Source organism: Plecotus auritus (assembly GCF_963455305.1).
Source record: "Plecotus auritus genome assembly, chromosome: 10".
Lineage (NCBI taxonomy): Eukaryota > Metazoa > Chordata > Mammalia > Chiroptera > Vespertilionidae > Plecotus > Plecotus auritus.
This window is the reverse complement of record NC_137785.1, coordinates 9174782-9296677: the sequence shown is the minus strand read 5'-3', so window position 1 is coordinate 9296677 and position 121896 is coordinate 9174782. Positions and strand designations below refer to the sequence as shown.

Genomic DNA, 121896 nt, shown 5'->3' with positions numbered 1-121896 from the left:
AGGGCGGGGAACCTGCAACCCAGGGACCTGCCCTTGACCAGGAATGGAACCCCCACCCTTTGGTCTGCAGGCCCACGCTCCAACCACCGGCCAGGGCAACTTGCGTTTATTTAGAAATATGTTTTACAAACTGTAAAATAACATCTTGCAGCCATGACCTGGATTGTGGCTCCGATGGTTGGCGCGCTGTCGAGAGCACCGGGAAAGTTGCAGTTTCGATTCTGGCCGTTTCGGGTTCGATCCCGGTGGGGGCGTACAGGAGGCAACCCATCCATGGATCTATCTCACAGCAATGTTTCTCTCTCAAAAAAAAAACAAAAAAAAACAACAACAAATAAATAAAAAGCTGCTGTCGTAAGAGTTCTTTGACCAGACCGCCCAACACAATTTAGCTCGTTTCGTATTTACCTCCCCAAGCTTGAGTCCCAAGCTTGAGTCTCTGAAAATATTACTCACTTTAAACAAGAGTTAAAGTGCTCGGAAACGAGATAAAATTCAGGAGTTTCTCACCTGCCAGCCATCCCTGGCTACCGGGTCCTAAGTCCCGGCTTTGCCTTCCGTACGGCAGTCAGGCCTCCCAATATGGCGGCCCCATGCGGCGGCGGCGTCGCAACAGGGCGCCGCCATATTGCCGGGGAGGGGAATGCGGAAGTCGCTTGCGTTTCTGCAAAGGCCTCAGGTCCTCGCCCGCCGCCACGGGCTGACGACATATCTGAGCGTCGCTGGCAGCAGCCGAATCCGTTCGCGGAAGTGTAGCGGTTAGGCGCTCCTGGTGGGCTGGAGAAAGCAGGTCAGTGCGCTCTCGTCCTGTCAAGTTTATAAAAAATGTTTTGCCTCCTGTGAGGTTTGCCAGAGTGTGGAAGGGCTGTGGCTGGAGCCGTGGGGGGGGAGCGCCAAGGTGTTTGGGAGGAAGCAGGTGTGATGCTCCTGCCTGCGATTGGGGTACCTTTGGGGTCATCGGCGATTCGGGGTCGGTAGAGATCAACTACAGGGTCCCGACTTGTCAGGGCCTTTGCGGGTCTCTGTGAGGGACGCGGGTGGCATTTCGGATGATCGCGGAGTCAGGTTGCGGTTCGGGGTTTCCCGTGGGGCTCAGTGACGTGGGGGCCGGCGTGGATGCCGTCGCGTGAGGGCGTCTGGCCCAGGATTCGGAATAATAACGGGCGTGTGACAGATCAGAGTCCCGGGAGGCGGAAGCCGTGGTCGCCCGGGCCCCCGGGCTGGTGGGCGGGTTGAGGTTCCGACCTCGGCTGCTGGGAGGGGACGGAACCCCCGGCTGGAGCAGAAGGCAGTTTCCCGGCTGGGAATGAACGAGTGCTGTTGGCAAGTGGGCTGGTTATGGACAGCGCTGCTGTGAACGTCCTTGTACGGGTGTTCCGCTTCCGATGTGCCCTTATTTGGGGGGGGGGGGGGAGGGTGTAGCTTAGATGTAAACCTCAGAGAAGGCGGCAGAGCCCAGGAAGTAGTGAGGAGAAGCCCTGTTTTTAGCTCATTGTCCAGGGGCTGGCTCACAGCAGCGGAGAGACGAACCCAGCCTCGCCCATGGGTCACTCGTCCTTTGTGGCCGCTTTTGAGCTACAAGCGCAGAACCGAGTCCCGGACACTCAGACCCGTGGCCCTCAGAGCCGCACATCTCTGTCCGTCCCTGTGCACGCTGTGCACCGGGCCCTGCTTCCACCTGGTGCTTGTTTGCCTGACGCGCACGCACACTTTCTCCTTTGCTAACAGAACTTCATTGTATGTAGCGCCCATCCCGCTGGCAAGGTGACCCGCATCCCAGTGGATTAGTGAGTCTTGGTCTGTCTCAGCCACCCTGGTGGCTCCAGCTCCCGTGGCTAGTGCCTGAGTTTCTATGAAATGAACTGGGGTACGTGGTGCGTAGTTCTAGCCAATGTAAGTGAAAGTGTGCCTGGTGGTTTCTGGGAGACATTTTCTCTTAAATAGGTAATTCCGGAATCTCTTTTTCCATGTTGATGAAATACTGTCTGACTATAACCTTAATTTTCTGTCCTCCTTTCTACTGTGAATAATTTATTTTTATATCAATGCATCAATGCATTGGCTCAACTCTCCAATACAAAACAGGAAATTGGGGTTGCAGCGGAAATTTGTGTCCTGTTGCTTACCCAGAAAATTCACCTGCCACAGTGTGTGGGGTTAACAGTTCCTAAGATGTGGGATCATAAAATTATCATTCATCCACGATTTCAAATTGATTGACATATATGTTTTTTTTTTTAATATATTTTACTGATATTTCACAGAGAGGAAGGGAGAGGGATAGAGAGCTAGAAACATCAATCAGCTGCCTCCTGCACACCTCCCACTGGGGATGTGCCCGCAACCAAGGTACATGCCCTTGACCGGAATCGAACCCGAGACCCTTCAGTCCGCAGGCCGATGCTCTATCCACTGAGCCAAACCGGTTTCGGCAGATTGACATATATGTTGATAGTATTCTTTTAAGACTGAAAAAGCTTCTTTAATGCGATTTATATCTTCCATTGATTATTTTTTTTAAATACTGTGCTTGCACAAGTTTTCTCTAATACGTCTCACTCCAAATGCATGTATTTTATTGGTTCTTTTAAAGGACAAACTTTTGGTATTGTTGAGCTCTTCCATGGAATTGTTAACTTAAAATCTACAACTTAATCAGTATGAAAGCACTGTTTACATACATGTACATATGTCCTGCTCACAGATGTAAGAAACAACACTCCAGCACCCAGTGGTGTTCTGTGAGCCCCACCCCAATTATATTACATCCTCTCACCCACAGGTATTACCATTGCTCTCCCTACCAAGCACTTTAAGGCTTTTCTTTATGTTCTATCATATCATTAATCACTCCTGATCTTCATAGTTTATTCAGATTACCTGTTTTTAACTGTATCAATCATCTTACATTATGCATTTTTAATGTCCGGTTTCTTTTTGCTCAGTACATAGGTGTATATTGTTTTTGCTCTGTAATGAGGGTCAGGTAACCCTATTCTATAATGTTTACTCCTATAATTATTTTAGGAGTTGCAAGCCACAGAATGTCTCTCCCATATGCTTCACAAAAAAGTGTTTTTGTTTTACCATTTAAAAATATTTTTTATTGATTTCAGAAAGGAAGGGAGCCGGAGAGAGAGCGATTGAAATATCAATGATGTGTTCTGAGGTGGGGTTCATTCTTCTTCTCCCCATCCCCCCACTGCCAGCGTGGACATCTGATTGTCCCCGAGCCATTTTTTAAAAAGACATCCTTACCCTCCTCTCTGCAGTGCTTCCCGTGTCATCACGTCTATCTGTACGTGAGTCTGTCTGTTCAGAGGCATTTCATTCTGTTCTTTGGCTGACTTGTCTGTTGTGCTAACATGGTGCTGTCGTAATTACAGTGACTCGAAGCCCTCATAACTGACAGAGCACGTCCTTCACCTGTTTTTAAAGGTGTGTAGAGCTGTCAGTTAGGGATTTTGATTGGGATTTCATTGGGTCTTTATATACATTTGGGAGACACGGCATCTTTAAACTGTTTGCTTTTCTGAGTCATCTTCACAGTCATCTATTAAAATTTACCTCAACAGCCAAAACTGGTTTGGCTCAGTGGATAGAGCGTCGGCCTGCGGACTCAAGGGTCCCGGGTTCGATTCCGGTCAAGGGCATGTACCTTGGTTGCGGGCACATCCCCAGTGGGAGGTGTGCAGGAGGCAGCTGATTGATGTTTCTCTCTCATCGATGTTTCTAACTCTCTGTCCCTCTCCCTTCCTCTCTGTAAAAAATCAATAAAATATATTTTAAAAAAATTTACCTCAACATTTCTTGCTACCTATGAAATATTTTTTATGTTCTTCCACATAACAGGTTACACATGTTATTATTTTGTTTGTTGATGGCCTGTTTGTCTGGCAGTTACTGCGGGAGGGATGTTGAAGTCTTGTACTATTAGTCTGAGTGTGTTTATTCTGTTTTTGGTTCATTTTTACTGTATACATGTCAAGGCTTTGTTACTAGGTGCATAGGGACTGCAAACTTAGTTACACCAGATTATTTGTGGTGACTCTTTTCGTGACTATCTTTTTCTAATCTTTTCTTTCAAGCTTTCCATATCATTATGTTTCAGATGTGTCACCTATAATGGCATGTTATTCCGTTGTAGATTTTAATTATGACAGGTTTTTAAAAATATATTTTATTGATTTTTTTACAGAGAGGAAGGGAGGAGGATAGAGAGTTAGAAACATCGATGAGAGAGAAACATCGATCAGCTGCCTCCTGCACACCCCCTACTGGGGATGTGCCCGCTACCAAGGTACATGCCCTTGACCGCAATCGAACCTGGGGCCCTTGAGTCCGCAGGCGGACGCTCTATCCACTGAGCAAAACCGGTTAGGGTGAGTATGACAGTTTTGAGGTATTTGTATTTAATGTAATTAATGGGAATTTTTGTTTTGCATATACTTAATATAATTTTAGCATGTTCTGTTTTATTTATTTTAAAAACAAATATATATTTTTAATTTTTAAAAATTGATTTGAAAGAGAGAGGGAAACACTTATGTATGCATTCATTGGTTGATGCTTGTATGTGCTCTGACCCAGAATCAAACCGATACAGTCTTGGCATATTGGGATGATGCTCTAAGCCAGTGGTCGACAAACAACGGCTCGCGAGCCACATGCGGCTCTTTGGCCCCTTGAGTTTTTAGCAAAGGCCAGCTTAGGAGTACCCTAATTAAGTTAATAACAATGTACCTACCTATATAGTTTAAGTTTAAAAAATTTGGCTCTCAAAAGAACTTTCAATCATTGTACTGTTGATATTTGGCTCTGGTGACTAATGAGTTTGCCGACCACTGCTCTAACCAACTGAGCTAGTTTTGAAACAGTCCCCTAAGTGTGCTGTACTTGTTTTCATTATTCTCTTTTCTGTATTTTATTTCTGTCTCTTTCTCACTCTCTCTGTTTTTGCAATGTTTTGGACAATTTTAAAAATATGTTTTTATTGATTGTAGAGAGAGAGGAAGGGAGAAAGAAAAACATCAATCGGTTACCCCCCCCCCCCCCCGGCCCCATACACACATGACCAGGAATCAAACCTGCAACCTGGGTATGTGCCCTGACCACGATTCGAACCGGCAACCTTACATGGGCTAATGCTCAAATGACTGAGCCACACTGGCCAGGGCTCAGGTGTTGTTTTAAAATCATATTTTCCCATCCATCAGCATGTAAATTATATACTTTAAGAAAACTGTTAGTTTTTAAAAATATATATATTTTGTTGATTTTTTTACAGAGAGGAAGGGAGAGAGAGTTAGAAACATCGATGAGACAGAAGCACTGATCAGCTGTCTCCTGCACACCCTTTACTGGGGATGTGCCCCCAACCAAGGTACATGCCCTTGGCCAGAATCGAACCTGGGACCTTTCAGTCTGCAGGCCGACGTTCTATTCACTGAGCCAAACCGGTTAGGGCAAAACTGTTAGTTTTTATTCTGACACTAGAGACTGCATACAACCTGGAACTTTGTTAAATTCTTGTCTTAAATAGTACTTTATACTTTTCTATGACAATACAGGGATCTTAAAGAACTTCAAGCCCTGACCGGTTTGGCTCAGTGGATAGAGCGTCGGCCTGTGGACTGAAGGGTCCCAGGTTCGATTCCAGTCAGGGGCATGTACCTTGGTTGCGGGCACGTCCCCAGTAGGAGGTGTGCCAGAGGCAGCTGATCGATGTTTCTCTCTCATCGATGTTTGTAACTCTATCCCTCTCCCTTCCTCTCTGTAAAAAATCAATAAAATATATTAAAGAAAAAAGAACTTCAAATTCATTTACCACCTTCCAGTTCATTTACCATCTTGGGTACTTTCGTATGTATTCAAGACCCATAAGACATTATCATTTTTGCTTATGAGACACAGCTGAGGGCTTGCCCAGTGCACTGGTTTTCCGCCTGAAATGTGATCAGAAACGTTTGAGGAGGCACCTGAGCACACAGCTTTCAAGGGAAACAGTGCCCAGACCCTCTCCTTCCCCACGCTCTGCTGTGTTAGTGATTTTCCTGACACTCACCTGCTCCTGGGGCCTGGGGCGGGCATGAATGTCATTTCCCAGGTCTCCGGTGACACTCACCCCACTTAACCTCCACAGGATAAAGGGGTGCCTCCACACAGGTGGAACCTAAGGCTCTCTTGGCCAGAAGAATACATTCTTCCCGACACCATTTGAAGGGACACTAGCGATCCTGTGGCCTTGTGTGAGGTGAGTGCTCAGAGCAGGGTAGCGTCGGGGCCCAGAGGAAATGTCCCACCCGTGGGGTTCTCTCCTCCGTCCACAGGCCTGACTCCCCACGAGCAATAGAACCTTGTGAAGCAGGAGGACGCTGCGGGTTGGGTATCAGCATTTCCGTGAGGCCCCTGACTGCAGGCGGATTTCTGTGCAGAAATACAGAGCAGACCCCGACACACAAAGGCAGGGCCTCGCCCTTGCAGCTCTTCTCAGAGAGCAGAAGGAAATGCGCCAGGCTCAGGGGATTGGGTTTGTTTTATCCTTCCCTTTCTTCATTAATGGATGTCTAGAGGCCTATAAAAACCACCTCTGTTAATCTGAAAAGTATACATATATATGTATATCTTTTGTCTCTCAAATACGAAGTAGTGTTTCTAGGTTAAAAACATTTTTTTACATATTATAGAAACTTCTAATTGGATGAATACATGAATGTCTGAATGCATAATTACAAAATACAAGATGGGGCAAAGTTTGTGAGTATACAAACCACAATTTATTCTTGTATTATGATTTATTATTGCATCATATTTTTAAACTGTTTTCATTGATCAGAGAGAGAGAGAGAGAGAGAGAGAGAAACATCCATGAGCGAGAACCATCTATTAGTTGCCTCCTGCCTGTCCCTCCTGGGGATCAGGCCCGCAACTGGTCGTGTGCCTTGGCCAGGAATTGAACCTGTGGCCTCTCCTTGCATGGACAATGAAGCTATCAAACTACTGGCCAGGGAGATTATTGTATTATATTTCACACGAGTAATGGTAAACCTACTTTTGCCCCATCCTGTGTTTTACTAGGCATGTAATTATTCAACTGCATATAAAATAAAACCCCAGTTGCTACATAGATGCAGCTTATAGAGTGAACATGAGCAGAAAAACTAACATTTCTTCCATATCACCTAAAGAACATCACGCCATTGCACAACATGGAATTGTCACAGGAACCCCTGACATTTCACGATGTGGCCGTGGACTTCACCTGGGAGGAGTGGCAGCTCCTGGGCCCCGAGCAGAAGGACCTGTACAGGGACGTGATGGTGGAGACCTACAGCCACCTGGTGTCAGTGGGTGAGGACAGCTCCCGTGTGTCACTCAGCGGGTGCCCTGTTTTTCCTTTCTCAGCTGCTTAGCTGTTCAGAGTAACTCCAGTTCTCTGACATGGTGGGATCTCAGGTCCTTCTCTTGGGCCAGACAGGAGGGTATAATGTCCTCTCTCCTGAGAGAAAGTCTTTGTGTTACAGATGGGAAACCTGCTCATTCCTCGAGATGTTACATTCTCCCTCTTGACAGACTCCAGCCCAATGTAATATGTCTAAGTCTCTGTCATTATTCCCAAGCAGGGTATCAAGCCAGCAAACCAGACGCGCTCTCCAAGCTGGAACGAGGGGAAGAACCGTGGACAGTACAGCATGGACGCCACTGTCTAGTCTCTCCAGGTGAGGAGGGGGAGAGCCAGCAAGGCGGGCAGCTGGGGAGTCACATTCTAGTTAGAGGCGGTGTCAGAGCTGTGACAGTGAATGAAGAAAATCAACCTACCCTTTTTCTTTGTAGAAGTTTCAGAGAACACAGCCTTTTTTTTAATCTGATAAAAAAGCTTATATTATCCACCTTGTGTTTTTGTTTACATAGTTTTCTTCCTCCTGAGATTCTCAGATCTTCCTCCTTTTTGTCCCAGTCACAGTGTCTCTGCCTGTGTTAGCACCTCTCTTGCTATGAAATCCCACTTTCCAGGTCTCTCTGGAAGGACAGAACTTGGAATTCATCACCTTTTTCTTACTACTGAGCTGTTAGCAGTGGAATGGCTCTTTGATAAGGTGCCTTTAAGCACATTGATGAGGGATGTGAATCAGCTCCCTGGAGTGTTTCAGATGTGAGACGATGGGACGTTCAAGGCGGTATATCTGGAATTGTGTGAGGAGCTTCTAGAAAACTTGTCTGCATAGCCAGTAATGAGCAAGAGGGAAAATGACTAGAGGTTCCGAGATGTTGGTCACGCATTGCCTGGGGAGGCTATTTAAGACCTTGCTTTCATTCCAAATGAGTTGAGACACCCGCGGGGACTTTTGAGTAGAGGAATAGCATTATTTAACTACTTTTTAAATTTTTTTATTTTTTAAAATATATTTTTTTATGGTTTTAGATAGAGAGAAAGGGACGGGGAGAGAGAGAGAGAAGGAACATCGATGTGAGAGTGAAACATCATTTGGTTGCCTCCTATGTGCACTGGGGCTCAAACCCACAACCTGTGTATGTGTCCTGACCGGGACTTGAACTGGTGACCATTTGATGCAAAAGGCGTTGCTCAACCAACTGAGCCACACTGGTCAGGTCACTAACTTTTTAAATGGACAACCTTGTCTATAGTACAGAAGGTAGAAATGATCAGGGAGAGGAGTGTACTCTTATACTCATGGTTACAATTTGTGACAGTAAAACAGTACATATTAATATTACCAAAAATAAAAGGTGCACAGGAAAGAATCCAGGAGTCTTCATGGAAAGTGCTAAATCAGCTCTGGCCGGTGGTGCGCAATGGTTACAGCGTTGACCCTTGCACTGCAGGTTCACATTGGATTCCCAAAGGACATACAGCTGGGTTGCAGATTTATTTATTTATTTATTTATTTATTTATTTATTTATTTAAAATATATTTTATTGATTTTTTACAGGGAGGAAGGGAGAGGGAGAGAGAGTTAGAAACATTGATGAGAGAGAAACATCAACCAGCTGCCTCATGCACACCCCCCACTGGGGATGTGCCGCAACCAAGGTACATGCCCTTGACCGGAATCGAATCTGTGACCCTTGAGTCCGCAGGCCGATGCTCTATCCACTGAGCCAAACCGGTCAGGGCTGGGTTGCAAATTTAATCCCCTGTCCCAGTTAGGGTGTGTGCAGGACCCACCAATCAATGTGTCTCTGTCACATTGATTTTTCTCTCTGTCTCTCTCTCTCTCTCTCTGTCTCCCCTCCCTCTTCCATCCACACTCTCTAAAAATCAATGGAAAAAATACCCTTTGGTGAGGATTAACAACACCAGAAACATTCAAAATCACCCGACCTAATCTGATCTTTTTAAAAGTGTCTAAAGTTAAGAGACAAGAAGCAGAAGTAGCAGAGGTGGTTTTCCATTAGCCTTAAAGCAAAGAGGAAACAGCATGTTGACTCTGGAAGCTGAGGGCCTCAGTCCTACAACCACAGGAACTGAATTCTGCCAAGAACCAATGATCTCGGAAGAGGTCCCCACCCCTAGATGAGATTACGGCTCTGGGTGACATCTTCATGCACTTTTTTTTTTTTCTTTTAGAGAGAGTGAGACACACAGACAAGGAGAAGTGAAACATCAATTTGTTGTTCCACCGGTTGCTTCCTGTATGAACCCTGATTGTGGATCGAATCCACAACCTTGGCATATTGTGGTGACCCTCTAACCAACTGAGCTTCCCGACCAGGGCTTCACCCTGTCTTAAGTCCCTGAGACAAGGCCCTGGTTAGGGTATGCTTAGAACCCTGTCCCATGGAAACAGATAACAAATGTTTATTGTGTTAAAAAAAATTGCTGAATTCTCCCAGCAATGATGTTAAGGATTGCGAACCAGGGAAGTTGACCCAGCTCGTGTCTCTAACCCCAGTAAACTCAAGAGGTTACATTGTTATCCAAAGCCTCAGGCACAAAGAAACATACATCTTCCATAAATCCCATTGTTTGTATATATGATCTGGTATTGCCTAAAACCTCAGGCATAAAAAAGACATATGCAGCAGGATATTACAGGGAATTGGACATTATCTTAAATTAGTCAGTGACAGTCCTTTCTTTGGAATGTGTAGGGATGGTGTGACCCGGGCCTGCTGAGTTAACACTTTACTGCAGGCATGTCATCCATCCCTCTGTATGTAGGAACATAGGACAGTGTGTTCCAGCCAGACCATTAGTTGGGGTTTTGATTATGGGAGCTTTTGTCTAAGTTGGAGATTCTTGCTCTGGGAGAGTTAAGTTGTCTGCAGAATGAAGAAGAATGGCAAGTTTTTGGACGATGATAACTCCCAATAGTCTGTTATGCTTATCTGGAAACCAGATTCTGAGGATCCACATCCTTACTCACCGTGTATTTGTTCTGTACACCTGGGTCTGCAGGTATGCACCTGATCACATAGCCAATGTTTGTTTGCTTCTCTTCCGAGGACTCACTGAATTCCAAAACACTACCTGTGCTTCCACCTTTTATTCTACATGTTTTGAAACACAGTCTCATTTAGGACTCTTTCTTTGAAGAATTTGTGTATGTTGATGGAATCCACACTACTATTTTCAGATAAGACCTTTTTAAAAAATGTTTATTTTTATTGACTTCAGAGAGGAAGAGAGAGGGAGAGAGAGTTAGAAACATCAGTGATGAGAGAGAATCATTGATTGGTTGCCGCCTGCAGGCCCTCAGTGGGTATGGACCCTACAGCTCAGGTACGTGCCCTGACCAGGAATCAAATGGTGACCTCCTGGCTCATAGGTGGATGCTCAACCACTGAGCCATGCTGGTTGGGCTAGATAAGACCTTCTTTAACATTTTTATATTAAACCAGTATCTTCATGTTTGTACTTGGGTATGTAATCATCATCTTAAACTTTGTTTCACCATGCACTCTAGATTTGCCTCTCATTCTGCACTTCAGTAATATTCCTTATTTCATTAAGAGGCATTCCAGCCCTAGCCAGTTTGGCTCAGTGGATAGAGCATCGGCCTGCGGACTCAAGGGTCCCAGGTTCGATTCCGGTCAAGGGCATGTACCTTGCTTGCGGGCACATCCCCAGTAGGAGGTGTGCAGGAGGCAGCTGATCGATGTTCCTCTCTCATAGATGTTTCTAACTATCCCTCTCCCTTCCTCTCTGTAAAAAATCAATAAAATATATTTAAAAAAAAAAAAAAAAAAAGAGGCATTCCATCTTCCCAGTAGCTCAGGCCACATAATTCCTGGAGCCATTCTATTACAAACATTTTTATTAATTTTTTTTTCAGGTAGAGAGGGAGAGAAACATCCATGTGAGAGCAAAAGATTAATTGGCTGCCTCCTGCATGCCCCCTACCGGGGATGGAACCCACAACTCAGGCATATGCCCAGATTAGGAAATAAACCTGCAATCTAACCAAGTGAGCCACCCCAGCCAGGGCTGGAGTCATTTTTTAGTCCTGATTTTCATTAATGTCTTCCTGCTTCTCCCATTGAGTCCATCAGTGAACCTTGTCTTCTCTTTAAATACAGGGTGGGGCAAAAGTGGGTTTATAATGGTAAACTTGTATTATTATTTGTTAATTATTGTATCCTTTTTCAGTATGACCTACCGTAAACCTGCTTTTGCTGCAGCCTGCTAATCCTGATTTCATTCACCGCTTACATCTCCCTTATTCCTTTCACCATTTTTTTACAGGCTATGGTTGCCTTTATTTCTTTGCTTTAGATGTCTATACATTCAATTATTAAACCTTTGTTTCCTACAGATTTAACTCAATTCTGATACTATCCACCGAGAGATAGTGTCAGATCCTACAAGAGTTCAGTCTCATAAGACTGTCTCCACTTCAGATGTCAATTGCATGTCCAGATTATCACCTGTGCTACTGACTAATTGACTATACATTGGAGGTTCTCATGAGCCCTCCTTGGATTCAGTTAATTTGTTAGAGCAGCTCACAGAACTCTGAGAAATACTTACTTACATTTACTAGTTTATTATAAAGGATACAGATGAATAGGAACACAGGGCAAGGTCTGAAGGATTCCTTAATACAGGAGTTTCTGTCCCCATTGAGCTAAGGTGAACCACCCACTGGGCACATGGGTATGTCACTACCCCAAAGCTTATCAGATTCGCTTAAGAGTTTTTATATTGCTTTGATCTCTAGGCCCTTTCTTTTATTCCAGATGTCAGTAGTGGGAGCTGAAAGTCCAACCATCTAATCAATTGGTCTTTTTAGTGATTAGCTCCATCCTGAGAGTATGTAGGGAGGGACTCTGTGCTGTCACCTCATCAACATAAACTCAGATGTTTTTATTTATTTATTTTTTAATATATTTTATTGATTTTTTACAGAGAGGAAGGGAGAGTGATAGAGAGTTAGAAACATCGATGAGAGAGAGAAACATCGATCAGTTGCCTCATGCACACTCCCCACTGGGATGTGCCCGCAACCAAGGTACATGCCCTTGACCGGAATTGAACCTGGGACCCTTCAGTCCACAGGCCGATGCTCTATCCACTGAGCTAAACCGGTTAGGGCTAAACTCAGATGTTTTTAATGGAGAACTAAAGATATCTCTATCACTTAGGAAATTACAAGGGTTTTACTACCTCAATGTCAAGAACTATGAGTGAAGACAAGTATATTTCTTATTTTACATCACATGAGTTTGTCACTACATAGTTACTTCACATGAAGGCTTTTTTAAACAGTTTTATTTCAAACTAGAATTATGAGAGATTACAGACTGATTCACTTCTGTTCTGTCCTAGAACTCAGGAACGTCCGTGATCCTCTGCCACATCACCTGCACTGTCGAAGCATTCAGAAGAATGTGGAACGATGCTGTGAATATAATATGTTTGCAAATATTGTTAATCAGAGTGGAGGTCATTACCTATTAAAGCAAAATCATGATATGTCTGAGATAAGTGAAAAACTTATAGAATCAAATTTAAGTTTTCAAAACCAGAACAAGAGCTGTAACTTAAAAAATTCCGTTGAGTTGAATGGAGATAAGACATCCATTGTGCATGCTAACCAGGAACAATTTTACACTGAAATCATGTTGCCTGTCAGTACCAAAATGATTAATAATAAGTCCCAGATCAACGTAGAGAAAGCACATGTATGCATTGAATGTGGGAAGGCCTTTGTGAAGATGTCTCAGCTCACTGATCACCACAGAGTTCACACGAGAGAGAAACCTTATGGGTGTAGTCTGTGTGGGAAAGCCTTTAGCAGAAAATCCAGGCTCACTGAACATCAGAGAATTCATACAGGACTCAAACAGTATGAATGCACTGAATGTGACAAAACCTTTCTCAAGAAATCACAGTTCAATATACATCAGAAAATTCACATGGGAGAGAAACCTTATACGTGTAGTGAATGTGGGAAAGCATTCATCAAAAAGTTTTGGCTCATTTGTCATCAGAGAACTCATACAGGGGAGAAACCCTATGGGTGCAGTCTATGTGAGAAGACCTTCTGTACAAAGTCTAATCTAAATAAACATCAAAAAACACATACAGGAGAGAAACCTTACAGATGCAGTGAATGTGGAAAAGCCTTTGTTGAGAGAAATCATCTTATTGCCCATCATCGAACTCATACAGGAGAGAAACCCCATGAATGCCATCTATGTGGGAAGACCTTCCGTATAAAATCTAATCTGAATAAACATAAAAAAACCCATACAGGAGACAAGCCTTATAAATGCAGTGTGTGTGGAAAAGGCTTTATCGAGAAGAGACGTCTTATTGTACATCATCGAATTCATACTGGAGAGAAACCCCATGGATGCAATCTATGTGGGAAGACCTTCTCTACAAAGTTTAGTCTCACTGTACATGAGAGAATTCATACGGGAGAGAAACCTTACACATGCAGTGAATGTGGAAAAGGCTTTGTCAAGAAGAGTCATCTTATTGAGCATCACCGAACTCACACAGGAGAGAAACCTTTTACATGCAGTGAATGTGGGAAAGGATTCTCATTGAAGCAGTACCTTATAGGACATCAGCGAACTCATACTGGACAGAAGCCCTATGTATGTAGTGTGTGTGGTAAAGGTTTCACCATGAAGCGTGATCTCACCGTACATCAGCGAAATCATACTTCAGATAAACCATATATGTGCAATGAATGTGGAAAAGGCTTTATTGTGAAGCGTGGTCTCATTATACATCAGAGAACACACACAGGAGAGAAACCCTATGTGTGCAGCGAATGTGGAAAAGGCTTCTCGGTGAAAATGCAGCTGATTGTACATCAGCGAACTCATACAGGAGAGAAACCCTTTTTATGTAGTGAATGTGGGAAAGGCTTCTCAACGAAACACTGCCTTATAGGACATCTGCGAACTCATACTGGAGAGAAGCCCTATGTATGTAGTGTGTGTGGAAAATGCTTCACCATGAAGCGTGATCTCACTATACATCATCAAAGTCATACATCAGAAAAACCATATATGTGTAGTGAATGTGGAAAGGGCTTCATCGTGAAGAGTCGGCTGATTGTACATCAGCGAATACACTCAGGAGAGAAACCCTATGTATGCAGTGAATGTGGGAAAGGCTTCCCACAGAAAAGGCAACTGCTTGTACATCAATGGACTCATACAGGACAGAAACCTTATATATGTAGTGAATGTGGGAAAGATTTCACAGCAAAACGTAATCTCATCAGACATCACCTAAAACATACAAGAGACAAGCCCCAGGAATGTAGTGGAAAAGGCTTCACCATGAAAACTGATCTTACTTTACATTAGCAAAGTTATACTTAAGAGAAACTGTGTATGTACAAAGAACTGGGGAAAAGCTTTACCCTGAAGACTCATGTCAGTGTACATCAGCACACTCAGATGGGAGATAAAATTTCTATGTGCAAGAAATATGGCAAAGGCTTAATTGGGAAAAACATGCTCATTGCACATCTGTGAATTCATATGGAGAGAAACTGTATATATGCAATGAATGTGGAAGGAGAATACTGTGGGTATTCTTCAGCAAACTCATACCATAGAGAAGCCATACAAATGTAATAAAAGTGGTTAAGGCTTTAGGAAGAAGACATGCCTCATGCAACATCAGAGATTTCACTCAGGAAGGACTTCCTTTGCATGTACTGAATGTGGAAAATTTGCATTCAGCAAAAATGATCTTATTACCCATCAGAGAATTCACATGAAAGAGAAACCCTATGAATGAATTGAATGTGGGAAAGCCTTCACTACAAACTCAGGACTATATTCATCAAAGAAAACATACAGGAAGGAGGCCCTAAGAGTGCATCAATTGTGGAAAAGCTTCTGACCACTTGTCAATTGTTAAATGTAAGAGATTTCACAGGTAGTTGTTTTGGGGTAAGCCTGTTGCCAGTTGTAGGCCATCTAGATAATAATATTAAAAAAAGATAATAGTATGCAGTAAAGAATAACTTAATACAACAGGAAAGATAGGGGAAAAAATGAATAACTTACTACAAAGAATTTAGTACTATCATATAAAATCAGGTCACTTACCTGATTTTATATAAAAAAATTACAAAACAACTCGGATACAATAAGCCTTCATGAAAATATTTTAGGACATTATATGTCTAAAAAGTTTATCCTGATATAAATCCTATGAATGTGACAGAATAGGAAATTCTTTATGGGAAGTAGAACTTACAATATGTGATCATCAGAAGTCATGAATGAATATTTCTTCTTTTTTTTAAAAAAAAATTTTTGAGACTCTTTAATGCAGGCATGTCTCTTTATATTTTTATTTTTTTAATGTATTTTATTGATTTTTCACAGAGAGGAAGAGAGAGGGATAGAGAGTGAGAAACATCGATGAGAGAGAAATATCGACCAGCTGCCTCCTGCACACTCCCCACTGGGGATGTGCCCGCAACCAAGGTACATGCCCTTGATCGGAATCGAACCTGGGACCCTTGAGTCTGCAGGCCGACGCTCTGTCCACTGAGCCAAACCGGACAGGGCATGAATGAATATTTCTAATTATGGAAAAGCATCTGCCCAAAAGTAAGACCTCAGTAGATGGCATTTTACACTAGACAAATAATTTTCTCTGGCAGGGATATGGCATGGTTTGCAGTAACTCACGTTGCCTTATCATTTGCCAGAAATTCGGGCAGAAATAACTCATGAACACATTCAATTTGGTGGACTTTAGGAAAACTTCCAATAACTTAATGAAGAAAAGAATCCTTGAGTGAAAAAGCATTCTGTCACAAGTCTAAATCTCACAAGCAATTGGGGACAGGATACCTTCAGCTATAATTTCTAAAAATACATATATATCAGAGAGGAAGAGAGAGATAGAAACATCAGTGATGAGAGAGAAGCATTGATCAGCTGCTCCCCACACACCCCCTACTAGGAGTTGAGCCCACATTGCAGGCGTGTGCCCTAACCAGGAGCTCCTTATCCATAGGTCAACAATTAACCACTGAGCCGCACTGCCTGGGCCCTTCAGCTATAATTTTAGTTGCCTTGCCATTGACTTTATAACTTTTAAACAGTTACTGTTATCCTCATCATGAATAAAATTTTAATGTATACAACACAGAAGTGGTCTATGCCTGTTTTATTACGTAATTAAATTTTGCACTTCTTTAGTTCTATCAGTTATTTCAAAATACATGAACTACTTAAAAATGAAACTGATACTCACTTTTAAGGATAACATTTTAATGTGTTTGACCAAGTATATAAGTAATATCAAGAAGCTTATAAAATTAATATAAACATGATGTTATTTATAACTATTAATTTTAAATGAAGTTTAGAATCACAAAAACTGCAATTTATTTTTGTTTCTAAAACCATAGTATTATTTTGTGGTTTTTTTTAATTTCATATAAATGGAATCATACATCTGTCCCCTTTTTCCCCCCATTAAGCCCCTCCAGCTTGCCCCTACCCCCTTACCCCCGTCCCAGGTTTTCACCACCTAGTTGTCTGTGTCCTTGGGTTATGCATATATAAATACAAGATCTTTGTTTGATTGCCTCCCACTCACTCACCCTCCCTGGCCTTCCCTCTGAGATTGTGCACTCTGTTCTCTGTTTCCGTGTCTCTGGATCCTCTCTGTTAATCAGTTTATTTTGTTACTTAGATTCCACATATGAGTGAGGTCATGTGATATTTGTCTTCCTCTGACTGGCTTTTTTTACTTAGCATGATGCTCTCCAGGTCCCTCCATGCTGTCTCAAAGGGTAAGAGATTGTTCTTTTTATTGCTGCATAGTATTCCATGGTATAAATATACCACAGATTTTTTTATCCACTCATCCTCTGATAGGCATTTGGGCTGTTTCTATATCTTAGCTATTGTAAATTGTGCTGGTATGAACATAGGGGTACATACATTCTTTCTGATTGGTATTTCGGGTTTCTTAGGATATATTCCTAAAAGTGGCATCACTGGATCAAATGGCAGTTCCATACTTAATTTTTGGAAGAAACTCCATACTATTTTCCATAATATCTGCACCAGTCTGCATTCCCACCAGCAGTGTACTAGGGTTCCCTTTTCTCCACATCCTCACCAGCACTTGTCATTTGTTGATTTGTTGATGGTAGCCATTCTGGCAGGTATGAGGAGATACTTCATTGTCATTTTTATTTGCATCTCTCTGATGATCAGTGACTTTGAGCATATTTTCATATGTCTCTTGGCCGTCTATATGTCCACTTTGGAGAAGTGTCTATTTAGGTCCTTTGTCCATTTTTAAAAATATATATATTTTATTGATTTTTTACAGAGAGGAAGGGAGAGGGATAGAGACTTAGAAACATCGATCAGCTGCCTCCTGCACACTCCCTACTGGGTATGTGCCGGAAACCAAGGTACATGCCCTTGACCAGAATCAAACCTGGGACCCTTGATTCCGCAGGCCAACGCTCTATCCACTGAGCCTAACCGGTTAGGGCCCTTTGTCCATTTTTAAATTGGATTGTTTGTCTTTCTTTTGTTAAGTTGTATGAGTTGCTTATATATTTTGGATATTAACCCTTTATCAGATGTATCATTGCTAAATATGTTTTCCCATACAATGGGTTCCCTTTTCGTTTTGTTGATGGTTTCTTTTGCTGTGCAGAAGCTTTTTATTTTAGTGTAGTCCCATTTGAAAAACTGCAATTTTCTAGAGATTGTCTAAACTCCCTTCATGTACCTATCTATTCCCAAAGGTAAAACCTTACATAGTCACAGTTCATTATCAACTAAAGTGAAAATGTTACAGTGCAGTTAACTACAGGATTTATTTGTATCTCCACTTTAAACCTGCACTAATTTCTGTTTGTTTTTATATATAGATTTTTTGTTTTGTTAGAAATTTTATTATTATTTTTTGTTGTTAATCCTCACCTGAGGATATTTTCCCATTGATTTTTAGGGAGTGGAAGGCAGAGGGAGAGACAGAAAGAGAGAAACATCAATGTGAGGGAGACATGCATGTGCTCCATCCAGGGCCAGGGATCCAGCCTGGAACCAGGGTACAGGCCATTGACTGGAATTGAACCCAGGACCCTTAAGTCTGGGGGCTGATGCTCTATCCAATGAGCCAAACTGGCTAAGGGTATATATAGTTTTGAGAAACTTTATCACATACTAGAGGCCCAATGCATGAAATTTGTGCACAGGTAAGGTCCCTAAGCCTGGCCAGCAATCAGGGCCAATTAGGTTCCCCACCTCTCCACCTCCTCCTTCCCTCGCTCCCTTAGTGCCCCGCTGCTGCTGCTGGTTGCCCACCATGTTCCACACTGCCCCCTGGTGGTCAGCGCACATCATAGCGAGCGATCAATCTCCTGGTCTCCCGGTTGGTTGAACTCCCAAGGGGACAATTTGCATATTAGCCTTTTATTATATAGGATTATATAGGATATACATTCTTTTAACCAATACCATAGTAGAAATTCAGAATTTTTTTCACAATATCCCTTCATCATCACATCCTTTTCACAACCCTAACTTTTGGAATCACAGTACTCTTTGTATCAATACTTTTGTCATTTATAGAATACTAGAGGCCCTGTGCATGAAATTCATGCACAGGTAGGGTCCTTAGGCCTGGCCAGTGATCAGGGCCAATTGGGGCCTTCTGGCTACTGGCCAGGGCCTCCCCTCCCCGGTTGCTGGCTACCGGCTGGGGCTTTCCTTAGTTCCACGCTGCCCCCTGGTCATCAGCACACATAGTAGCGAGCAAACAAACTCCCGGTTGAACTCCCGAGGGGACACTGCATATTAGCCTTTTATATACATAGATTAGAAAAATGGAGACATTTAGCAGTACTCCTTTGAGATTGTCTATTTGACCTTGTCTGGTGTAGAAAATACATACACACATATGTGTTCCTGGCATGGAGCTCCTGAAACCCTTGTAATTCACAAGTGATAATAGACTTTTGTTTCATTGAAGCTACTCTGGTTGGAAATTTCATCTCCACCCCACACATCCAGAGAGGGGTGAGGGTCTGCAAATGGAGTTAATGATCAATCATGCCTACTTAAGAAAGCCTCCATGAAAATCCCTATAGGAGGGGGTTTGGAAAACTTCTAGGTATGTGAAGACATCCAAGTATGAAGAGTGTGATGCACCCTAACTTCATAGGGATAGAAGCGCCTGTGCTTCAGACCCTTTCAGACCTCACACTGTATACCTCTTCATCTGGTTGTTCATCTGTAACTTAAAGATATTCTTTTTTTTAAGTATATGTTTTCTATTGATTACAGAGAGAAAAGGAGAGGGAGAGAGAGAAACATCAATGATGAGAGAGAGTCACTGATCGGCTGCCTCCTGCACACCCCACACTGGGGATCGAGCCCGAAACCCGGGCTTGTGCCCTGACCAGGAATTGAACCCGGGACCTTTCAGTCGCAGGCCGACACTCTATCCACTGAGCCAAGATATTCTTTAGTAAAGTTGTAAATGTCAGTACATTTTTCCCTGAGAGTTTGTGGAACCTTCATTTGAAGCCAAGTCAGAAGTTGTAGATAACCTGGGGAGCTACTAGATATGATTAGCATGTGAAATGGTGAGGGAGCAGTTTGTGGTACTGAGCTCTTAACCTGTGGCAACTGACACTATTGTGTCCGAATTGAGCTAATATGTTGGATATCAGTTGGAGTGTAGAATTCCTGGTTCAGGGAACTCCCGTATTTAATGCACACACTCTCCTGGTGACCAGGCGTGTTGTGACGGTAGCAGTACTGAGAGAACAGGAGAGGCACAAGATGGAACTACAGGTTTTTCCAAACATGCTTCTAGTGAATTCAACCTAAGATCCAGCCCCAAGCTCTCTAGGGCAGTGGTCGGCAAACTCATTAGTCAACAGAGCCAAATATCAACAGTACAACAATTGAAATTTCTTTTGAGAGCCGAAAACCAACTTCTGCACAAGGGCCACGAAGTTTCAATCGCACTGTACGTGCACGCCTGCATGTGGTATTTTGTGGAAGAGCCACACTCAAGGGGCCAAAGAGCCATATGTGGCTCGCAAGCCAGTTTGCTGACCACTGCTCTAGGGCAAGCATGTCAAACTCATGGCCTGCGGGCCACATGTCCACAATGAAAATTTTTGTGGCCCAGCCGATATAACAATATATAAGAAACGTTTTAATAAAAATTTCACTCAATTTTTACAATATCCTGTTATACATAATTATTAATAACAAACTACAATGTTCGCTAATGACTAATTATTATAATCATGTTGAATTCACTTCCCTTATGCACCTTACGTGCAGGTGCACCATTTCTATCCACTAATACTAGCAGCAAATATTTTAGCAGCCGATTGCCACATCATTAGTCTTTTTTAAAAAATTTAATAAATCTTTATTGTTCAGATTATTACAATTGTTCCTCTTTTTTCTCCCATAGCTCCCCTCCACCCGGTTCCCACCGCACCCTCTGCCCTTACCCCCCGCACTGTCGTCGTCCATAGGTATACAATTTTTGTCCAGTCTCTTCCCGCACCCCCCACACCCCTTTCCCCCCGAGAATTGTCAGTCCACTCCCTTTGTATGCCCCTGATTCTATTATATTCACCAGTTTATTCTGTTCATCAGATTTTTTTATTCACTTGATTTTTAGATTCACTTGTTGATAGATATGTATTTGTTGTTCATAATTTTTATCTTTACCTTTTTCTTCTTCCTCTTCTTAAAGAATACCTTTCAGCATTTCATATAATACTGGTTTGGTGGTGATGAACTCCTTTAGCTTTTTCTTATCTGTGAAGCTCTTTATCTGACCTTCAATTCTGAATGATAGCTTTGCTGGGTAGAGTAATCTTGGTTGTAGGTTCTTGCTATTCATCACTTTGAATATTTCTTGCCACTCCCGTCTGGCCTGAATAGTTTCTGTTGAGAAATCAGCTGACAATCGTATGGGTGCTCCCTTGTAGGTAACTGTTTTTCTCTTGCTGCTTTTAATATTCTCTCTTTGTCTTTTGCTCTTGGCATTTTAATTATGATGTGTCTTGGTGTGGTCTTCTTTGGATTCCTTTTGTTTGGGGTTCTGTGTGCTTCCTGGACTTGTAAGTCTATTTCTTTCACCAGTGGGGGAAATTTTCTGTCATTATTTCTTCAAATAGGTTTTCAGTATCTTGCTCTCTCTCTTCTTCTTGCACCCCCATAATTTGGATTTTGGTACGCTTGAAGTTTTCCCAAAGGCTCCTTACACTATCTTCACATTTTTGGATTCTTTTTTCTTTTTGTTTTTCCAGTTGGGTGTTTTTACTTCTTTGTATTTCAAATCTTTTACTTGATTCTTGCATTCCTCTAGTCTGCTGTTAGACCTCTGTATATTATTTTTTATTTCAGTCAGTGTATGCTTAATTTCTAGTTGGTCCTTTTTCATATCCTTGAGGGACTTGTTAAATTTATTGGCCTTTTCTAGAAAATTCTTGAAAAACCTTATAACCGTGGTTTTGAACTCTATATTCAGTCATTTGCTTTCCTCCATTTCTTTCATTTGTGATCTGTTTCTTTGTCTCCGCATTTTGGCTGCCTCCCTGAGTTGATAGAGTGGCTTTGTGTGCTAGGTGTCCTATAGGGCCCAGTGGCTCAGCCTCCCCAGTTACCTGAGGTGGACACTCTTGGTGCACTCCTTTGTGGGCTGTGAGCACAGTCTTGTTGTAGTTAAGCCTTGATTGTTGTTGGTATCACTGGGAGGAATTGAGGATCAGCTGTGTCTATGCTGGGAGAACTTCTGTGCTGGAGACACCCTTATGAGACAAGACTTGCAAAAGCCTCTGTGCTCAGCGTGGATGGGGCGGAGTCTCAGGGCGGAGCAGACAGCATTGGTTTCCTGTTAGCCCTGCCCTACTAGGCCCCTGTGTCTCAGTGTCCCGTGGTAATCGCTGCAAGCACCTCTGAGAGAAAGCCGCCCTCGAGTTCCGCCCACTGCCAGACAGTCCAGTTTCTCCCTGAATGAGTCTGGGTCCCCAGAGTCTTGCCCGGAACTGGAGTTCAGAGCAGTCAGGAGCTTTTGTCTTCCTCCCGCTTGAGAAAGCCAGCCGCGTACTCAGTTGCCCGCCCTCTCCACGGGTGCGCCTTGGTACCTCTGCATTCGGCAGTTCCTCTGAGTCTCAGTGTGCTTTTCTCTTTCCTGACAGTCCAGTTTCACCCCGAATGAGTCTGGGTCCCCAGAGTCTCACCAGGAACTGGAGTTCAGTACAGTTGGGAGCTTTTGTCTCCCTCCTGCTTGAGAAAGCCAGCCGCGCACTCAGTTGCCAGTCCTCTCTGCGTGCGCACGTCTCAGTACCTCTGCCTCCTACAGCTCCTGAGTCTCAGTGTGCTTTTCTCTTTCCTTCTAGTTGTAGAATTTCCACTCAGCCAGCCTTCCTGTGGTTCTGGATGATGTCCATTTTGTCTTTTAGTTGTAGTTTTGAAATTGTTGTGCGAGGCAGCAGTTTAGGTGTTTACCTATGCCGCCATCTTGGTTTCACGTCATTAGTCTTGTACTGACTTGTTTGGTGTGCCAACAGGAAATATTTTGCTTTCAGAGAACAAGAAAAATAGGTTTATTTGTGTTACGCTTATTTTTTTTTAAATATATTTTATTGATTTTTTACAGAGAGGAAGGGAGAGGGATAGAGAGTCAGAAACATCGATGAGAGAGAAACATCAATCAGCTGCCTCCTGCACACTCCCCACTGGGGATGTGCCCGCAACCAAGGTACATGCTCTTGACCGGAATCGAACCCGGGACTCTTCAGTCCGCAGGCCAACGCTCTATCCACTGAGCCAAACCCGTCAGGGCACGCTTATTAATTTGTGCGGTTATTCAATGTTCAAGAAAAAATACTAATTTTTATTAACACGTTCTATTATTTTATGTTAACGATGAGTCATTTATTTCAGCCCTTTGTATTCAGCATGTCTCTATTGAAATAAACCTATGTTTCTATGAAATTTGAAGCTTTTGCTTTTTTGCGGCCCACATAAACTTTGTGTTCTGATGAAACTGATGAATACAGTGCATCCCATGCCTAGTTGGCCTTCGAGAGGTTCCAGCCTCTAAAAACTTAAGTAGTAGCTCTGCACTTGAGACCATGTCTTGCAGAGAGGAAGGCACTGGCATGGTCATAAGACATCTTTCTTTCCTCCCACTGGGCAGAGGCGTACCAACAGTTATGGCCACTCCCAGAAACTTCAGATTTTGCTGGATGAGGACCTAGAACCTGTGGGAGGTCAGAACTCAGACTTCCAGAAATGACCCAGAGCCCTGGACACCCACGTCTCCTGGCCCTTTGGTGTCCCTAGCAATAGCCAAAGAAGTACTGGGGGAGAGAGCACCAAATTGGAAATAGTTTAGTGCCTTTAGCAGCTGTGGGTGGAGTCTCCAGAGGCTTAAGGTCCGGTGAGCCTGATTCTATGTGAATCCCGAGTGAGGGGCCTGTGAGGTCCGTGAAGAAGGCATGCGTGTGAATGTTGATGTTTGGGAGTTTTATTTTAATTCAGTCACTGAAGAATCTGAGCATCAGTGTGGGGTTTTTGGGTTAAATCTTAGTCTGAAGATATTGATAACTGAAGGTCTGATACTCAGGGCTTAAGGTCTCCATGTCAACCCTGCTAGGCTTGGGGAAGGAAAACTGGAAAGTGTGAACCAATGAGCCATTCTTGCCATCTAGGTTAGCTATTTAATCTAAATCTAAATTAATCTAAGCAGGGAGGAATATCATTGGACAACAGTGTCTGTGGAGAATTTCTGATTGAATGTGAGGTTACTGTTTGGGGAGTACAGAGTGTCTCCGGGTTTGAGAACAAAGGAGTCTGGAAGTTCTGAGACCCATAGTCCCAGGCTAATGGGTGTTTTGAAGCTCAGCGTTTGGATGTTGGAAACATCTGTAGTTGTTCAAGTCCAAGTCCCTTATCAAGGTTCCTATTAAAATGCTGTCTCCTAGACCATTTGGGATCTTGCTCCATGGCATAGACTAATCAGGGGTCCTCAAACTTTTTAAACAGAGGGCCAGTTCACTGTCCCTCAGACCGTTGGAGGGCCGGACTATAGTTTAAAAAAAAAAAACTATGAACAAATTCCTATGCACACTGCGGGCACGGGACGAGTCGGCTGCTAAGCAGGACAGGCAGTGGCACCTGGCGGGCCAGATAAATGTCCTCGGCGGGCCGCATGTGGCCCGCGGGCCTTAGTTTGAGGACCCCTGGTTGTCAGTTTGGATCAAGTAAACTCCTACAAAAATTTTTTTGTCTTGTCCTGGCCGAGCATCTCAAATAGAGCATTGTCCCAATATGCCAAAGTTGGGGGTTCAATCCTTGGTCAGGGCACATACCAATAAATGGAACAAACTGAAGTCTCCCTTCCTCTTACCCTTTCTCTCAAAAATATTTTTTTTTTGTCTCCTACATCTACTCTTCTCAATGTTCTCACAAATCAGAGTAGTTCACCTGATCAAGTGTTATGTAAATGAGTAAAGATCGCATTTTTTTTAAAAAAAATTCTTACCACAAAGTTTACTGTTGGATATTTGCTTTCATGTTTATCGGACACAAGTAAACACAACAATTTCTTAAAATTCTTCTCACTAGTAAGTCCATTTCATTAAAAAAAATTTAGATTGCCTTTCTAAAAACTGAAATCTTGTATGAACATACATTCAAAAGTCTGCTTATCTTCTAACATGGCTGTACTTTTTTGCAATTTCTCTGACAAATAAAAGTTCCTGTTTCTTTATTGTATCACCAGCATTTCATATTTTTTGTTTTTTAATTTTAGCCATTCGAATGTCTGGGTACTTATATCACATCGCAGTGCTAAACTATAATTTCCTAATAACGAATTATGTTGACCATCTTTTCTTATGCTTAATTCCCATCTGCTTTTTTTTTTTTAAAAAAGTATATATATACATATATATATTTAAAAATACATATTTTATTGATTTTTTTACAGAGAGGGAGAGGGATAGAGAGTTAGAAATATCGATCATCTGCCTCCTGCACACCCCCTACTGGGGATGTGCCGCAATCTAGGTTCATGCCCTTGACTGGAATCGAATCTGGGACCCTTCAGTCCACAGGCTAATGCTCTATCCACTGATCCAAACCGGTTAGGGCAAAAATATATTTTTTTTATTGATCTTAATGAGGAATGGAGATAGAGATATAGAAACATCAGTGATGGGAATCATTGATCAGCTGCCTCCTGTAAGCCCCCTATTTGGGATTGAGCCTGAAACCTGGGCATGTACCCTGACTGGGAATTGAACTGTGACCTCCTGGTTCATAGGTGGATGCTCAACCACTGAGCTACACCAGCCGGGCTCCCATCTGGTTTTAAAAATATATACTTTTATTGATTTCAGAGAAGGAGAGAGAGTTAGAAACATCAATGATGAGAGAGAATCATTGATAGGCTGCCTCCTGCATACCCCACATTGGGGACCCAGCCCGCAATCCGGGCATGTCCCCTGACCAGAAATTGAACTGTTGACTTCCTGGTTCATAGGTCAATGCTCAATGACTGAACCATACTGGCTGAGTCCCATCTGCTTTTTCTTTTTAATATATATATATATATAAATAAAATTGATTTTTTACAGAGAGGAAGGGAGAGGGAGAGTTAGAAACATCGATGAGAGAGAAACCAATCAGCTGCCTCCTGCACCCCCCCCCCCCAACTGGGGATGTGCCTGCAACCAAAGTACATGCCCTTAACAGGAATCGAACCTGGGACCCTTGAACCCTTGAGTCCGCAGGCCGACGCTCTATCCACTGAACCAAACCGGTTAGGGCCCATCTGCTTATTTTAAAAGAATGTCTGTTCAAGGTCTTTGCTCATTTTAAAAATTGCCGACTTTTAAGAATTCTATGTTCTTGGTACCAGTCTTTAATGAGATAAAACTTGCTTGATGAATCTGTTCAGACTCCCAAGTATTTATTTACCTTACTCATGCCTATGGACCTCTAAGTGTTCCAGCATCATTTGTTGGAAAGTGTATCCTTCCTCCATTGAATAGCCTTTGCACCTTTGTCAAACAGTTGAGTATGTTTGATGTATGTTAGTTTTTCTTTGTTGGATCTCTATTCTGCTCCACTTACATATATGTTCATCCTTTCACAAATATTATCAATACCCATACAACATACAAGTGTTGAAATATGTTGATAGCAGTCCTGTATGATGGTTCTTTTTAGTCAGATTTTTTCCTATTTCCAACCTGACAAATATTACCTTTATCAGGAGATCAATGTTAAGTCATTTTGATATTTTCTACCTCTGAATATGGTATGAGAAAGAGACATCAATTCCAAAATGCATACCTCCTGTTTAGTGAGGGAACCTTAGACCAATCCAAAGGATGAATGAATATACAAAATACCTGGTTAGTGCCAAAACCGGTTTGGCTCAGTGGATAGAGCGTCGGCCTGCGGACTGAAGGGTCCCGGGTTCGATTCCGGTCAAGGGCACGTACCTTGGTTGCGGGCACATCCCCAGTAGGGGGTGTGCAGGAGGCAGCTGATCGATGTTTCTCTCTCATCGATGTTTCTAGCTCTCTATCCTTCTCCCTTCCTCTCTGTAAAATATCAATAAAATATATATATAAAAAAAAAAAGAAAGAAAAAGAAAAAAGATGGGTTTCCAAAATACCTGGTTAGTAATTCTCAAAATAATTGAGGTCATAAATGAGAAAGACTGAAAAATGGTCACAGAACAGGGATAATTAAGGAAATGATGTCAAAATGCAATATTGTATTTTGGGTGGAATCTTGAGACAGATAAGGGATTGAAGTGGGAAAACTTGTGAAATCCAAGTAGAATCTATAATTTGTTTGTATATTATACCAGCTAATTTCTCAATTTGACAAATGTAGCATGGTTATATTAAATGTTCACATGATGGGAAGACAAATGGAGTTATATGGGAACTCTTTGAAGAAGTACCTTGTGAATTTTATATAAATATAAAACTTTGCCAAAATAAAAAGTTTATTAAAAATAGGTCTAGCCCTCCCCGGTTTGGCTTAGTGGCTAGAGCACTGGCCTGCGGACTGAAGGGTCCCAGGTTCATTCGATTCCAGTCAAGGGCACATGCCCAGGTTGCGGGCTCAATCCCCGGTGGGGGGCATGCAGGAGGCAGCCGAGAGCAATGATTCTCTCTCATGATGGATGTTTCTATCTTTCCCTCTCCTTCCTTTCTGAAATAAATAAAAATATATATTTTTAAAAGTTATATATTCTCACATAATCTTGAAATATGTTTCAGTTCTTAAAAATCACTTCCTGCAAGAAACTTCCCACCACAAGCTTCTCATTGGTTTGCATTTACCGGATAATTTTATATACCAGACCTTTTCTCTCTCTCTTTTTTTTTTTAATATATTTTATTGATTTTTTACAGAGAGGAAGGGAGAGGAATAGAGAGTTAGAAACATCGATGAGAGAGAAACACCGATCAGCTGCCTCCTGCACACCTCCCACTGGAGATGTGCTCGCAACCAAGGTACATGCCCTTGACCGGAATCGAACCCGGGACCCTTCAGTCCGCAGGCCGATGCTCTATCCACTGAGCCAAACCGGTTTCGGCCAGACCTTTTCTCTTTAGAGGATTTTATTCTCTGCTGTTTGGAAACATTGATTGATTGATTGCGTGTTTTTAAATCCTCACCCAAGGATATTTTGTGGTTTTTTAAAATCCTCACCCAAGCCCTAACCAGTTTGGCTCAGTGGATAGAGCGTCGGCCTGCGGACTGAAAGGTCCCAGGTTCCATTCTGGTCAAGGGCATGTACCTTGGTAGCGGGCACATCCCCAGTAGGAGGTGTGCAGGAGGCAGCTGATTGATGTTTCTCTGTCATCCATGTTTCTAACTCTCTATCCCTCTCCCTTCCTCTCCGTAAAAAATCAATGAAATATATTTAAAAAAAATAAAATCCTCATCCAATGATTTCTTAAGAGAGTGGAGGGAGGGAGGAGGGGCAGAGAAACGTCCACGTGAGAGACACATCCATTGGTTGCCTCCCACACGCCCCTAGCTTGGAACCTGCCACCCAGGTGCCCTTGACCAGGAATAGAGCCCCATGACCCTTTGGTCTCCAGGCCCACGCTCCAATCATTGAGCAAAAACCGGCCAGGGCTACATGTGCGGCTATTTATTTATTTATTTATTTATTTTAGAAAAATGTTGTACAAACTGTAAAATAAAACCTGCAGTCATGACCTGGATGGGGTTGCTCGGTTGGGGCAGTGTCCAGAGCACCAGGGAAGTTGCGGTTTGGATTCCTGTGAGGGCAATCCTGGTGGGGGCGGATAGGAGGCAACCCATCTTTGGACCTCTCACATCAATGTTTTTCTTTCCTTGCCTCTCTCTCTCTCTCTCTCTCTCTCTCTCTCTAAACAAAAACAAAAACAAAAACAAAAAACAAAAACAAAAACGGAAGAGAGAGAAGAAAGCTGCAGTGGTATCACTTCTTTGCTCAGACCGCCCAACGCAATTTGCCTCCCCAAGCTTGAGTCTCTGAAAATACACTCACTTGATACAAGAGACAAAGTGCTCGGAAAGGAGATAAAACTCAGGAGCTTCTCACCTGCCAGCCATCCCTGGCTACCGGGTCCTAAGTTCCAGCTTTGCCTTCCGTACGGCAGTCAGGCCTCCCAATATGGCGGCCCCCATGCGGCGGCGGCGCCGCAACAGGGTGCCGCCATATTGCCGGGGAGGGGAATGCGGAAGTCGCTCGCGTTTCTTCAAAGGCCTCAGGTCCTCGCCCGCCGCCACGCGCTGACGACATAAATGAGCGCCGTTTCCAGCAGTCGAATCCTTTGGCGGGAGTGTAACGTTTGGACGCTGCTGGTGGGCTGGAGAAAAGCAGGTAAGTGCGCTCTTGCCCTTTGATGTTTATAAAAAAAGATTTTTCTCCTGTGAGGTTTGTCTCTCACAGTGCACGTGACGTCACAGGGTGGAAGGGGTTCAGCTGGACCCGTGGAATTCGCGGCGGGGGTCGCGTGGGAGGAGCGCCAAGGTATTTGGGAGGAAGCAGGTGTGACGCTCCTGCCTGCGGTTGGGGTACCTTTGGGGTCATCCGGCGATTCGGGGTGGGTAGAGGTCAACGACAGGGTCCCGACTGTCAGGGCCTTTGCGGGTCTCCGTGAGGGACGCGGGTGGCATTTCGAATGATCGCGGAGTCAGGTTGCGGTTCGGGGTTTCCCTGGGGCTCAGTGACGTGGGGGCCGGCGTGGATGCCGTCGCGTGAGGGCGTCTGGCCCAGGATTCGGAATAATAACGGGCGTGTGATCAGAGTCCCGGGAGGCGGAAGCTGTGGTCGCCCGGGCCCCGGGGCTGGTGGGCGGGTTGAGGTTCCGACCTCGGCTGCTGGGCGGGGACGGAACCCCCGGCTGGAGCAGAAGGCAGTTTCCCGGCCGGGAATGAACGAGTGCTGTTGGCAGGTGGGCTGGTTACGGACAGCGCTGCTGTGAACGTCCTTGTACGGGTGTTCCGCTTCCGATGTGCCCTTATTTTAGGGGGGTGTGTAGCTTAGATGTAAACCTCAGAGAAGGCGGTAGAGCCCAGGAAGTAGTGAGGAGAAGCCCTGTTTTTAGCTCATTGTCCAGGGGCTGGCTCACAGCAGCGGAGAGACGAACCCAGCCTCGCCCATGGGTCGCTCGTCCTTTGTGGCCGCTTTTGAGCTACAAGCGCAGAACCGAGTCCCGGACACTCAGACCCGTGGCCCTCAGAGCCGCACATCGCTGTCCGTCCCTGTGCACGCTGTTCACCGGGCCCTGCTTCCACCTGGTGCTTGTTTGCCTGACGCACACGCACACTTTCTCCTTTGCTAACAGAACTTCATTGTATGTAGCGCCCATCCCGCTGGCAAGGTGACCCGCATCCCAGTGGATTAGTGAGTCTTGGTCTGTCTCAGCCACGATGGTGGCTCCAGCTCCCGTGGCTAGTGCCTGAGTTTCTATGAAATGAACTGGGGTACGTGGTGCGTAGTTCTAGCCAATGTAAGTGAAAATGTGCCTGGTGTTTTCTGGGGGACATTTTCTCTTTCATTTATTTATTTACTAGTGGCTCTGTGCACGAAATTCATGCAGGGGCAGGAGGGGGCTGTCCCTCAGCCTGGCCTGCACCGTCTCCAATCTGGGACCCCACGGGGGATGTCTGACTGTCAGCAGGAGGACATCCCTCTTGCAATCTGGGACCGCTGGCTCCTAACTGCTCACCTGCCTGCCTGCCTGATTGCCCCTAACCACTTTGCCTGCTGGCCTGATCACCCCCAACTGCCTCCCCTTTTCCAGCCTGATCACCCCTAATTGCTCCTGCTGGACTGATTGCCCCCAAATACCCCTCCTGCCCACCACCCCCCCACTGGCCTGCTCGCACCCAACTGCCCTCCCTTGTCAGCCTGATTGCCCCTATCCGCCTCTGCCTCGCCCGCCACCATGGTTTTGTCCAGAAGGATGTCGGGAAGGTCTAATTAGTATAATTCAAAGAAATAATTCACGGGTCTATTAGTATAGATTTACTTATTTATTTATTATTTTATATATATATATTTTATTTCAGAGAGGAAGAGAGAGAGAAACATTAAGAGAGATTCACTGATTGGCTGCCTCCTGCACACCCCCCACTGGGGATCGAGCCTGCAATCCTGGGCATGTGCCCTTGACCGGAATCGAACCCAGGACTCTTTAGTCCGCAGGCGGACACTCCAGCCACTGAGCCAAACCAGCTAGGGCCATTTTCTCTTTTAAATAAGAAATACCTTGAATATCTTTTTCCGTGTTGATGAAATATCGTCTGAAGATTAATTTTCTGTCCTTTCTAATGTTTACAATTTACTTTTATCTCAATCCATTGGCTCAGCTCTTCAATACAAAACAGGAAATTGGGGTTGTAGTGAACCACGGAGTCCTGCTGCTTACCCAGAAAATTCACCTGCCACAGTGTCCGGAGTTAACACTTTCTAGGAGGGTGGGATCATGAAATTGTGATCCATCCAGGATTTCCAATTTAATGACATCAGTACGTTTATATTCTTCTTTAAGACTCAAGGAGCTTCTTCAATGGGCTTTATGTCTCCCATTCATTGTTCATATTCTTTGTTAGCGCCAGTTTTCTTTCCACCCTTCTCACTACAAACTGCCTTATGGCAGTTTTCTTACTTTTCATTAAACGGTGTCATTGATGCCCTAACTGGTTTGGCTCAGTGGATAGACCGTCCGCCTGCAAACTCAAGGGTCCCAGGTTCGAGTCCGGTCAAGGGCATGTACCTTGGTTGCCGGCACATCCCCAGTAGGAGGTGTGCAGGAGGCAGCTGATTGATGTTTCTCTCTCATCGATGTTTCTAACTCTCTCTCTCCCTCTCTGTGGGAAAAGTCAATAAAATATATATATTTTAAACCGTGTCATTGGTGGTCTAGATTGTTTGTTCTTTTAAGTACAAGATTTTGGTATTGTTGAGCTCTTCCACTGAATTGTTAACTTAAAAAAATCTGCAACTTGCCGAAACCGGTTTGGCTCAGTGGATAGAGCGTCGGCCTTCGGACTGAAGGGTCCCAGGTTCGATTCCGGTCAAGGGCATGTACCTTGGTTGTGGGCACATCCCCAGTAGGGGGTGTGCAGGAGGCAGCTGATCGATGTTTCTCTCTCATCGATGTTTCTAACTCTCTATCCCTCTCTCTTCCTCTCTGTAAAAAAATCAATAAAATATATTAAAAAAAAAAAAAAATCTGCAACTTAAGAAGTTTAAAAGCAGTGTTTACATACATGTACATGTGTACTGCTCGCATATGTAAGAAACAACACTCCAGCACCCTGTGGTGTTCTGTGACACCCCCCCCCCAATTATATTACATCCTCTCACCCACAGGTAATTACCATCTACTCTCCCTACCAAGCACTTTAAGCTTTGCTTTATACTTTTATCATGTAATTAATCATTCTGATCTTTATAGTTTATTTAGTTTACCCATTTTAACTGTATCAATCAATCTTACATTATGCATTTTTAAAAAATATACTTTTTATGGATTTCAGAGAAGAAAGGAGATGGAGAGAGACAGTCAAACATAAATAATGAAAGAGAATCATTGATTAGCTGCCTCCCACATGCCCCACACGGGATCCAGCCTGCAACCCAGGCACATGCCCTGATTGGGAATCTAACCATGACCTTCTGGTTCATAGGTCAACGCTCAACCACTGACCCACCCAGGCCTGGTCATTATGCATTTTTTAATGTCAGGCTTCTTTTCCTCAGTACATAGGTGTATATTGTTTTCTCTGTAATGAGGGTCAGAATACCCTATTCTATAATGTTTACACAGTTATTATTTTAGGAGTTGCAAGCCACAGAATGTCTCTCATATATACTTCACAAAAAGGTGTGGTTTTTGTTTGTTTGTTTGTTTTTGTTTTTATCTTTAAAAACACCATTAGGTGCTCTCTGTCTCTGGAGAGCACCCCTGGGCCTTCCTCTTCCCCACCTCCTTCCCCCCGGGAGAGATCCCTTTGCCTTTCTCTCTCCTAAGCCCAAGGGCCCCTTCCCTGGCCTCTGTGACTTGTTTCTGAGCCCACACAGCTCAGCTGGCTCAATGTTTCTACCCGTGTGACTTCCTAAATGAACTCTCCTAATAATGTCAAAAACATATAAAATAAAACCTGAAAACATTGAAAGCATTCTTAGCTTACAAAGCTGGGCCAAGGTTGAATTACCCCCATGGCCTGCTGTAGTCTGAGTATATGGCAGTTTTTCTTACTGTTCATTGGAGTCGTGTCATTTGCAGTCTGGATTGTTAGGAATACTGCTGCCTTGAAAATCCTTGTACATGGCTTCTGGTTCAAAGGTGCCCTTATTGCCCTAACCAGTTTGGCTCAGTGGATGGAGCATCAGCTGGCAGACTGAGGGGTCCCAGGTCCCCGGTTCGATTCCGGTCAAGGGCATGTACCTTGGTTGCGGGCACATCCCCGGTGGGAGGCGTGCAGAAGGTAGGGATTTTTTACAGAGAGGGAGGGAGAGGGAGAGAGAGTTAGAAACATCGGATGAGAGAAAAAGATCAATCAGCTGTCTCCTGCATCGATGAGAGAGAAAGATCAATCAGCTGTCTCTTGCACACCCCCTACTGGGGATGTGCCCACAACCAAGGTACATGCCCTTGACCAGAATCGAACCTGGGACCCTTCAGTCCACAGGCCGACGCTCTATCCACTGGGCCAAACCAGTTAGGGCTACCTTTTCTTTCAAATATGTTTTTATTGATTTCAGAGAGAGGAAGAGGGAGATAGAAACATCAATAGTGAGAGAGAATCATTGATTGGCTGCCTCCTGCACACCCTCTACTGAGGATCCAGCCTGAAACCTGGGCATATGCCCTGACGGGAAATCAAATTGTGACCTGGTTCATGGGTTGACACTCAACCACTGTGCCACACAGGCCCAGCTTCCTTTTCATAGTCACATCCTTGCCCTAACCCTAGTTTTTGTCATCATAGTTCTCTTTGTACCTATAACTTTTATCATTTATAGAATATTAGAAAAATTGAGTCATTCAGCATGTATCCTTTTGAGATAGGCTATTTGACCATGTGAGATACAGACAGTACATACTGATCTCTGTCCCCGGTTCTTGGTACAAAGCACCTGGAACTCTTCTAAATTTTAAGTGATGACACGTAATAGGGTTTAGAAATAGAGTTCATGATCAATAATGCCTGTTGAGGAAGGATCCATAATCCTTCCATTAGGAGGATATGCAGAGACCTTGCAGGGGGCGAACACATCCAAGTATGGGGAGGGTGCTGCACCCCAACTTCATGGGGACAGAAGCTCCTGTGTTTGGGCCTCTCCCAGACCTTACACAGTGTATCTATTTGCCTGTTCATCTGTAACCTCAATGATGAACGTTTAGATATGCATTTGTTACCACTGTATCTGGTAAAATGTCTGCCTAATCTATGGATGCTAGCATTTTTTTAATCAAAGGGACAGGGAAACAACAAAGATATATGTTGAAATTGCACTCATTTCGTGCCTTTTGTTTTCTTTATGCAATAAATTTTCTTTATATTGGGATAGTTAGTTCTAATATTTTTTCAATTTTTCATGCTGTGCCCAATGTAATGAACACTTTTTTTTCGTAATCAGCCTATGATTTTTTTTTTTTCTGAACAGCTTTTATTATACACGGGGGGTGGGGCTCAGTTCTTCTTAGCTGCTGCCTTTCTCGTGGCTGCAAGGACATGGCTCAGCTCCTCTCCCTTCCTCTTGGCACGGATGTGTGTCCCCACACTTTTCTTGATGCATTTCAGGGCCCTCTTGTCCTTAGAGACCTTGAGCAGCTCCGTGGCATGACACTCCTAGGGGGAAAGCCACACACTTCTTGGGTCATGTCCCGTATGAACTTGGTGTGCAAGGTGAGGTGCCCAGTGAGGCGGCTGTGCCTTCGCTTGCTCGTGTTCTTGGTGACCTTGTGGCCCTTGAGACACAAGGCCATGGGGTAGCACAAAGCCATGGCTGTTGCTCCTCAGTGGCTGCCTTGGCGGAAGGCAGCCAATGATTTTTTCCCATTGATTTTTTAAAGTGTATTTTTATTGATTTTAGAGAGGAAGGGAGGGAGAGAGAGAGAGATAGAAACAGCCATGATGAGAGAGAATCATTGACCAGCTCCTCCTACACGCCACACACTGGGGATTGAGCCCGCAACCCGGGCATGTGCTCTGACCTGGAATCGAACCGTGACCTCCTGGTTCATAGGTCGATGCTCAGCCACACCAGTTGGCTTCCATTGATTTTTTTTTTTTTTTTTGAAAGACTGGAAGGGAGGGAGGGAGAGAGAGAGAGAGAGATGTGAGAGTGATACATTGATCGGTTGCCTCCCAAAGGCATTCTGAATGGGGACGGAAATCCAATCGGCAAGCTGGGTACATGCCCTTGACCAGGAATCAAACCCACCACCTTTTTCAAAAATATCTATATACATTTTACTGATTTTTTACAGAGAGGAAGGGAGAGGGATAGAGAGCTAGAAACATCGATGAGAGAGAAACATTAATCAGCTGCCTCCTGCACACCCCGCACTGGGGATGTGCCCGCAACCAAGGTACACGCCCCTGACTGGAATCGAACCCGGACCCTTGAGTCCGCAGGCTGACGCTCTATCCACTGAGCCAAACCGGTTAGGGCAAACCTACCACCTTTTGCTGCACAAGTTATTGCTCTAACCTCTGAGGCATAACAGCCAGGGCTGTAGCGAACACTTTTAATTTTCACCCGATTAACGTGCTCCATAGTTTTCAGAAGTACAGTCACTTAGTCATACCACAAGCCCTTGCTTTGCAGTGTTCTCCCGTTTTCCTGGTCTCCTATATTAGTGGTTCTTAGGTTGGAGCAGGATTCTCAGCAGGGCCAGATGGCATGCAGATGAGCAGGGCTTTGAGCCCCAAAGCCCAGTGCACAAGGAAATAGGAGGAGGGCAGTGATCAGACTCCCCATGCCCTGGCTCAGACACCCTGGCTTTGAATCCCAGATTTCTGAACTTCATTGGGACTCACAGATCAATAACCCTTCCCTCAAATCAGGGCCTCGGTTCCTTTTTATTTTTCCTTTTTTGTTTTGTTTTATTAGTCTGTTTCTTTTTTCTTTTTTAAAAAATTTATTTTATTGATGTTTTTACAGAGGAAGGGAGAGGGATAGAGAGTTAGAAACATCCATCAGCTGCCTCCTGCACACTCCCCACTGGGGATGTGCCCGCAACCAAGGTACATGCCCCTGACCGGAATCAAACCTGGGACCCCAGTCCACAGGCCGACGCTCTCTCCACTGAGCAAACCAGTTAGGGCTAGTCTGTTTCTTGCATTTTGATTCTTACCAGGGTCAGAACCTTGGCCTCCTGGCTTCTCTCTCAGACAGAAACCAATTCTCTCAGGAACCCACCCCCTTGAGGAGGAAACCAGCCGCTTCAGTCCAGAAGCTTCCCTGAGTCCGCAGGGGCAGCGTCCCCAGCCCTTCCCATGTCGCTTGCCCACCACCCTGGGAGTTTTGTTTCTGGGTTGTTCTGGCCGCAGGGGCTAGGCCCTCGGACCCTTTGTTTTTTTCTCCTACCCCATCCAGTTTGCTGATTATTCTTAACCACTCTAATCCCAGGGCCCCCCGCCCCACTTTCCCACCAGGGGCCTTGGCAAAAGAGTTGTGAGGTTTCCTGTCTTCTCCACCCCGTCTCCTTCTCCCCCTGCCTGACTCCCAACCCAAGCTCCAGGCCACTAGGCCTCAGGTGGATCCTCCTTAGACGGTTCCTCTTCTGGAGGGGCCTCCCCAGGTGCTAGCCCAGCCATGGGCAAACTACGGCCGCGGGCCAGATCCGGCCCCGTTCGGCTGTTCTATCCGCCCGAGGAGCCGAAAGAGCGGAGGGTTCTCTTGCTCTCCCCTCCGCTCCTTCACCAGCAGCAGTGTTAACATGGCAACGTCGGAAAACACGGCCGCAGCTCCTTCTTCTGAGTGGGCGGATTTATATCCCCATTCAGTAGAAGGAACAACCTCTCAATCTTCCAGAGGCTCCTTGTAATGCCCATGGACGTCCCCCGACATCACCCTGGGAATGCGTAGACACGTTATCGTGGTGATGTAGGGAGACACGCCCTGGAGAGCACAGTATCAGAGCATTAGCTAAAAAGGAGACCAACAACACTGTTCCCACTGAAGCTGATGTTTTAAACACCAAAAACCTTTCATTCCAGTCTACATTGCCATGTACATCTACGTCCCGGGCATAATTTGGAAGTTGCACTAGAGAAAATATTTAATTTACTGTTTACACATTTTGTTCTTTTCTATTTGTTTTAGTTTTAAATTATTTTATTATATTTAAGTTTAATTTGAAAGGCTTTTCTACCTTTCCTTTGTTAGGCAATTTTATTTTGCCTTTGCCATCTTCAATAGAAGGTATGTCATTGTGCTATGATTCCTCCATTTTTTGAAGTTTCAAATTATAATTAGTGTTTACATTCTTCTTGTTAAAATGTTTGAAATGAAGAAAACTATTGAAATAAAAAAAAAAAAAAGACCGTACCCTTTTACGTAATGATGTTTACTTTGAATTTATATTAGTTCACACAAACACTCCATCCATGCTTCTGTTCCGGCCCTCCGGTCCAGTTTAAGAACCCATTGTGGCCCTGAGTCAAAAAGTTTGCCCACCCCTGTGCTGGCCTGTGGGCAGCCCCTCCCTGCAGCCAGGCTGTTTTCAGCCTGTGTCTCAGCCCCCCGGGAAAGAGAGAGCCCTGGGTCTCCCCTTCCCCATGGATGACTCCTCCAAGCCCCTCCAGTGCCGTCTGCGGGTACCGCAGGCCCGGGAGCACCGGAGTCTGCAGCAGGAAGGTGACAGCCAGCATGTGCTCGCCAGCCCCTGCAGGTGCCCCAGCAGCACCCCGTGGCATCCTTGAGCCCAGAGGTTTAGGTTGGGCTGACTGGGATCGAAGAGGGGGTGGGCGTGGGGGTCTGAGAGCCGGTCTTGCAGGCAAGGCCTGGGTGAGTGGGGGTTGCAACAGGAAAAAGGGACTCCATCGATCCGCGAGAGGCCTTCCACGTTGCTCTGGATCCAGCTGCTCCCTGCTCCTATCAGGGCGCGGAGAAATTCCTCTTCACCCCCCTCAGAGCCGCCTCGATGGAAACTCTCCCCGTGATAATGGTTCTTATCTAGGACTCTGAGGATCAATACAAGTATCAGAGTGCTTTCCTGTACCAGGATTCCAGGATTAGCTTTTTGAGCGTTTCCTCTTTTTTTTTTTTTTTTTTTAATATATTTTATTGATTTTTTACAGAGAGGAAGGGAGAGGGATAGAGAGTTAGAAACATCGATGAGAGAGAAACATCGATCAGCTGCCTCCTGCACAGTCCCCACTGGGGATGTGCCTGCAACCAAGGTACATGCCCTTGACCGGAATCAAACCTGGGACCCTTCAGTCCTCAGGCCGACACTCTATCCACTGAGCCAAACCCATTAGGGCAGTGTTTTCTCTTAATTATCAGAACAACCTTGGCAGTGGAAACTAACATAGAATTACTGGGAAAGTTTAGCAGGGGTCCTCAAACTATGGCCCGCGGGCCACATGCGGCCCGCCGAGGACATTTATCCGGCCCGCCGGGTGCCGCTGCCTGTCCTGCTTAGCAGCCGACTTGTCCTGGGCCCGCAGTGCGCATAGGAATTTGTTCATAGTTTTTTTTTTTAACTATAGTCCGGCCCTCCAACGGTCTGAGGGACAGTGAACTGGCCCCCTGTTTAAAAAGTTTGAGGACCCCTGGTTTAGTGCTTGAGAAATGATACAGGTTCTCAGAGTTTATTCAACAGACAAGTGTCACGTCCGAGCCAGTTGTTCAGTGGATAGAGCATCAGCCTGAGGACCAAAGGGTCGCAGGTTTGATTCAGGTCAAGGGTACGTACCTCGGTTGCAGGTTCCTCCCTGGCCTGGGCCCTGGTCAGGATGCACGCAGGAAGCAACCAATCGATGTGTTTCTCTCACATCAATATTTCTCTTTGTCTTTCCCTCTCTTTTCCACTCTCTCTAAAATCAATGGAAAAATATCCTCGGGAGAGGATCAAAAAACAAACAAGCAAAAATACAAAACAACAACAACAAAAACCCCAGACAACTGTCAGATATAAGAGGCTGGATTCCAACCCAGGATTCTGGCTCCAGAGCCAAAGACGATGCCTGCCAGTGCTGTGAGGTCTTCACTGGGGCAGGCACACTGTGAGGACCAGGGAGGCTCAGCTAAAGTTGCTGTTTCCACTGTTGCAATTATGATGATTCTCTCCTGCTCTCCTTAAAGGCTTCTCCAGGGAAACTTTGAGTTCGAGGTGCAATTTATCTGCTCACCTCGCCTTGGGCCCAGCTTGGAGAATGCCCCTCAGGAGACCTTGGTGATTTGAGCTGGGTCTGCACTTTCACCCACATTTTGGATGACAGGCAGTGATCCCATCCACTGAGGTGAGCTTGATACCTCAGTCTACCTCTAAGGATGTTTTTTTTTTTTTTTAAATATATTTTATTGATATTTTATCAGAGAGGAAGGGAGAGGGATAGAGAGCTAGAAACATCGATGAGAGAGAAACATCGATCAGCTGCCTCCTGCACGCCCCCTACTGGGGATGTGCCCGCAACCAAGGTACATGCCCCTGACCGGAATCGAACCCAGGACCCTTCAGTCCGCAGGCCGACGCTCTATCCACTGAGCCAAACCGTTTTCGGCTGTTGTTTTTTTTGTGTTTTTTTTTTTTTTAAATAGATTTTTATTGATTTGAGAGAGAGAGGAAGGGAGAGGCATAGAGAGATAGAAACATCCATTGGCTGCCTCCTGCGCGCCCCCTACTGGCGGAATGAGCCACAAAACAGGCATGTATCCTGACTATCCTGATCAGGAATTGAACCAGTTACCCATTGGTTCATGGATGGACACTGAGCCATACCAGCGGGCTCTTATTGTTGGCACATGGCTCTGACATTAGGATGTGAATTTTGGAGCCTCATATTCAGAAGTGATCCTGGCCCTAACCGGTTTGGCTCAGTGGATAGAGCGTCGGCCTGTGGACTGAAGGGTCCCAGGTTCGATTCTGGTCAAGGGCATGTACCTTGGTTGCGGGCACATCCCCAGTAGGGGGTGTGCAGAAGGCAGCTGATCGATGTTCCTCTCTCATCGATATTTCTAACTCTCTATCCCTCTCTGTAAAAAATCAATAAAATATATTAAAAAAAAAAAAAAAAAAAAGAAGTGATCCTGGAGACCTGCAGGATTCTGGTCTCACTGGCAAGGGCTCACCTCTCCTCCATGCACAGGCCCCACTACTAATGTTATTCTGTCCTCTATGTGCAGAGTGGTTGTATGAGACCACTGTGCTCACCAGGTCTTCCCTGCAGCCCAGACCATATTCTAAACACACGTTGTCCTTTTCAGTTCCTTTTTGTCTGCGTGAGGGATCTTTGTGTTACAACATAGCTTGTTGTGTGTTTTTGCATACAAACCCTTACCCCATTGCCCAGCGCACTCTGGCCAAACTAAGACCCTTACTCCAGATTCCAGTTAACCAAGAGATACAAATACACTTTTTAGGATATAATCTATATAAAAAAATTGAATGTAGGTCATTTTATTTTTTTTTTTTAAATATATTTTATTGATTTTTTACAGAGAGGAAGGGAGAGGGATAGAGTGTTAGAAACATCAATCAGCTACCTCCTGCACACCTCCCACTGGGGATGTGCCCGCAACCAAGGTACGTGCCCCTGACCGGAATTGAACCTGGGACCCTTCAGTCTGCAGGCCGACGCTCTATCCACTGAGCCAAACCGGTTTCAGCTGAATGTAGGTCATTTTCAAGAGAATAATAATGATGGTCACAGCTAAAGTCTCCTAAGCATGGACCTGGTATTAGGTCAGTTTGAAGCACAGTTCAAACTTCATTTGACCTCTAATATTATTTCAACTTTTCAGCTTTGAGATCTTTTTAAAATATATTTTTATTGATCTCAGAGAGAAAGAGAAAGGAATAGAGAGATAGAAACATCAATGATGAGAGAGAATCATTGATTGGCTGCCTCCTGCACGCCCCCTACTGGGGGGTTGAGCCTGCAACCCAGGCATGTGCCCTTGATTGGAATCGAACCTGGGAACCTTCAGTCTGCAGGCCTAGGCTCTATCCACTGAACCAAACCGGTTAGGGCAGCTTGGAGATTTTTTTAACTTATTATTTTGCTCTTTGTATTTTACAATATTTTATAGTTGCCTGAAAAAAACAAAGTCAATGGAATGAGAAAATGCCAACTGAGCTACACCAGCCAGAGCCAAAATTTATTTATCATAATTGAAGTTCAAATTATAACTAAATTATAGAATTCCAATTAAAGTTTAAATTATACATCTCAGTTGAAAGGCTGGTCCTACGTTCTTGTGTTACATTTGTCACATACATATTTGATGATGTAAGTAAGTTATTTATGTGATAAATTATTTCAGACTCTGCAATGCAGGCATATACCTCTTTTATTGTGAGCGGCTGTATTGGGCTCACAGATAATGTGTTTTCATCAACACGAACTCCAGTCCCTTCACCACGAAAAAATGACAACTTTCTTTAGGCATTTTCAAGATGTCTTTTTCATAGGATATGACATTTCTTTCTTTTTTTTAAATCCTCACCTGAGGATATTTTTCCATTGAATTTTTTCCCCCTACTCTATTCCCCATTCAATCTTGGCTGCCACAATCAGACAGACAGAGGACCCTTTTCTCTTGCATCTGCACTGGACCCATTGATTTTTAGAGATCGTGGAAGAGAGAGGGAAAGACAGAGAGAAACATCAGTATGAGAAGGACACATGGATTGGTTGCCTCGGGCATGAGCCCTAACCTGGGCTGGGCCAGGGAAGAGCCTGCAACTTAGGTACCCGCCCTTGGCGGGAATCGAACCGGGACCCTGCGGTCCGCAGGCCCAGGCTCTATCCACTAAGTCAAACCGGCTAGGGCAGGATATGACATTTCTTAGCCCCTCTGGTAGCGGACCTCCACTTTTTCCTCCTGGAGTGAGGTGGAAAACTCCAAATCACCGTCTGGCATTCTTATTAGGCAAGTTACCAAGAACGCCCCGAGTGGCACGGAGCTTAGCCAATGAGCGGTCAGAAAAGGCGTTTCCTGTGCAGCTCAGGCGCAGAGCCGGGACTTCCGGCGTCTTCCTCACTGAGGCATATTTTCTTCACGGAGAATCAGGCTCCAGCGTGCTGAGTCCTGGTGGAGATACCTCAACGGAGAAGGTGGGAGAGTCGTGGTCCTCGATTTTAAACTCCGCGTCGCAACCCCGGGGACCTGTGCCGGGGCCGGGACAGGAACCGCCCTTCCTGCGGCGGCCTCTTCTCCCGCAGCTCCCGCCCCGTTCTGCCCACAGAGTGTCATGGCGGCGCCGGCGCTGAGACGCGGGGCTGAGGTGAGTGCGCGTCCCCCGAGCCCCCACCGCCTCCTTACACCGAAAAGAACAGCTCGGGGGCGGGCGCCTGCCACGTCCTGCAGCTCAGTTCTGCGTAGAGGAACGTGAGGAAGGCGGAGGGGAGAGAGGAGTGTTGTGTCTTCTGAGGCACAGCCAGTGCAGGGCAGAGAGGACGGGGTGACTTGCATCTGAGGTTCCCCTGAGGATGTGGGCTGTGAGGATTGGCGGACAGATCAGAGGCTGCAGGGAGGACGTCACAGACTCATTCGGGGCTTTCCCGGCTGTGGGGTCCATCAGGGGCCTGGGGTGGTCCTGGACCCGGCTGGAAGACAAGCTCTCTACATGCCATGTGCCAAGTTCATGGGGGAGTCCAGCGAGACCCAGTGGCATTGGAGCAGGAAGGGGGCAGAGCTGAGGGAGTGAACCTGGGGACTGAAGATGGGAAGCGATAAACATTACCCAGTGGTGTGCTCATCTGGAGGAAGTGTGAGCTGAAGGTCCCAGGGACCTGATGTGGGGACGTAAAGGCGAAGCATAAACCCAGGTTTGGCTCTGTCTGGGAGGCATGATCTAAGACACGGCGATGGTATTGCTTTGGCAGGAAGTCTGGGGCCTTGCAGTGATTGCCCAGACCTTAAATGGCATTGCTGTCTACCCTCCCGTCTCCCAATTCTTCCCACCCAACCCAGCTGTTCTTGCTGAGGGCAATAACAGTGATTAATGGGACTTGAAGGGAGATCAGCCAGCCTTAGAATTAGGCCCTGGAGGAGGCTGAAGTTGGGGAAGATGTGTAAGTAGAATTACTGGTTCTCAGAAAGGCAGCTCTGGTTTCAATTGTCTCAATTCTGACAGGTTGGCGTGACCTTTGAGGACATTGCCCTGTACTTCTCCAGGGAGGAATGGAGCCTCCTTGATGAGGGTCAGAGACAGCTGTACCTGAATGTGATGCTGGAGAACTTTGAACTTATATCCTCGCAGGGTAAGACCCTCACTCTCACCTGAACTTGGCTTTGCTATTTCTCTTGTCCCATCTCCCAGGGTGTGCTGTGTCCTCCCTTGTAGACTGTGGAACTGCTTGATTTTTCCAGTTTCCTAGGTAGTTGCTGTCCTGGGGAGGGTTGGTCTGTTTCCACTGCTCCCTTCTATTCCTGAAGTCACAATTCTCCCCACTGTACTACATTCACAGGGAAGGACTTGTGGTTGGTAATGTTCCAGGAAACCTAAGGGATTCCACCTTAATTAGTGAGGAAAGCATTTTCTATATTCCTGTTGGTCACTTGTACATATTTTTTGAAGAATTGTCTCTACCTCCTTATCCTGTTTATTAACTGTAGTTTTTGGTTAAAGATTCTTTTGATTACCTTGTATCTTTTATATATTAATTGCTTATTACAGACAGGAACACATATTTTTGCATGTCCTTAATTGTGCTTTGCAGATATTGCCCACCCCCCCTTCTCTTTTTTACAAATTCCATGTTATTGGCAAACTTGCATTCACCAGGTCTAGTGCCACCATTTTTCTAACAAGCTCAAATGCTGGTTGCCAGTGTTTAGCAATCAAGTATATTTTAAGTTATATAGAGTTGGGTTTTTTTTTGAGACAGTCATTGCATTGTTACTAACCTGTAGTATAGTGTTAACATATCTTTATTATTCACTGGGAACTCCCAACTATTTGTGTGAATTTCCATCTGTATTGCAATATTCGCTTTATTGTGCTGATCTGAACTGAATCCACAATATCTCCAAGTGATTCCTTCATAGGATTTGGGAGTATTTTCTAGATTGCCTTTCATTTCATTTTGTTAATTGCTGTTGTGCTGTGAGGAAGCTTTTTTTTTTTTTTGATTGCAGTCTGGACTGTGTATTTTTTCTATTTTGCCTGGTGGTTGGTGTCACATTCAGAAACTCCTGTCCAAAACAAATCTCCAAAATTTTTTCTCTAGGTTGTCCTGAGGAGTTTTAAGTTTTAGCACTGACATTTAATTCTGTCTTGCAGGTTTAGTTAAATTTTATCAGTGGTGTCAAGTTTTGTTGTTTTACATGTGAATATCCATTTTTACCATCACCATTCATTGAAGAAACTATCCTTCCATGTCTTGCAGCTTTGACAAATATTACTGGAACCTATGTGCCTGGGTTTATTCCTGTGTTTTCTGTTCTGTTCTATTGATCTATGTGTCTGTGTTTCTCTAGCAACACAGTTTGCTTTTCTTGCTTTCTCTTTATAATAAATTGAAGTCAGAAAGTGTGATGCCACCAGCTTTGTTCTCGCTCAAGATTGCTTTTGCTATTCGAGATCTTTTGGTTTTATACATTTCAACATTCTCTTTTCATTTCTTTATAAAATACCATTGGAGTTATCATCAGGATTGCATTTAATCTGTAGATTGCTTTGCATATTGTAGAAATCTTCATGATACTTCATTTTCTTTCTTTTTTTAAAAATATTTTTATTGATTTTAGAGAGGAAGGGAGAGGGAGAGAGATAGAAACATCAATGATGTTTCTACCCGCCCCCCACTGGGGATCAAATCGGCAACCCAGGCATGTGCCCTTGCCTGAAATCAAACCCAGGACCCTTCAGTCCACAGGCCGATGCTCTATCCGCTGAGCCAAACCAGTTAGGGCTGAATTTAATTATTTTTTTTAATTCTTACTGGAATAGTAAAAATATTTTTACCATTGGTTGTTTTTTTTTTGTTTTTGTTTTTTTTAAGAGAGAGTGAAAGGAAGAGGAGGTGGGGGATAAAAAGGGGGGGCGACATTGATGTGACAGAGACACATCGATTGGTTGCCTCCCACAGGTGCCCTTTTGGGAGCAGGGATCCAGGTACCTGCCCTTGACTGGAAATTGAACCTAGGACTCTCCAGTGCGCAGGCAGACACTCTCACCACTGAGCCACAATGGCCAGGGCTATTTATTTATTCTTATTTATTTATTTAACTTATTTTAAAAATATATTTTAATTGATTTTAGAGTGGAAGGGAGGGAAAGAGAGAGAGAAACATCAATTGAGAGAGAGAATAATTGATTGGCTGCCTCCTGCACACCTGTGGGCCCAAGCCCACAACTTGTGCATGTGTCCTGATGAGAAATCCAACAGTGACCTCCTAGTTTATAGGGTTGATGTTCGATCACCAAGCCATACTGGCTGGGCTGGCTGGCTTTCTTTCTTTCTTTCTTTCTTTCTTTCTTTCTTTCTTTCTTTCTTTCTTTATTTATCAGGGTGTTTGTTTTTTTTATTTCAAGAAAAATGATTTTAAATATAAAATTACATGCAATAAACCTTAATATTTCAAGAAATATTATTTTAAATATGATAATGTTACATGCAGTAAACCAATTATTCAAGAAAAATGACCTTACATATAATATTACATGCAATAAACATATTTCAAGAATAAAAGAATTTTAAGTATAATAATATTACCAAAACTATACTAACATAGTATGATATCACAAAAGTTGTAGGAAATATTAAAAATCTGCAAATAACGGGATTACTTCTATTATATTCTAGTATATTTTTCGCCCCTCTGGTTCTATTTTTGTTCATCAATTTATGTTGTTCATTATATTCCGCAAATGAGTGAGATCATATGATATTTATCTTTCTCCGACTGGGTTATTTTGCTCCTCATGGTGCTTCTATTGGATATGAGTATTGCTACTCTAGCTTTTTTTTTTCCCATTTGCCTGGAGAATTTTTTTCTATCCCTTCACTTCCATCCTTTGTGTGTCTTGTTTTGAGGTGGGTCTTTTGCAGACAGCATATGGTTGGGTCATGTTTTTGTATCTGTTCAGCTACCCTACACCTTTTGATTGGAGCATTTATTCCATTTACATTTAGAGTTATTATTGAAAGGTACTTTATAGCCATTTTAATTCTGTATGGCTATGTTTCTCTCTCTGTTTCTTCTTCTCAGTAATCCCTTACAGCAATCCCTTTAGCATTTCTTGTAATGCTGGCTTGGTGGTGATGAACTCCTTGAGCCTTTTTTTGTCTGGGAAGCTCTTTATTCGACCGTCTACTTTGAATGATAGCCTTGCTGTATATAGTAATCTTGGTCTCGGATCCTTGCTTTCCATTACCTTGAGTACTTTATGCCATTCCCTTCTGGCCTGTAGAGTTTCTGATGAGAAATCAGGTGTCAGCCTTATGGGAACTCCTTTGTACGTAATAGTTTTCTTTTGCTGCCTTTAAGATTCTCTCTTTGTCTTTAATTTTTGGCATTTTAATTATGATGTGTCTGGGTGTGGGTTTGTTTTGGTTCTTCTTGCATGGGGTTCTCTCTGCCTCCTGAACTTGTGTGACTTTTTCCTTTACCAGGTTACGGAAGTTTTCTGCCATTATTTCTTCAAACACCTTCTCTATTCCTTTCTCCTTTTCTGCCTCTTCTGGCACACCTACTATTCTAATATTGTTATGTTTCACATTGTCCCACAGCTCCCTTAAGCTGTCCTCCTGTTTTTTCATTGTTTTTTCTTTTTGGTTCTCTAATTGAGTGATATTTTCAACTCTGTCTTCTAATTCACTGATTTGATCCTCAGCTTCCCCTAATCTGCTGTATATTCCTTCCAATGTGTTCTTTATTTGTGTTATGTCATTCTTTATCTCAAACTGTTCTTTTTTCATAGTTATATCTTTTTTTCATACTGTTGTGCATTTTTAACATCATTACTCTGAATTCTGTTTCAGATAAATTTTTTATCTCTGCTTCATTTATCTCTTCTGAAGAGTTCGCTAGTTCTTTCATTTGGTGGTGGTTTCTTTGTTTCCTCATTTTGGTTGTTTGGGTTTGTGACTGTGTGTTAGGTAGATCCTCTATACCAGTGGTTCTCAACCTCCTAATGCCATGACCCTTTAATACAGTTCCTCATGTTGTGGTGACCCCCAAACATAAAATTATTTTCGTTGCTACTTCATAACTAATTTTGCTACTGTTATGAATCATAATGTAAATATCTGATATGCAGGATGTCTTAGGCGACCCTGTGAAAGGGTCCTTCGACCCCCAAAGGGGTCGCGACCCACAGGTTGAGAACCGCTGCTCTATACCTTTCAATCTCTAGTGCAGGACAGTGTTAAAGGCTGTTTCTGACTAATTGGATCAGGCAAAGACTCAAAGTCTCCAGACTGATAGGATTCCTACTTGAATTGCCCCCAGGCAATTGTCCCTCAGGTGTGAGAGTTTTTTGGTTTTTTTTAGCAGGGTGGGGCAGTTGCTTCTGCCTGGAGGCTGTTACTTCTTTTTTTATTTATTTCAGAGAGGAAGGGAGAGGGAGAGAAAAAGAGATAGAAACATCCATGATAGAATCATGGATGGGTTGCCTCCTGCACGCCCCCTACTGGTGGTCAAGCCCACAACCCGGGCATGTGCCCTTGACCTGGAATCAAATAGGGTTAGGGTTAGGGTTAGGGTCAGGGTCAGGGTCAGTGTTAGGGTTAGCAGGCCAGTGGTCTATTCACTGAGCCAAACTGGCTAGGGCTGTTACTTTTAATCTCTTAAGAGGCCTCAGGGCATGGTGTTTTCCAATTGGGTGTGGACTGTCTTCCCCCCAGGCAAGGGAAATGTCTCTCTGGGAAAGATGTCCTCCGCTGAGTGAGGGTGTGACTCAGCCCAGGGAACTTGGGGTGTCTGCCTTCTGAGTTCTATCCTCTGAGTCCCCAGGCCTGGATTCTACTCTCACAGCTCCAGTCCACTGTACCCTCCTCTGCCAGAGCACTAGGTGGACTCCACAGGGAATTTTTGTGTGTTGGCCCTTTAATAGGATGCCTAAGTTTTCAGCTGTCACTCCCTGGCAGACAGCACCTCACTGCTTTTCACAGCTAGATGTTATACGGGTACCCTCCCCAGTTTTGGTGCTCTTTGCTGGGAGCCCAGCTTTGGGATTAGATCCCAGAGTTCTCAGTGGCATCCCCCCACAGCTGAGATATGTCTCTGGGACTTCGGTTGCAGTCTGTGGGTGCCCAGCCAGCATTTTTGCGCCTCTGTCCCTCCTACCAGTCTCTATGCGTTCTCCACCTTTGGTCCTTGGGTATCAGGGTTCTCACCTGCGAGTTTTCCATTGATTATTCAGGAAGCCTTTCTGTATTTCAGTTGTAATTCCCGCTTGTTCCTGGGAGCATGTCCGTGAAGCATCCTCCTACTTTGCCGCCATTCTTAATCTCTGGGCTTTATTTATTGATTTCAGACATAGGAAGGGAGACACAGAGAAAGAGGGAAACATTGATCTGCTGTTCTACCCTTCTATGCATTCACTGGCTGTTCCCTGCATGTGTCCTGATGGGGGATTGAATCCACAACCTTGGTGCATTGGGAACATACTCTCACCAACTGAGCCACCTTGCCAAGGCATTGTATTTGTTTATTAATTTCAGAATTTTATAGTAGGATCTTGATAATTTTCTCTATGTAAGGTCATGTCATCGGCCAGCATCTCTTATGATGTGTTGTGATTCATAGTGTCAGATGTTATGTAATTGGCTATCCTGCAATTCCTATTTATTTATTTTTGATTTCTGATAGAGCTGAATAGAGATAGGGAGAGATAGAGAGAAACATTGGTGTGAGGAGATGTATCAGTTGGCTGCCTTCCTCACACACCCAAATTAGAAATGGAACCCATATCCTGATATGTGCCCAGACCAGGAATTGAACCCCCGGCCCTTCTATACAAAAGACAGTACTACAACCAACTAAGTGATACCGGCCAGGGCTTGCCGTGTGTGTGTGTGTGTGTGTGTGTGTGTGTGTGTGTGTGTGTGTGTGTGTTTTAAAGTATATTTTTATTGACTTCAGAGAGGAAGGCAGAGGGCGAGTGAGTTAGAAACATCAATGATGAGAGAGGGGCATGCCCCTACTGGGGATCAAGCCCACAACCCAGGCATGTGCCCTTGACCGGAATCGAACCTGGGACTGTTCATTCCGCAGGCTGATGCTCTATCCACCGAGCCAAACTGGCTAGGGCCTTTTCTGTGGTTTTTAAAAACAAAAATTTCCAGTATTTTTCAAAGAATAGGCCACTAGTGTCAATTATAGCATAAACACAGTAGCTGATAGATTTAACTCTGACCTTGTTTTTGACCATAGGTATCTTTAAATATGTTTGTTCACCCAGTCTTTCCAGTCATCCTTTCTTTTTAGTTCTCCTTTATTTGTATTCTGCATTACTTTTTGTACAGTATTCATTGTACTATTATTCCCATTTCCTGTGGGGTTTTTGTTCATGGATAGCTGTCTACTTACTCTGGGATGGGGAACGATTCTCATATCTCTGATTCTGTCATCTTGTTGATGTCGCTCACATAGGTCTTTTTGCTGTGGTCTATTTTGTGCTTTGTTGTTCTACCACAGTGTTGACCATCCTTTTCAGTTTTTCTTTTAAGATTTCTATCGTCGCCCTTACCGGTTTGGCTCAGTGGATAGAGCGTCGGCCTGCGGACTGAAGGGTCCCGGGTTCGATTCTGGTCAAGGGCATGTATCTTGGTTGCTTGTGGGCGCATCCCCAGTGGGGGGTGTGCAGGAGGCAGCTGATCGATGTTTCTCTCTCATCGATGTTTCTAACTATCTATCCCTCTCCCTTTCTCTCTGTAAAAATCAGTAAAAGAAAAAAAAAGATTTCTATTGTCTTTATCCCATGTCATGGATCAACTGGGATTTAAGGGCAAGAATCATTTGTGCATCACAGAAGAAACATGACTTTAAGAATGTCAGGTTGGACCCAGAGGCAGGTTTTTCCTTGATGAAGGGCTATTAGAAAGGGTTCGATGGCAGAGCTTATTAAGGTCATAACTAGGGACCCATTTTGTTCAACAGTATTTTGTTGCAGTTGCCCATTCCTCACTCCATTCTACATGTTCTTGCTTATTGTTGACACTTTGCCAACTACTCAGTTCTAATAGTGATCATTTCTACTTGGATTCCCAGCCCATGGATTATCTTAACCTCTCTACACTGCACTGCTACCTCTTTCACAGGTCTCTCTTTACTGCAAACTAACATTGGTCCATGCCTGCAGAGCTTTGGAGTGCACACACATTATTATATTCTCCTTGAGCATCATGTGCTCTGGTAAAATTGACTTTTATGGTTTGAGCACATTCAAATTATTCTACATGAACTCAGGTCCCCAGCATGAAAAGTCCTAAAGGAAGCTGTTTGTGGAGGAACAGTGAGTAGAGCTTTCCTCTCATTTGTTTCCCATCCTATGCTTCTGTCTCTCCCTTGGTGAGATTTTCACCATTGACTGACCTTTGGGGCCAAGTAATGTATACCAGCCATTTCTTCAGCGTCTAACTCTTCTTGAAAATCATTCTACGGAATCATGCCTAGTCATGACAGATAAACATTTGTGGTGAAGATATTCTTTTTTTCTAAGGTCAACATGTACCTCACCAGCGTTTCCTTTTGTTCAGGTTGCTGCTGTGGAGCAGAGAATGTGGAGGCACTGACTGAACAGAAGGTTTCTGTAAGAGTGTCACAGGCCAGGAATTGCAAGTTAGCCTTGTCTTCCCAGAAGAGCCACCCCTGTGAGAGTTGTGGACTAGTCTTGAGGAACATTTTCCACTTGATTGAGCTGCAGGAAACTCAGCAGATCCATGTACTATTGAGGTGTGGGGCATGTGCAAAACGATTTTCTTTCAGTGCAACAATTCACCAGCACCAGGAGAAGCACTTTAGAGAGAAGCCTTTTATTAGAGGTGTGGACAGGATCTCACTTGCAAAGAGCTGCAATTTCAACGTGTCCCAGAAGCATTTAACCTGTGTGCAAGTTGGGCAAGGCATCCTTACTGGGTCAGGACATCTCCCCGCAAAGGCTACTCAGACCAGGGACAGTCCAAATGAAATCTCAACATGTGAGGTGACCCTTCAGAGGACTAAAAATTATTACACTAGAAAAGAATATAAGAAAGCCATTGGCTGCAACCGCGTGTTTGTTCAGGATAAGAATGTTCGTACTGGAAGAGTGGGTTTTGTGTGCCGTGAATGTGGAAAATATTTTACCAGAATTTCTAGTTTTTGTTATCATCAGAGATTTCACAATAGAGAAAGGCCTTATGAGTGCAGTGAATGTGGGAAATCTTTTACCAGTAGCACTGGCCTCCATTATCATCAGAGATTTCACACTGGAGAAAGGCCTTATGAGTGCCGTGAATGTGGGAAATCTTTTACCAGTAGCACTGGACTCCGTTATCATCAGATATTTCACACAGGAGAAAGGCCTTATAAGTGCAGTGAATGTGGGAAATCTTTTAGCAGGATATATTACCTTCGTTGTCATCAGAGAATTCACACAGGAGAAAAGCCTTATAAGTGCCATGAATGTGAAAAATCTTTTACCACTAGCAATGGCCTCCGTTATCATCAGAGATTTCATACAGGAGAAAAGCCTTTTGAGTGCAATAAATGTAGGAAGTTTTTTATCGGGGTCACTGGCCTTCATTATCATCAGAGAGTTCATAATGGAGAAAGGCCTTATGAATGCAGTGAATGTGGGAAAACTTTTATGAGTAGCACTGGCCTCCGTTATCATCATTTATTTCACACAGGAGAAAGGCCTTATGTGTGCAGTGAATGTGGAAAATCTTTTACCAGGATCTACTACCTCCGTTATCATCAGAGAGTTCACACTGGAGAAAGGCCTTATGAGTGCCATGAATGTGGTAAATCTTTTACCAGTAGCAATGGCCTCCGTTATCATCAGAGATTTCACACAGGAGAAAGGCCTTATGAATGCAGTAAATGTGGAAAAGTTTTTACTGGGATCACTGGTCTTCATCATCATCAGAGAGTTCACACTGGAGAAAGGCCTTATGAATGCAGTGAATGTGGTAAAGCTTTTACCAGTGGCACTGGCCTCCGTTATCATCGGAGATTTCACACAGGAGAAAAGCCTTATGAGTGCAGTGAATGTGGGAAATCTTTTACCAGTAGCACTGGCCTCCGTTATCATCTGAGATTTCACACAGGAGAAAGGCCTTATGAGTGCAGTGAATGTGGGAAATCTTTTTCCAGGATCTATACCCTTCGTTGTCATCAGAGAATTCACACCGGGGAAAAGCCTTATGAGTGCAGTGAATGTGGAAAATCTTTTGCCAGTAGAAATGGCCTCCGTTATCATCAGAAAGCTCACAGTGGAGAAAAAGCTTTATGAGTCCAATTAATATGGGAAATCTTTTACCCGGATCCATGGCTTTTGTGATCATCAGAGTTCAACTGGAGAAAGGCCTTATGAGTGCAGTGAATGTGTGAAATCATTTAGCCAAAATTCTAATCTTTCTCTGCACTAAAGAGTTCAATGGAAGGGAGGTCTTAGATGTGTAGGAAATGTACAGATTTTTAGTTCAGTCTTAACAATTATATAGGAAACTCTGTGAAGCCTTATTTTTCTCATACAGTCAACCGTAGGGAGATTCACTATGAATTTTGCTTATGTGAAAAACGTGAGTCCAGGTTGCATTTTGTAATTTAGCCAGATGTCTTACCAGATTTATGTCACTGCATATTTCTGTTGCTGAAGTGATTTCGCAGGTATCCACGGGTTGCATGAGTCGTCATCTTAGTGTATTCGGGGAGGTAACTTCTTTGATTTGAGAAAATTAGGAGCTGCCTGAGCTTTTAGGGGGTCTCATTCATCTTTTTTTTTTAATCCTCACCTAGGCTATTTTGCCTTTTATTTTTATTTTTTTTTTAGAGAGAGAATGGAAGGGAGGGTGAAGAGACAGAACCATTCATGTGAGAGAGACACATCATTTGGTTGCCTCCTGCACCCACTTCCATTGGGGAGTGGGGATCAAGCCTGCAACCGAGGAGCATGCCCCTGACCATAATTGAACCTGGCACCCTTCGGTCCAAAGGTGTACACTCTATCCACCCAGCCACACAGGCCTGGGCTTTTGTAAAAATTTATTTAAATGTGTGTTTTTTTTGTTTGTTTTTTTAGGGAGAAAGGAAGAGGTTTAGAGAGCTAGAAACAACAATAAGACAGGAACATCATCAATTGGCTGCTTCCTGCACACCCCCATTGGGGGTTGAGGGCGCAACCAGGCATGTCTATTACTGGGAATCAAAAGGGGGACTTCTTGGTTCCTGGGTTGACACTCAACTGCTGAGCCATACCATCCGGGGCATTCTTTTCACTCTGACTAGTTGGCATATGAACCTGACTCAGTGTTGTCCCCAGAGAATATCACCTGAGTTCAGCTAGCAAATACTGCCTTTCCCAAGAACGTGCTTTTTCCATTTAACAGTGATGAACTTTTTGAGTGTCCAAGTCACCCATGAAAGAACTGCCAGACTCATGTTCATTTGGTTAGTAAAATATTGAAGGCCACGCCCAGCCAGTCTGTATCAGTGATTGAGCATAAACCTATGAACGAGGAGATCAGGGTTCGATTCCCGTCAGGGCACATGCCTGGGTTGCGGGCTCCATTCCCATTGTGGGGTGTGCAGAAGCAGCCAATCGGTGATTCTCTCATCAATGTTTCTCTTTTCCTCTCTGAAATCAATAAATATATATATATATATATATGTGTATATGTGTGTGTATGTCTTTTTATTGATTTCAGAGAGGAAGGGAGAGACAGAAACATCAATGATGAGAGAGAATCACCTGCCTCCTGCACGTCCGCCTACTGGGGATTGAGCCTGCAAGTCAGGCAAACCTGGGACCCTCAGTCTGCAGGCTGACGCTCTATCCACTGAGCCAAGTTGGCTAGGATTCAATAAAAATATTAAAAAAAAATATTGAAGGCCTTTTTTCTAAGTCTTCTTTAATCTTGGATGTTCTCTTTATTCTGTCAGCTAGTTTATAAGTATATCTGGGCTCTACAAGCATACGAGGTGAACAACTTTTATGGGGGATTTCTAACTTTCCCTATGAACAATATGGTGCAGAAATTAGCTCAGCAATTTTTGCCCACTTTGCATTGCTGCTCATATTTTCCTAGGAAAGACTGTGGACTCGCCAGTCCTCATGTGACACCTGGATTCTATAAGTCTGGACAGCCAAAGATCACTCCAAAGAGGGGGTAGCTGTGACAACTTCAAGTACACCTGGAAGCAGCATTAATTTTTTCTTGTTTTTTCAGAGGCTGCCAATACTTTTGATGGGACTTTCTTGTCCAGGTCTTGTAAAGGGTTTTTTGCCCTAATATCTACAATTCTGTGGGTGATGGTCACTGGTTGGAGGACCATAGGGGTTACGGGAGCCATGATTGCCACAGAACCACTGGCCTACACTGTGTTGGAAAAGAGTGCTGTCAACTAGATGGAATGTGCCTCTTGTAAACGTGCATCCAGAAATGTTCTGAGGAAAAGACTGCAGGGTGGCATGTACACAGATCTGAGGATCTCCACGCATGTTTATCTTCTGTGGATGCAGTCATTGTCATTGAATATAATCAAACGTTTCTGTGTGTTTCTGTAGCTTCTCAGACATTTATGTCAGAGCCATTGGTACCCTGGCAGAAAAGAAAGATAAGACACGTATATGTAGTCCCAGGGATATGGTTTTGTGTTCCAGCCAGTATTTGTGTTGGTTTGGGTCAAAGTCCTTTATTGTTTGCTATATTTGCTGTTACTTAGGCAAGACTCTTTCACAGGGCATGAGAACATAGATTGAATATCAAGTTGGCAAACCTGTTTTTTCAGAAAACGTTGGATATACAATTTATAAAATCTTGCACCAATTTTAAGAAGGTTTAATTAGTAAATGCAATGTCAAGTATATTTGATGTATTTACATGCATGCAACTGAAACCATCACCATAGTCACAGTACCAACCATATCTGTCACTGTGAATTTACTTCATGTTCTTTATGAATCTCTCTGCCCTTCACAGCTTTCCAAGTAACCATTGGTTTATACTCCATTTTAATAGATAACTTTGCAATTTCTAAGTTTTATACGATGGGAATCAGCATTTTTTAAGTATGTTGCATAATTGTTTGGAGATTTATTAATGATATATTAGTAGCTTATCTTTTTTGCAGTGAAAAGTTTTTTTATCTTCGACATATTATTATTATTATTATTATTATTATTATTATTTTTACAGAAATGGAAATTTAATGCAGGGAATTTGTTACACGGATAACAGGTGGAATGCCAAGCACAGACAGTGACAATATCTGCAGGAGAAAGTCACTAGTACAACACTTGGGAGTCACATTGAGGAGATGACTTTGGTGCCCCAACACTAGGGGTCACAGGGAGGACATGGTGTTACCAGAGCCCCGGGGCTGAGGCCACCTGTCAGAAAGGAAATCACAGTAGGACTGTTGGGTAGGAGCCAAAGGAGACAAGCAATCTCTTGAAGTCATGAGCAAAGTGAAGAAATGCCCTTGCTCCCTCTTTTCCTTTTTTTTAAAATTAATTTTACTTCGATATATTAATTAGTTTATTAAATATGGTTACTTCTGATTTTTGATTATTTATAATAAAGCTGCTACACACATTTCTGAGAAAGGAATGGTGAGGGAGAGAGAAACATTGATGAGAAAGAGATACATCCATTGGCTGCTTCCTGCATGCCCCCTTATTGGGGTTTGAGCCTACATGTGCCTTGACTGGGAATCAAACCCGTGACCTGGTGCATGGGTCAACACACAAACACAGCCACACCGACTCACCTACAGTTGACACTTGCTTTTAATCACATTCTTTCAGAAGTCTAGTCTCTTGATACTATAATAAGCTGTTGCTTTATAGAATTCTTTTTCCTGGTCTCCTGTCATGGGGCTTCTTGCATTGGAACAGGTCTCTCAGGAGGACCAGGTGGGCAGGGTATTTTGGGAGTCCCAAAGCCAGTGCAGAAGTAAATAGGGGGGCAGTGGTCAGACTCCCATGCCCTGGGTCAGGCATTTTGGATTTGAATCCCAGATTCCCGAATATCATTGGGACAAACAAGAAAATGTCCTCTTCTTCTCTGTGGGCTTCTGTTTTCTCCTCTGTAAAGTGGGGATAAGGTCTGTGACCTCCTCCTGAGCTGTTAGAGGCGGTTAGCTGCGAAGGTGCCCATTCACAGTATGACATCTGCCTGCAGCCTTCCTGGGCTCTGGCAACTTCAGCCTCTTACTGCAAAGACAGATACATTTCAGGCTGGGCATCACTCACTCCTCCAATACTGACGAGCGCCTTTACTTTGGGGTGTGTTTGAGAAAGAAATGGAGCTCATGAGAACCTGCTGACCCACCAGCAGAGAGGCAGGTGCTGTAGGCCCTGAGGTCCTCTCCAGGTGACTCGCTAGCGCTCCCTCACTTTCAGTTTACTGAATTTGACATGAAGGTGATGATAGTACTTATCTTGGCCTTTGAGAGTCGGATTTATCATTTTCCTTAAAATTCTTTACTGGTTTGGTTACATGTCTAAGGATTCTTTGCCCAACATGAGGTCATGAGAAATATCTTCAGTGTTCGTTTTCTGCAAAATTGTGTATGTATGTGTGTGTAACTATAGGTATGACTGTATTTTTTAGAGCAATTTTAGATTTACAGCAACATTGAGTGCAAAGCATTTAGAGATCCCCAGGCCACCAATCAGTTTTTTCTTTCAATGTTTCTGTCTCTCCCACTCGATTCCTCTCTCAGGAATGTTTGCAGCAGCTTTATGGTAAATAATCCAAAATTAGAAATAAAAGTGACAAAGTGAGTACTTGATATCAGGATTCGAGGGTTAGCTTTTGGAGCATTTTCTCTCTTGATTCTCACAACAACCTTGTAAGTGGAAACTAAATCGAGTTGCTGGGAAATCCAGCGTTAGAGAAATGAAGTAGGTTCTCCAAAGTTGATTCCACAGACGAGTGTCAGAAATAGAGGCTGGATTCCAATCCGGGATCCTGGCTCCAGAACCAGGGACAAGTTCTACCATGGGGGCAGGTACCCTGTTAGGACGAGGCAGGCTCAACTGAAGCTGCTGTTGCCATTACTACTATTCTAAAATGTCAGCGCACCTCAGTCTTTCAATGGAGCAACATCATCTCTCAGCTCCAGTGGTTTCTCCAGCGGAACCTTCTTTCAAAGTGAGCTGCAGTTTGCCTCCCCTTTGATCCCAGCACAGAGTTTGACCCACAGGAGACCTCGATAATTTGGGTTTAGTCTTCACTTTCACCTACTTTGGGTGTCAGGCTCTGATCCCATCCACTGTGATGAATTTCATGCCTTTAACTCTTCAAGTGATGCTTGTAGCTGGCACTGACACCTTACAAATGAGGGGACACCTGGACATGAATTCTGGGACATAATATTCAAAAGTGATAAGGAGACCTACAGGATCCTGGTCTCATTGGCAAGTGCTCACTTCTTCCAAGCTAAGGACCCACTGCCCATGTGATTCTGTCCTCTATGTGTGCATTTCTCTTTGAGGCAATGGTGCTCACCATGTTTTCCCTGCAGCACGGACCATGTTCTGGACCCACATCCTTCCCAGTCTCCTGTGTCTGCATAGGATAACTTTTTCATGTGCTTACAGACATTCATTTATTTTCTTTAATGTGTATTCAAGTCTGTCCTCGTTTTCTAAATGGGTTGTTTGTTAAATTATTTTTGGAGTTATTTATATATTCTGTATAGAACTCCTGTATCAGATTATGCCTTGCAAATATATTCTCTTCACCTGTAGCTGAGTTGTTGTTTTTTTGTTGTTGTTTATAATGTCTTTTGATGTGTAAAGTTTAATACAAGTCTAATCTATCATTTTACTTTAATTCTTTCCTGGTTTGGTTACAAGTCTAAGAATTCTTTGCCTAACCCAAGGTTACAAGAAATGTCTCCAATGATTGTTTTCTGCTAAATTGTGTGTAACTATAGATTTGACTGTATTTTAGAGCAATTTTAGATTTACAGCAACATTGAGTGCAAAGTACTTAGAGATCCCCTAAGCCGCCTATTTGTCCTTTTCATGCAAAACTCCCCCATGTCCACCTCCTGCACCAGAATGGTGCATTTGTTACAATGAGTTAACATATTTGAGCATTAGCACCCCAAGTGCGTAACTGGATTATTACTGTGTTCACTATTAGTGTTGGACATTCTGTGGGTTTTGACAAACGTATAATGACATAGCCACCATTTAGAATCACACAGACTAGTTTGGCTGCTCTAAAAATCCTCTTGGTTCTGATACATCTGTCCCTTCCCCACAACTGGCAACCAGTGATTATTATTTTTCAAAATATTTTTATTGATTTCAGAAAGGAAGGGAGAGGAAACAGTCATTGATCATCTGCCTCCTGCACGCCCCACTCTTTGGGTCAAGCTCGCTACCTGGGCATGTGCCCCAGCTGGGAATCAAACCGTGACCTCCAGGTTCATAGGTCAACGCTGAGCCATGCCAGTCACACATACTGTATTCTTAGTTTTGCCTTTCTAGAATGTCATATAGTTGGAATCATGCAGTCTGTATCCTTTTGATATTGTTTTTTTTCACTTAATAATATGCATTTGTGGTTTCTCCTTTTCATTGCTCGATAGGTCATTTCTTTTGAGTGCTGAATAATATTCCATTGTCTGTGGCTGCTATAAACATCTATAATCAGATTTCTGAATGCACTTACATTTTCAACTCATTTTGGTAAATACCAAAGTATGTGGTTGTTGGATTTTATACAAGTATGTTTTGTTTTGTAAGAAACTGCCAAACTGACATATGTCAAACTACGGACATTGCCCTAGAGGGCAAAAGCCTCCGGGGCACAAAATTAAAACAATTTTTGGGCGCTGGCCAGTTTGCTCAGCTCATAGAAACAGAGTAGAATGGGGGTTACCAGAGTCTGAGGGTGGGGGAAATGGCAAAGAGGCTGGTCAAAGGATACCAACTTCCCCTTAGTCCCGAGGATTTAATGAACAGCATAGTAATTATAATTAACAATATGTTACGTATTTGAAAGTTGTTAAAAGAGTAGATATGAAATGTGCCTGCCACCAAAAACTGGTACTTAGGTGATGGCAGTGTAGCTAACATTACAGTGGCAATCATATTGCAATGCATAAGTGTATCAAAGCAACACACTGTACACCTTAAACTTCCACAATGAAAAAACGAAAGAATAAAAACAAAAAGATTTTAAAAATTAAAAAAATACCTTACAGAATGTAATGTATCAATGATATCCAGTTAATAAAAAGAAGTTAAAAAAGGAATGAGGTGCTGCCCTACCCAGTGTGTGCAGTGATTAGAGCATCAGCTGAGACCCTGTGTCATGGGTTCTATTTTCAGTCAAGGGCATGGACTTAGGTTGCGGGTTCGATGCCCGGCCCCAGTTGGGGCATGGGTGGTGAGCAACAAATCGATGTGTTTCTCTCAGGTTGATGTCTCTCTTCCCCCTTCCACTTTGTCTGAAGCAGTGGGAAAAATATCCTCAGGTGAGGATTAAGAAACACACAAATCTATATTAAATATGTTTTTATTTATTGGGAGAGGGAAAGAGGAAAACATCACTCAGCTCCCGCCTGCATGTGCCCTGACTAGGAATCCAACTGGTGACCTTTTGGAGCATGGGACAATGCCCAACCAACTGGAACAAAACCAGCCAGGGCATTTGTATGTTTTTCAGTCCTCACCTGAGGATATGTTTTTTTTTTTTTTTTAATATATTTTTATTGATTTTTTACAGAGAGGAAGGAAGAGTGATAGGTAGTCAGAAACATCGATGAGAGAGAAACATCGATCAGCTGCCTCCTGCACACCTCCCACTGGGGATGTGCCCGCAACCAAGTTACATGCCCTTGACCGGAATCGAACCTGGGACCCTTCAGTCCGCAGGCTGACGCTCTATCCACTGAGCCAAACCGGTTTTGGCAGGATATATTTTTTTTTAATAGATTTTTTTAGAGAGAGAAAAATTGATGTGAGAGAGAACGTTGCATCCCATAGGCACCCTGTCCAGGGTTAGAGCCCACAACTTGGGTGTGTGTCCTAACTGGGAATTGAACCTGTGACCTTTCCGTGTACTATATGATGCTCCAACCAACCGAGTCACACCTGCCAGGGCTGAATCTCCGGGTTTTTTGTTTGTTTTCTTTCACACATCATTTTTATTGAATCTTCATAATGCTGTCAAGTAGATAATTCCATTAGAGGTGGTCCTAGAGCTTTACTCCACTCTCATATACAGCAGAACCTGATGTCCTATTCATTTCTTTTTGCTTCTATTTCAACCCATAGTAAAATCTCACCCTTTTCCTTTTTTTGGGAAAAATATTTTTATTGACTTAAGAGAGGAAGGAATGGGGGGAGAGAGAGAGAGAGAAACATTAATGATGAGAATTGTTGATCAGCTGCCTCCTTCATGCCCCCTACTGGGGATCGAGCCCACAATCTGGACATGTGCCCTTGACTGGAATCGAACCTGGGACCTTTCCATCTGCAGGCCAAGGCTCTATCCACTGAGCCAAACCAGCTAGGGCAAGTCTCACTTTTAATTGAATTTTTATAGCCCTAGTAATTACGTTGGCAAAGAGAAAATTTTTTTATTGAATTAGATAGTTCTAGTCGGCTTCATATATGTAGACGCAGGCGTCCTCAAACTACGGCCCGCAGGCCACATGCGGCCCGCCGAGGACATTTATCCGGCCCGCTGGGTGCCGCTGCCTGTCCTGCTTAGCAGCCGACTTGTCCCAGGCCTGCAGTGCGCATAGGAATTTGTTCATAGTTTTAAACTATAGTCCGGCCCTCCAATGGTCTGAGGGACAGTGAACTGGCCCCCTGTTTAAAAAGTTTGAGGACCAAAAAAAAAAAACCAAAAAAAAAAAAAAAAGTTTGAGGACCCCTGATGTAGAGTTTAGAAATTCAAATTCAATTTAGATAACACTATTCTGCTTTTATTCCTTAACCAGAGGCCCGGTGCATGAAATTCATGCGTGTGTGTGTGTGTGTGTGTGTGTGTGTGTGTGTGTGTGTGTCCCTCAGCCCGGCCTGAGCCCTCTCGCAATCCAGTATCCCCCCCCTCCCCCCCGCCCCGGGTAGGATCCCTAGGCCTGGCCAACAATCAGGGCCTATCAGGGCTTTCCTTCCCCTGGCTGCCAGCAGCTGGCCCCGCCCCTGCCACTGCTTGCCATCTGTGCAGCACTGCCCCCCCCCCCTCCCCTGCCACCAGTCGCCTCCCACTGTGGGTGACAGGTGTGGGGTGTGATTGCTTGGCTGGCCTGGGCCTCCCTCTGCGGTGCGAATGCTGGCTGGGCCTGCACACCCACCATAGCGTTGCTAGCAGGTGGCCTGGGCCTCCCTCTTTGGGGCAATTGTGGAGTCCCCCCTACCCCCCCGGTTGATTGGCCCGCTGACCTGTGGCCTGGGCCTCCCTCTTTGAAGTGATAGATGGTGGAACCCCCCCATCAATCCCATGCAGGCCTGGTTGCCCCCAACTGTCCTCCTGTGCCAGCCTGGTCACCCCTAACTGCCTTCCCCTGCAGGCCTGGTTGCCCCCAACTGCCCTCCCCTGCCAGCCTGATTGCCCCCAACCGCCCTCCCCTGCCGATCATCTTGTGGTGGCCATCTTGTGACGATGCGAGGGCAGCCATCTTGTGGCAGCCATCTTATGATGTCGCGTGGGGGCGTAACACCACCTAGGCTTTTATTATATAGGGTAATTACCACAATATATCCCCCATTTGTTATTCTTTACTTAAAGATTCCTGTATGCCTTTTGAAAAAATTAATTATAAATCTTTATTGTTGAAAGTATTACATACTAGAGGCCCAGTGCATGAAATTCATGCATGGGTAGGGTCCCTAGTGGCTGCCAGCTGCTGGCTGGGGCCTCCCTTCCCCCGGCCGCCTGCCACTGCCACCAGCCAGGATGGGGCTGGCCTCGGGGAGGGGCCACAGGCAGTTGGCCCCACCTCCTGGTCAAACTCCCAGTTGAGGGGACAATTTGCATATTAGGCTTTTATTATATAGGATGTCCCTCCCCCCACAAGCCTTCACCACCCGATTATTTGTGTCTATGGGTTATGCATATATGTGTATGAGTTCATTGCTTGATTTCCCCCCACTTCCTCTCCAGCCTCCCTGCCTTCCCTCTGAGGTTTGACATCTGTTCAATGTTTCCAAGTCTCTGGTTCTATTTTTGTTCATCAACTTATGTTCATTAGATTCCACATAAAAGTGAGATCATGTGATATTTATCTTTCTCCGACTGGCCTATTTCACTTAGCATAATGCTCTCTAGGTCCATCCATGCTGTTGCAAATGGTAAGAGTTCCTTTTTTTATAGCAGCGTAGTATTCCATTCTGTAGATGTACCACAGTTTTTAAATCCACTCATGTGCTGATGGGCACTTAGGCTATTTCCAAATCTTAGCTATGGTAAAATTGTTCCATTTTTAATCTTTTGAGGAAATTCCAAACTGTTTTGCACAGAGGCTGCATTAGTTTGCATTCCGCCCCCAATGTACCAGGGTTCCCTTTTCTCCACATCCTTGCTAATACTTGTCCTTTGTTGATTTGTTGATGATAGCCATTCTAATAGGTGTGAGGTGGTACCTCATTGTTATTTTAATTTGCATCTCTCGGATGATTTGTGACAGCATTTCATATGCCTTTTGGCCTTCCTTATGTTCATTTTGGAGAAGTATCTACTTAGATCCTTTGCCCATTTTTTAATTGGATTTTCTTCCTTTTGTTAAGTTGTATGAGTTCCCTGTAGATTTTGGAGGTTAACCCCCTATTGGAAATATCATTCACAAATATGTTCTCCCATGCAGTGGGCTCTCTTGTTATTTTGTTGATAGTTTCTTTTGCTGTGCAGAAGCTCTTTATTGATGTAGTCCCATTTGTTTATTTTCTCCTTAATTTCCATTGCCCTAGGAGATGTATTGGTAAACATATTACTTCAAGAGAAGTCTGAGAATTTGCTGCCAATTGTTTATTTTAGGATTTTTATGGTTTCATATCTTACATTTAAGTCTTTTATCCATATTGAGTTTATTTTTTTGTATGGTGTAAGTTGGTGGTCTAATTTCATTTTTTTTTATGTATCTGTCCAATTTTCCTAACACCATTTATTGAAAAACTGTCTTGACTCCATTGTATGCTCTTGCCTCCTTTGTCAAATATTAATTGATCATAATGGCTTGGGTCAATTTCTGGGTTCTCTGTTCCATTGGTCTACTGGCCAGTACCAGACAATTTTGAGAACAGTGGCTTTGTAATATAGCTTGGTATCTTGTATTGTGATCCCTCTAACTTGGTTTTTGTTTCTCAGGATTGCTGCAGCTATTCGGGGTCTTTTTTATTCCAGATGAATTTTTGGAGAGTTCTTTCTAGGTCTGTGAAGGATGCCATTGGTATCTTAATGGGGATTACGTTGAATCTGTAGATTGCTTTGGGTAGTTTGGACATTTTAATGATGTTGATTCTACCAATCCATGAACACGGTATATTCTTCCATTTGTTTATGTCTTCCTCTATCTCTTTTTTCAACGTCCTGTAGTTTTCCGAATAGAGGTCTCTTACCTCTATGTCTTAGATCCAACTGCTGTGCCACCCAGGTTTTTGTGTGTGGGGGGGTCCTATGTAGTCGGTGATTTGTGGGACCCAGTGGTGCAGTCTCTGAGATCTCCTGAACTGCGTGTTCTAGTGGAGACCCCCTACTTGCGTTATTGGATTCTCATGATGTTGTTAGGTCTTGAATGTTAGTTTCTTGTTCGTGGATGAAATCTCCTCACAGGTTGTCTGACAATATGACTCACGCCTGGCCCCGTTGTGGATGTGCTCGTGGTTCCGGCTCATGTGGCAAGGGTTGCCTGAGGTCTCACTGGCGTGCAGCTCACTGTGGGGTCCAAGAGCCCATGGCAGGGTGGCGTGCACTCTGCGGCTCCCTGTGGTGGTCCCAGAGTTCACGGCCTGGGTGGGTGACTGGGGTCCTGTGGCCCGCGACTGGCGTAGTGCGACTCTGGCCAGTGTGGCATAACTCTTTGTGGGGTGACATCACTCTGTGCATCACTGCAGGGGTTCCGGAACCCGTAGCCGGGGAGACCGGTGTCCCAGCGTCTACTGGTGAGGCAGTGGGACTCTGGCTTGGGTGGTTTCACTCTGAGAATCACAATGGGGTCCAGGAGCCAGCCGCCGGGGATGGGGGAGTCCTGGGAATCTGTGGTTGAAGCAGCGCGACCTTGGTCAGGTAGGCATGCACTCAGCAACTCACTGAGGGGCCCAGGAGCTGGGGAGGTGGGAGTCCTGGGGTCTGTGGGTCTGCAGGTGAGGCAGCATGACTTTGGCCGGACTGGCTGCCGGGTGTCCAAGGCCAGTCTGGTTGGTGGTGAGGCTGGGCTCCTAGTTGCAACAGCTTCCCCCTTCAAGATGGCGTGGTTTCTGAGCCAGAGCTGCACAGCCCGGGAGTGCCAGTGGCGGTAGCAGGTCCTCCTTGTCTAGGAGAGCGTGGTCTGCCAGCCCCTGAGACTCCAACGAGATCTCGTAACTGTCACACACACACACACACACACACACACACACACACACACACACACGTCCACACACTCCCCTTTTCCTCCCTTATACTCCCTCACGCCTGTCCTGCTGGCCTTTATCTTTATCTCTGAATCCCCAGTTTTATCATTTATGTTTTGTTTTTACATATAGTTTTAATAAATTTTATCACCCATGTAGGTTCTTGTAAAACAAATACCACAGTAGAAATTAAAATTTTTATTTTTATTTTTTTATTTATTTTAAATTTTTTTACATTTTTTAAAATTGTTTGAAGTATTAAAAATAGTAGTACATATGTCTCTTTTTTTTCCGAAATTAAAAATTTTTAGTTATGCCTGGCCAGTGTTGCTCAGTGGTTGAACTTCAACCTATGAACCAACCAGGAGGTCACAGTTAGATTCCTAGTCTGGGCACATGCCTGGGTTGTGGGTTTGATCCCCAGTAGGGGGCGTGCAGGAGGCAGTCAATCAATGATTCTCATCATTGATGTTTTTGCCTTCCCTCTCCCTTCCTGTCTGAAATCAATAAAAATATGTATTTTTTTTAGTTTTTTGTTTTTTTTAATCACAAAGTGCTACCCCTTCATAGTCACATTTTCCTGAACCCTAGCCCTTGGCATCACAGTTGTCTTTGTATCTATAATTTTGTCACGTATAGAATATTAGAAACATGGAGTCATTTAGCATGCACCCTTTTAAGATGGACTATTTGACCTTGTGAAATATTGAAAATCCATACACTGGCCTGCCTCTGGTTCCTGGTACAGAGCTCCGGAGTCCCTTGTAAATAACTAAGTGATGATAGAGCTAGGAGCATGTTTTATTCTATCGAGATGACTCTGGTTGGAAATTTCAGCTCCACCTCACATATCCAAAGAGAGTCGAAGGGCTGGAAATACAGTTAATGGTGAATCATACTTGAGAAAGACCCCACAGAAATCCCAATAGGAGGGGGTTTGGAGAGCCCCCCGGGTGGTGAACACATCCAAGTATGGGCAGGGAGACACACCCTAACTTCATGGGGATAGAAGCTGCCGGGCTTGAAAATCACCCAGACCTCGGAGTATGCATCACTTCATCTGGTTGTACATCTGTAAACTTTATGATAGTCTTTTAAAGAAAAAAAATATATATATATATATACACATACACACATATATATCGTTGATTTAGAGAGGAAGGGAGAGGGAGAAAGAGAAACATCAATGATGAGGGAGAATTATTGACTGGCAACCTCCTGCATGCCCACTTCTGGGGATCGAGCCCGCAACCTGGGCATGTGCTCTTCCTGTGGTTCTGGATGATGTCCATTTTGTCTTTAGTTGTAGTTTTGAAATTGTTGTGTGAGGCAGCAGTTTAGGTGTTTACCTATGCCACCATCTTGGTTTCTCCTAAAGTTGCTGACTTTTATGAATTATTTTTTAGGTTCTGGATATCAGTCTATTGACAGGTAAACACTTGTTTGATCGCCCTAGCTGGTTTTGTTCAGTGGATAGAGCATCAGCCTGTGGACTGAAGGGTCCCGGGTTCGATTCCAGCCAAGGGCACATGCCTGGGTTGCAGGCTCGATCCCCAATAGGAGGCATGCAGGAAGTGGCCAATCAATGATTCTCTCTCATCATTGATGTTCCTATCTCTCTCGCCCTCTTCCTTTCTCTCTGAAATCAATAAAAATATTTTTTTAAAAAAATTTGTTTGATGTATCTATTGAGATTCCATTTATTTGTTTATGCTTATGTACCAGTAAATGTTCCAGCATCATTTATTGGAAAGTGTATTTTTCCTCTTTTAAATAGCCTTTCTACCTTTGTTAAAAAGTTGAGTGTGTTTTATTTGTGTGGGTCTTTTTGGGGGACATTTATTCTATTCCGTTTATTTTATATTGATCCTTTCAGAAATACTATCAGTGCCAGTACTACATGTAAGTCTTGAATTCTGTTGATATGAGCCCTGTATGATGGTACCTTTTTTTTTTTTTAAGAAATATATATATATTTTATTGATTTTTTACAGAGAGGAAGGGAGAGGGATAGAGAGTTAGAAACATCGATGAGAGAGAAACATCGATCAGCTGCCTCCTGCACGCCCCCCACTGGGGATGTGCCTGCAATCAAGGTACATGCCCTTGACCGGAATTGAACCTGGGACCCTCCAGTCTGCAGGCCGACGCTCTATCCACTGAGCCACACCGGTTAGGGCGGTACCTTTTGATCAGAATCATTTTTGCTATTTTCAGTGTAGAAACCTGGAAAATAATACCTTTACCGGAAGATCAATATTGTCATTTTGATATTTTCTACTCCAAAATATGATGTGATGAGAAAGAGACTTGAATTCTGAGTTGTCTTTTTAAAAATGTATAACCCCTGTTTAATGAGGGGAAACAGACCAACCCAAAAGATGGATTAATATACCAATTACCTGGTTAGTACTTTTAGGGGCAAAAATAGAATATTGGGGACTAGCTGCGTTTATGGGGAATATTAATCATGCTCTGTTAACCATGATGGTTGTGTTCTGGTTAAAGAATGGACATTCTAACCTGGGAGTTGTATGCCCCCCAGACCTGGTAGTCAACCTTGGACCTGGGAGTCAACCTTGGAATACCGTCCATTCTCATTCAAGAACTGCTTATTATTGCCCTCGCTGGTTTGTCTCAGTGGATAGAGCGTCGGCCTGTGGACTGAAGGGTCCCGGGTTCGATTCCAGACAAGGGCACATGCCCAGGTTGCGGGCTTGATCCTCAGTGGGGGGCATGCAGGAGGCAGCCGATCGATAATTCTCTCTCATCATTGATGTTTCTGTCTCTTCCTCTCCCTTCCTTTCTGAAATCAATTAAAAAATATATAAAAAAAACACAACTGCCTATTATCAAGGAAAGATGAACAAACTTGTTGCCCAAACAATGGAGTCCCACCCCCAGCCCCCATTGCCTTCTTCCCCTTGCCTGTAACCCCTATTTCCCATGGAATCTTTGTCCTACCCTTTATAAGCAGCTGGCTTATGGGGGGCTGCAGAGCAGATTTTTGTGGATGACCTGCTGCTCTCCCATGCTGCCAGCAGTATTGGAATAAACGCTCATATATGATTCAACCCTGTCTCTGCTGAATTGGCTCAAGTAGTGACAGCCTGGACCCATTGGTTGCCTGGTTTCAGTACTTCTCAAAATAATTGAGGACATAAATGAGAAAAAGACCGAGAAATGATCATGAAGAGAGAAAATCAGGCAAGCATGATGTCTCAATGCAATATAATGTGTTAACGTAAAAACCATTCAAACCTGTAAAGAATTTTGTGAGTTTATTTGAACCAATCTGTGGACACTTGCCGGGAAGCAGAATGTCAAGGGATTGAGATAATGCTCCAGAGAATGGGGAGTTCATACCTTGTTTTTATAATTTACCATCAAAAGGAAAATATGTAAGTGGGTTACATGAAATTCATTGGTGATAGATTAGAGAGGTGGGAGAAAGCAAAGCGGGGAAACCTCTGGGATTAGGATAAAAAGTGAAATGATGGACATATGCCTCTTTTACACAGATGAATACAAGGTAGTTAACATAGTTAACAGTTGACGATTAACATGATAACAATAACAATGAGGGAGTGCCCTGGTGCCATTTGTTGTGCCCTGAGGGGTCTAGAAAAAGGGAAGTTTACAAGTTACCCAGACATTTCACAGGTATGTTATTTTAGATCCAAAAAGACAATAAGCCCAGTAAAGATCGAAGTTGATTTTTTTTTAAGATAAGATTTCCTTTTAAAAATACATATATATTTCGTTACAGATTTCAGAGAGGAAGGGAGAGGGAGAGAGAGAGAGACAAAAGCATCAATGATGAGAGATAATCATTGATCGGCTGCCTTCTGCATGCCCCCTACTGGGGATGAGCCCGAAACCCTGGCATGTGCCCTTGGCCAGAATTGAACCCGAGACCCTTCAGTATGCAGGTTGACGCTCTATCCACTGAGCCAAACCAGCCAGGGCCGAAGTTGATCTTTGTCAGGGAAAATACTAGTCTAGGACATGACTACATACTATAACCTGCTTGTAATTAAATATTTAATTTTCAGACCATCTTTTGTGATTATTTTAGGTCTTTGAGTTTGCAAAACCGCCATGCAGGCCTTCCCTTAACTAGTCAGGTTAGCATATGGCCCCTTTAATCCACAGTGTTTATATCCTGCGACAGAAAAAGGATGATAGTCGAAAAACTTGTGAAATGTGAGGAAAATCTGTAATTTGGTTGAGTATTATACCAATGTTAACTTCTCCATTTGTCAAATGTACTATGGTTACATAATTCCCAGCCAGGTTAGAATGTGATTTCTTTAATCAGAACAAAACAATCATGGTTCACAGAGCATGATTAGTATTTCTTATTTTATTTCTTATAAAAAAAACTAGAGGCCCGGTGCACGAAATTCGTGCACAGGTAGGGTCCCTAGGCCTGGCTGGCAATCAGGGCCAATCGGGGCCTTCTGGCTGCTAGCCGGGGCCTTCCTCTGGCTGCCAGCTGTGGCCTCCCTTCCCCCACTGCCAGCTGCCAGCCGACGCCTTCCTTCATTCCATGCTGCCCCCTGGTAGTCAGTGCACGTCATAGCAAGCGATCGAATTCCCGGTCTCCTGGTCAAACTACCAACGGGACACTTTGCATATTAGCCTTTTATATATATATAGATAGCGAGTCCCGACTATTCTGTTTCTGCCCCAACACAAACTCTTTGTAGTATTACCTGTGATATTTGTGTAAATATTAAATTTTCCCAAAATAAAATTTTATTAACAATAGGTCTAATCTATGACAATTATATTTAAACTAGTAGCCCTGTGCACGAATCCATGTGCCAGTAGCTCTCTGCGGGGCCTGGCCGCTCCACGCCCGCTGCCCAGAGGCTCTCCACGGCCCGGAGGCCCATCCGCGGCCGGGTGCGGAACGCTTGCGTTGTTGCCCCAGCAAGCGTTCCCCCTCCTCCCTGCCACTCCATGCCCGCTGCCCAGAGGCCTTCCGTGGCTGGGGTGGAATGCTTGCCTCGTCGCCGTGGCGATGAAGGAAGCATTCTGCCAGGCCTCTCACACAGCCTGCTCTCAGTGGCCGCCCCTCCGGGAATGTGGGACTCTGGTGGGGCTAAGTGGACTGGGCACTGCCATCTTGTGGCTATGGGGGCCACCATCTTTGTGATGGAGTGACAGTTAATTTGCATATTACCCTTTTATTAGATAGGCTGAAACTGAAAAAAAAGCAGATATAATCTAATTTTATTTTAATTAGTCATAAACATATACTTATGTATATCTATATATAATTAATATTAAGTGACTATAATAATATCTTGGGTGTACTATCAGGATGTTAAGCAAACTTAAAAGATATGCATTAAAGTGCAATATACTTAAAAAATTAAAATTCAATTATATTCTGTTTATATTATGATCAACTCGTTATGTAAGTTCTTACTTTCTTTTTAAAAAAATATATGATTGATTTCAGAGAGGAAGGGAGAGAGAGATAGAACATCAATGATGAGAGAGAATCATCTACCTTCTGCCTCCTGCAAGCCCCTTACTGGGGATCAAGCCCACAACCTGGGCATGTGCCCTTGAAGGGGAATTGAACCCGGGACCCTTCAGTCTGCAGGCCAACGCTCTGTCCACTGAGTCAAGCCAGCTAGGGCTTTCATGTGATTTTAAGGTTTTTGAGCTATATATACATAGGTCAACTTTCATGATGAATATGTCTTTCATTTACTCTAAGTATAATTTGTGAATATTTGTGTAATCTTATCACATTGAGAATAACTCATATCAACTCAGCTGACATCTTTCATATGTCTATAAGGGAAAATTATCTTTCACTATGATAATTACAGTGGCATCTTCCCATTAAGAAAAAACCCCAATAACTTTGTGAGAATTCAATTCTCCCACTATTTCACAAGTTAATTGATGTTCAAGTAAACATTAAACAGTAGTTTTATTCAAAGTTTATATTGTACATGTTAGTTCTTTTTTATTTCAAAGATATGTCCTACATTCTTTTTTCCCCTTTGTTGCTTTAGAGAGAATGGAAGAGTGAGAGACACAGAGAGAGAAACATTGATCTGAGAGAGACACATAGATTGGCAGCCTCCAGCACTCACCAAGACCACATCCGGACAGAGCCGGCAGCCTAGGGGCAAGCACTGGCCGAAATCGAGCCCAGGACCCTTCAACCTACAGGTCCACGCTCTAAACACTGAGTTAGAGTGAATCGGGCTGCCCTACATTCTTGTGTTATTTTTGTCACGTACGTATCCGATGGTGTAAGAAGGTGATTTGTGTGATAAAACTTCCCTGACTGTGTAATGCAGGCCTCTGTCTTTATTATGACGCGCTGAATTGGGCTCACAGATAATGTGTTTTCATAAACAAGGACTCCAGTCCCTTCACCAGGAAAAAATGAACAACTTTTTAAATCCGTAAGACGGTCATTTCCCAGGGGCCCTACCAGCCCGTGTCCACATTTTCCCGTGGCGTGATGCGGAAAAACCCTTGATCACCAGCTGGGACTCTGGAACCCACATTACCCAGAAGGCCTTGTGAGGAATACCACCAGCTTAGCCAGCCAATGAAGGGTCAGAAAAGGCGTTTCCCTTGCGTCACAACGCGCAGGGGCGGGACTTCCGGTGCACTCTAGGCGGCTATTGGTCTTCACCCAGAATCTACTCCAGGCGGGCGTGTGCGGTTGCCAATACTCCGAGAAAGAAGGCCAGAGTCTTCGTCCTCGGAGCACGCACGTGGGAGTGAAACTCGCTGACGCCATCCGGGTTACCCCTGTTCGTGACGGAACAGGGACCCCTTATCCCCCCTTCCACTGCCCCTACTTCTTACCCGCTTCTTCGGTCTCTGCTGCCTGGCTCCTGGCACAGCGCTTAATGGCAATGGCCTTGCTCAGGTGCTCAGCTGAGGTGAGTTCGCCTCTTCCCCTCACACCTGCCCTCGCCGCCTCCGTACACTGAGCCCCACAGCCTGGGTGCGGGCACCAGTCCCGTCCAGCAGCCCAGGCCCGCGTGGAGGACCGTGAGGAAGGCGGAGGGTAGAGAGCAGTGTGGTGGCTTCTGAGGATACAGCAAGTGCAGGGCAGAGAGGACTGGGGTTAATTGTATCTGAAATTCCCATGCGGATGTGGGTGGTGAGTATTAAAGCAAAAATCAGAGACGGGCAGGGAGGATTTCAGAGCCTCATGCCCTGCTCTCCCCAGGCTGTGGGGTCCACCAGGAATCGGGCTGTGCTAGATCCTTCTGAAACCTCTCAAGCACTCTCTGGATGCCATACGCCAAGGTCATGGGTGAGTCCAGAGAGGCCCTGTGCTGTGGAGCAGGAAGGTGTCAGCTGAGGCAGTGAACCTGGGGTCTGAAGATGGGAAGGAGGTAGACATTACACAGTGGTGTGCACATCCGGAGGAAGTGTGAGCTGATGGTCCCGGAGACCTGGTATCGGGACTTTTTAAAAATATATATTTTTATTGATTTCAGAGAGGGAGAGGGAGGAGATAGAAACATCAGTGATAAGAGAGAATCATCCATCCGCTGCCTCCTCCACGCCCCCACGGCGTCTGATACCCGGGCATGTGCCCTTGATAAGAATCCAACCCTGGATCCTTCCATCTACAGGCCAGCGCTCTATCCACGGAGCCAAACCAGCTAGGGCTGGTGTGGGGATAATAGGTGAAGCATAAGCCCAGGTTTGGCTTTGTCTTCGTGGCATGATCTGGCAGACGGCAGTGATATTACTTGGCAGGAACGCTGGGGCCCTGCAGCATGGACCAGAGCTTAATAAGTGGTTCTCAACCTTCCTAATGCCGCGACCCTTTAATACAGTTCCTCATGTTGTGGTGACCCCCAACCATAAGATTATTTTCGTTGCTACTTCATAACTGTAATTTTGCTACTGTTATGAAACATAATGTAAATATCTGTGTTTTCCGATAGTCTTAGGCGACCCCTGTGAAAGGGTCATTCGATCCCCAAAGGGGTCGCGACCCACAGGTTGAGAACCACTTAGATGGTGTTTCATTTGTTTTAGTCTGGACTGTTGATTTTCCCTTTTTACCTAAGATGGTTGGTGTCACAACGCAACCCATGTGTTGTGCTGAGGGCAATCACAGCGACTAATGGGACTGTGGTGAGAGAGCAGCCAGCACAGCATTAGGGCCTGGTGTCCACACTAACCTGGGGCGCCCTAGAGGAGGTTGGGGGGGGGGGGGCGGGGAAAGATGTGTAAGGAGCAGGATCTTAGGTTCTCAGAAAGGCAGCTCTGGTTCAATTGTCTCAATTCTGACAGGTTGGCGTGACCTTTGAGGACATTGCCCTGTACTTCTCCAGGAAGGAATGGAGCCTCCTGGATGAGGATCAGAGATGTTTGTATGTGAATGTGATGCTGGAGAACTTTGAACTTGTATCCTCCCTGGGTAAGACCCTCACTCTGGCTGGTTCCTGGGACTTGGCTTTGCATTTCCTATGCCCCCTCACCTCCAGGGGGCGCTCTGTCCTCACCTGTGGACTGAACACATTGCATGGTGTTTCCAGTTTTCTGGGTTTTTGCTGTGATTGACAGGGTTGGTTTGATTGCACTGCTCCCTTCTGCCCCTTCAGTCACAACACCTGCCGTACCGAACTCATAGGGAAGGGTTTGTGGTTGGTTGTGTGGCCGGGAGCCTAATGGATTCCAGTTGAGTCTTGAGCAAAAGCATATTCTTCCTGTTGGTCATTTGTAGGTATTTTTTTTGAAAGAAGGCTTTACATACTGTATTTAGTCCTATTTTGGGGGGGTGGGCGTAAATATTTGTTTATTGATTTCAGAGGGGATGAGAGAGGGAGAGACAGAGATAGAAACATCAATGATGAGAGAGAATTGTCCATGGGCTGTCTCCTGCATGCCCCCTACTGGGGATCCAGCCCACAACCCGGGCATGTACCCTGACCAGGAACCGAACGATGACCTCTTGGGTTCTTGGATGGATGCTCAACCACTGAGCCAAACCAGCCAGGGCTTTAGTCCTAATTTCAACTATATTTATTGGCTAATGAGTGTGTTGAGTATTTTTCTAGTTTATAATAAGATACATCTCCTTTTGCTTTGCTTAATTGTGCTTCCCAAATATTGCATTCTTGTTTTATGTACAAATTTTATGTTTTAGGCAATTCCGCATTCAGGAAGTCTAGCGTGGCTATTTTTCCATCAGGCTCAGATCTGCTTACCAGTGTTTACCCATAAAGTGTTTTTTTTTTTTTTTTTAATATATTTTATTGATTTTTTACAGAGAGGAAGAGAGAGGGATAGAAAGTTAGAAACATAGATGAGAGAGAGACATCGATCAGCTGCCTCCTGCACGCCCCCCACTGGGGATGTGCCCGCAACCCAGGTACATGCCCTTGACCGGAATCGAACCTGGGACCCTTGAGTCCGCAGGCTGACGCTCTGTCCTCTGAGCCAAACCAGTTAGGGCTACCCATAAAGTGTTTTTAATGAATTGATGTAGAATTTTTTTCAGCAACACTGTTATCGTCTTCCATAGCCTTCATTTTAGTGTTACCATAACATGACTTTCTTTCTGTATCACAGTATTTGCTTTATTTGGCTGATCTGAATTGAATCCACAATATCTTCAATATGTTCATATGATTTGCAAGTATCCTCTCTTATCCTCCTGTTGATTGCCTTTTCATTTTATCTTGTTAATTGCTTATTGTGCTGGGGAAATTGCTTTCATTTGTTTTAGTCTGGACCGTTGATTTTTCTCTTTTTTTGCCTGGGGGTTGGTGCCACATCCCAAAATGCATGTCCAAAACAGATCTCCAAAGCCTTTTCTCTGGGTTGTCTTGAAGGACTTTAAAGTTTTAACCTGGACGTGTAATTCTTTCATTCAATCTGAGTAAGTGTTTATCAGTGGTTTTGTTGTTTTCCATGTGAATATCTATATTTTCAATACCCCCCATTGAAGAAACTGTCCTTTCTTAACATTTCTTGTGGTTTTGTCAAAGATTACCTGAACCTTTGGCCTGGGTTTATTTCTGTGTTTTCTGGGTTCTGTTTTTTGTTTCTGGGTCTGTGTTTCTGGGTGTATTTCCATAACACACTGTTTGGTGGCTTTGGCTTTGTAATAGATTGAAGGCAGGAAGTGTGATGCCACCAGGTTTGTTCTGGCTGAAGATTACTTTTGCTATTTGAGGTCTTTTGAGGTTTTAGACATTGGTATTATCATCGGATTGCATTTAACCTGGAGATTCCTTTGAGTAGTGTAGACATTTTAAGGATATTACATTTTCAAATCCAGGAACACCGAATGTCTTTCCACTTTTTTGTCTCTTTTTCCATTTCTGTCACCACTGTGTTCTAGAGGTCAATGCACAGATCTTTCACCTTTCTGGTTGAATTTATTCCTGTATATTTTATTCTTTTCAATGCCATTGTAAACTTGACTACTTTCTTCATTTCTTCTTCTTTTTTTTTTTTTAATGTGTTTTTGTTGATTGTTTTAGAAGAGGAATGGAGAGGGAGAGAGTGAAACATCCAGCGGAGAAACAGCGATCAGATGCCTCCTGCACACTTCCTACCTGGGATCTTGCCCACAACCCGGGCATGTGCCCTGACCAGCAAAGAAACTGGTGGCCTCTCAGTTCATGGGAAGATGCTCAATCAACCGAGCAATACAACGAGGGGCCTTTCTTTCTTTTCTTCTCAAAGAATTCATTGTTAGCGTTTAGAAATGGAACTGATGTTTGTATGTTGATATTTTATCCTGTAACTTTTCTGAATTTATTTTTTATTTAATATTCATTTATTGCTTTTAGAGTGCGTGTGTGAGACATTGTTCAGCTCTTCCACTCATCTGTTTATTCATTGGCTGCCCCCTGCTTGTACCCTGATGGAAAATCGAATCCACTACCTTGGCACATCAGATCCACATTCTCACAAACTGAGCCACTCAGCTAGGGCTCTGAATTTTTTAAATTAATTTTAGGAGTTTATAGTGAGTTCTTTACAATTTTCTCCATGTAAGTTCATGTCATTTGTCAAGATCTCTTATGCGTTGTGCTTCAATGTCAGGTGTAATGTCTTACTTTCATTTCTTTTTTTAAACTCATTTTAGTGTTGTTTCTTTTGTTTTAGTCTCAATAAAGATTTGCCAGATTGGTGTATGTTTTAAAAAGAAAATAGCTCTTAGGCCTGGAAGGCATGGTGGTTAGAGTGTAGGCCCAAACACCAAAGGGTCATGGGTTCGATTCCTGATTAAGTGCATGAACCTGATTTGCAGTTTTGATCCTCATCCCCTGTTGGGGCCTGTGAGGGAGGCACCCAACCAATGTGTCTCTCTCACATCTATGTTTTTGTGTATTTTTCTCTCTTTCTCTCCCTTCCATTGTCTTTAAAAATGAATGAAAAAGATATTCTCAGGTGAGGATAAACAACAACAACAAAAGTTAGCTCTTAGTTATGATATACTTCTGTCTCTAGTTTATTAATGGTTGTTCTAATTCTCATTGTTTATTTTCTTTGCTAGCTTTGGGTTTGCTTTCCTTTTTTGGTTTCTTCTAAACTATATTTTTATTGATTTTTAGAGAAAGGAAGGGGGAGGGAGAGAGAGACAGAAACATCAATGATGAGAGAGAATCACTGATTAGCCACCCTAAGCTTTTGTTCCTGTTTTGGTGAGATTTTCACCATTGACTGACCTTTGAGGCCAGCTAATGTATAACAGCTATTTCCTTAGAGTTCAACTCACTTGTCTTGAAAATCATTCTATAGACTCATGTCCAGTGATGACAGATAAACATTTGTGGTGAAGATATTCTTTTTTTCTAAGGTCAACATGTACCTCACCAGCGTTTCCTTTTGTTCAGGTTGCTGCTGTGGAGCAGAGAATGTGGAGGTACCGACTGAACAGAACGTTTCTGTAAGAGTGTCACAGGCCAGGAATTGCACGTTAGCCTTGACTTCCCAGAAGAGCCACCCCTGTGAGAGTTGTGGGCTCGTCTTGAGAAGGATTTTCCACTTGACTGAGCTGCAGGGAACACAACATGGACAGATACAGCTGAGGTGTGGGGGATGTGCAAACCAATTTTATTTCAGTGCAAAATTTCACCAGCAACATGTGAGAGAGAACACTTTCATTAGGGGTGTGGAGAGGATGTCACTTGCAAAGATCTGCAATTTCAATGTGTTCCAGAATCATTTCACCTGTGGGGAGGTTGGGCAGGGCACACTTTCCTGGTCAGGACATCTCCACCTAAAGGCTGATCAGACCAGGGACAGGCCAAATGCTATTTCCAAGGGTGGTTTGATGTTTCAAAGGAGAAAAGATTTTTACACCAGAAAAGAATGTGAGGAAGATCCTGGCACCAGTAATCTTCGTCATCATCAGAGAGTTTGGACTGGAGAAAAGCCTTATAAATGCAGTGAATGTGGGAAATCTTTTACCAGTAGCAGTGGCCTCCATTATCATCAAAGTTTTCACACTGGAGAGAAGCCTTATAAATGCATTGAATGTGGAAAATCTTTTATCACTAGCAGTGACCTTCGTCGTCATCAGAGATTTCACACTGGAGAAAAACCATATAAATGCAATGAATGTGGGAAATCTTTTACCTATTGGAGTAGCCTCCGATATCATCAAAGTTCTCACACTGGAGAAAAGCCTCACAAATGCATTGAATGTGGGAAATATTTCACCAGTAACAGTGACCTCCATTGTCATCAGAGAGTTCACACTGGAGAAAAGTCTTATCAATGCAGTGAATGTGGGAAATCTTTTATCACCATCAGTGACCTTTGTCGTCACCAGAGAGTTCACACTGGAGAAAAACCTTATAAATGCAGTGAATGTCAGAAATCTTTTACCAATTGGAGTAGCCTCCATTATCATCAAAGTTTTCACACTGGAGAAAAGCCTTATAAATGCAGTGAATGTGGGAAATCTTTCACCAGTAACAGTGACCTTCATTGTCATCAGAGAGTTCACACTGGAGAAAAGCCTTATAAATGCAGTGAATGTGGGAAATCTTTTACCACTAGCAGTTACCTTCATCGTCATCACAGAGTTCACACTGGAGAAAAGCCCTATAAATGCAGTGAATGTGGGAAATCGTTTCTCACAACGTCTCACCTTCATCGTCATCAGAGAGTTCACACTGGAGAAATCCCATATAAATGCAATGAATGTGGGAAATCTTTTACCACTAGCAGTTACCTTCATTATCATCAGAGAGTTCACAATGGAGAAAAGCCTTATAACTGCAGTGAATGTGCGAAATCTTTTATCACGAGCTCTCTCCTTCATCGGCATCAGAGAGTTCACACTGGAGAAAAACCTCATAAATGCAGTGAATGTGGGAAATCTTTTACCAATAGCAGTAGCCTCCATTATCATCAAAGTTTTCACACTGGAGAAAAGCCTTATAAATGCAGTGAATGTGGAAAATGTTTTACTAGGAGTAGTGAACTCTCTTCTCATCAGAGAGTTCACACTGGAGAAAGGCCTTATGTGTGCAGTGAATGTGGGAAATCTTTTACCTGGAATACTGCCCTTCATCGTCATCGGAGAGTGCATAGTGGAGAAAAGCCTTATAAATGCCATGAATGTGGGAAATCTTTCAAAAGTAGCAATGGTCTCCAGTATCATCAGAGAGTTCACACTGGAGAAAGCCATTATGCTTGCAAATAACCTTAGAGATATCTCAGCCAAATTTCTAAATTTACGCTGCACATATGAGTCCAAATGTGAGTAATTACTTAGATGTGTAGGAAATGTAGTTTCTTAGTTAGGTCTTAACAATAGTATAAGAAAATTTGTAAAGTCTCATTTGTCTGAATTGTTTCTCATGTATTTAATCACCTACATTATGTAAAGTTCCCATAAGTTTTTGCTATTGTGTTTGTTTTTATGCTGGAACCATATGTATCTATGTTGCCCTGTTCATCATACATACAGAGACATGTTGCCAGATCTGTGTCACTGCATATTTCTGTTGCTGAAGGTATTTCACCTGAACCATGTATAAGGCCCTTACAGATGTCATCAATCACCATCATCATGGGCTCAGCAAAGCTAACTCTGTTGTCTAATTTGTTGAAGAAAATTAGGAATACCTGAGCCCTTAGTTCTTACTTGTGTCCCTGTCATGAGTTGCCACAGGACTGATTACTGTTGGCGCCAGTAAACATGTTGCAGAGGGACTGCCATTTTCAGGGACACACATTCCCTTGTTGCCAGTGATGAATTTATTGAGTGCCTAAGTCACCAATGGAAGAACTGCCAGTCTCCAGTCTCTTTCTTTGCAAGATAATGAAGGCTTTTTTTTCTAAGACTTCTTTAATCTTGGGTGTTCTATTGACTCTATGAGTTAGTTTATATGGAGATCTGGACTCTCCTAGCATGATGAGGTGAAAAAGTTATGGGGCCTCAAACATTCTTTGACTTTGAAGGAACGGTATGGTGTAGACATTTCCACAGCAGTTTTTGCCAAATTTACATTGCTGCCCTTAATTTCCCAGGAAACACTGTGGACTCTCTAGTCCTCATGTGAAGATGGATGCTTTGAGACACAGAGATCATTCCAAAAAGGGGATAGCTGTGTAAATTTTCTAGCAGCGCGAAAATTTTTCTTGTTTTTCAAGGGATGCCCATACACTTGCCCAGGTCTTGCAGAGGGCCATGTGCCCTAATGCCTACAATTGCGTGGCTAAAGGTCACTGACTGGAGTACTATAGCAGTTAGGGGAAACCATTTCACTACGGAAACATTGATCTAATGAGTTTGCAGGGGATTACAGCCCATCAGATGGAATGTTCTTCATCTAAACTTGCATGCAAGAATGTTTCTGAGAAAAAGACTGCAGGAGCGGTGGGCACACAGATCTGAGGATCTCCAGACATGTTTATCTTCTGTGGACACAGTCATTGTCATTGAATATAATCAAGAGATTTTGTGGCTTCCTGTATCCTCCCAGATGTTCACCTCAAAGCCATTGGTGCGCTGGCAGAAAAACAAAGACAAAGGCAAAGGGTGTCTGTAGTCCAGTGATGTGGCTTTTGTGATCCAGATAGCATTCTTCTTGGTTTGGGTGAAAGTTCTTCATTGTTTATTACATTTTCTGTTCCAGAGGGCCTAAGAAGGTGGATTGAATATCTATTTGCCAAACCTATTTTTCCAATATAGTTCAAAATACACATTTTAAAATTTTGAATCATTTTTAAAAAGGTATAATGAGTAAAATACAGGTTAGGTATACTGTTTCATAAATCATGATGTGTTCATGAAACTAAAACGGTCATTATAATCCTAATATTGATCATATCTGTCACTGTGAATTTGGTTCATGACTTTTTTAAATGTGTCCCTGTGCTTCACAGCTTAAGTAACCATTGACTTACATTCCAGTTTAATAGATCACTTTTTACTTTTCTAAGGATTTTTTTGCTTTAATTTATATTTCATAAGTACTTGGAGATTTATTAAAGATATATTAGCATGTCATCTTTTTTTCTGATAAATATTCTTACCTTTGAATATATCACCAATAGTTTATCCATTTTTATGAACATTTATTCATTTCTTTTTTTTCTAAAATATTTTATTGATTTTTAAAAAATATATTTTATTGATTTTTTACAGAGAGGAAGGGAAAGGAATAGAGAGTTAGAAACATCGATGAGAGAGAAACATTGATCAGCTGAATCCTGCACACTCCCCACTGGGGATGTGCCTGCAAGCAAGGTACATGCCCTAGACTGGAATCGAACCTGGGACCCTTCAGTACTCAGGCCGTTGCTCTATCCACTGAGCCAAACCAGTTAGGGCACTTTCGGTCATTTCTAATAAAGCTGGTACAAACATTACTGTATAATTCTATATATGGATATAAGTTTCATTTACCTTTACCAAAAATTCCGTGCCTAATCTCAGTCGGTTTGTATATAAACCGTTTAAATTTACAAAGATTGACATTGTGTGATCTAAACTGAATATACCATCATGGATGCTGTGCCTTATGTGTTTAGGTGTGAAGCCATGCACAGTAGGGTTACTGCTTAGATTATTGGGCTTGTGCCTGGATTGTGTGCTAGTTCCGCAGAATGGGGTGTGCAGGAGGCAGCCTTGTCGATGTTGCACTCTCACATCGTGTTTCTCTCCCTCTTTCTCCAAATAATAAAAGTGCCCGTCTCGCCTGGCTCATTCGTTGAGTTTTGACCTATGAACCAGGTGGTCATGGGTCGATTCCAAGTCAGGGCACATTCCCAAGTTGCCGGCTCAAACCCCAGTGTGGGGTGTGCAGGAGGCAGCCTTGTCGATGTTGCACTCTCACATCGTGTTTCTCTCCCTCTTTCTCCAAATAATAAAAGTGCCCGTCTCGCCTGGCTCATTCGTTGAGTTTTGACCTATGAACCAGGTGGTCATGGGTCGATTCCAAGTCAGGGCACATTCCCAAGTTGCCGGCTCAAACCCCAGTGTGGGGTGTGCAGGAGGCAGCCAGTCTATGATTCTCATCACTCGTGCTTCTTTCCATCTCTCTCTAATAAGTCAATAAATATATATATTTTTAAAAATCAATAAACTATTCTTTAAAAATAAACTGATTGTACCCTTTTGCATTTTTCCACCAGTGTGTGAGGTGTTCACATTCTACACATTCTAGAAAGTATTTTGTTTGATCAAGCATTTTATAGAAACATATTCTGTAATTTTGTCCTTCTATGTCACTTTTTATTGTATTTTTTCTAGGACTTTATGGTGAGCCTTTTCTCAGAAGTGTATTTGTTGAGTCTGTATCTTTGTTAAAACATCTTACCATATGTTCTGCCTAATGTGCTGAGAGTTTTGGCAATTTTCTTCAAATAAAACAGTGAAACAATAGAGTTGGGTGTTGGAATTTTACTTTTTTTGTGCCTTTTTCACTTTATGAAGTAAACGTGTTTTTTTGTGTTGGAATAGTATTTTTTTTTAAATATATTTTATTGATATTTCACAGAGGAAGGGAGAGGGATAGAGAGCTAGAAACATCGATGAGAGAGAAACATCGATCAGCTGCCTCCCGCACACCTCCCACTGAGGATGTGCCCGCAACCAAGGTACATGCCCTTGACCGGAATCGAACCCGGGACCTTTTAGTCCACAGGCCGACGCTCTATCCACTGAGCCAAACCGGTTTTGGCGGAATAGTATGTTTTAATATTTTTCTTCTTTAATAAATATATTAATTTACTTAAACATTTTTATTGATTTCATGGAGCAAGGGAGAGGGAGAGAGAGAAACATGAATGTTGAGAGCACAGCAGCATGGCTCAGAGGTTCCATGTGGACCTACGAACCAGGAGGTCACAGTTCCATTCAGTCAGGAAAATGCCTGCACCCTGGGCTAGATACCCAGTGTGGGGCATGCAGGAGGCAGCTAATCAATGATTTTCTCTCATCTTTGATGTTTCTTTTTTTAAAAAAATTTTTATTCATTTTAGAGAGGAAGGAAGAGAAGGAAAGAGATAAAAACATCAATGATGACAGAGAATCATTGATTGTCTGCCTCCTGCATGTTCTGTACTGGGGACTGAACCCACAACCCAGGCATGTGCCCTTGACCTGAATCCAATCTGGGACCCTTCAGTCCACAGGCCAACACTCTATCCACTGAGCCAAACCGGCTAGGAATGTTTCTATCTCTTTCTCTCCTGGCAGCTCCAGCCTTTCCCTACAGAGACATTTCTAGGCCAGGCACTTCTCACTCCCCTAATGCCCACACGCACCTTTGTCTCTGGGTGCATTTTAGTAAGAAACTAGAGGCCCAGTGCGTGAAATATTTGTACAGGCGGGGTTCCTAGGGGTGGCCTGTGGAGATTGGGCCTTAGATCGCACCCCCAGCCTCACAGTTCCACCCACCCCCCAGCCTTGCAACCCTGCAGCCCCACCTGTCTCCCCACCTTGGCCTGGATTCGCCCACTCTCCTACTCTGCCTGTTCCGTCCATTGGGGCTGTCAGTGCCTCCATTGCCACCCACATTGTTCCATGCTGCCTACTGGTGGTCAGCACATGTCATAGCAAGCGGTTGAATTCCTGGACAGTTGAACTCCTCTCAATGACTATCTGAGGGTACAATTTCCATATTAGTCTTTCATTTTATAGGACTAGTGGCCCAGTGCACGAAATTCATGCATGGGTGGGGGTGTCCCTCAGCCCAACCTGCACCCTCTCCAATCTGGGACCCCTTAAAGGATGTCCTACTGCCGGTTTACAAGGATCGGGACTAAACTGGCAGTCAGAAATCCCTCTTGCAATCTGGGACTGCTGGCTCCGAACCGTTCACCTGCCTGATGGCCCCTAACCACTCTGCCTGCTGGCCTGCTCCCCCCCACCACTGCCACCCGCCGCCGGCCTGCTTGCCCCCAAATGCCCCCCCTGCCATCCTGATCACCCCTTCCCCCCGTGCCAGTGTGCTTGCCCCAACTGGCCCCCCTGCTGGCCTGCTCACCCCCAACTGCCCCCCCCCTGCTGGCCTGCTCGCCCCCTCCTTCCCTCCCCACTGGCCTGCTCGCCCCCAACTGGCCCCCCTGCTGGTCTGCTCACACCCAACTGCCCCCCCACCAGCCTGATCACCCGCAGTGGCCCCCCCCCCCCACCGGCATGATCACCCACAACTGCCGTCCCATCCCGGCCTGATCACCCACAACTGCCCTCCCCTCTTGGCCTCTAACCTCCTCTACCTCGGCCCCACCACCATGGCTTTGTCCAGAAGAACATCCAGAAGGTCTCCCAGTCTAATTAGCATATTACCCTTTTATTAGTATAGATTGAGGCCTGGTGCATGGGTGGGGGGTGGCTGGTTTTCCCTGAAGGGTGTCCTGGATCAGGGTGAGGGTTTCCTTGGGGCATGGGGCGGCCTGGATGAGGGTCTGTGGTGGTTTGCAGGCCAGCCATGCCCCCATAGGGTGAGGGTCCCCGCTGGGGGGCCGTGGCCAGCTTGGGTGAGGGGCTGAGGGTTGTTTTCAAGCTGGCCACACCCCCTTCAGGGTGGGGGTTCCCACTGGGGTGCCTAGCCAGCCTGGGTGAGGGGCTGATGGCTGTTTGCAGGCTGGCCACGCCCCCCCAGCGGGGACTCTTACTCCAATGGGGGCATAGCCAGCCTGGGTAAGGGGTTGAAGGCCATTTTCAGGCTGGCCACACCCCCTTCAGGGTGGGGGGGTTCCGCTGGGGTGCCTGGCCAGCCTGGGTGAGGGACTGAGGGCCATTTTCAGGCTGGCCACACCCCCTTCAGGGTGGGTGTCTCCGCTGGGGTGCCTGGCCAGCCTGGATGAGGGGATGATGGATGTTTGCAGGCTGGCCATGCCCCCCAGCGGGGACTCTTACTCCATAGGGGCGTGGCCAGCCTAGGTAAGGGGCTGAGGGGCGTTTTCAGGCTGACCACATCCTTGAGTGGAGGCCAGGGTTGCCCCTGGCAACCAAGTCCCCAGTCACTTCTTTTTTTTTTTTTTTTTTTCCAGTGCCTCCTTAATCAGAGGCCAGGGCAGACTGGAAACCTGGGTGGCCCCTGGCGACCCAGGCCCCCCAGCCACTCCTTGAGCAGAGGCCAGGGCCAGCTGAAAGCAGGTATCTTCTATAATTGATTTATTTATTTATCTTCTATAATTGAAACTTTGTAGCCTTGAGCAGAGGCCAGGGCAGGCTGGAAGCCTGGATCGACCCTGGCAACCCAGGCTCCCAGCCACTCCTTCAGCAGCAGCCAGGGAAAGTGGGAAGCTTGGCTTCGTCCGTCGCCGGGGGCAACCCAAGCCTCCTGCTCACTCCAGCTACGTGGCCATCATCATCTATGTTGGGTTATTTTACATACTCACTCCTGATTGGCAGGTGGGCATAGTGGAGGGATGGTCAACTTGCATGTTTCTCTTTTATTAGTGTAGCTGGGACCTATAAGAAGCCACTGACTCTCCTGCAGGGAGGCAGGTGCTGTGGGCACTCAGGTCTCATTGCGGTGTGCCCCTCCTGGGGATGTCTGGTAGACTCACTACAACTCCCTGAATCTCAGTTGGCTGGATGTGACATGCAGATGATTGATGGTACTTACTTTGGCCTTCCAAGATCAATAAAAGTAACAAGCTGAGTACTTGTTGCCAGGATTCCAGGGAAAGATTTTTTAGCATTTTCTCTCTCAATTCTCACAACAAACTGTGCAAGTGGAAACTCATATCAAATCTCGGAAAAAAACAGTATCTGAGAAATGAAGTCAGCTCCCCAAGTTGACACCACAGACAAGTGTTAGATTCAAGGGGCTGGATTTTAACCATGATTTTCTCCAGCGTCAGACACAGTCTCTACCACTGATGTGCAGCCCTCACTGGAGCAGGTTCAGCATGAGGACCAGGGTGGCTCAGCTGCAGCTCCTGTTTCCATGGTTGCAGTTATGCGTTTCCTCCCATTCCCTTTACATCTCAGAGCCCTTACCCTTGGCCTCCCCGTGTTCAGGGGGACGCCATCATTTCTCAGCTGCAGTGGTTTCTCCAGGGGAACCTTCTTTCAGAGTGAGCTGCTGTTTGTCTGCCTGCCCTTTGATCCCAGCACAGAGTTTGACCCACAGGAGACCTCGGTAATTAGGGCTGGGTCTCTGCACCTTTGCCCACATGTTAGGTATCAGGCTGTGATCCCATCCACTGTGATGAATTTCTTGCCTCAGTTTGACCCTTCACATGATGTTCCTATGTGGCACTGACATTCACCCTGCAGGAGAGGGGACAATGGACATGTATTTTGAAACCTAATATTTGGAAGTGTTGCTGGAGTTCTACAAGATCCTGGTCTCATTGGACGGGTGCTCACCTCTTATTCATGCATAGGACCCCCTGCCCATGTGACTCTGTCCTCTATATCCCTACTGGCTGAATGAGACAATGGCTCTCACCTTGTTTTCCCTGCAGCCCGGATCATGTTCTGGAACCCCATCCTCCTTCCCAGCCTCCTGTGTCTGCACCCTGGGTCTTTGGGTTGGAACAGAGTCCTTTTGAGTACAAACCGTCACTGCTGTGCACAGCATACTGGGCCACAACTGAGGTCCTTACTGTGCTTTTCCTGACAATCTATCCTAACTGACTCTCCACACACCACATTTTCTGACTGTAGGTGAAGGTGGCTTTTCAGATGGTGGTGTTTGCCATTTTGGCCAGTTACTCTGTTTTTCTGAGTTGATTCCATGTATACAGGTGGTATAAATGTTAATACTTATTGATTGTTTCCCCCTGAGTGGCCAGATTATTATGCGTTCAGAGATCATAACAATCTGGCGACTCAGTGTATTGTATCAGTTTAATTATTAGGCCAACCAAAGAACATAGAAAAGAAGAAAATACTATTTGCCTCTACAATGACATTTCCCTCATTTTCACCCACTTAACTCCTTAGAAAAAAAGGAACACTGTCAGGGTGTGGCAGGTGATGTGGGTGTGGAAGAAATCACAGCTAAAAGAAAGAGATGCAGAGAGGAAGTTGGTTTTACTTTCCAAGAGAAACAAGGGCCAAGTATTGGTTGTCAATACAGGGCAAGGAAGAAAGGCTGGATTCTGCTTTTCATCAGTGGCTGTGGATAAGAGAGAACAACGGCAGGGGCCTGGGGCTGTGCTGAGGTTGAGTAGATATGAGGGGCTGTCTTTAAAAGTTAGAGTTAGTTTGCTTTCCAGGAGACAGTCTGACAGATGTATAGAGCGGTTTCTTATCAGCATTTTTCCCATGCCGATAAAATATGACTAGAGGAAAGGTTATACAGAGGTCAAAAGAGGCTTGTTTGAACAGGTGGAAGGAAGGAAACTTTCTACTAACTAGAGACCCCTTGGTGCAAATTATCTCTGAGGTATGACAAGAGCAGGAAGGAGGGGTATGTAAGAAGTTAGCCTTGAGCCGAAACTGGTTTGGCTCAGTGGATAGAGCGTCGGCCTGCGGACTGAAGGGTCCCGGGTTCCATTCCAGTCAAGGGCATGTACCTTGGTTGCGGGCACATCCCCAGTGGGAGGTGTGCAGGAGGCAGCTGATCGATTTTTCTCTCTCATCGATGTTTCTAGCTCTCTATCCCTCTCCCTTCCTCTCTGTAAAATATCAATAAAATATATTTAAAAAAAAAAGAATTTAGCCTTGAAAGTAGCTTATCTTGTTCAACAGTTTATAGAGAGAAGCTGTTTGAATTAGAGGAGCCAACAATCTTGGGGTTTAATTAGCAGGCGCTTCTCTTAAATTGTGGAAGGCCACAGCAAAGAAACAGACCTTTTTCTTTTCCTTCCAAATACCTCCACCTCATTTAGAACTTAAGGCTTTACTGACCTGAAGAGTGACAACTTCTAGGAGACGAAATAAAAGGACACAAGCAATACTGGGAAGGAACATTGTGTTCAGGAGGACGTCAGCAATGGGTCCCAGAGTGAATAAACCACACATTGAATTTCCTCCTCAACCCACAGGTTCTAACCCAGCCGTGGGCAAACTATGGCCCGCGGGCCAAATCCGGCCCGTTCGGCTGTTCTATCCGGCCCGCGGAGCCAAAAGAGTGGAGGGTTCTCTTGCTCTCCCCTCCGCTCCTTTACTTTGAATTTATATTAGTTCACACAAACACTCCATCCATGCTTTTGTTCCGGCCCTCCGGTCCAGTTTAAGAACCCATTGTGGCCCTCAAGTCAAAAAGTTTGCCCACCCCTGTAACTCCAGTATGGACAAAAATGATGGCAGATACTAAACCTAGCAAGCTCAGGGAGCCTGGCATGGCATGATGAATCTTACAAACTCAGAGGCCAAAAGTAACCATATAGGATGGTTTGAAGTTAAAACTTTCTAAGTCAATGTGAGTCTCAAGAGTAGTTATGTCCTAGTCCAGTGGTTCTCAACCTTCCTAATGCCTCGACCCTTTAATAAAGTTCCTCATGTTGTGGTGACCCCCAACCATAAAATTATTTTCGTTGTTACTTCATAACTGTAATTTTGCTACTATTATGAATTGTAATGTAAATATCTGATATGCAGGATGTCTTAGGCGACCCCTGTGAAAGGGTCGTTCAACCCCCAAAGGGGTCGTGACCCACAGGTTGAGAACCGCTGTCCTAGCTTGGTGTGTGTGTGTGTGTGTGTGTGTGTGTGTGTGTGTTTTGCAAAGGTCAATTTTTACCTTGTTGAGCCTGTCTGTTGTCTTTTTGCATCTGGGATAACATACCATTGGATTTGATTTTCAGAGACATTTCTGTTACATAGACTCATAAGAGAACAATCTCCCAACACAGAAGATCACAGAGCCCCAATTATTATTGTTCTTGGGTTAAATATTAACTGTTACCTAATCGATAAAATTTTTTTAAAACGTTTGTTCGCCCAAACTGGTTTGGCTCAGTGGATAGAGCGTTGGCCTGGGGACTCAAGGGCCCCTGGTTCGATTCCAGTCAAGAGCACATGCACGGATTGTGGGCTCGATCCCCAGTAGGGGGCGTGAGGAGGCAGCTGATCAATGATTCTCTATCATCATTGATGTTTCTATCTCTCCCTCTCCTTCTCCCTCTCCCTTCCTCTCTGAAATCAAGAAAAATATATTTAAAAAAAAAGTTTGTGTCTATTTTTTTCTTTACTTTTTATCCAATCCCAGAGATTTAGCTCTTTAGCTTTCCCCCCTAATCTATCACCAGTTAATTTCATTTAACCCCCTTAGGTCTACTCCTTTGAGTCTAATAGATAAAAAAGGCTCAAAACTGCCATTCTCCCTAGCATTACTCAAACTGTTATTTTCCTTCCTGGCAAATGTCATAGACTTGGGTCAAATAAACTTAGAAAAATTCTCCACAGGTTTGGACATTTCTTACAACAACACCAAAAGCAATCAACGCATGTGAAACAGGAGGAAGTTACATGGAGGGGTATCAGCACTCCCAGGGACTCAACTGACGGAAGACAGATGTATAAACACAAATTTAGAGCAGATCCAGAACCCAGCAAGCTAGAGCTTTCCCGTTGCTTTCAGAGAGCAGAAGGAAATGCTCAAGGCTCAGGTGACTTTGTTTTTACTGTGTGTGCATGTGTGTGTTTAATCATCAACTGAGGATGTTTTTTTTTTTTTTTTTTTTACTCTCCCCCACTTTCCTTTTGAGATTCTGCAGTCAGTTCCATGCATCCATGTCTCTGAATTCACTCCACTCATCAGTTTTTTGTTAATTAGATTCCACATATGAGTGAGATCAAGTGATACTTGGCTTTCTCTGACTGACTTATTTCACTTAGCATGATGCTCTCCAGGTCCCTCCATGTTGTGTGAAAGGGTAAGAGAGTCTTCATTTTTACTGCTGCCTAGTATTCCATGCTACAAATGTACCAGTTTTCTATCCACCCATCTACTGATGGGCACTTGGGCTGTTTCCACATCTGTGCTGTTGTAAATTGTGCTGCTATGAACACAGGGATGCATACTTTATATTTGTTTGTTTCACGTGTCTTAGGATATATTCCTAGATGTGGAATCAGTGGATCAAATGTCAGTTCCATGTTAAATTTTTTGCGAAAACTCCAAACTGATTTCCATAATGGCTGCACCTGTTTGCATTCCCACCAGCAGTATACTAGGGTTTCCTTTTTTTCCACATCCTCCCCAGCACTTGTCCTTTGTTGATTTGTTGATAGCAGCCATTCTGACAGTGGTGGGGTGATACCTAATTGTTGCCTTAATTTGCATCTCTCTGGTGATCAGTCACCATGAGCATTTTTCACATGTCTCTCAGCCATCTTATCCACACTGCAGCCCAGGCAGAGCTGACACTTCGGATGGCATCAGAAGCAGATGCTCTTAAGTATGAGTGTCTGTTTTATGTCATTAACTCTGTATAATGGATTCAGTGGAGGCAGGTTAGACAGAGTTAGAAAAGAGTTAGAGACTTGAGCAACAAGCTACATATGGCCTGAAGGAGACACAGCCTAATGTCCTGAATGAAGAAACAATGCCTGCCATTCAGAAAGAGCAGGTCCTGGAGAAAGATATGCAAATCCAGCCACGCAGGTGCCTCAGAAACAAACTTGCCCCAGACATCACCTCCCCTGAAGGCGCTGGAGGGCCCTGAGTATACTTGGTGTGTTCTTGGGCTTTATGCCCCTAAGTCCACTCTTGCAATGGGTTCCTGGCCTTGGAGCCTAGGAACTACATTACCCACAAGGCGACGTATGGAATGCCACGAGGCTGAGCCAATGGGGGCTCAGAGAAGGCATTTCCCTTTGGCCGCTTCTGTAGGGCGGGACCAGTAGCCCTATTGGCGGGATTTTGTCTTCTCAGGTTATTGTCTCAGGCGGTCACGTTTTCCCAGTCGCAGCGTCCCCTGGAGAAGGTGGAGAGTGGTGTTCCCCGCCTCACAGCCAATGGTCAGAGCCTCCTGTGGTGTCACAGCTCACACGTGGGTTTGAAGCTCGGAGTCACCACTGGGACCCACGCCAGGGCCGGGACAGGGACCGCCACTCCTGCAGCGGCTTCACCTCCCGCCGCTCCCGCCCCGCTCAGCCCACAGAGTGCAATGGCGGCGCCCGCGCTGAGGAGGCGGGCTGCGGTGAGTTCCAGTCCCCCAGGCCCTCACCTCCTCCTTTCACAGACACCACAGCTGGGGGAGGGCGCCTGTCAAGTCCTGCAGCTCAGTCCGCATGGAGGACCGTGAGGAAGGCGGAGGGGAGAGAGGAGTGTTGTGGCTTCTGAGGACACAGCAGGTGCAGGGCAGAGAGGACAGGGGTGACTTGCATCTGAGGTTCCCCTGAGGATGTGGGCTGTGAGGATTGGCGGACAGATCAGAGGCTGCAGGGAGGACGTCACAGACTCATTGGGGCTTTCCCGGCTGTGGGGTCCATCAGAGGCCTGGGGTGGTCCTGGACCCGGCTGGAAGACAAGCTCTCTACATGCCATGTGCCAAGTTCATGGGGGAGTCCAGCGAGATCCAGTGGCATTGGAGCAGGAAGGGGGCAGAGCTGAGGGAGTGAACCTGGGTCTGAAGATGGGAAGAGGTTAAAGATTACCCAGTGGTGTGCACATCTGGAGGAAGTGTGAGCTGACGGTCCCAGGGACCTGGTGTGGGGACTTAAAAGCGAAGCATAAACCCAGGCTTGGCTTTGTCTTGGAGGCATGATCTAGGAGACTGCAGTGGAATTGCTTGGTGGGAAGGCTGGGGCCCTGCAGGCATCGCCCAGAGCTTAAATGGCATTGCTCCCTCCCCTCCCCTCCACCAATCCTTCCCACCCTACACAGCTGCTCTGCTGAGGGCAATCCCAGTGAGTAATGGGACTGTGATGAGAGAGCAGCCTGCACTGCATTAGGGCCTGGTGTCCACACTAACCGGGTGCCCTGGAGGAGGTTGAGGGGGGGAAGGTGTGTAAGGAGTAGGAGTGGGGGTTGTCAGAGAGACAGCTCTGGTGTCAATTGTCTCCATTCTGACAGGTTGGCGTGACCTTTGAGGACATTGCCCTGTACTTCTCGAGGGAGGAATGGAGCCTCCTTGATGAGGGTCAGAGACAGCTGTACCTGAATGTGATGCTGGAGAACTTTGAACTTGTATCCTCGCTGGGTAAGACCCTCACTCTCACCGTGACCGGGACTTGGCTTTGCTATTTTTCTTTATTTGTTGCAATATGGACTGTTTGTTGTTGTTTTTTTGTCTGGTGGTTGGTGTCACATTCAGAAAATCCTGTCCAAAACAAACATCCAAAACTTTTTCTCTCGGTTGTCCTGAGGAGTTTTACGTTTTAGCGCTGACAATCAATTCTGTCCTGCAGGTTGAGTTAAATTTTATCAGTGGTGATCAGTATTGTTGAGTTTACATGTGAGTGTTGATTTTCAGCAGCAACATTCATTGAAGAAATTATCTTTCCCTTCTTCTGTTACTTGCAGCTTTGTCAGAGATTACTTGAAAGGATGTGCCTGGGTTTATTTCTGTGTTTTCTGTTCTGTTCTGTTGATGTATGTGTCTGTGTTTCTCCAGCAACACACGGTTTGCTCGCTTTCTCTTTGTAATAAATTGAAGTCAGGAAGTGTGATGCCACCAGCTTTGTTCTCACTCACGATTGTTTTTGCTATTTGCATTTTTTAGTTCCAGATATTTCAAGATTCTCTTTTCCTTTCTTTGTAAAATACTCTAGGAATTATCCTCATTATTGCATTTAAACTGTAGATTGTGTTGTGTACTATGGATATTTTCACCATATATTTTTAAAAATATTCTTTACTGTTTGAAGTATTATATATTGTACTAGAGGCCTGGTGTACGAAATTCGTGCACAGGGGAGGGGTGTCCCTCAGCCCAGCTTGCACCCTCTTCAATCTGGGACCCCTTGGGGGATGTCCGACTGCACGTTTAAGCCTGAATCTGGGACGGCTGACTCCCAACCCCTCGCCTGCCTGCCTTCCTGATTGCCCCTAACCGCTTCTGCCTGCCAGCCTGATCACCCCCTAACCACTCTCCTGCCAGCCTGATCGAAGCCTAACTGCTCCCCTGCCGGCCCAATCTCCCCCAACTGCCTTCCCTTCCAGCCCGGTCACCCCCAACTGCCCTCTCCTGCTGGCCTGGTTGCCCCCAACTGTCCTCCCCTGCTGGCCCAGTCGCCCCCATCTGCCTTCCCCTGCGGGCCTGGTTGACCCCAACTGCCCTCCCCTGTGGGCCTGGTTGCCCACAACTGCCCTCCCCTGCAGGCCTGGTCCCCCCCTACTGCTCTTCCCTGCAGGCCTGGTTGCTCACAATTGCCCTCCTCTGCCTGCCAATTTGGTTTTGATTGGTCAGTTTCTATGCCAGTCAGTGTCAAAAGCTCTGCTTCCTAGGCAGCCATTGGCTCCTTAAATTCACCCAGATTTGGTTCTGATTAGTCGGTTTCTATGACAGTCAGCATCTCTGAGCCTATCAGTGAGGGCTGATCAGCAGCCCTGGTGGAGGCCTGGAGAGAAATGGAGGCACGGCTGTTGTCCAGGGTGGGAGAGAAAAACAGGCAAATTCTGATCAACGGGTACCACAGAGGCTACGGATCAGACCCTGCCTCTCTCTCTGCAGTCCTCTCTCCTGGCCCGATCAGCAGTGCCTTAGGCAGTCAGGGCTGGGTGAGGGTGCCAGCAGCAACGCCAGTCAGTTCTGGGTCGCCTTGGCAACCCAGCACTGACTTCTGGTCTGGTCTAGCCTTCCATCATAGGGGTCGCTACAACCCTGGCTCTTTATGATATAGATTATATATGTCTCCTTTTTCCCCCATTGAGCACAAATGAGTGAGATCATGTTATACTTACCTTTCTCCGAAAGGCTTATTTCGCTTAGCATGATGCTCTCCAGGTCCATCCATGCTGTTGCAAATAGTAAGAGTTCCTTCTTTTTTACAGCAGCGTAGTATTCCATTGTATAGATCTTCCACAGTTTATTAATCCACTCATCTGCTGATGGGCAGGTAGTCTATTTCCAAATCTTAGCTATCCAAATCTTAGAATTGTGCTGCTGTGAACATAGAGATGCATATGTCCTTTCTGATTGGTGTTTCTGATTTCTTTCTTTTTTAAAATATATTTCTTTATTGATTCCAGAGAGAGGAAGGGAGAGGGAGAGACAGATAGAAACATCAATGATGAGAGAGAATCATTTATCGGCTGCCTCCTGCACGCCCCCTACTGGGGATGGAGCTCATGACCCGGCATGTGCCCTTGGCCAGAATTGAACCTGGGTCCCTTCAGTCTGCAGGCCGATGCTTTATCAACTGAGCCAAACCAGCTAGGGTTGTTTAGTAGTTTTCTGATGAAGGCTTTCGGGTTTTCTATGTACAGTATCTTGTCATCTGTAAATAAGGACAGTTTTACTTCTTCTTTCCAATTTGATGCCTTTCATTTCTTCTTCTTGTCTGATCGCTATGGCTAGCACTTCCAGTATTATCTCAAACAGGAGTGGTGAAAGTGGGCATCCCTGTCTTGTTCCTGTTCTTAGGGAAAATGGTTTTAGTTTTTGCCCATTGAGTCTGATGTTGGCTGTAGGTTTGCCATGTAAGGCTTTTATTATGTTGAGGTATGATCCCTGTACTCTCACTTTGCTGAGAGTTTTTATCAAGAAAGGTTGTTGGATTTTGTCAAATGCTTATTCTTCATCAATTGATATGATTATGTGATTTTTGTGTTTCAGTTTGTTTATGTGATGTATCATATTTATTGATTTGCAGATATTGTACCATCCTTTCATCCCCTGAATAAATCCCGCTTGGTCATAATGCAGTGATTCTCAACCTTCCTAATGCCCCCACCCTTTGATACAGTTTCTCATGTTGTGGTGACCCCCAACCATAAAATTATTTTCGTTGCTACTTCAGAAGTGTAATTTTGCTACTGTTACGAATCGTAATGTAAATATCTGATATGCAGGATGTCTTAGGCGACCCCTGTGAAAGGGTTGTTCGACCCCCAAAGGGGTTGTGACCCACAGGTTGAGAACTGCTGTCATAGAGTATGACCTTTCTAATGTAATGCTGGTTCCGATTTGCTAGAATTTAGTTGAGGATGTTAGCATCTATGGGGGTCACTGCGACTACAGTGGGAGAGCTGTTGTGCAGGAGACACCCCTATGGAGCAGGACTTGCTTCCGTGGGGCTTCATTGCTCAGTGAGTCTGCTCCATGAGTCTGTTGCTTATGGATGTGAAGAGTTGTAAGCTGATATGGTATGACATTGACCTCTGGGTATACTGGCTCTTGGGTTTCCAGGGAGGTGTAAAGTCAGCCTCTGCCTCGAGCCACCCAGCAGGATCTACAGAGAGATCTGCAGATTCTCCTCTTTGTATCGGATTTGGAAGTGCCCCGACAAGGCCCAGCTGTGAAGCAAGGAAGGCTATTGCTGGTTCCTCCTCTTCGCCCTTTACTGATAGGCTTAGGGCTCCCTGACCCAACTGCAATTTGTACGACAGGTTTTAGGTTGAGCAAGGACAGGCCATTCATGTACAAAAGCGGCTGCACACAGCTAGGGTGAGGTTGTAAATTGGATGGGGTGAGGTCTCAGGGAATTACCAGGGTGGATCAAACAAAAATCTTTGTCAGTCAGACCTTGGACCTGGGATGTCCCAGCATAGGTATAATGACCTCTGTGAGCACCTCTGTTTCGAAGAAAGCTGCCCCCGAGTTCCTGCCCCATGCCAGCCAGTCCAGTGTCTCCTCATATGTGTCTTGATCCGCCCTTCTCCCGCTCCCCTCCCCCGCCCCCAGCTGGCCTGGCCCTGGAGGTCAGAAGAATCTGGAGCTTGTAAGTTCAGTTGGTGCTACTGACAATGTGAGAGGAGCAGCTGGGTCTCCTGTAGCATCTGTTTTACTCGGCCCCAGTCCGCACTGGTTTTTACAGCCTTTAGTTCTTACTGCCAGTAGGGACTTCTTTCCCCAGCTCTGGGACCCTGGGCTGGGCATTTGGTATGGTATGGGACCCCTTACTCCACCTGATGATCTCTGTAGAGATGACCTCCCTCCCAAATAAAAAAGTGGCCCATATGGGTACCAGACCAGCACCTTCCGTGCCTCCGCTCCTCCTACCAGTCTCAGTGTGCTGTCTTCTTTACTTCTCTAGTCGTAAGACTTCCATTCAGCCAGCTGTCCAGAGGTTCCGGCTGATGGTGGTTCTGTATTTTAGTTTTAATTTTGATGTGGTTGTGGGAGGCAGCAAGTATAGGCCTTTGCCTACACCACCATCTTGGATCTACACTCCCATAACTTCTCTGAATTCAATTCTTTATTCTTGTTTTATCTTCACCTGAATAGTGAGAATATTTTTTCCATTGATTTTTTTTTTCATTGATTTTTTTTTTCTTAAAGAGGGAGAGGCAAAGAGGAGAGGCAGAGAGAGAGAGAGAGAGAGAGAGAGAGAGACATCAATTGATTGCCCCGCCCCCATGTGCCCCCACTAAGAGGGGTGATTGAACCTGAAATCCATGTCCTGCCCCTTACTGGGAATGGAATCCTTGACCTTCCAGTGTACAAGCAGGCACATTCAGCACTGAGCAACACGGGCCAGAGCTCTTTATTTCTTGTTTAAATTGTTTATTTATTTATTTATTTTTAAAATATATTTTATTGATATTTCACAGAGAGGAAGGGAGAGGGATAGAGAGCTAGAAACATCAATGAGAGAGAGAAACATCGATCACCTGCCTCCTGCACACCTCCCACTGAGGATGTGCCCGCAACCAAGGTACATGCCCTTGACCGGAATCGAACCCGGGACCTTTCAGTCCGCAGGCCGACACTCTATCCACTGAGCCAAACCGGTTTCGGCACATTTGTTTATTTTCTCTTTAGTTTCCATTGCCCTAGGAGCTGTATTGGTAAAGATATTGGTTCTACATATGCCTGCAATTTTTTTTCAAAATATATTTTATTGGTGTTTTTACAGAGAGGAAGGTACAGGGAGAGAGAGTCAGAAACATTGATGAGAGAGAAACATCAATCAGCTGCCTCCTGCACACTCCCTACTGGGATGTGCCCGCAACCAAGGTACAGGACCTTGACCGGAATCGAACCTGGGACCCTTGAGTCCTCAGGCTGACGCTCTATCCACTGAGCCAAAACGGTCAGGGCTGCAATGTTTTTTAAATGTTATTTTTAAAAAATATATTTTTATTGATTTCATAGTGGAAAGGAGAGAAAAAAAAGAGCGTGAGAGAAACATCAATGATGAGAATCATTGATGGACTGCCTCCTGCATGTCCCCTACTGGGCATCGAGCCTGCAACCTGGGCATGTGGCCTTGACCAGAATGAAACCCGGGACCCTTCAGTCAGCAGGCGGGTGTTCTACCCACTGAGCAAGACCAGCTAGGGCATATGTCTGCTGTTTTGCTGCCTATGGATTCTTCTAAGATGTTTATGGTTTCCCATCTTACTATAACATTTCTTGAGGAAGTACAGTTTGCATTGAATCCATACAGGGACCTGTGAGAGTGCATGTTCTTGATTGTTAACATTTGTTTTTTCAGATTACAGAAGTCGTTTTCAGCTTATTTTTAAAAAATAAAATTTCTACCCTCTTCTTCTCCACCCCCCCCTTCTCTCTCTCTTTCTCTCTCTCTCTCTCTCTCTGTCTTGTTCCATGACCAACACCCTTAGTGTTTCATCGGATTCCCATAATGCAAATTATAGGTTAACTTTATAGTTTTACTTATTTAATTTGCTGTATTCTTTTTTTTTAAAATAAATCTTTATTGTTCAGATTTATTAAAAAGGTGTTCCTCTTTTTTTCCCCCATAGCTCCCCTCCACCTGATTGCCCACCCCACCCCATGCCCTTACCCCCCGCCACTGTCTTCATCCATGGGTGTAAAGTTTTTGTCCAATCTCTCCCCACACCTCTGACACCCCCTTCCCCCTGAGAATTGCCAGTCCACTCCCTTTCTATGTCCCTGATTCTATTATATTCACCAGTCTATTCTGTTCTTCAGATTTTTTATTCACTTGATTTTTAGATTCACTTGTTGGTAGGTATGTATTTGATGTCATTTTGTTGTTCATAATTTTTATCGTTACCTTTTTCTTCTTCTTCCTCATCTTAAAGAATACCCTTCAGCATTTCATGTAATCCTGGTTTGGTGGTGATGAACTCCTTTAGCTTTTTCTTGTCTGTGAAGCTCTTTATCTGACCTTCAACTCTGAATGATAGCTTTTCTGGGTAGAGTAATCTTGGTTGTAGGTTCTTGCTGTTCATCACTTTGAATATTTCTTGCCACTCCCTTCTGGCCTGCATAGTTTCTGCCGAGAAATCAGCTGACAGTCGTATGGGTGCTCCCTTGTAGGTAACTAAGTGTTTTTCTCTTGGTGCTTTTAATATTCTCTCTTTGTCTTTTGCTCTTGGCATTTTAATTATGATGTGTCTTGGTGTGGTCCTCTCTGGATTCCTTTTGTTTGGGGTTCTGTGCGTTTCCTGTACTTGTAAGTCTATTTCTTTCACCAGGTGGGGGAATTTTCTGTCATTATTTCTTCAAATAGGTTTTCAGTATCTTTCTCTCTCTCTTCTTCTGGCACCGCCATTATTCTGATGTTGGTACACTTGAAGTTGTCACAGAGTCTTCTTACACTATCTTCAAATTTTTGGATTCTTTTTTCTTTTTGCTTTTCCGGTTGAGTGTTTATTGCTTCTTTGTATTTCAAATCTTTCACTTGATTCTTGCGTTCCTGTAGTCTTCTGCTGGGTCTCTGTATAATATTTTTTATTTCAGTCACTGTATGTTTAATTTCTAGTTGATCCTTTTTCATATCCTCAAGGGTCTCACTAAATTTATCAGCTTTTTCTAGGAAATTCTTGAAAAACCTTATAACTGTGGTTTTGAACTCTATATCCCGTCGTTTGTTTTCCTCCATTTCTTTCGTTTGTGATCTGTTTCTTTGTCTCCGCATTTTCGTTGCTTCCCTGAGTTGGTAGGATAGCTTTGTGTGCTAGGTGTCTTATATGGCCCAGTGGCTCGGCCTCCTCACTTACCTGAAGTGGACACTCTCAATGCACCCCTTTGTGGACTGTGTGTACAGCCTTGTTGTAGTTATGTCTTGATTGTTGGTAGTATCACTGGGAGGAATTGACCTCCAGGGCAATTGGCTGTGAGGATCAGCTGTGTCTACGCCAGGAGAACTTCTGTGCTGGCAGTCTTCTCTTTGCGCACTCGCGCATGCGTGTGCCCCCAGACCTCTGTCTTTCACAGCTCCCCTGAGTTTCCGCCTGACAGTCTAGATTCCCCCCGTATAAGCCTGTGTCCCCAGGGCTTCACCCGGAACTGGGGTTCAGTGCAGTCGGAACCGGGGTTCAGTGCAGTTGGGAGCTTTTTTTCTCCTTCCCGCTAGAGAAAGCCAGCCAGGCACTCAGCCGCCCGCACGCGTGTCTCCACACCTCAGCCTTTTGCAGCTCCTCTGATTCTCCGTGTGCTTTCCTCTTTCCTTCTATTTGTAGAATTTCCACTCAACCAGCTTTCCTGTGGTTCTGGATGATTTTCGTTTTGTCTTTTAGTTGTAGTTTTGAAATTGTTGTGCGCGGCAGCAGTTAGGTATTTACCTATGCCGCCATCTTGGTTTCTCTCCTCCATATGTTTAATTTCTAGTTGATCCTTTTTCATAATCTTGAGGGTCTCGCTCAATTTATTGGCCTTGTCTAGAAAATTCTCAAAAAACCTTATAACCGTGGTTTTGAACTCTATATCCCGTTGTTTGCTTTCCTCCATTTCTTTCATTTGTGATCTGTTTCTTGTCTCCGCATTTTCACTGCTTCCCTGAGTTGGTAGAGTAGCTTTGTGTTCTAGGTGTTCTATAGTGCCCAGTGGCTCAGCCTCCCCAGTTACCTGAGGTGGAAATTGTTTGTGTACACCTTTGTGGACTGTCTGCACACCATGTTGTAGTTAAGTCTTGATTGTTGTTGGTATCACTGGGAGAAATTGACCTCCAGGCCAATTGGCTGTGAGGATCAGCTGTGTCTACTCTGGGAGAACTTCTGTGCTGGAGACACCCTTATTAGACAAGACTTGCAAAATTGCAAAAGCCTATGTGCTCGGCTCGGATGGGGCAGAGTCTCAGGGCGGAGCAGACAGCCTTGCCTTCCCGTCCGCCCTGCCCTATGAGGCCCCTGGGTCTCAGTGTCCTTATGTAATCACTGCAAGCACCTCTGAGAGAAAGCTGCCCTCAAGTTTCACCCACTGCCAGACAGTCCAGTTTCTCCCTGAATGAGTCTGGGTTCACAGAGTCTCGCCCGGAACTGGAGTTCAGTGTATTAGGGAGCTTACATCTCCCTCCTGCTTGAGAAAGCCAGCCACGCACTCACCAGTCAGTTCTCTCCGCACGCGCGAGCCTCCGGACCTCTGACTTCCGCAGCTCCCCTGTTTCTCAGTGTGCTTTTCTCTTTTCCTGACAGTACAGATTCCCCCAGAATGATTCTGGGTTCCCATAGGCTTGCCCGGAACTGGAGTCCAGCGCAGTCGCGAGCTTCCGTCTTCCTCCCGCTTGAGAAAGCCAGCCACCGCACTCAGCCCCCAGTCTTCTCCACGCGTGCTCGTCCCCGTACCTCAGCCTTTTGCAGCTCCTCTGAGTCTCAATTTGTTTTTCTCTTTCCTTCTAGTTGTAGAATTTGCACTCAGCCAGCTTTCTTGTGGTTCTGGATGGTGTCCGTTTTGTCTTTTACTTGTAGTTTTGAAATTGTTGTGGGAGGTAGCAGTTTAGGTGTTCACCTGTGCCGCCATCTTGGTTTCTCCTAGAAACTACTTTATCTTCTGTCTGTTTACTTTGTCTCTAGACTTTTTTGAGTTCTGTTAAGTGTTTGGCTACTTTGAAATTCTTAAGTATTTATTTATTACTAGAGGCCCGGTGCACGGATTTGTGCACTGGTTGAGGAATTAGCCTGTGGTGATTGGCTCACTGTGGGAGGACCGCTCATCCTGGTCCGCTGAGTGGCTGTGGACCCGCCCTCTGAGCGCCTGCTGAATGAAGAAATTAATCTGAGCTGATATTTTGGGGTAATGTCGTGGGTAAAGGCATGTTCTGTGTCCTTGAGGAACCTGGCAGAGAGGTTTGCACCCCAAAGCCACTCAGTTAATGTCCTGGATGTGTGAGGCCAGGTCGATGATACCATCGGGGTTGTTTAGAGTAGCCCTGCTCGACGATCAGCCATCAGGACAGCCTCCCCAGGGGGTCCACAGTTACGTCCCCTCTTGCCATCCGCCTATACCAGCTCCCTGCGCTCTTTCTAGAACACAACTTAGAGGGCCTGCATCCGCTGGTGGGGTCAGGTCAGAGTCTGGATTGTGTCAGCTATTTGATGGGTGCAGAGACTCGGCCTCACCCTGGGCCTGCTAGCAGCTGCTCCTGCTATGGGAGCGCACTGACCACCAGGGCATAGCGATCGTTCTGGTCATGCCACCATTCGGTCACTGGGCTTTTATATACATAGATTCCTTTCCCATAGAGAGGAAGAGAGATGAAGAGAGAGAGAGGGTGAGTAACAGCTGTGTGAGGGAGAACCATCAATTGGCTGCCTTCTGGACACACCATAACTGGAAATGGAACCCACATACTGATATGTGCCTGATTGGGTATCAAATCCTCAGAGTCTACTTGCTCACTTGTCTTAAAAATCATTCTATGTAATCATATCCAGTCATCAAAAATAAACACTTGTGAAGATATTCTGTTCTTGTAAGGTCAATATGTACTTCATCAGCGTTTCCTTTTGTATAGGTTGTTGCTGTGGAGCAGAGAATGTGGAGGCAGTGACTGAGCAGAACGTTTCTGTAGGAATGTCACAAGCAAGGAATCCCAAGTTAGCCTTGTCTACCCAGAAGAGCCACCCCTGTGAGAGTTGTGGACTAGTCTTGGGAAAAATTTTCCACTTGATGGAGGGGGAGGGAACACAACACGAACAGATACTGTTGAGGTGCGGGGCATGTGCAGAATGGTTTTACTTCAGTTTAAAATTTCACCAGCAGCATGTGAGAGAGACTTTCATTAGAGGTGTGCAAAGGAACTCACTTGCAAAGAACTGCAATTTCAATGTGTCCCAGAATCATTTCACATGCGGGGAGGTTGTGCAGAGTGTCCTTACTGAGTCAGGACACGTCCACCTAAAGGCGACTCAGACCAGCTTCAGTCCAAATGCTATTCTGACATGTGGGATGATGTTTCAAAGGAGAAGAAATTATTACACCAGAAAAGAATGTAAGAAAGACATTAGTTGCAACCACACGTTTATTCAGGAAAAGAATGTCCAAGCAGGAAGTCGTTGTTTTGTGTGCTCTGAATGTGGGAAAGGTTTTACCAGTAGAAATGGCCTCCGTTATCATCTGAGAGTTCACAGTGGTGAAAGACCTTATGAGTGCAGTGAATGTGGGAAATCGTTTCCCCGGAGCACTGACCTTCGTCGTCATCAGAGAGTTCACACTGGAGAAAGGCCTTATAAGTGCAGTGAATGTGGGAAAACTTTTAGCAATAGTAATAGCCTAGGTGATCATCAAGTTTTGCACACTGGAGAAAGGCCTCATAAGTGTAGTGAATGTGGGAAAGCTTTTGCCAGTAGCAATGGCCTCCATTATCATCAGAGAGTTCACACTGGAGAAAGGCCGTATGTGTGCAGTGAATGTGGGAAATCTTTTACCAAGAGCACTGCACTTCGTCGTCATCAGAGAGTTCACACGGGAGAAAAGCCTTATCAGTGCAGTGAATGTGGGAAATCTTTTGCCAGTAGCACTTCCCTTCATTATCACCAAAATGTTCACACTGGACAAAGGCCTTATCTGTGCAATGAATGTGGGAAATCTTTTCCCAGTAGCACTGCCCTTCATTATCACCAAAATGTTCACACTGGAGAAAGACGATATCAGTGCAGTGAATGTGGGAAATCTTTTACCAGTATCAGTAACCTTCGTTTTCATCAGAGAGTTCACACTGGAGAAAAGCCTTATAAATGCAGTGAATGTGGGAAATCTTTTACCAGTAGCACTGTGCTTCATTGTCATCAGAGAATTCACACTGGAGAAAAGCCTTATAAATGTAGTGAATGTGGGAAATCTTTTACCACTAGGAATGGCCTTCGTTATCATCAACATTTTCACTCGGGAAAAAGGCCTTATCAGTGCAGTGAATGTCAGAAATCTTTTTACACTAGCAGTGAGCATCGTTGCCATGAGAGAGTTCACACTAGAGAAAAGCCTTATAAATGCAGTAAATGTGGGATATCTTTTATCAGTAGCACTGCCCTTCGTCGTCATCAGAGATTTCACACTGGAGAAAAGCCTTATAAATGCAGCGAATGTGGCAAATCTTTTACAAGAATTGATAGCCTTCATTGTCACCAGAGATTTCACAGTGGAGAAAGTCCTTATGAGTGCAGAGAATGTGGGAAATCTTTTACCAGGAGCAGTAGCCTTCGTAATCATCAAAGTTTACACACTGGAGAAAGGCCTTATCAGTGCAGTGAATGTGGAAAGACTTTTACCACTAGCACTGATCTTTTTCGTCATCAGAGAGGTCACACTGGAGAAAAGCCTTATAAATGCAGTGAGTGTGGGAAATCTTTTACAAGGATTGATAGCCTTCTAATTCACCAGAGATTTCACACGGGAGAAAGTCCTTATGAGTGCAGTGAGTGTGGGAAATCTTTTACCAGGAAGAGTAGCCTCCATAATCATCAAAGTTTTCACACTGGAGAAAGGCCTTATGAGTGCAGTAATTGTGGGAAATCTTTTACCACTCGCACTGACCTTTCTCGTCATCAGAGAGTTCACACTGGTGAAAGGCCTTATGAGTGCGCTGAATGTGGAAAATCTTTCACTACTAACACTCACCTTCATACTCATCAGAGAGTTCATACAGGAGAAAGGCCTTATAAATGCAGTGAGTGTGGGAAATCTTTTACCAGTAGCAGTGACCTTCATTGTCATCAGAGAATTCACACTGGAGAAAAGCCTTATAAATGCAGTGAATGTGGGAAATGTTTTACCAGTAGCACTGTACTTCATTGTCATCAGAGAATTCACACTGGAGAAAAGCCTTATAAGTGTGGTGAATGTGAGAAATATTTTACCTGGAGCACTGCCCTTCATCGTCATCAGAAAGTTCATACTGGAGAAAAGCCTTATCAATGCAGTGAATGTGGGAGATCTTTCAAAAGTAGCAATGGTCTCCAATATCATCATAGAGTTCACATAGGAGAGAGCCATTATGAGTGCAATTAACAAGAGATATCACTCCACCAAATTTCTAAATTTGCTCTGCACATATGAGTCCAAACGTGAGAAATTTCCTAGGTGTGTAGGAAATGTAGTTTCTTAGTTAGATCTTAAAAATAATATAAGAAATTTTGTGAAGTCACTTTTGTCAGAATTGTATCTCATACATTCAATTACCCACATTATGTAAACTTCCCATAAGTGTTTTTACTGTTGTGTTTGTTTTTCTGTTTGAACCATATGTATCTATGTTGCACTTTCCAATATACAGAGACATGTTGCCACATTTATAATATCTATATTTCATATTTTTTCTTTTTTTTAAATATATTTTATTGATATTTTTACAGAGAGGAAGGGAGAGGGATAGAGAGCTAGAAACATCGATGAGAGAGAAACATCGATCAGCTGTCTCCTGCACACCTCCCACTGGGGATGTGCCCGCAACCATGGTACATGCCCTTGACCGGAATCGAACCCGGGACCCTTCAGTCCGCAGGCTGACGCTCTATCCACTGAGCCAAACCGGTTTCGGCTATAATATCTATATTTCTGTTGCTGAAGGTATTTCATCTGATCCACCTATAAGGCCCCTACAGATGGCATCAATCACCATCCTGATGTGCCCAGGGAAGCTAACTCTGTTATCTAATTTGTTGAAGAAAATTAGGAATACCTGAGCCCTTGGTTCTTAATTGTTTCCCCTCTCACCAGTTGGCACGAAGGACTGATTACTCTTGGTCCCAGAAAAGATAGTATTGCAGAGGGACTGCCATTCTCAAGGTCACACTTTCCCTACATGCCAGTGATGAATTTGTTGAGTGCATAAGTCATCAATGCAAGAATTGCCAGTCTCCTGTCTCTTTCCTTTGTAAAATAATAAAGGCTTTTTCCTAAGGCTTCTTGATAATTGGGTATTCTATTTATTCTGTGGGTTAGCTTATAAGGAGATCTGGGCTCTTTAAGCACGATGAGGTGAACAACTTTTATAGGGTCTCAAACATTCTTTGCTTTTCCGGGAACAATATGGTGCAGAAATTAGCTCAGCAGTGTTTGCCAAATTCACATTGCTGCCCATATTTTCCTATGAAATACTGTGGCCTCTGTAGTCCTCATGTGAAGTTGGTTGTTTGGAGAGACAGAGATCACTTCACAGAGGAGTAGCTGTGACAACCTCAAATATGTCTTCTAGCAGCATGAATTTTTTTCTTGTTTTCAAGGTATGCCCATACACTTGAAAGTAATCCCTTGCCCAGGTCTTGCAGAGGGCTATGTGCCCTAATGCCTACAATTCCATGGGTGATGGTCACTGGTGGGAGGACCATGAAAGTTAGGGGAAACCCTTTCACTGCAGAAACACTGACCTAATGAGTTTTGGAGGGGATTTCAGCCCATTCGATGGAATGTTCCTCATCTAAATGTGCATCCAGGAACGTTTCTGAGAAAAGGACTACAGGAGCAGTGTGTACACAGAAGTGAGGATCTCCAGGCATGTTTATCTTCTGTGGACTCAATCATTGTCGTTGAATATAATCAAGAGGTTTGTAGCTTCCTGTATCTTCTCAGATGTTCACCTCAGAGCCATTTTTGAGCTGGCAGAAAAGGAAGGATAAAGGCAAAGGGTGTCTAGTCCAGGGATATGGCTTTTGCGACCCAACTAGCATTCTTGTTGGTTTGGGTGAAAGTTCTTCATTTTTTTCTTACATTTTCTGTCACTGAGGCAAAATTCTGGCCCAGAGAGCATAAGAAAGTGGATTGAATATAGATTTGCCAAACCTATTTTTCCAATATATTTGAACTTACAAATTTTAAAATTTTGAACCATTTTTAAAAGCTATAATGAATAAAATACGTGTTTAGTATTTCGAAAATCTTCATGTGTACATGAAAATGAAACCATCATGATAGCCACAATAATGACCATATCTGTTACTGTGTAATTGCTTTATGACCTCTTTTAATCTGTCCCTGTTCTTCACAGCTTTCCTTGTACCATAAATTTACATTCCATTTTAATAGAGAAATTTGCTTTTTCTAAGTAGTTTTCTGCTTTAATTTATGTTTCATAAATATTTGGAGTTTCATTAAAGATATATTAGTAATTCATCTTTATTTCTGATAAATGTTCTTACCTTTGAATATATCACCAACAGCTTATCCATTTTTATGAATATTTGGTTCTTTCTCATAAAGTTGGTGTAAACATTTCTGTTTAATTCTTTATATGGATATAAGTTTTATTTACCTTTGTCAACAATTCAGTGCATAATCTGAGTCGTTGAGTATTTGAATGTTTAAATTGACAAAGATTAGCATATTGTGGTCTAAACGGAATATACCATCATGGATGCTATGGTTCTGTTGTTTGGCTGTGATCCCATGTACAGAAGGGTTGTCGGTTAAATTGCTTGGCATGTCCCTAGGTTGTGGGCTAGCTTCCCGGAATGGGGTATTCAGGAAATGGCTCGTCTGTGTTGCACTCTTGCATTGTGTTTCTCTCCCTCACCCTTCTTCTCTCCAAAAATTAATAATATTGCCCATCTGACATGGCTCAGTCATTGAGCTTTAACCTATGAACCAGGTGGTCATGGGTCGATTCCAGGCCTGGGTACATTCATGAGTTGCCTGCCCACACTGAGTGTGGGGTGTTCAGGGGGCAGCCAGTCAATGATTCTCCCTCATCATTGGTGCTTCTGTGTCTCCCTTCCTTTCTGAAGTTAATGTATATATATTTTAAAAATCAATAAACTGTTCCTTAAAAATAAAAATAAACTGATTTGACCTTTTGGTATTTTTCCACCATTGTATGAGCTATTCACGTGCTCCACATCCTAGAGCAGCACTTGCCAACTGATGCTTCGCGAACCACTGGTGATACTTGAGGTCCGAAAGGTTGGCGACCACTGTCCTAGAGTATACTTTCTTTGGTCAATCATTCTTTATTTAAAAACTAGTGGCACGGTGCACGAAATTGTGCTCGTTGAAAGGAAATTAATTTCAAGATATATTGTAATATCACTGTTTGCCCTTTCTCTATAATAGAAGTATCAGAGATGAAAATTAGTAAAGTGTACATGAAAATAATATATAAATTGATTAATATATAAACAGTAACAACATCATATAACAACAAAGACCTGATAGAAGAAAAAAGCATGATACAAAAACAATATTGATAAAAAACGATGACTGATAAATTGATTAAATTTATGCTAACACTGAGGCCAGTGTCAAATGGGGACAAATCAATTCTTGGAATCGAACCCAGGACCCTTCAGTCCATAGGCCAACGCTCTATCCACTGAGCCAAACCAGCCAGGGCTCATCTCTGAGTCTTAATGCAAGATCCGTTCCCCAGTCTTTTTCACCATGCTGGAAAAGTATAGGATAGGTCATTGCATCTAATGTAGGAAACAGGATACTCATTTGTTTCATTTTACTGGCATTCGGATTATTGGGATCTGGTTTACAATGAATGAGCAAGTCCCTTTCAAAAGGAGGTCCTCCATCTTCGTTTCTGAATATGATGGCAACTTCGATTACCCGGAGATAATTTTATCTACCTGAATCACTATTATGATCGGATTTAATTGCCATTGTTACTTCCATGCACCGCCGCTGCTCTTTCAGCTTCAGAATGTCAACAAAAACAACCCAATTCACGATCGACAATGACAGATTGAAACACACGCTTGCGATTGGCGCCAGCGAGTGATTTATATGTACTGTACATGCCCGAATCACCTTAGCCTTTTATAGATTTGGAATAAACTTGCTTAAGTAGACCTGCTTTCTGATGTAGCTCAACTTTTTCCAGCCCAGTGAAGCTCCCCAACCTCTCTTTCAGGTAACTGTCAGCAACACAGCAGTAAACATCAACACAAAGCACATTATTGTAGATCACACAGGGAGAACAAAGGGTAAAATGTTTAACTGCAGCAGTGTTTGACTATATTCTGTGCAGTGAGAAAACCTGAAGTCATTTTCAAGGCTCACCAATTCTTACTTCTTTTCAGTCGGGTCAACTTTCTAAGCTTTCTAAATCTCCGTTTTCCGGCTAATGAAAAGAAAATAGGATTCCACTGAGTGTGCTATGTACCTACTCCAGGACTTCTGTGAGGATCAAATGAGATGAGGCTCAGGAAATGCTTCACAGACATTTGGTTACAGTGTAAAGTGTTTCCACCTGAGGCTAGTCGTTGCTAGGGAGAGGAAGCCCGGTGTTACTACTGGACATCATTACCCAGATAGTTTGACACTTAGCATATTGACATCGTATATGGATAGATATGTAAATAGATATCCTATAATTTTGTCATTCTACCTCAATGTTGATTGATTGTATTTTTTCCAGGAATTTATGGGGAGCTATTTCTGAGAAGTGCATTTGTTGAATCTGTATCTTTATTAAAACATCTAATCATATGTTCTGCCTAATGTGTTATGAGTTTTGGCAATTTTCTTTCTATATGTGTATATATATATATATATATATATATATATATATATATACACACACACACACACATATACACTGAGTGGCCAGATTATTATAATCTCTGAACGCATAATAATCTGGCCACTCAGTATACATATATATCTATCTATATATATATATAGATAGATATAGATAGATATATATGTATATTAGAGGCCCGGTGCATGAAGTCGTGAATGGGTGGGTTCTGGCCAGTCTGTACAGGGGAGGGGACATGAGTGGTTGGCTGGCCTGCCTGCTGGTCGAACTCCTGGTCAAGGGGACAATTTGCATATTAGCCTTTTATTATATAGGATATATACTGAGTGGCCAGATTATTATGTGTTCAGAGATCATAATAATCTGGCCACTATGTATATATATGTGTGTGTGTGTGTGTATATATATACACACACACACATATATATACTAGAGGCCTGGTGCACGAATTCATGCCCGGGTGGGGTCTGGCTGTCTGCACACAATCAGGGTGGGAGGGGTTGATCAGGGGCAGGGCTGGCCAGGAGGAAGGGCCGCGGCCAGTTGGCTGGCCAGCCCCACCCCGCATTGGGGTGTGGGGCCATTCATGGGGTGCTGATCAGGGGCAGGGCCAGCTGGGAGGAATTATTAGCGTCAAAGATCTTTGCAGGGTGTGTACACGTTTGCTGTTGGCTTCTGGATGAGTTGAAGCTTCAACAGCACTTTAGTGTTAGGGACACTTACAGCTTCCCTTTCTAAGCCTCTCCCTAGACAGGTAATGCGGTTTAGTTCTGTGCAGACAAATCCTCTAAAGCAGCGGTTCTAAACCTGTGGGTTGCGACCCCTTTGGGGGTCGAATGACCCTTTCACAGGGGCCGCCTAAGACATTCTGCATATCAGATATTTACATTATGATTCATAACAGCAAAATTACAGTTACGAAGTAGCAACGAAAAAAATTTTATGGTTGGGGGTCACCACAACATGAGGAACTGTATTAAAGGTTTGCAGCATTAGGAAGGTTGAGAACCACTGCTATAAAGAGAGGCCGTGGTTTGATGTGGCTGCCGTCTTGGTAGTAAGCAGTGGAGAGAGACCACAAAGATGGTGGTTGTGCTAAACACCTCTCCTGGACACCTGACTGAATCGGGGCTGGGGAGGAGCGATCAGGGGCAGGGAAGATGGTGGTTGTGCTGGGCACCTCTCCTGGACACCTGACTGACGGTCCAGACCATGAGCAGTTTTCCTCCTGATCACTCGTCATTCAGGTTCCTGGTCTATGACGGCTGGAGAGTGTTTACTTACTTAGGATTACTTAAGGTCACACTTTGATGATCAGGGGGTGCTGATCAGGAGTGTGGGTGGCAGGGGGGACGGGCTGAGGGTAATTGGCTGCTGCAGTGTGCTTCATAGCCACCGGTCATTCTGGTCGTTCTGCTGTTTGGTCACTTGGCTTTTATATATATAGATTTTTTTAAATATTTCAATAAAAACAATCTTACATATGTTACATGCAATAAACAATATTTCATGAAAAATGATTTTAAATATGATAATGTTACATGTAATAAACACCAATTATTGAAGAAAAATCTTACATGTAATAATATTACATGCAATTAACATTAATATTTTAAGAATAAAAGGATTTTAAGTATAATAATATTGCCAAAACTGTACTAACATAGAATGATATCACAAAAGTTGTATGAAATAATAAAATCTCCAAATATCAGTATTAGTTCTATTATATTTTAGACTGTTTTTTCTACTCTGGCTCTGTTTTTGTTCATCAGTTTATGTTGTTCATTATATTCCACAAATGAGTGAGATCATGACATTTCCCTTTTCCGACTGCCTTATTTCGCTTAGCGTGATGTCTCTATGTCCATCCACGCTGTTGCACATGGTAAAAGTTGCTTCTTTTTTGCAGCAGCGTGGTATTCCATTGTTTAGCTGTACCACAGTTTTCTAATCCACTCATCTGCTGATGGGCACTTGGGCTGTTTCCAAATCTTAGATATTGTAAATTATGCTGCTATGAACATAGGGGTGCATATATTCTTTCTGATTGGTGTTTCTGATTTCTTGAAATATATCCTAGAAGTGGGATCACTGGATCAAATGGGAGCTCCATTTTTAACTTTTAGAGCAAACTCCATACTGTTTTCCACTGCGGTTGCACCTGTCTATATTCCCACCAGCAGTGCACCAGGATTCCTTAATCTCCACATCCTCACCAGCGCTTGTTCTTTGTTGAGGCAATTTTCTTTAACAAAAAGACGGTGGAGTGCTTTCTTTGACAGCACATATACTAAAAGTGGAAAGATACAAAGAAGAGCCCTAAAATCTATATATATAAAAGCCAATTGACCAAACAGCAGAACGACCAGAATGAACAGTGGCTATGAAGCACACTGCAGCAGCTTAGTGTATAGAGCGTCAGCCTGGGTCAGTGGATAGAGCGTCAGCCTGGGGACTGAAGGGTCCCAGGTTCGATTCCAGTCAAGGGCACATGCCCGGGTTGCGGGCTCGGTCCCCAGTAGGGGGCGTGCAGGAGGCAGCTGATCCATGATTCTCTCTCATCTTTGATACCTGCCTCTCTCTCTCCCTCTCCCTCCCTCCCTCTGAAGTCAATAAAACTTATTTTTTTTTTAAAAGAAAAGATACAAAGAAGATTAGCATGGCCCCTGCACAAGGATGATACACAAATTCGTGAAGCGTTCTATATTTTTTTAAATGAAAATATATATTAAAAAAGCAGTGGAACCACAAAGATTGATATTGCAGTTTTACTCATTTTGTTCCTTTTTTGCTTTATTTTAATTTATTTGTTTTGTTATTTATTTGGCAAAGACGTCACAATGCTGCACATAGGCATCAAAGTACACAGCTTATGAACACCCACAGCAGCCGCTAGAAATACTATACTGACAAACAGGATTGCACTAACAGATTTCCACGTGACCTCACTGGTTTCCGGCAGCTGGTGTTTAGGCCACAGTTACACAGTGAAGCAGGAGAAAGTTGCATTGAGGGCTATCAGCCTTTCTAGAGACTCGACTGATTGAAGACAGATTTATAAACACAATTTAGAGCAGACCCAGAACATAGAAAGCTAGAGCTTTCCCATTGCTTTCAGAGAACAGAAGGAAATGCTCAAGGCTCAGGTGACTGTTTTTACTGTGTCTGTCTGTGTGTGTGAGTGTGTGTGTGTGTGTGTGATTGGCCTGTCCTTCCTCAGGTAAAACCTGTCACACATGAAGATGTTTATTGTTTTTTACCCTCCCCCACTTTCCCTTTTGAGATTCCACACTCCATTCCATGCTTCTATGTCTCTGAATTCACTCCACTCATCAGGTTTTGTTTTTTAATTATATTTTATTGAATTTTTACAGAGAGGAAGGGAGAGGGACAGAGAGTCAGACACATCGTTGAGAGAGCAATATTGATCAGCTGCCTCCTGCACACTCTCTGGGGGATCTGCCCTCAACTAAGGTACATGCCCCTGTCCAGAATCGAACCTGGGACCCTTCAGCCCACAGGCCGACGCTCTATCCACTGAGCCAAGCTGGTTAGGGCGATCAGGGTTTTTTTGTTGTTGTTATATTCCATTTATGAGTGAGATCAAGTGATACTGTCTTTCTCTGACTGACTTATTTCACTTAGCATGATGCTCTCCAGGTCCCTCCATGCTGTGTGAAAGGGTAAGAGAGTCTTCATTTTTACAGCGGCATAGTATTCCATGGTATAAATGTACCACAGTTTTCTATCCACCCATCTATTGTTGGACACTTGGAATGTTTCCAGATCTTCAGTATTGTAAATTATGCTGCTGTGAACAGAGGGGTGCATACTGTCTATCTGATTGTTTCAGGTTTCTTAGCTTATATTCCTAAAAGTAGAATCACTGGATCAAATGGCAGTTCCATATTAAATTTTTTGGGAAAACTCCAAACTGATGTCCATAATGTCTGCACCAGTTTGAATTTTCACCTGCAGTGTACTAGGTTTCCTTTTTTCCACATCTTTCCCAGCACTTAACCTTTGTTGATTTGTTGATGGCAGCCATTCTGACAGTGGTGAGTCATACCTAATTGTTGCTTTAATTTGCATCTCTCTGATGACCAGTCACTTTGAGCATTTTTTCACATGTCTCTTGGCCATCTTATCCACACTGCAGCCCAGGCAGAGCTGACACTTCGGATGGCATCAAAGCAGATGCTCTTAAGTATGGGAGTCTGTTTTGTGACATTAACTGTGTAATGGATTCAGTGGAGGCAGGTTAGAGCCAGTTAGAGACTTGAGCAACCTCTGCAAGCTACAATTGGCCTGAAGGAGACACAGCCAATAGTCCTGAATGAAGAAACAATACCCGCCATTCAGAAAGAGCAGGTCCTGAAGAAAGATATGCAAAACCAGCCACGAAAGTGCACCAGAAACAAACTTGCCCCAGACGTCACCTCCCCTGAAGGCGCTAGAGGACCCTTGGTGTGTTCTTGGGCTATTTGACTCTAAATCCTGACCTTGAGTCAACTGAGAAATACTGGACCCTGGTCTTGGAGCTTAGAAACTACATTACCCACAAGGCGACGCATGGAATGCCATGAGACTGAGCCAATCCTGACCTTGAGTCAATTGAGAAATACCGGACCCTGGCCTTGGAGCTTAGAAACTACATTACCCACAAGGCAACGCATGGAATGCCATGAGGCTGAGCCAATGGGGGATCAGAGGAAGCATTTCCGTTTGGCCACTTCCGTAGGGCGGGACCAGTAGGCCTCTTGGCGGGATTTTGTCTTCTCAGGTCATTGTCTCAGGCGGTCAGGGGTTCTTGGGCTGAGAGTTCCGTGGAGAAGGCTGGAGAGTGGTGTTCCCCGCCTCACAGCCAATGGTCGGAGTCTCTCGAGGTGCTCACAGTTAACACGTGGGATTCGAGCTCCGAGTCGCCACCCGGACCCACGGCAGGGCCGGGACGGGCACGGCCATTCCTGTAGCGGCTTCAACTCTGGCCGCTCCCGCCCCGCTCAACCCACAGGGTGCAATGGCGGCGACCGCGCTGAGGAGGCCGGCTGAGGTGAGATAGAATCCCCAGACCTCACTTCCTCCTCACACCAAACACCACAGCCTGGGTGGGGCGCCTGTTACACCCTGCAGCTCAGTCCGCATGGAGGACCGTGAGGAAGGCGGAGGGGAGAGAGGAGTGTTGTGGCTTCTGAGGCACACCCAGTGCAGGGCAGAGAGGACAGGGGTGACTGCATCTGAGGTTCCCCTGAGGGTGTGGGCTGTGAGGATTGGCGGACAGATCAGAGGCTGCAGGGAGGACGTCACAGACTCATTGGGGCTTTCCCGGCTGTGGGGTCCATCAGAGGCCTGGGGTGGTCCTGGACCCGGCTGGAGGACAAGCTCTCTACATGCCATGTGCCAAGTTCATGGGGGAGTCCAGCGAGATCCAGTGGCATTGGAGCAGGAACGGGGGCAGAGCTGAGGGAGTGAACCTGGGTCTGAAGATGGGAAGGGGTTAAAGATTACCCAGTGGTGTGCACATCTGGAGGAAGTGTGAGCTGATGGTCCCCGGGACCTGGTGTGGGGACTTAAAGGTGAAGCATAAACCCAGGCTTGGCTTTGTCTTGGAGGCATGATCTAGGAGACTGCAGTGGTATTGCTTGGCAGGAAGGCTGGGGCCCTGCAGGCATCGCCCAGACCTTAAATGGCATTGCTCTCTACCCCCCCCCCCCCCCCCCGCCCCCTCGCCTTCCCACCCAACCGAGCTGTTCTGGTGAGGGCAATCCCAGTGAGTAATGGGACTGTGATGAGAGAGCAGCCTGCACTGGCATTAGGGCCTGGGTGTCCACACTAACCACGTGCCCTGGAGGAGGTTGAGTGTAGGGAAGATGTGTAAGCAGTAGGAGTGGGGGTTCTCAGGGAGACAGCTCTGGTTTCAATTGTCTCCATTCTGACAGGTTGGCGTGACCTTTGAGGACATTGCCCTGTACTTCTCCAGGGAGGAATGGAGCCTCCTTGATGAGGGTCAGAGACAGCTGTACCTGAATGTGATGCTGGAGAACTTTGAACTTCTATCCTCCCTGGGTAAGACCGTCACTGTCACCAGTGACCTGGACTTGGCTTTGCCATTTCCCAGGCCCCATCTCCCAGGGTGTGCTCTGTCCTCCCGTGTAGACTGTGGTTCTGCTTGATTTTGCAGTTTCCGGGGTCCTTGCTGTCCTGGGGAGGGTTTGTCTGTTTCCGCTGCTCCCTTCTTTCCTGAAGTCCCAATTCTCCCCGCTGTACTAAGTTCACAGGGAAGGCCTTCTGGTTGGTAGTGTTGCAGGAAGCCTGAGGGATTCCACCTTGATCAGTGAGGAAAGCATTTTCTATATTCCTGTTGGTCATTTATACCTATTTTTTTGAAGAAGTGTTTCTACATTCTTATCCTGGTTAATAACTATTTTTTCATTAAACATTCTTTTGAAGACCTTGTATATTTTATATATTAAATGCTTATAACATAGAGGAACACATATTTTTGCATGTGCTTAATTGCGCCTCACAGATATTGCTCCCCCACACCCGCTTTTCTACAAAGTCCATGGTTTTGCAACCTGGGGTTCCAGTGGTCTGCCACCATGTTTCTAGCAAGCTCAGATGCTTGTTACTAGTGCTTAGAATAATGTATTTGTAATGAATTTATATCGAGTTTGCTTTTGAGACAGAGTCACTGCATTGTTATTAGCCTGCACTATGGTAATAACATACCTTTATTATTCCCTGGGAACTGCAACTATTTGTGTGAATTTCTTTCCATATTACAATATTTGCTTTATTATGCTGATCAGAACTGAATCCACAATCTCTCCAAGCGATTTCTTCATATGATTTGCAAGTATTTTCCTCTTTTCTTTAGATTTCCTTTCATTTCATTTTGTTTATTGCTGTTGTGCTGTGAAGAAGCTTTTTTCGTTATTTGCTGCAATCTCGACTGTTTATTTTTTCTTTTTTGTCTGGCGGTTGGTGTCACATTCAGAAAATCCTGTCCAGAATAAAGCTCCAGAACTTTTTCTCTCGGTTGTCCTGAGGAGTTTTACATTTTAGCGCTGACATTCAATTCTGTCATGCAGGTTGAGTTACATTTTATCAGTGGTGTCCAGTATTGTAGAGTTTATATGTGAGTATTGATTTCAGCAGCACCATTCATTGAAGAAACTATCTTTCCCGTCTTCTGTCTCTTGCAGCTTTGTCAGAGATTACTTGAAAGTATGTGCCTGGGTTTATTCCTGTCGTTTTCTGTTCTGTTCTGTTGATGTATGTGTCTGTGTTTCTCCGGCAACACACCGTTTGCTTGCTTTTTCTTTGTACTAAAATGAAGTCAGGAAGTGTGATGCCACCAGCTTTGTTCTCACTCACGATTGTTTTTGCTATTCATATTTTTTAGTTCCATATATTTCAAGATTCTCTTTTCATTTCTTGGTAAAATACCATAGGCATTATCCTAAGGATTGCATTTAATCTGTAGATTGCGTTGTGTACTATGGATATTTTCAAAATATTTTAAAAAATTCTTTATTGTTTTAAAGTATTATGTATGTATTACATATGTCTCCTCTTTCCCCCATTGACCACAAATGAGTGAGATCATGTGATATTTGTCGTTCTCCGAGTGGCTTATTTCGCTTAGCATAATGCTCTCCAGGTCCATCCATACTGTTGCAAATAGTAAGAGTTCCTTCTTTGATACAGCAGCATAATATTCCATTGTGTAGATCTAACACAGTTTTGTTTTGTTTTAATACATTTTTATTTATTTCAGAGAGGAAGGGAGAGGGAGAGAGAGATAGAAACATCAATGATGAGAGAGAATCATTGATTGGCTGCCTCCTGTACGCCCCCTACTGGGGATCTCGCCCGCAACCCAGGCATGTGCCCTTGGCCGGAATCAAACCTGGGACCCTTCAGTCCGCAAGCCGACGCTCTATCCATTGAGCCAAACCAGCTAGGGCTACCACAGTTTTTTAATCCACTCACCTACTGATGGGCACTTAGGCTATTTCCAAATCTTAGGTGTCGAAAATTGTGCTGCTACGAACATAGGGGTGCATATGTCCTTCCTGATTTCTTTTTTTAAAATAATGTATTTCTTTATTGATTTCAGAGAGAGGAAGGGAGAGAGAGACAGAAACATGAATGATGACAGAGAATCATTGATTGGCTGCCTCCTGCACGCTCCCTACTGGAGATCGAGCCCACAACCCAACCTGTGCCCTTGGCCTGCATCGACTTGGGACCCTTCATTCTGCAGGCCAATGCTCTATCCACTTAGCCAAGCCAGCTAGGGCTGTTTCTGATTTCTTGGGATATATTCCTGGGAGTAGGATTACTGGGTCAAATGGGAGTTCCATTTTTAATTTTTGTGGAAGCTCTGTAACATATTACACAGTGTCTACACCAGTCTATATTCCCAGCAGTCGTGCACAGGAGTTCCTTTTTGTCCAAATTTTTCCCAGCACTTGTCGTTTGTGGGTTAGTTGATGATAGCTATCCTGACAGGTGTGAGATGATATCTCATTGTCGTTTTGATTTGTATCTCTCTGATGAATAATGACTTTGAGCATGTTTTCATATATGTCTCGGGCTTCTGTATGTCCATTTTCAAAAAATGTCTATTTAAGGCCTTTGTCCATTTTTTTTTTTTTTAAATATATTTTATTGATTTTTTACAGAGAGGAAGGAAGAGGGATAGAGAGTTAGAAACATCGATGAGAGAGAAACATCGATCAGCTGCCTCCTGCACACCTCCTACTGGGGATGTGCCTGCAACCAAGTTACGTGCCCTTGACCGGAATCGAACCTGGAACCTTTCAGTCCGCAGGCTGACGCTCTATCCACTGAGCCAAACCGGTTTTGGCTTTGTCCATTTTTTTTAAAAAATATATTTTATTGATATTTTACAGAGAGAGGAAGGGAGAGGGATAGAGAGCTAGAAACATCGATGAGAGAGAAACATCGATCAGCTGCCTCCTGCACACCTCCCACTGGGGATGTGCCCGCAACCAAGGTACATGCCCTTGACCGGAATCGAACCTGGGACCCTTCAGTCCGCAGGCCGACGCTTTATCCACTGAGCCAAACCGGTTTCGGCCTTTGTCCATTTTTTGATTGGATTTTTTATCTTGTTTTTGTTAAGATGTATGAGTTCCCTGTCAATTTTTTAGAGAACACTCTTATCAGACATAGCATTGGCAAATATAGTCTCCCATGCAGTAGGCTTTCTTGCTGTTTTGTTGGTGGTTTCTTTTGCTGTGCAGAAGCTTTTTATTTTGATGTAGTGCCAATAACCTGAGAAGACAAAATCCCACCAAGAGTACTACTGGTCCCGCCCTACAGAAGCGGCCAAACGGAAATGCCTTCTCTGAGCCCCCATTGGCTCAGCCTGGGGGCATTTCATGCTTCGCCTTGTGGGTAATGTAGTTTCTAAGCTCCAAGGCCAGGGTTTGGTATTTCTCAGTTGACTCAAGGACAGGATTTAGGGGCAAATAGCCCAGGAACACACCAAGGATACTAAGGGTCCTCTAGCGCCTTCAGCCTAGGTGACGTCAGGGGCAAGTTTGTTTCTGGTGCACTTTCGTGGCTGGTTTTGCATATCTTTCTTATAGGACCTGCTCTTTCTGAATGGCAGGCAGTGTTTCTTCATTCAGGAAGTTTGGCTGTGTCTCCTTCAGGCCAACTGTAGCTTGCAGAGGTTGCTCAAGTCTCTAACTGGCTCTAACCTGCCTCCACTGAATCCATTATACAATGGATTCTTAGTTTCCACTTCCCAAGGTTCTCTATCGGTAAAGACATTGCTAGGATATATGTCTGATATATTGCTGCCTGTGGATTCTTCTAAGATTTTTATGGTATCCCGTCTTACGTTTAAGTCCTTTATCCACTTTGAGTTTATTTTTGTGTATGTTATAAGTTGGTGGTCTAGTTTCATTCTATGCATGTATCCGTCCAATTTTCCCAACACCATTTATTGGTCTTGACTTCATTGTATGCTGTTGCCTTTTTTGTCAAATATTGAGCATAATGGCTTGGGTCAATTTCTGGGTTCTCTATTCTGTTGCATTGTTCTATGTGTCTGTTTTTGTGCCAGTACCAGGCATTTTTGTCATATAGCTTGGTATCTGGTATTGTGATTCCTCCAACTCTGTTCTTTTTTAAAATATAATAATGTTACATGCAATAAACACCAATTGTTCAAGAAAGATGCTCTTACAAATCATGATATTACATGCAATAAAAGTTAAAATTTCAAGAAAAAAAGGATTTTAAGTATAATCATATTACCAAAACTGTACTAACAGAGTATGATATCATAAAAGTTGTAGGAAATATTAAAAATCTGCAAATAATAGGATTACTTCTCTTATATTCTAAAATTCTTTTCTTCCTCTGGCTCTATTTTTGTTCATCAGTTTATGTTCATTATACTCCACAGATGAGTGAGATCATGTGCTATTTATCTTTCTCCGACTGACTTATTTCGCTTAGCATAATGTTCTCCAGGTCCATCCATGCTGTTGCAAATGGTAAATGTTCCTTCTTTTTTATAGCAGCACTAGAGGCCCGTTGCACGAAGAGATTCGTGCAATAGGCCTTCCTTCCCTTGGCTTCCAGCACCGGTTTTCCTCCGGCACCCAGGACCCAGGCCTTTGCTCCGGCCGGAGTCTGCCTTCTTCACCTTTGCTGCAGACCCTGGCTGCAGTCTCCGGAGTCTGCAGTCTTGTCTTTGCTGCGACACTCCGCTCGTTTAGATCCCTTTGCCCCCCGCCCTCTCTCTCATAACAGGCGTCCTGCTCCACCTTGCCACTCCGTGCCTGGAGCGCTGGGCAGCTGCCATCTTTGGCCTTTTAATTTGCATACTCACCCTGATTGGCTGTGGGCATAGTGGAGGTATGGTCAATTTACATGTTTGTCTGTTATTAGGTAAGATAATATTCCATTGTGTAGATGTACCATAGTTTTCTAATCCACTCATCTGCTGATGGGCACTTGGGCTGTTTCCAAATTTAGCTATTGTAAATTGTGCTGCTATGAACATAGGGGTTCATATGTCCTTTCTGATCGGTGTTTCTGATTTCTTAGAATATATTCCTGGAAGAGGGATTATTGGGTCAAATGGGAGTTCCATTTTTAATTTTTTGAGGAAACTCCATACTGTTTTCCACAGTGGTTTCACCAATCTGCATTCTCACCAGCAGTGCCATTCTTCTCCACAAACTTGTCGTTCATGGATTTGTTGATGATAGCCATTCTGACTTTTTGTGAGATGGTACCAAATTGTCGTTTTGATTTGCATCTCTCAGATGATTAGTGACTTTGTGCAAGTTTTCATATATCTCTTGGCCTTTTTTATGTCCTCTTTTGAAAAGTGTGTATTTAGGTCCTTTGCCCATTTTTTGATTGGATTTTTTATCTTCCTTTTGTTAAGTAGTATGAGTTCCCTATAAATTTTGGAGATTAAATACTTATGGGAGAGATAACATTGGCAAATACATTCTCCCATGTAGTGGGCTTTCTTATTGTTTTGTTGATGGTTTCTTTTGCTGTGCCGAAGGTTTTTATTTTGATGTAGTCACATTTGTTTATTTTCTCTTCAGTTTCCATTCCCCTAGGAGCTGTATCGGTAAAGATGTTCGACGTATGCCTACAATTTTTTTTAATGTTATTTTAAAAAAATACATTTTTATTGATTTCAGAGAGGAAAGGAGAGAAAATAAAGAGAGAGAAACATCAATTATGAGAATCACTGATCAACTGCCTCATGCATGTCCCCTACTGGGCATCGAACCCGGGACCCTTCAGTCAGCAGGCGGGTCTTCTACCCACTGAGCAAGACCAGCTAGGGCATATGTCTGCTGTTTTGCTGCCTATGGATTCTTCTAAGATTTTTATGGTTTTCCATCTTACTATAACATTTCTTGAGGAAGTACAGTTTGCATTGAATCCATACAGGGACCTGAGAGTGCATGTTCTTGAATGTTAACATTTGTTTTTTCAGCTTACAGAAGTCAGTTTCAGCTAATTTTTAAAAAATAAAATTTCTTCCCTCTTCTTCTCCACTCCCCCCCCTTTTTTTCCTCTCTCTCTGTCTGGTTCCATGACCAACACCCTTAGTGTTTCCTGGGATTCCCATAATGCAAATTATAGGTTAACTTTATGGTTTTATTTAATTTTATTTGCTGTATTCTTTAAATTTATTTTTCTTCTTTCCATCTGGATGATTTCTAGTGACTTGTCGTGGACAGCACATGTTTTTTATGTCTGCTTTTGATACTCTTTCTTGCATTTTTCATTTTATTCATTGTAGTTGTGCAACACCAATGTTTCTATTTCATTATTTTTATGATTTCTGTCTATCCGATATTCTCCTTTTGTTCTGTGTTTATTTCTTCATTATGTTCGTTCTATTTGTGTTCTCTTGTAGCTCGCAAACCTTTTTAAAAGTAAATATTTTGAATTCTTTATCAGGCTGTATGTGCTCTCCATTTATTTGGTATCGTGTTGATGTTGTCCTTGTTTTTAGTCCGGTGTTGATGTCTACGCATTTGAAAGCAGTTACTCCTTTCAACTCTAGGACCAATTCTAGCTCAAGAAATACATTCACTGGCATATGGAATCAAGGGTTTGACCAGGTGGGGTGTTGTTTCAGGTTTGAGAAAGTCCCAGTAGGCTAGTCTCCTTGCAGCTCCATGAGCTGAGGTTAGAATAACAAAAAGTCGGTGGGTCCACAGTGGCTTAGGCAGCAAATTATTTATTTTTTAATGACAAGTGACGGTTTTAGAGGCTTTGGTGGCAAATACTTTGAGAACATATTGTTTTTTATTTTATTCCTGAGATAGGTTGTTGCCAAAGGTATTTCTTTTGGGATGCATGCTGATAAATATCATGGGGTCCGCTCATTAAGTAGACCTTGGAGAGTTCACAAACGTTGCACAGAATTCTGGGATTGGTAAGTACAGAAATGTCCAGAGTGTTTCACAGAGCAGGCCAATAGGGTCAACATTAGTACAGGTGAAGTGACAGATGGAGAAAACTCTGACCCTTGTTTTGACTGTGAGAGCACAGGTCCTTCCCTGCCAGGAACTGGACAATTATGGATGGTGGGTATTAGATGGAGAAGATATGAGAAGTCGTGGGTATATAAGAGAGTCCTTATTGCAGTATATGTAACCATTGCTACCAAGGAGCAACTAGAGAAAGCAGTTCTTCAAGGTAAAATCCTACACAGTCGTCTATAAAATAGAGACCTGCACGCTGGCTGGTTAACACTGTAGCTTCCTTACGAAGCAGCCCCCAACGTAGGAGCCAGCCTAGGAGCCATACTAAGTAGCCGCTGCTAACATGGCAGCCATTACAGACACAGCAATCCAACCAAGGAGGTGCATACTGGCTGGTCAGTAACATACTTCATACCAACTTAGACCAAAGAGGCTTCTTTCGAAATAGTGACATTCATCTTTGGGTTATAGACGCGCACGCCTGCACAGTGACTAGTATAGCTTGCTGTGTCCTTGCTTTTGTGACTGTGTATAGCAAATTAGCCTTGAACACTCTGGTTAGGATTCCCATGCTCAGATTGGCCTTGAACATTCCATGTCCTCTGGACAGGGCACCCACATTGACCCTATCTAAATATGTTTGGTAACCCACTCTGGTCATCTGTTTGTAATTCAGCGCCCTTTTTTTTTTTTTTTGCTCAACTGAATACTTTTTCGTTTTATTGCACTCCTTTTTTTTAATCCTCGCTTGTGCGTGTGTGTGTATGTGTGTATGTGTTGTTGTTTTACCACGGTGCATTTCAGAGAGAGTGG

The 121896-nt window shown here is 44.1% G+C and overlaps 2 protein-coding genes and 1 pseudogene across 6 annotated transcripts; 2 read left to right on the top strand and 1 right to left on the bottom strand.

Moving 5' to 3' along the window:
* The first annotated feature begins 702 nt into the window (after nucleotides 1-702).
* LOC308235188 (uncharacterized protein) lies at nucleotides 703-16604 on the top strand. Of its 4 annotated transcripts, none has more exons than XM_080643946.1 (6): nucleotides 706-790; nucleotides 4199-4382; nucleotides 6143-6253; nucleotides 7188-7350; nucleotides 7623-7718; nucleotides 12792-16604. In XM_080643946.1, the coding sequence occupies exons 4-6, from the start codon at nucleotides 7209-7211 to the stop codon at nucleotides 14792-14794; spliced, it is 2241 nt and encodes a 746-aa protein (XP_080500072.1). In that variant the 5' UTR covers nucleotides 706-790; nucleotides 4199-4382; nucleotides 6143-6253; nucleotides 7188-7208; the 3' UTR covers nucleotides 14795-16604. The 4 variants fall into 4 exon arrangements, with proteins under 4 accessions (XP_080500073.1, XP_080500072.1, XP_080500070.1 ...); XM_080643944.1 differs by having other exon boundaries at nucleotides 734-790; nucleotides 7620-7718; nucleotides 12792-16598; XM_080643947.1 differs by lacking the exon at nucleotides 4199-4382 and having other exon boundaries at nucleotides 703-790.
* Nucleotides 16605-29241: 12637 nt separating this feature from the next.
* Nucleotides 29242-81785, top strand: LOC308236323 (uncharacterized protein). Its single transcript, XM_080645886.1, has 4 exons — nucleotides 29242-29372; nucleotides 42258-42471; nucleotides 43324-43450; nucleotides 76791-81785. Exons 2-4 carry the CDS (start codon nucleotides 42439-42441, stop codon nucleotides 78608-78610), a joined length of 1980 nt encoding a protein of 659 aa, XP_080502012.1. The 5' UTR covers nucleotides 29242-29372; nucleotides 42258-42438; the 3' UTR covers nucleotides 78611-81785.
* Nucleotides 34700-35013, bottom strand: LOC308235343 (large ribosomal subunit protein eL36-like; annotated as a pseudogene). Its single transcript has one exon. The product of its transcript is annotated as a large ribosomal subunit protein eL36-like (transcript).
* Nucleotides 81786-121896: the final 40111 nt, after the last annotated feature.

Bases quoted from the DNA above. Each gene is read 5' to 3' on its own strand.
- LOC308236323 (XM_080645886.1), top strand. From the start codon at position 42,439: ATGGCGGCGCCGGCGCTGAGACGCGGGGCTGAG. The intron at 42,472-43,323 runs GTGAGTGCGCGT...CAATTCTGACAG, and splicing joins CGCTGAGACGCGGGGCTGAG to GTTGGCGTGACCTTTGAGGA. The intron at 43,451-76,790 runs GTAAGACCCTCA...CCTTTTGTTCAG, and splicing joins TGAACTTATATCCTCGCAGG to GTTGCTGCTGTGGAGCAGAG.
- LOC308235188 (XM_080643945.1), top strand. From the start codon at position 7,209: ATGGAATTGTCACAGGAACCCCTGACATTTCACGATGTGGCCGTGGAC. The intron at 7,351-7,619 runs GTGAGGACAGCT...ATTATTCCCAAG, and splicing joins CAGCCACCTGGTGTCAGTGG to CAGGGTATCAAGCCAGCAAA. The intron at 7,719-12,791 runs GTGAGGAGGGGG...GTTCTGTCCTAG, and splicing joins CCACTGTCTAGTCTCTCCAG to AACTCAGGAACGTCCGTGAT.